Below are 144179 nucleotides of genomic sequence, written 5' to 3'. Positions count from 1 at the left end.
CCATGATTCAATGAGGAAGTGGCCAATCTTCTCAATGTATGATCCTCATTAAAAAGAGTCTCAAGACTCACTAAGGATCATCATCATTATTATTTAACTTGCAATTAGTGATATTTTCCTTTGCATCACCGGCCGATTTGGGTTGTGCTGGAGTCTGCGTGATTTATGTTAAAGCTAGGTTGTACACCACAATACCATGGGCGCCGCGGTAGCGAGATGTTGACTACCTCGCCTGATATACAGAAGGTCGTGGGTTCGATTCAGACCCTGACACCTGTATATTTGGAGTTTGCATGTTCTCCACGTGGTCGTGTAATTTTTCTCTGGGTCCTCCGGTTTTTCATTCCACATTTATAAACATGTGTTTTTAGTATTTGGATACTTAAATTTCCAAAAATAATTTGTGGCCAGGTTACTTCTGAAAAAGAGTTATATAGCTCAGTGGGCCTTACCTGGTAAAATAAAAAAGCAATTGTTTAGTAAATAACAGAAAGAGAGAACCCACCGTATTTTGGACATACGGCTATGCCAAACACTTGGAGAAACTGTTGATAGTTTGTTAACGTGGACGGAAAAAAGAAACAGAGGTCAACAGAGCCCACGATGGACAGATATAAAGTGTTAACATAACCAGGAGGATAGTATACCTATGACACCGATGTTATTCGATACCAAAACCAAAAATCGCAAATTGGCGTAGCTTCATCGTGATGCTCGCGAATACGGAGCAACGAGTCGAGCGACAAAACAAGGCAACGACACAGAGGGAGTCTAGATCTGAAGTTTTCGTGACTGCAGGGATCCATACTCTTTGGTTCTTTCGGTAAAGTCACGTAGGTATAAAATAAAATGAAATAAATAACGACGTTTCGATCGCATCACAAGCGACTGTCATCAGGTGGAACAGACACAGCAGGAGAACTGCTGACACAGGAGAAAGAGCTGCTGCAACAAGAGTTTATACACAGAGGGAGTCTGCGTGAGGATGAAGGGGCAAATTAATAAATTAGGCGAGTGTCGGCAAAAGCCAAACATCAAACGGCGCGAGTGGACAACGATAAACAAACGGCGGTTGTGGAAAATAGCGGACAAGTATCGTAGTAAAGCGTAACACACGCAACAGTTATTCATAAAAGTATTCGAAACGTAGAAACAATTTTAAATATAGCACGCGTTCAAATCCACCCTCAGAAGATAGAGCGGACAGTATTGAAAAAAGCAACTTAAGTGAGCGCCGTACTGTATAGGCAACAACATGACGAAGCAGCGCAGGGCAATGGGCACAGCTCAACGCTGTCGTGACCGTGCCGCCAAGCGCCGTGTCATCTCGTGTGAGCACGGCTCACGAGAGGACACGGCGAGAGTGCCCTAGGGCAGCCGACTTCGATCCTTGGGCGGCCGATTTGGATCCTAGGGCAGTCGAATTGGATCCGAGGCCGATACCTGCAGTCACCTACCCAGCGAAAACAGCAAAAGCAAAAAGTGTGATCCATTCATAGATACCCCCCCCCGCCCACTGATCTATCATCGCTCTCTTATTTCTAATGACCTCGGCGTACGCATCAAATCTCACCGGCTACGTCGGACAAAGAGTATCAGGAGAGTGCTAAAGGATATAATACGTGTGTTGGGATCGGTGGAGAGGCATGTAGAGACGGCTTTGACATGGAATGGTGGTTACTCTATACCAGTGGCTCTTAACCTGAGGGTGCACGCAAACCCTGGGGGGTTTCGAGATGCCCTTCGTGGGGGTGCGAGACGTTGCCAGATTTGTTTTAGACGGTAAATCATCGAAGCAAAAATGAAGCACGGGCACTTAAGTACAACTACTTTGTTTCATCAAACCTATGTCTTTATTAACATTGTATAACACAAATTACGATCGAAAACCAAAGAGGTGCAAGGCTGCAGTAAAAGTTAAGAAACACTGCTCTATAATTCCCCCCCACCCCCCCCCCCGTTATATTTTTTAGCGGGGTGACTGTTAGCGGGGTGACAGACTAATACAGCAAATCTGGCTGTGACGGTCCCACCTGATGACGGAGACTTGTGTTGCCTCCGAAACGTCGTGATTTTTATTATTTTATTTTCATACATTTTAATTTCTTATTTTTTTTACATACGTGACTTTACCGAAAAAACTAAGAGTATGAATCCTTGCAGTCACGAAAGCTTCAAATCTAGAATTGACTGTAAAGGGATCAAACCTGACATCAGTTCGTAACGATCCTTGACGGGAACACGGCGTGTCTGGCACCCGCAAGGCAGAGGGTCAAAATGATGAAACTCACGGACGGCGCGGTGCACGTGGAAGACGCGCAGGGAGCGTTCTCCTACGGGATGAAGCTGCCCTGGGACATCAACGACCCCAAGTTGCCACAGGTTTGTTAGTTCACGCTATTGGCGGAAACGCACTACGCACACACGCACGCACGCACACGTGCGGACGTTCACATCGATTCAATCATTAAAATATAGGAATGCGATGTGGATACGTGCGAGTACTGTACGCGTGTAGAACATGGGGAAAGTGGCCAGCGCACTCCGCTGTGAACACGACGAGTCAATTTCGAATCCCGGGCAATACCTCATATCAGCACTTGGCGCGACTCACATCGGTACTTGTGGCTACACGGGAAGATCTATGTCTTTGCATTATATATATGTGCAGTGCTTACTAAAAGCACTTGCCCCAACAGTCTGTATTGGCTGCATGGGGATATTTGCCTAAGTATGTAACGTTATACATTACTCACTAAAATCGCTTAACCCCAACAATCTGTGCAGCCTACACAGAGGGGAATCTGTGTTTGTTTGTGTCTCTCGTCCCCTCTCTCCTTCTCCTCCTCCTCTCTCCGCGTCTCTCGGACTCTTGACTCGATGAACCCAGGACCTGAAGCAGGTGGACCCCTTCCAGGAGTGGAACGACGGATACGCGCGCTTCGTGTTCAGCGCCGAGGACAAAAACGCGCAGCGCCACCTGAGCGGCTGGGCCATGCGCAACACCAACAACCACAATTGCGCCATCCTCAAGAAGTCGTGCCTGGGGGTGGTGGCGTGCGGCCGGGCCTGCACCATGCCGGACGGCCGCAAGGTGCACCTGAGGCCAGCCATCTGCGACAAGGCTCGCCAGAAACAGCAGAGTACGTGCGCGTGCCGAGGGTTTCGTTCCCTCTCGGTGGTTGCCGTGATCGTGATCTATGCAGTGATTACAGCATTACCCCCCCCCCATCACTCACCCCCCCCACTCTCCCTTAGGTTTCTGGCAAAGAAGTCACATTTAGGTCTTGAGAATCCGTCATTAGATGTATTTGGTACACTCGAAGACCTCGTCTGATCGCATGCTGGCCCTTATAAGGGCCCTTTTTGTCGGTGTTTAGCTCTACTGATGATATCTGGTTTGAATCTAATGACGTTTATCTAAGTTTAACACCTAGGCTTTCGCGACCAATATCATCCATAAAAGAGGTTTTTGGGTTAGATCGCGTAAATATAGAAATGTGTCGTTAAAACCCGCCACCACCCGACACAGCCAACTAGTAAGGGTTGTCACGCAAACAGAACGTGGCCAATTTGTCACTAGTACAGCACTAACCGGTGTGTTAGAGAGCCAAGCCACAACATTTACAATCTGCGCACGACGTTTCGCCAGTAATTTCAACTAGCTTCATCAGGCTGTCGCCTGTCGCCTGATGAAGCTAGTTGTAATAACTGAAGTCTTACTGTTTCGTTCCTTATATAGAGGCGTAGATATGTTGACCACCCTTCTGCGCTCTTGCACAATATGGGGGGGGGGGGGGTGATTACTGAGGCAACGTACATTATGCATGTCATTATGTGAGCCCTTTGAATTTCTCTTTCTTGTCTATTCTGTTTATGAAAATAGCCCTACCAACGGTAATCCCTATTCTTGTCTATTCTGTTTATGAAAATAGCCCTACCAACGGTAATCCCTATTCTTGTCTATTCTGTTTATGAAAATAGCCCTACCAACGGTAATCCCTATTCTTGTCTATTCTGTTTATGAAAATAGCCCTACCAACGGTAATCCCTATTCTTGTCTATTCTGTTTATGAAAATAGCCCTACCAACGGTAATCCCTATTCTTGTCTATTCTGTTTATAAAAATAGCCCTACCAACAGTAATCCCTATTCTTGTCTATTCTGTTTATGAAAATAGCCCTACCAACGGTAATCCCTATTCTTGTCTATTCTGTTTATGAAAATAGCCCTACCAACAGTAATCCCTATTCTTGTCTATTCTGTTTATGAAAATAGCCCTACCAACGGTAATCCCTATTCTTGTCTATTCTGTTTATGAAAATAGCACTACCAACGGTAATCCCTATTCTTGTCTATTCTGTTTATGAAAATAGCCCTACCAACGGTAATCCCTATTCTTGTCTATTCTGTTTATGAAAATAGCCCTACCAACGGTAATCCCTATTCTTGTCTATTCTGTTTATGAAAATAGCCCTACCAACGGTAATCCCTATTCTTGTCTATTCTGTTTATGAAAATAGCCCTACCAACGGTAATCCCTATGCTTGTCTATTCTGTTCATGAAAATAGCCCTACCAACGGTAATCCCTATTCTTGTCTATTCTGTTTATGAAAATAGCCCTACCAACGGTAATCCCTATTCTTGTCTATTCTGTTTATGAAAATAGCCCTACCAACGGTAATCCCTATTCTTGTCTATTCTGTTTATGAAAATAGCATTACCAACGGTAATCCCTATTCTTGTCTATTCTGTTTATGAAAATAGCCCTACCAACGGTAATCCCTATTCTTGTCTATTCTGTTTATGAAAATAGCCCTACCAACAGTAATCCCTATTCTTGTCTATTCTGTTTATGAAAATAGTCCTACCAACGGTAATCCCTATTCTTGTCTATTCTGTTTATGAAAATAGCCCTACCAACGGTAATCCCTATTCTTGTCTATTCTGTTTATGAAAAAAGCACTACCAACGGTAATCCCTATTCTTGTCTATTCTGTTTATGAAAATAGCCCTACCAACGGTAATCCCTATTCTTGTCTATTCTGTTTATGAAAATAGCCCTACCAACGGTAATCCCTATTCTTGTCTATTCTGTTTATGAAAATAGCCCTACCAACGGTAATCCCTATTCTTGTCTATTCTGTTTATGAAAATAGCCCTACCAACTGTAATCCCTATTCTTGTCTATTCTGTTTATGAAAATAGCCCTACCAACAGTAATCCCTATTCTTGTCTATTCTGTTTATGAAAATAGCCCTACCAACGGTAATCCCTATTCTTGTCTATTCTGTTTATGAAAACAGCCCTACCAACGGTAATCCCTATTATTGTCTATTTTGTTTATGAAAATAGCCCTACCAACGGTAATCCCTATTCTTATCTATTCTGTTTATGAAAATAGCCCTACCAACGGTAATCCCTATTCTTATCTATTCTGTTTTATGAAAATAGCCCTACCAACGGTAATCCCTATTCTTGTCTATTCTGTTTATGAAAATAGCCCTACCAACGGTAATCCCTATTCTTGTCTATTCTGTTTATGAAAATAGCCCTACCAACGGTAATCCCTATTCTTGTCTATTCTGTTTATGAAAATAGCCCTACCAACGGTAATCCCTATTCTTGTCTATTCTGTTTATGAAAATAGCCCTACCAACGGTAATCCCTATTCTTGTCTATTCTGTTTATGAAAATAGCCCTACCAACGGTAATCCCTATTCTTGTCTATTCTGTTTATGAAAATAGCCCTACCAACGGTAATCCCTATTCTTGTCTATTCTGTTTATGAAAATAGCCCTACCAACGGTAATCCCTATTCTTGTCTATTCTGTTTATGAAAATAGCCCTACCAACGGTAATCCCTATTCTTGTCTATTCTGTTTATGAAAATAGCCCTACCAACGGTAATCCCTATTCTTGTCTATTCTGTTTATGAAAATAGCCCTACCAACAGTAATCCTTATTGCATTTAAATAATGTATTATTTGATTATTCGCTTCCACGCAGCACTAAGACGGTCGCTATCCGAACGGTTAAAGTTATTTTGATTTCTCTTGGCCAGTAGTAGCTATACTCTTGAGTTCTTTCGGTAAAGTCACGTAGGTAAAAAAAGTAATAGATCACGACGTTTCGATCGCCACACAAGCAATCGTCCCACCTGAGGACGATTGCTTGTGTGACTTTACCGAAAGAACCAAAGAGTATGGATTCCTCCAGTCACGAAAGCTTCAAATCAGTAGTAGCTAGTTTTGCACAGTTTATTTCGCCCAGATGACGGTATTAGTTGTGTTTCAGGTAACCTGAAAACACGTAACAGGTGGCCCGTGAAAAGGCTATCATCTCCCACCCTCCACTATGAATACATTTTCATACGCAATAATAGAACCCAACAGTCGTAATTCACAACCTTTTATTATTTTACTATATGGAGCCCCCCCCCCCAAATCCACCAAACTATTTAACGGTGGAGTTAGTTTACAACACTGCATCTAGCACCTACACACGAGCTGATTGTATCGCTCCATCTCCACGATAGACGTCGTCTTGAGCAGTGTTACCGTATTTGGCTGCCACTCCGTTGTTAGTCTCGACCACTGGCCATCATCCATACTAAACGAGAAACTAAACTATATTTTTTTTAATTTGACCAAGTAAGGCCCGCTTGAGCTATACCATACAGCGCTTCTTCAGAAACGACCTGGCCACAAATGATAGCTCAATGAAGTGGCTTATTGTATGGACATTCATAGCAGCCAAATACTCTAAATGCATGTTTCTAAATGTGGAGGGGAAAAAACCGGAGGACCTGGAGAAAAACCATGCGACCACAGGGTCTAGATTGAACCAACGACCTCCTGCATACCAGGCGAGGTAGTTAACATCTCGCCACTGTGGCGCAAGTGACGTGTCCTGGCAAACACCACTTACTCTCCGTAACAGTCAACATGATGTCTCTATCCATGTGTTCCTCGTTCTGTCTCTCAGTCTATACACATATCAGTGTGTAGCCTCCTATATGCGCCTCTACACGTCACGTATTAAGTGGTGAGCCAGCTGGCCAGAATAGCAAACCCTGAGCTGTGCTCGACTTTATGAGTCTCGTCAGCAGGGTGCGAAAACATTTACGACTTTTACGTTGACCACCATTAGTTCATATTTGTGGGCTTATCACGTGACACTTTGGGTACTTAATGTAATGAATCCTTCATTGGTCCATACACATACCGACTTTATATATTTGTCACTTTGAGTAGAAATGCGTCATTGCTGTGGTTGTATTTTTTGCATTACAGCGCAGCGCCCTGGGCCGCTGTTTCTTTGTGTTCAATGGATTATTGTTCTTATAATTAATGTACGTGTAAGCTCACTTTGAGATGTTATTCATTTTGTGTGCTTTTGTTTTTGCTAAGTGTAACATTACTATCGTATACCTGAGTTTAAATTGGTCTATTTTGGGTTAGACTGTGTAAAACTGTGTGTCGTACACCCTGCTCCTCCAAACGTCTGTTAAGGCTATACGGAGGATTTTTGTCTTTGTCCTCCACCTCGACACAGCCAATTAATACAAGTGTCACGTGAATCAAAGTGCCTAATTTATTGTATCGTCAAAGCATTACCATTGTGTTGGAGAGTAACCTGACAACATGTAAGTGGGTACAGCGTACTATATACATATACAAATATCTTTTTACAAAAAAACAATCAATTATCCCAACGGCGAATGCTATCATTCAAAATGGGAACATTGTACAATTTGTTGTATTAATCCAACATCCCACTTCACATTCGCCGCATGCCTTTGTTTGATAAACCATTGAATATTTCTGTATTCAAATTCGCAAATCAAGAGCTATTGAGTGGGCGTGAGTCTATGCAAGTGAGATGTGCGTGTTGTAAACCAATGTCGTCTGCGCTCCTTCAACGGAGCAAGACGACACGAACTCTCTCGTGAGGCCCGATCGTCGTCGCTTGCAGACCTCCACATTGGCGTTAAGCTCCCGAACATATCTGCCACACGCAAGACTATCATAGTGAGATATGCAATCACAATGCACAGATTGTATTTGTTTTTTCTTCTTGGTTCTTTCGGTAAAGTCACGTAGAAGGGAAATAATAAAATAATAAAAATAAAACATAATAAAATAAAAGTATCACGACGTTTCGGCCACAACACAAGCAGCCGTCCTCAGGTGAAGACACAGCTGTCTGAAAGACAACGCTCCAATGAACACTGCTAAGCGTCGTGAGAATTTTATTTTATTATGTTTTATTTTTATCATTTTATTATTTCCCTTCTACGTGACTTTACCGAAAGAACCAAGAAGATGAAAGCTTTAAATCGAAATGTATTTGTTTTATTTAGTATAATGCAGAGAACCGTGTAAGCATGTCATTTGTGGTCATTTAGCCCATTGTAGATGCTGCTCAAATCATGCACTTCCAGACGGCCGTGTGCGGCTGATTGGTTGCGTAACAATTTGTGTTACGTGTCATGAATGGCGACGTGCCGTCTGCCTATTCATTGTTCTAATGCACATGGGAATGCTTTCACCTTCAAAAGCATTGTCTGCATTGCCTTTAGTAATAACGATGACGATCCTTGGGGGTGGAACAGTGGTTAACACACTGCGCTATAACACCTGGGGTCGATCCCTGGTCACATCTATAACGTCCGAGACAAAGTAAATATCCGAATACAATTCTGGACACCCTCCTCCCTCCCTTTCGCCACCCCGCAACTGGGCAGCGTGGTGAAGTATGGCCAAGCGACTCGGGGTTGAAAGGCCTTCGTCCAGCAGTGGATTGACGCAGGGCTGTGAATTGTGTGTTTTAAATCAAGGTCCCTTGCACACACGCAACGTGAACTCGTGAACTTGACACGGATAACGCATTGTCCTAACGCTGCGTGAGACCGGCGCGTGGGCTGTGTTGTTGGAGACGAAACGCGCATTCAATTTAGATTACAAAACAGGTTTGGTAAAAAAAACACAAAAGGAGGGCAATGATGTGTTCTTGATGCAGACTTTACGTAAGAGTTTGGTGAGAGCGCAGACGCTGGTAACGCTTCTCTCTTTGGCCACCGTGTTGTCAAATTGCGGGTGAGAATTTTTTTTCGCAGCGTTTGTGTCGAGACGTGTCTATCGATGTAGCTTGGCAGGACTTCATTTGCCACTCCACATATCCCGGGACGCTACTAGGCTGGGCTTGCAGAAGGGATTATCAGCATCAGGCACTACCTACCACTAAAGGAAAAGGTCCGCCTATTAATAACAATACTACATTATTGTACTCTATAGTTCTCTATTCTTATGAACACATTTATAAAAAAAAAAAACCTGTTCATAAGATGGCTGTGGCTGGGTGTCAAAAATAATTCCCGAAACAGTGCTCCAGACTGCTGCGGGATAAAATTCGGCACTGGAGGATAGTTATTCTTTGAATCTAGAACAGATATCGGTGACTGCAGATGGAAAACACAAACGTACAGTATTTTCACTTCCAGCCCTTTGTCAATGCACTCGTGGGTAAAGGTCCTTCTCACGCTGGTCAGTCTAGGGTGGTTGTTTGACCATACTTCACCACGCTGGTTAAGTCAGTGCAGGTTGATGAAGTGGTGCCCAGCATCAGTTCAGATATTACTCGCCACTGATGTTCATCGTGAGTGGGAATCAAACTCAGGTGGCCAGGTTTATGTTGTTGTGCGCTAAACACTGCTCTAACCTCGCTTTATATCTACTGCCTGAGCGAAGTTACTCTATACAACATTATTATATCGCTTACATTAGCTTATATTGTATTGCATTGTACAAGTTAATGATTCATATGTATCTGTAACTTTTTAAAAAGTAGATCCAATATCAATTTTGACAACGTATTTTTATTCCTAAATAGTATGTATTAAAACGGCTAACCTAATAAGCTATGATTATTTAAAGTTTTGTGTATATATACTACATATATATGTATGCCTGTTAGAATTGAAACATTTGACACGTTAAGTTATAACGCAGAGTTGCTCATATTTTAACCGGTTATGTATTCAAAACACATTTTCTGTGCGATATTTACACATACTGTGGTGTATAAAATATGAACGCGTGTTTAGTTAGCCCACAATGTATATTCATCTCTATCTCAGGTTCATTGTTATAGACGTAAAGTAAACTCGTGCATATATTACAAAAAAAAAACGTTTCTATAATCTCCGTGTAAAACTCACCTCTACTGAGACTCACATGAAAATTTAACTTTTTTGCCTTTGAAATGGAAATTCATTTGCACACAGACATACAAATAAAGATCTCTCGTATAGGCGTTAACAAGATACTGTTGGTCGCAAGTGCTATTAGCGAGCACCTATTAAATCCGTAAAAAATAACTACGCACGGGGAGATGGTATTGCCAGCAGAAGCGCATCTGAAAGCGTGTAATGCAGTGATAATCTTTGTCCAATGGTTAGCCAAAAACGACTGCGAAGATGACCGGAATTTGCATGATGGTTTATGCTCCTTGACGAGATGAGCAAGATATTTTGGTTTATTTGTGTGGCTTTGTGTGTAATGAGCGCAACCTCATCATGTATTCACTCAGCAACCAGAAGCTAAATGCAGCTCAGTGAGCACCGGACAGACATGGTTGGATCTTGACGTCCCCGTCACGACACGTGCCAAAGAATTTCGTACACACTGCAGCTTGCTCATGTTTTTGCCAGACGTTCCATAAAGAAATGAGTTGCAATGATCGAGTCTTGTCCATACTATGCTGCACGCCAACGTGTTGGCTATGTCACGACTCAATAGTGGCCGAATGTGTCGTAGAGCCCTGATATGAAATGTGCATGACCTGACTATTATTCACGTGGTGATGAAAACGACATATTCTGGTCGAGTGTGGTGCCGAGGCTCTTTCGTTGAGTCGACAACTGAATCCTGGAGACTGTGACCGCCACACCCGGTCCGACTACAATTGTTTTCGCCTGAGACCGAGTGCCAACCAGCAGAACCTCCGATTTTCCTGGATTAAGCAGCATTTCGTTTCGTGAAAACCACACAAGCACCACTCGCTTGCAAATCTTCGAGGTTACCGAGGCTCTCCGTATCTAACTTTGACTTCACTGCCGTGTGCAATTGTATATCATCAGCATGTTTATGGAACTTTATGCCATGCGATGAGATGACTTCGGCGATCGGAGGAGAGGCGTATGCTGAAAATAGGAAGGGGCCGAGGACTGACCCCAGTGGTACGCCAACTTGGCGTGGCATAGGCGATGACTCTTTGTCACCCAGCTTGACGAACTGTGATCGACACACTCTTACTGACATACACGTGTATTGTCCGTACATGTGAATCCGTCGGCTCTTATGAAAAAAAAAATCCATAGGGGTTGGAACGTGCCATGCCTTTCCTTGTCACAATGGCACCAGTGATCCAAATGCACTCCTCTGTGTAATCCTGAATGTTTACAAAATCAAAACGTACAGTATATGTAGTGGTGGGTTCGATGGAAGATATGATGTTTAAACGCGTAAGTGTCATTTTATTGTTTTTTTTTTATCAAGCAATATTATCAGACCTATCCTGTTCATGGTGGGGGGAACGGTAGTGCGAGTGGTTAGCGCACTGCCCTGTGAACCAGGAATCCTGAGTTTGGTTGCCAGTCACAGCTGACATAAGTGGCGAGGGATGTCTGAACTGGTCATGGTCATGCTCCTCCGACGCCCTTTGCTAACCCACACTGACCAGCGTTGGTGAAGTATGGTTAACCAGTGCCTGTGACTCACACAATGTGGAGGCCTTCAGCCAATAATGGATTGACAAAGGACTGTAAATTAAAATCCACACCATTATATTTTAAACCAGTTATTTCGTTGGCAATTAATATTTCCGCTGATGCTGGTTTGCATTCAAAATACATACGACCACTGTTTCTGTAGAACACCTTGAGATGTGGTCTGCATTTAGACAATATATAAATCCACATGGTATATTGTAGGCTTGTCTAAAATCTAAATACATAGGTCTCTACGTAAGCCCGCGGGGTCTCTGCGTGAGTCTATGGGCGTCACATTGCGCTGCTCGTGCTTTTCTGTTTCGTTCAGAGAAGCTGTGTCCGAACTGCGGCTCGCCGCTGGACCTGGTGCCATGCCGGGGCCACAGCGGCTATCCCGTCACCAACTTCTGGAGGCACGAGGGGCGATTCATTTTCTTCCAGGTGCGGCACGGGGCGGCGTCGTAATGATGACCACTATGGCATTAACATCTGACAGCCGATAGACGATCGACAGTCGAAACACGAAATTAGAAATTCTGTAAGAGATATATTGTGCCCGCATGTATGTATGTATAACTTCTTTCGCGCTGTAGTATCCAACCATGCTAATCGGAGGTGCGGGAGAAGAAAAAAAACTAAACATAAATATCAGTTACAAAGAAATTCGTTTTAAATTTAGATTTAAAAGTGCATAGCTCCAGTGGCTCCCTAATATCAAAAGGAAGAGCGTTCCAGACGGCCGCAGAAGCGCATCTGAAAGTGTGCGATGCAGTGACCATCTTTGTTTATTGGTTAGCTAAAAACCACTGCGAGGATGACCAGAGTTTGCGTGATGGTTTAAGCTCCTTGACGAGATCAGAAAGGTAGTGTGGTTCGTTTGTAGTGCCACAATTCTAATGATCATTATCAGCTCCGAACCCAAAGATCTTGGTTCAATTCCCAGCCAAGTGGGGAATGATATTTAAAAGTGCCTCCATGAAAATTGTGGGGCCCAAAATGTTGTTGTATAAATATCAGAATCAGAATAATTATTTATTTTCGAGGGATCCAATGAGCTGTCAAGCTCTTTTTCACAGATGTCCAGTAGCGGCGGATCAGAAAATAAAGTGTTACAAATAATGGCATGCTATCCTATCATCCCTAGTGAATTGTGTAAGATTCATCATCCTTGGTGTTTTAAGAACCCTGTATTTACACTCCTTCATTGTCATCAAATTAATTCCTCGTGAATACATCAAATTTCAATGCTATAGTCATCATTATTATCCTCAGTGAATTCGCATAAAAGACTGTTCTTTTACACATTATCACTATCATCATCATGCCTGTAATATTCAGGACGCCAATAATCATCAATATGATAAATTCACTAAAATACTGCTGTCATAATCATCATCAACATCATCATCGTTACTCTTAGTTAACTTTGCCCTTGTAGACACCATCGTCAGGCTTGGCAAATTCGGTAGGAACCACGTTCTTACGTACACGATCGCCATACTTTTCACGATCACCATCATCACCACCACCACCACCACGATCATCATCCCCGGTGAATTCACTCAGCATCCTTCTCTAGTCCTGCATCAAAATTGCCGCACGTACGTCCGTCTGGCGTAAACGACGCGTCCCGCGGTCACAGCATTTTTTTCTTTGACCTTGCAGGCCAAGGGCTCGCATGACCACCCGCGGCCTGAGAGCAAGACGGAGGCGGAGGCGCGCAGAAGCTCCAGCAAGCGGCGCCTGGGGCTGGCGGGTGGCTGCGTGCAGAGGTCCAAGCGGGGCACAGCGCCAGAGGTGAGCCCCGGCTCCTGGAGATCGGTCGCCTCTGGCGCCCACGCGGACTGGACCTCCCCTTGCCCCGGCCGTCCATGCTGTCGACTCCCTGCCCATACTCAAGTACAGGCTCGAGACGTGCATTTTTATCTCACGCGTATGAATGGCTGTCTCGTTCTCTGCATATGGAACACACGTGCCGATTGTGTCTGTGCAGAATCTTGAGCTGCAGTTGTATTTTGACGCTACGTCAATCCAAGTTTTTTTTATTTTACGTGCGTGTATGGGTCTCTATGTATATGTATGGATCTCTGTGTAAGTCTGTCTTGCTCTATAAGTGTCTCTAGGACTGCCTCTTCCGCTGTATAACATAAATATCCCCTCGTTGGTCATGTACAGCGTCTTGAGATGCAGTCACATGTACAAGCCCTGTAAATACACGTTGTATTGTTATTGCATTTGCGATTCTGTAGCCATGAAATACATATACGGTGGGCAGATTTCACGCACGCTCTTAGGGAGTTGGCAGACAGTGAGACAGAGGGTTGCATCATAAGTGTATTATGGCATGCTGAAGGAATTTACCACAAAGGCCACTCCTGCATCCTGAACAGTATCCGAGTTGGGGTCAAATGAATGTCTCTGTATGATCAACTTTGATTGGCAGGTATTTGTGTTCGCAGACATGAGAGTTGGCATTGACTTACACAGTGTCAGCGCCACTTTGTCTGTTGTCATTGTTGAAAAGAGCAGAGCACTGAATATTGTGCAGCTGTTTTTTTTTGTAAATACGATTTTGTGATTACAGAACATTAAATAATACCAAAAACAGTGATAACTCATTTTTCTTATTTAATTTTGAACTTCTTTCTCACCGTACATAGCCAACCGTGCAAATCGGAGGTGCAGGGGAAGGGCACCAAATTGTTGATTAAATAATTGGGATGGAGCAGTAGCACACTAGTAACCACACTGTGCTGTGAATCCAGCGACCCAGGTTTGATTCTGGAAACAACTTTTTACAGTGGCAGCCCTGATCCCTCTTTCACCAAACCACACTGACCAGTGCTGCAGTGAAGGGTCAGAAAACCTCCATCACTGACAGTCATGGAGAGGCCTTCACGCAACAGTAGATTGACAAAGGGTTAAAATTACTGATTATAATATTATGAGATACATCAAGCTGTGTGTCACTGGGAGTGGTCGAAATAAGATTGTTCATTAAAATTCGAGCTGGTGGTGAACTTAGCCTATAATCCCTCTGGGGTTTGATACACTGAGTGTTGATTGGTTAAGAGGCCACCAGTGGTTATCCTACGTACAGACTCACTTCTGCCAGAGGAATGTGGAACTTCTACCATCATTTAAAATGACATCTGTACGGCATCTTGAATTGCGGTCACACTCAGTCGCCGCAAACGCAAACTGTAATTGGAGCACATCGACTCATTGGCACGCAAACTGCCTCCGCTTTACCATTCGCAGGTCGTTTGGTACTCCAACATCAACGGCTACAACCCGATGCCCTCCATGTCGTCCTTGGGCATGGAGGCCCGGCAGGCGCTCGACCCCAGAATCGGCTCCGTGTGGAGCTCCAAGCAGCCGCCCCTTATCCCGCAACCGCGCTGCGAGCCCTCCGTTGGCGTCGGCAGCGGCTTCCACGTCCCCAGGATGCCCAATGAGCGTTTCTACTTCCCGGCGCCGGCGTGCAGCTACGAGCTTGCCATCCCCAATTACCTGTCGCACACCTCCCCGTACCCGGCGGCCCTCCTGGGCGACCACAGGGACTACAAGCCCGAGCAGAGCCTCGTCAAGGCCGGCGACGCTTACCCGCACGCGTACGACGGAGCCCGCTTCGCCATGGGCCACTTCGGCCAGGACGGGGTGCACGAGCACGTGGCCCAGCCGCCCAAGGAGATGCGGCACCAGAGCTACAAGCAGCCGAAGAGCAACGGCAAGTCCGAGTATGGGGATAAGTACGAGGGGGGCGACGCCGCCGCCGTCAATAGTAGCGGCGGCGGCAGCGGCAGGGCGCTCTCCTACAGGGACACGTCGAGGCACAGGGACGTCGGCTGTGCGGCAGCGAGCAGTGGCGACACGCCCGCCCTCCAGACCATCATCACCACGACCACCAAAGTGTCCTACCAGGCGGCCTTCAAAGCCAACGCCGTGAAGTGCGCCGAAGCGCCGTTCGAGCAGAGAGCCGTGGAAAGCGGCTCGTACCCCGCGGCTGGCGCTCACGCCTCGGGCTACTCTGATCGTATTCTCCCCACGGACAACCCGTACCTGCTCGCCAATAAGTACGCGGGTCCCTACCAGCAGGTGTACTCGTCGCCCCGCAAGGTCGTCTCCGCTGAAGCCGGGGAGGAGTACGGCCCGCTGAGTGGCGCGTACAATGACCGGCTGTGCCTCAACCTGCATTCCTGCAGATACGACAATCTGGGCTGCTAGGGTTAATCGTGAGATGGACCATCCCCAGAGCATTGGGGGTGGCGGGGGGGTGCTGAAGGGGATTGAGCTTCCCCCGTTGAAGGTTCAGCCTCCCCCGATTCCGTTTAACATTAAAATGTGCTTGAACTTTGTTTAGCAACGACCGTGCCGTGTCCCCCTTTAGACAAAGGTCACACTACGGGGTTGTGTGGCGCGGTTGTTAACGGGCTGTTGGGCTATGAACCCCGGCGGCGAGATGAGAATAAAAAATAATAACAGTTCGGAAAAGTGAAACTTGAGTTTGTGTTTCACTGCCACGTTTTATATTCGAAAGAAACTGTGGAGAAAATATAGAAATGGTCATTTTCTTTCGGGGGGTATTTTCAAATTGTCTTTTTGTTGTTTTTTGCTGTCATTAATTTAATGTGTACATACTATGTTTTTTCACAACAAAGATGAAAGATCGTGACTGTCGAACAAAATGTGTGTAACGAAATCCATGACGATAACGCGTATTTTCCTCATTGAATAATATATAGTGGATTCATATTTGCAAGACTGTATGAAATGAATATGAACGATGGATGGTCAACACATTAAAGTACTTCTACAACTCTGCACACATTAAACTACAGTCTTGACATTTACTGTAATAGGCTTACTCTGAAACCTCCAATTACACCGATAGCCAAAAATCAGGGATTCGTGTTTAGAGCTCTTGTATTCAAAGTGCTGCGGAAAGTGTGGATCTATACAACACGATTGAGGTCATTTACTCCCAATGTCAACAGACACTTGTGTCCATATGCATATACCTGTGGTATATATACAAGGAATGTTGTAGTAGCACCTGAAGACTTAACACTGACTGCAACTTGAAATTATTGGGATACTTTAAACGTAGCGTGTAGTTTGTAATAAATATGTTAAATTATCATTGACAGCAATGGAATATGAAAAGTACATTTCCTAAAACCGGGTATTTGTAGCGCAATGGCGCATTGTTTAGCGCACTCCACTATGAACCTAGCAAATATGGTGAGTTTGATTCCCAACTACGGCTCACATAGTGGGGTGTGATATCCAACCAGTTCTGCGGCCCTCTCATCACCAACCCACACTGACGAGCATGGTGAAGTATGGCATGATATCTGTCGCTATGTTTTTTATACGTTCAAAGATCGACAACACCATTGAATAAACGTATTTAATATATCCTCACTTGTCAAAAACGTATTGAATAACTTCACGAATACAGCCATAATTATCGGAAACATATTACTTAATTTTCAAAAATTGTAATCTATTATTTGTTGCACATTAAAATAACTAATACATGATATGTTTAATTTAATGTGTCCTCAATAATTATTGAACATTATTTATTAGTTGTTTTAATATGGGCAACAAACGTAATATTTGGAATTCTTGAAAATTATTCAACATGTTCAGGATGTATAAAAACTTAAGGACATATTATTATTATTATTATTATTTTATTTACCTACGTGACTTTACCGAAAAAACCTAAGAATATGAATCCTTGCAAGTCACGAAAGATTCAAATCTAGAAACATATTAATTAAGTTAAGTTATTTAATACGTTGTCGATAATTGAGGTTATATTAAATGTTTTGTTGAGTATGTTGTCGATTTAACATACATTACAAATCAAACAAATGTCATGTGATAATGAAGTACGGTCAAATAATCCATAACGCACACGGCAAGGGGAGGCTCTCATCAACCAGCTTATTGACAAAAGAGGGAAGTTGACTTTTCTCAAATGTTTTCACAACCAATTTATACCAGATGTACCGTGTGACATGCACATTAGATTTGAAAGAAAAACAGGTTTCGCAGATATATTTCACTGCTTCACTTGTCTGATGTATTAACATTAAATCAATAAGTTATTACGTAATCACGGTAATGTTGAAATGGTGGTACAGAATGTTGCGCGCTCAGGCAGCAATGTGCGCATCCTTCAAAACGTCGTCCACAAACAAACTTGAAAATATAATCTGTGCAACCAAAAGAAACCAACAACGCTTAATACTGTACGTTGTCTCAGTCACACACGCGCATTGCAAGTTAGGTCACGGAACAAGGGGCGCGATGTGCCAACATCAACGGGTGCCGTTCGTTGTCACGGGCGAGTTTAGCTTTGTTTTTCTTTGACACGATCGCTAAATTATGCCCTGACCCAAGTGTAGAAATGTCTCGCAGAAATTCCGAATTAAAACGTGACAATATCTTCCTATTATCGAACCCGTCTTCTTGTAATATTCAATCGTCTACTTGTGGATCGTGTACTATTTACTGGTAGCTTTGATATTCAGAATACATCTTAAGTCACGATGAATTTCAACATTTTACAGATCACGCGTCGTGGGTATTTCAATCTCTTCCAGGTAGCCTGACCAGCATGGAAGAGTAGGCCAAATACCATCTAGAGAGGCTGTCTAGAGCTCCCTCCAGTGGAGGCCTCGTCTGCCAGCAGGCGTGTGAGCAAGCAATTCCAGGGCTGTGCCTTTAGCTTTTACACGGGGCTCATTGTGTTCGATGGGGCTCACTTTGCTTGTAAATAAGTCATGAGTATTTTATACGAAAAAATGTAAACAAAAATGGGAAGAAACAATTAAGTAGAGTTATTTTTGTATTAGATTTATTATTTGAGATGTTAATAGTGTCATCATGTTTTGCACTTGTATTATGTGACCCAAAAACCCAAAACTGTGACTTGTGTTCTTCATGAAATGTGTTTTAAAACGTGCTTGCTTGGCATTATCGACAATCCTACAGCTTGTAAAACAAAATATGCTTTAAAATGTAAGCCATATACTTTGAAGGTGGGATAAGCAATAATCATGCTCAACATTCACACGCGCTTCACATTACTTAACATCACGTATCCGTATGTTGTGTATCAATAATATATCAACCCATGTAGCGTTAGCATCGGAGAGCAGTTCATTTTTTTTTAAACGGACATGGCTGCCGACTTAGGTGAACGTGATCGGGCTTCCTCTTAACACGAAGATGTGGTGGTTTCTTTTGTAGAAAGTGGCATTTCTCTCCGCGCATTGCTGTTTCTCATTAAAAACGTGTCGAACAAACAAGCGTAGGACTTTTTTTGTGACCTCTCTATTTTTTTATTAATATTATTATTATTTGGACGACCTGGCAGCGAGAGAACGGACTTGCGGTTTGACACACGTCTGCCGCCACAACCCTGAGCACGCTGTCTAGGACGCACGCGGAACGGACGCCGCGACAAGGAACCGGCTAGTCTAAACAACACATATTCTCCTGTACACTCCGCTGAACCCCAACCTTATATCTAAGTATATCGGGTTCCCCCCCGTCTTTGATGTTACACATTTTTTTTTCGTGCAGAATTGCACTTCGCCAACTCTTGCGACGAAGCACATGTCTCTAGCGGAGCTCGTAAATAAGGAGCTCAACGCAAGGGTCGCGTTGGCTTGCTCGTGACCAAACGGGACGGCTTGCAGTTCTACAAAACCCAATTAAGGCTCGCGACTTGCAATGAATACAGGTGGCTGGACATCTCCCGCTGACTGACACCAAGAGCACAGAATACAACAGTCCCCCGTTATAGCAACCTCAATGCAATTTGCTCCGGCCTTTGGTGAAGCTCAGCCCTCTGCCAAAAGCGCATTTTTTTTTCTTTTCCCGCGGCTGACCTGTCAACGCCTGTATGGTGTAAGTATCCTACTTCAGTGCAGTTTGCAAGACCGTGTGCAATTCCTGTGGCAGTTATCATTGTAAACTATCTCCGGTGCCCAGTGTGTGCTGTCATACATGCATGGGTGCAAGCGCTGGTCATGAACCTTTGCCCCGGACAGGCGCTTGTACCTTTACGCACCTTTGCCTGGTATTCAATTCACGCTGCGAGCCCATGCACTGCAGTTATTCACAATAATGTGAACAGAGGGGAGGCAGTGATGCGCTACACTATGAACCTGGTGACCTGAGTTTGATTCCCGACCACAGCTCTTGCATCAGTGGTGAATGACATCCGAAGCAGTACTGGGTCCCCACCCCGTTCACCGAACCGCGATGAGCCGCGTGGTGATGTTTGGTCAAACAAACCCCTATGACCGACCTGACCTTCATCCAGCAGTGGATTGAAAAAGGGCTGTAATTTTTTTTTATTTTACTCTTTATATTTTCTTTGAAACAATAGTATTCATCTGAATTTTATACCACCAGTGTTTTTTTTATTTATGAACTATGTTTTAATGCAGATTTTTTTTTCTTCTGCCATTAACGTTTTATTGATAGTCTGTTCGAGGAGGTTAAGGATTTTCTTTTGGATGTTCCTGTGCTACCTTTGCTGGGAATCCTTGCCGAAACCAAAACATCATTTTTCAACAACAGTTTCCCCCAGCACCCGTATGCACACATGACATGCAGGCCAGGCATCGCCCACACTGGCGATAAATACTTTCCTGCACTTCAAACGGACCTCACATCCACCGACCGAACGAACAGACCGACCGCTCGTCTCACTGCAAAGCCAAGCCGAGAACACACGCGCAGACGTCACGTTATTCAACTTCACAACGCGACGCACAGAACGACCACGGTGGCAGCGTTTACTAATCAGAATCGCTTGTGTTGCGGAAACATAAAGCGTACGCTTCTTGTTTTGTGCCTGATTGTCACAACGGCTGCGCGACGCGTACATGCGTACACACATATATGTGTGTGAGTGTATGTTTCTGGATGTCCAGCGTTTATCGCTGCCAAAGCGCGCGGAGAAAACGTCGGACGTCTTTGCCAAAGTGACACGCGGCACAACCCACAAACGCACCGGAGAGCCACGCGGTGCGATCGCGACACAACCCCAGGCTGATAGCGATGGTGTAAAAAAAACGAGGAAAAAATAAGGGCGATCGTGCATTGATTTTTTTTGTTGTTGCAACCACCCCATCTCTCCGTGATAAAACTAAAAAAAGATGGGCTTCTTTAATCTTTCGCTGCTTGTAACATTCATCAGACAATCTTCGCCGCAGACACAGTGTAATCTCAAAACAAAAGGCCGATATCGTCTCTTTGACAGCAGCTCTTTGTGTCCTGGCAAGAGCTGTTTGAGATTGATAGGCTGTAAGAGGTAACGTCTGGGTAACTCATGTGCCCCGCGTCTTCTAAGCGTTATTTGGTGATAAGCAATCTGCTAAACTGATATTAAATGCTGGTTGCAAAGATCACAGTGATGATCCACGCTTTGGAGATTCCCTTTCTCTCTCACACTACTTTTTGGCTACTAAAGACGTACATTATTTTAGATTTAAAGGATGTTTTATTTTTTTACAGCAGACTGGAGAGGTGGCATAATTGATGTTGTTAGTAGGGATAGCATCCTGACAAGTCACGTGTAGCATTAAGAAGTGAGATCTGACTGAGCGTAATCAACGTGTTACTAACTACGGAGGATGCGGCCATCACAAGCATTGTCTCTAGGCCACAAAGCAAATACTCTAGTTATAATATGATGACGTTAATCGCTAAAAAAAGGCGTCAACTCATTCTCAAGAATGCATTCAACAGTTTCTTCGTGGGGATGTTTTCCGTAACGATATCGAGAGTATGGTATTGATGGAAAAAAAATGTTTCAGTATTTTACAACTTAGTACCTAAGAAAGAATCTTACAATGTTTTTGTGAAACCTTTATGCACTTGTGAAAAATAGGAAAGTACTGCAAATATAGTCATCCATAGTAATCCACTGCTGAATGAGTATCTTCATATCAGGCGGTGCATGGGGGTTATTTGACTATACTTCACCACGCTGGTCAGTTCGAGTTGGTGAAGGTAGGGAGCACAGTACAACAATGGATTCCATTGCATTTTCCTCGACTGCCAACCACAGCAGCGTATATCATCAACCTGCTGTGCACGATGGGCATTAATCCAAGCTCTTTCCAGACTCAACCCTGCCATGGCTTCCAAGATGTGACTAATATATGCGCAATACACGTAGTAATAAAAATAGAGGTGTTACTGATACACCATCAACGACAGGAGCATTTTTTTTTACTTCCCACAAAACTGGGAGCTGTTTGGCTGCCCCTAGACATCTCTAATTCCACGTTGAACGCAAGCTTTAATTCTGCTTCGAGCCAAAACGCAAACAAGTGGAAGATCACAGGCTCTGCAGGCAGGCAGGCAGCTACCTCCCCAGAATCATGATAGCATCTCGCCCGAGGGCATCACTGAATCCCGTCTGTCATCGAGCCCCTAGAGTGTATGCCATTCGCCGCACGTACTCCAACGCTGGCAGCTGCCCCGTTGGCACTTGCCTACCGCTATGGGAAGTGCCCAAGATAGGCCCCACGGTGTAAAGTGCAGTCTCCGACTCTCATCCACTCCGTCCACAACAGTTCTCCGCCCAGAATGCAATGTGCCAGTAACACTTTATAATTTGACTTTGTACGAATGTTGAACTTCTTTCGCACCGCACGTAACACCGCGTGCTAATCGGAGGTGCGGGGGAAGGACAACTTAGTATTAACTTTCAATAGCAATGAGTATATATTGAGGAATACTTTTTTTATTATTATTGAAGGGTGTTTTACTCCGTAGCAACTCAGAGGTAACTATTCAAAAGTCTATTAAAATAAAACTGTTCGTCAGGGAACCTTTTTTTCATTGAAATATCATCAGGCGCCATAGTGTACAGTGCAGTATTCCACCCTTATCCACGCTCTCTATCCTCGCTATGAATGTGTAATAAAGAAGGGCCACTACCCAAAACGTTGCCTATTTTCTACGTTTCCTCTTTAAGGCAGTGCTGTTGATCAGTGCGTTCAGATTTGTTGATATCGGCGCTTGCTCACCATTGTCAACGCAGCATTATCAAATGCAACACATGCTTATTTTCCTGCAATTACCTCCCAATAACTACTGGGAATTGATAGTCAATTCTTGCTGTGGTATCATCGAAATATAAAGCCTCTGGGATAGCATTCGCAAATTTAACTTATCGTGTGGCAACCACAGCCCAAATTTCAACCATAACAATTGCCCATCACTTAACTTCTGAACATAAATGTTCTTAAATAACCATGCTGAACAGGTGCAGGCCCCTCCTGATAGTAGAATCTTGAGACTCCGAGAGGCTTTCCTGGGTAAATTAGGAACATTATTTTATAGGAAGTGTGATAGCATGGTCGGCATTGGGCACTGGTGGAATAAAATTGGGGACCACTTCCTGTCCATCCCCCCATCCATTTGTCGCCCGGCACCTGGGCCTCTCCAGGCCATATGCCTCGGTGCAGTTGTACCGCCTGCACACCGGACAACTCCAATACTGGTAACAGGTCTCAATTGAATGATAGCTCATGGGTCTCATTTCACATTCACCTACTTAAAAAAACTAAATCTGCATTTCCCCCATTTAGTTGGTCGCATTGTAAATGTGATCTGCTGCAAGCGAGTGTCCATGATTTGAAGGGCAGATGACACCAAGGCACGGTTTATGTTGTGAGCATGAGCCCCCCCCCCGCTAATGTGCTTCCTATGCAGCCTACCAGCAGCATCGCGGAAGCTGTCAGAATCGTCATCTTAAACATATGCATATCCAACACAGCTTCCGGAGCTAAAACAAAAAAAGTTAATGCTTTTACAGTGGCAGATGATGTTACATCTCAACGCTGGTGGGGTCTACATCTTAGCCAAAAATAAAACTAAAAAGAGAGTGAGAGCATGGGGGTCACGGTCACATGTGAGGACGTTATGTCGTTGTAGGAGCCCCCTTCTCCATTGAATAAGCTGGGCAGTGAATGAAAAATATATTAATCACTCTGATATGTGTATTGTAAACAGTGGGGTGGTGCAGTAGCACAGTGGTCATAAAAAAGCATTGCACTCTAAGCCCAGTGTCCTGAGTTTGATGTCGAGCTACACCCAACATCAAGCAGTGCTGGGCACCCCTATCGCGCAAACCCGCACTGACCAGCGGAGTGAAGTACGGTCACACCATCCCCCATGACCGACGTGGCATGTGGAGGCTTTCATGCAGCAGTCGATTGATTCTGGGCTGTACATTATTATTGTAAACAGTATGTGCATTTTGGCACCGCATATGACATGAGGAGTGTGTTTTCAGGCCTCATTGTATACCGTGTCTCCTTATCAACTACTCCCACTATGTGCGTTGATAAATGCTCAATCAAATCTGTAAATTACGAGAAAAAAATCACCATAATAGAAAAAAACCGGTCCCCGGTTGTTAATCATCAATGCATCACTGCTGCTGTCAGCCGGTCACATTTTCTCACATTTTATTTTGATGAAGACCTAAAACAAGAGGACCACAATGCACTTTTTCGAGAAATGTTGATGGTTGTTTTTGCACAATAAACAGAGGCTGTGTGATTTTTTACGTAAGTTTGTGTGTTGTTATAAACTTCTAGTTCCGTTTTGATGGGGGTTTTCTGTCCTTTTACAAATTTGAACAAAAATAACACCAAAAATGAGCTGTTACTTCGTCCGTGGATGTACGTTTAATGAAACTTCTGCTGAAGTACAAATCCAGATAACTTCCTCATTTGCATGACGCTCGAATCGACTCCTATTGGAGCACAATTTGTCATTTAAACCAACGCTATTCAGACAAGGGTAGAGCTACGGTTCAGTCGTTAAGGCCCTCCACTATGAACCTGGTGACCCGAGTTTGATTCCCATCCAAGGCTAACATCAGTGGTGAGTGTTATCAAAACTGTCCCTGCTCTCCCCTGTTCACCAAGCTGCTCTGACCGGCGTGGTGAAATATGGGACAAAACAACGACATGTCGTGTGGAAGTCTCAGTCCATTGGTGGACTTCGAATGACTGGAATTTATTTTGAAACGTGAATGCATTTATTACCATAAATCACCATAATGGGGACTATCTTGCGATGCCTGTTAGCCTTGCGGCTCAAATGCCACCAGCAACCAGTGCTTTCATTGCTCAGACAGGGGCCTCGGTGTACAAATGAGCCATGGCATTCTGATGTGCCAAATAGCTATCCGCTGAGAGCCTGATGCTTGGCTTTGTGGCTAGGCTGGAATGCATACATTTGGTAGGAGAGGGTCACAAGTTCAAAGAATTCTTGTAAGAATGAGCTATTGTTCTGCGATATCCAGTGCATGTATTCTACACTCTGTGAATATGACAAATGTGTCACGATATGCGAGTGAGCAGTGGGCGATGCCCAACTCCATTGGTGGTCCCGAGCAAGTGGTGGAAATTCCACAGTCGTGTGGTAAGAACTGGTTTTTCTTTTGAGACGTGAACTCCAGACAACACCGAAGTGTAGTGCCTTTAAAAATCGAGGTCTCCCTTCCCGAATGACTCTTGTGCGGTGTTCATGTCTACTGGTGAAATTGTGTGACAATTCTACACTCCAATGCTAAGGACCAGTCTATTACTTGGCAAATCACGAGTGACTTCCCATTAAAGTAAGTGCTACTCATCCAGACAGGTAGAGTGCTGTGGCAGAGAGTTAGACACACAAATGGAATCTCAACCAGGGGGGAGGGTCGATAAAATCATACAACCTTTACAAAGTTACAATATAATTATAATTCTATACGCATAGATACATGGTTATTGTTTTTTTGTTTGCTAAATTAAACAGTGCCTATGATCAACTCACCTGGAAAGCACCGGTCGAGGGAGATTTCAGAGGCTAAGGAAGTTTGAGCGTTGATAGTGTTTGGATTGGGGATTACTGTGCATGACACGGGTGTTGTAGGCTGCTACGGTGCAAGAGCAGTACAGCAACATCCACTGTTGTGCTGTACTATGCTCCTCACCTTCACTAACCCACACTCCCCAGCAGCATGGGGAGGCCCTCATCCAAGAGTGGGTTAACAAAAGGGCTGCACGTGTACACGTATACAGCGAGTTTGACGGAGCTTAGTAGAAGTTGCAAAAGGTTATAATATTTAACTCACATACAAATCATCTAATACAAAGGCAAACATGATTGAAATATGACTTCAGGAGCCGAATGAACCTCCGAAATGTGTTGATATGTTTCCTTAGCAGTCATATAAATATTTAATTAGCGGGGCTGGATCGGGAAGAACGACGGGAACGATATGTTAACTATCTCAGCTGGTACACAGCAAGTTGTGGGTTCGATCCCGACCCTGACACCCCTACATATGGAGTTTGCATGTTCTCCCCACATTTAGAAACATTCCTTTAGAGTATTTGGCTGCTATACATTTCCACGTGATGAGCCACTTCGTTGAGCTATCATTTGCAGCCAGGTAGCTCCTGAAAAAAGGCCGAAATAGCTCAGTGGGCTTTACCGGGTAAAATAATAAAAATAGAAAACCCGAACAGAAATAGAAAAGAACGCTGCAAGAATGAATGGTCTGTCAGTACATCCAAGGGATGCTGCGATGGTGTAACGGTTAGCGCGCCGGATGTATTATCAACAGTTGGCTGGCTCGATCTCCCGACGTGGATCCTTGAAACAATTGACACATTTCTGAAAACCACCCCCATCCCTGCGCCACCCGGCAACCTAAAGGAGCGCATCATGCAGCAAATCTGGCTGTGACGGTCCCACCTGATGACGAGACTTGTGTTGCCTCCGAAACGTCGTGATTTTTATTGTTTTGTTTTTATTAATTTTTATTTCATTTTTTACCTACGTGACTTTACCGAAAGAACTAAGAGTATGAATCCTTGCAGTCACGAAAGCTTCAAATCTAGAAACGCATCATGACAGTTCATCAATCGTAAGGTCGGGGTCGTGCGGTGGGGGGTGAACTGTGGTTTACTGCCATCACTCCCAATGCCCGGGCAGCGTGGAAGAGTAGGCCAAGATGCCCTCTCTCTGGGGGGCGGGGCGGGGGGCTCTCTAGAGTAGCTCTCTGGAACTGTGAAGAGGCCATTCCGCCAGAAGTGGCGCGAGTAGGCGACTTTGCAGGGGCTACACCTCTTCTCATTTACGCATTACCACTGCAGCCGCCGTGCCTTCGCGTCTCGGCATCGGCCATGCGTGAGCCTTCGCCGCGTCTGCTAGCGACGTTCTAAGTGGTTAGTGTGTCCGCACAATGAGTGGCATTGCGCGGTTTAAGTGGCACGCAGGGCCCTGTCTCACCCTTGACATTTCAGCGAATAGAACAGCAGCCATGCATCGCGTCTGCCTGATTTCAAGAAGATTAAAAACAAAAAAAGTCATACAGCCTTGTGGTTCTTTGCAGTTGAATATACAACGGTGGGGTTTCTTTCAACCCCCCCCCCCCCAGTTCGCCTGCAGGATTGTGTTGATAAAAATAAATCATGTAAAAGTACAGCCAGGTTTTGTTATTTCACTGCTGGATGTCGAAGGCCTCCCCCACATCTTGTGGGCGGTGACGGGTATTTTGACCATACTTCACCACGCTGAATCAGTGCGGGTTGTTTACGGTGTGTGGTTTGGGGGGAGAGGACAGATGAACTTTACTGCACTGCCCTCTATTGCCCACAATGCCTAATATACCTCTCTTTCTGCCTACGGCACCTGTTCATCCATCCATGCGCTATCCAGGTTCAATCCCGCCTAACTTCTGAGACATGGCAGATTCCAGATGATCGATCAATAGGCTATTATAATAGGCATATGTTCTCGCGTATGACACAATTCCCATGAGTTAAATGTCATCGTTGAGTGAGGTCTGCTCGCCACGAGAGGGCTTTCGGGAGAGAGTTGGTGTCGTTATGATATCCCTCCGCTCATAGCTTGAGTTGCATGGGCGCAATCGCACGGTGGCTTGTCTTTAATTTTCAGTTTACGGAGGAGATGGATGTGCCCGCATCGGTCTGTTGGTGTCCTGACGCTGTTAATGGCGCAGTAATAGTATTCACACGCCGTGTGCTATACCGGCTAAAGCTGAGCCCAGGAACACACTCTCGGGGTGGATTATTTGTTGTTGATTATTAGACCTCGAAGCAGAGTGATACGCATGAACACCTCGCTATTCGTTATTAGTCTACCAAACTTTTAATAGTTAATGCTTTCTAACTCCTCGAGTTGATTATGTAATCTTATATTTTTTTCATGACTAAAATGCCCTGTTACTCGTATACCAATTAAAAACTTTTAATTAAAAAACTTTGGAAGCAATTATCATCAGGCCCAATGTTGTGGAGTGCAGTTTCCAACCCTTATCCACTCCCTTTGGACCTTTCATTGATGTGCTATGATGAAGTACCAGTTCGTTCACAGGCTCCTCCTAACTTTGTTGGGTTTGAAAAGGCATCTTTACTTTAAATTTAGCAAATGTACAATAGTTTATATTAGGAATATATATGATTCTCAAGTTTCAAACTTGAAAATATGTCAAATTAACGTTCATTCTGCATTTAAGTAGCATTTAGATCCTCCGGGTTTTCACTCCACAATTAGAAACATGCGTTTAGAGTATTTGGCGGCCATGAATTTCTGCTTGATAAGCCACTTCGTTGAGCTATCAAAAAAATGATAAAAATACCACGACTTTTCGATCGCAACATATTTAAAATAATTAAAATTAAAATAAAGTGAATAAAAAATAATAATCAAACATCACGACGTTTCGATCGCAACACAAGCAATTGTTCTTGCTTTTTTCTTGCTCGCCGAGATCGATCCGCGTCACTTTGTCCAACATCGCCACCTGCTGTGCGCGCTCGAGAATTGCATGGAGTTCACTTCATAAAGGCAAAGGAATCGATTGCTCCAAGAGCGGGCGCGTATTTCCACGTAATTCAATCTCAATTGTCATCAATAAAATTGTTTCTAAATCCGCCCCCCCCGTCCCCCCAAAAAAAAGAGCGCATGCTATTTTCATCAAACAAAAATACAGTTTAATTCTCTTCACATATTACAGATATCAGAAACATCATTGGAAAAATAGAGTGCTTCAAATACTTCGAATTACTGATTGATTAAAAACTTACATTCCAACCCAATATTGATCCCATCTTAAAGAAAATCAAATAAAAATAGGGGTTTTTGTACAGAAACAAACATCGTTTTCCCATTTGATGGTTTATACAAATTGTTGAAGCTATCATTCGATTACTTTTTGACTACTGTGACACTGCTTACCGATCAGCTATAAATGAGTCACTAAACAGACTAAACACGCTTTATCATTCTGCTCTTCAATTTACACTGGATGTACCATACAGGATCCATCATTGTGACGGCCTCTACTTAAAATACAATTCTCAAATCACTCGATGAAAGAAAACATCGACATTGAGCCCTATTCATTCACAAAATCCGTATTGGAAAATCTGTGCTATAAAGTACTTAGCTTATAGGGGCCGTCCATAGATGACGTCATGCACCTAGGGGGGGGAGGGTCAGATATTTGTGACGATGTGTGACGAGGGGGGGGGGGGTGAGAAATGTGACGTCACATCAAAATGCGCAACGTTAAATAAATATAGACAACACGTTCTACTTAATTAAATAGACTTTTTAAGAAATGTTTCTCCTACAACATCAGAGTGCAGCGCCACATTAAATACGCACTACAATGACAATAGTTTAAAGCGATGTGAAGCATGTTTTATTTTTTTGGGGGGGCGCAGAGCTTTGTGACGTCATATTTGAGGGGGGGTTTGCCTTTTTTGTGACGCCGTGTGACGATGGGGGGGGGGTAAAAATCGTCCAAAATCTCGTGACGTCATTTATGGACGGCCCCATACATTGTCAAATCCAAGAAACCTAAGACGTCCATCTAATTGCCTTTGAACTATCTCAAGAACAAGAATTGGAAGCGCTGACAAAGCCGATGCTGTTGCAGCACCAATGTTTTGGAACAATCTTGTTTCCTCCCTTCTGAAGCATAATATTCGTGCTGGACATACAACTATATTTGCCAATGTGATTTGTAACTTTGATCCTTACTCATGTATCGATAGTAAACATTTTTATGTTCAATTTCTTTGACGAACTGTGTGTTGTCTTGGTGTGGTCTGGGACTGTTTTTTTTTTGCTGCGTTGCACAAGATTGCATTTTGTGTTGAAACATATCCAGGAATAGATGTTTAGGTGGTCATCGACTTACGAACACAGAACCGTGGGACTATTTTGTTCAGCGGAGCGATCCTCTGTGAGATGTAATGATTCACAACAACCCGCTGGGAGTACGTTTTACTGTGTATACGCGCACGTATGTGTGTGTGTGAAAGTGAGTGTGCGTGTGTCATGCGCGTGTCTGTGCGTGTGCGTACCCTCGTGTACACTGGGGGGGGGAGGGGAGAGTGGTAATGCAATGGTTAGCACGCTCACGACCAGCACCAGTGACGTTATCTGAATGGGTCCTCGACCTCCCCTAGGTCGACTCAGCCTCAAATGAGTGCCTGGTCGGGTGTGTAAACATCGCCACTGGGGGAGTCAAAGGTAGCTGGGGCGTGGTGCTGGCCAACCACTCCCTCGTATGCCGTGGGACCCTTCATAGGTGCTGCTCGCTCACAGCACTTGCCCCCACAGCCTGTAAAGGCTACATGGGGGATCGTTGTCACGGTTGTGTGTCTTTGCGTGTGCGTGCGCACGTACCCCCGCGTGTGTGTGCAATTGTGGTGACTCATTGCGTCCCTTTCGACAAGCAAGCCAGCATCAGGACTCATGGTAAGTGAAAATAAAACGGATATGTTTTTAAATATTGATGTTACTTTATTTAATGTTTTACTTGCTATCCAGTATTTATGACATTGTTACATGTAAATGCACAATATTTCTTCTTATTTATGAGTCTGACAATGCTTCATTTTTTGTTGAACCGCAACACAATTTCATAACACTGACCGTATGTGCATTTAAATGCAATACATTGTTGCGTTCCGACTTACGAGCAGTTCAACTTATGAACGGGTCTCAGGAACGGAACTCGTTTGTAAGTCGGACTGCACGTACTTATTCAATTTGTATTTATATACTTGTTTTATTTTCATTCAGTGACTTGCTTAGATTTTCTATACGTTGCACTCCTATCGCTTTTTTGTGTTGTTTGTTGTTGTAACTTTCTGATCCACCTCGACTGGACAGTGGTGAAAAAGAGCTTCATAGCTCATAGGATTCTTCCGGTCTAAATAAAGTTTCTGATTCTGATATATAGTATAGCTGTTCGCCAACCCACTGCCGAGTGAGAGCCTCTCTGTCATAGGAACGTGGAATTTCCACAATTGGCTCAGAGTCATCAATAAAGATGAGCACCGCCCAGTGCTCATCGGGGCATAGAGACACTTGGCTTGAATTAGAGACATTACATTAGAATCAATAGAGTACTGTTACATTCATGAATTAGTTTTTATATACTATTCTAAAAGAGTCACTGAGACTAGTCTCCTAGAAGGATTACATTAATCTCCTTATCTACATATTAGTGCGGATAAGAGAGCCGTGACGTGGAAGTGGTGGCACAGATGTTATATTCGTCATGTATATCAACACTCTACCACTTGCACAGATGGAGTAAAATGCAGACAAACACGGATGATATGTTTCTCCCCAAGCAAATTGATTAATCGGAGTTCCACTATACTTGGTTCCCATCGTCATTGACTTTGCTTATGCAGGGTGTAGTATGTTATTAAGGGTGTAGCATGGTTGGTATATGCCCTGGTGGTGGTGCAAGTTATAAAATGCCCCCCCGCCCTCCCACGTCTTTGTAGACACTTGCCTGGGCCCCTTCCGTCTTTGGACCCCAGTGCAATGGCACCGCGTGCACACTCCATGGCGAGATGTTCTGCTCGCTAAGGGCAATTTTCACAGTGCAGGTGGCATTAACACTCAAATTGCCTGGAGCATCAACACTCATGAAAAAACAATGAGATGACATCACGAGGGTGAAGGTTAGTGGTTGGGATTAGGAGATAGAGCTAGGGTTTAGTGTTAGGGATTAGGGGTTTTGGATATGGTTAGATTTAGCAGTGATTAAGTGTGTGCCTGCCAACCAAGCACGCATACCTTATGTTGCAGACTGACATCATGTTTTATCTGTGATTGCTAGATGCCCTCATACTTGTTTGATTACCGATTAAATTCCGTTCTTCAATTTTACAAGGCAAAATCAATTACGTGGAGTGGAGCTGGTGGTTAACGGACGGTGCCATTCACCCAGCGACCTGAATTTGATTACAAGTAACGCCCAACATTGGCGGCGAGTGATATACGAACCAACAACCCACACTTGCCGGTGTGGTAAGGGGCCGTCCATAAATGACGTCACGCACCTAGGGGGGTGGGGGGTCAGAAATTTGTGACGATGTGTGACTAGGGGGGGGTGGTTGAGAAATGTGACGTCACAAAAATATGCGCAACTTTAAATAAATATAGACAACACGTTCTACTTAATTAAATATACTTTTTAATAAATGTTTTCTCCTACAACATCAGAGTGCAGCGCCACATTAAAATACGCTCTACAATGACAATAGTTTAAAGCGATTTGAAGCATGTTTTATTTTGGGAGGGGGGGCAGAGCTTTGTGACGTCATATTTGAGGGGGGGTCTGACTTTTTGTGACGCCGTGTGACGATGGGGGGGGGGGGTCAAAAATCGTCCAAAATCGTGTGACGTCATTTATGGACGGCCCCTAAAGCGCGATCAAACATCCAAAACGATCGACACGGCGCGCGAAGGCCTTCATTCAGCAGTTTATTGACAAAGGGCTGTTATTTTGTTAATATTTCAATGCATCAATGTAGATGCACTTTGGGAGACGTTGAATGTTGCATAGAATTAGGAAATTACAGAAGCCCAATGCAGTACCAAATAAAATAACAATAGCTAATGCAATCCAGGTGCAGCATACAGTATGTTAACATGAATGCATATACATTTCAACTGTTTATATACATTTTTTATTAGACCCATGTTTTATCTGGATGCAATGAGTCATAACAGTAGAGTGCTTTGAAACTATAGCAATAAAAATGGCAATGGTAATAAAAAAATGGTTTATTGGAAAATTTCAGTTGCACATATTTGCTCCATGTTCATATACCATGTGGCTCATCTCTCAATGACGAAACAAACAACGAAAGTTATTTTAAGGTAGTTCAAGTGAAAACCAAAAATTCAGCAGTTAAAATATCTCAGCTTTTATTTCATTACTCGGGAATATAATCCAATAACTCCCACGATGCTCCCATCCAGTTGTGAAGTGTATACTGATGATTCACAATCCACCAATATATCATAGAGTGCACTACGCACATTGTTTGCTGTACTGTCATAAACGGGCCTCACAAAATTCGTACAATAACCTTGCCTATAACCTCCGGCAACACCAGCAGCAGCTGCTTAACAAGCTTAACTGTTGATGAATCTCAATATCTGAAGCCAGTCAATTGTTTCCCCGCTTAAATAAATGATGTCCGTGCAGAAGAGCCATCGGCTTGTGTATGTAGAGCCTTTGTGTTCAACCACTGCTGGGTGATGGCCTCCCCACGTCATGTGCCAGTCGTGGAGGCTATTTGGCAAATTCTTCACGCTGGTCAGTGCAGGTTGGTTATTGGGACCATAGCCGTACGGTACAATCATGGATTTTGCGGCACTGCCCACCACAACTTAACCCCGCAATGCCGATGTACATTATTTAATAAACCGCGAATCCTTGTGTAGTACCGTTGAGGACGCGTGGACAGCGGAGTAGAGGCACACGTATTTATTTCACAACAGTCACTGGGGACATACAGTACTGGAGGGGGTATCGGCCCCCTCACCCGGATAGCTGGGAACACACGGCTAGCTACCCCTAGCCTGCCTCCTAATCCTCCAAATACTGGGCTAGGGGAGGCTGTCTGGCCCGACACTGGTCAGTCGGGCTACGGTACCCGGAGTCCCAGAGTCCTGGCTCTGGTTCACGGGACCACGCCGCTGGCTCGGTCCTGCGCGGCCCTGACAAGGGCGGCGTCCCAGGGGAGTCCAGGGCTCTAGCTAGGCAGTCTTCGGTCTTCAAGAGTTTACTTAAACATTCTGCCCCGAGCCCTCTGACACATCCCCCTTTATACTCCACCCCCACTGAGGGGTGGGGCCCCGGGCTGCCTGGTGCGGACGTCGTTGAGAGCACCCCCCCCCCGTGCACTCACGTAGCCCCGCCCACTGTGTTTGTTTCCCATAAGCTGCCATGCATAACGGCTCTCTCTCTAACACCCCTACACATACAGCTCCTCCGTAACACCCCTACACTTGTAAAGCGCGGATTATAGGAGGTTGACGACCGCTCCCGTAATCCGCGGCACACCATGGCAGTCGAAACGCTTTGCGGACCGCTGTCCGTCCATAGAGGTGGGTGCGGAACTGCAGGAGCGCAGCTGCAGGGAAACGCTGACATCATGTTTTATTTTATTTTGCAAATATTATTTTTTGTATATGAAAACCAGCTGACTGTGCTGAGGTTTGTTCATGAGGAAATTGCTTTTTTTAATTTTAAATATGGAATAATAAGCCTTTGAAAATGCAAACATTTTTTTAAATCATAAACCCATATAGCAGATTTGGCACACTTGTGCCTATCGACAACTCGTACCTCGTAATGTGTGTATATTGTGTATTCATCGCGGATTCGTCTAGCCGCGAGTCACGTGTCATGCTTCCCCTGGAATCCGTGGACGTATCCAATGTTTCACAAATAGGATTTGCTTTGGCTCTTTCCTCCCATAATTTGCGGCACACTTCGTTGGCGCGAAACCCATCGCAGAGTGTATGGCGAAACCGCGTATGACAGGATCTCTGTCCACTCAGCAGTTTATATATGTGCACCAGTTTGTCGATCGAATGAGGTGCTGTAAAGTGTTGGTAATCCCATATCCCACGTATATATATATATATTTTTCTATCTACGTGACTTTACCGAAAGAACCAAGAATGTGAATCCCATATTTTGCAAGACGTCTGTCCAGGGTAGAAAGGTAGACACAAATACCCGATGAGAAGCCCTTCCACCAGCAGCGAGTGGTGTGAGCTTGAAATCTCAGGCCACACCTTCACCTGTATACCTATACCGTACATGAAACTCAACACGTTTGTCAATAACACTATGGCCATAAAAGGAAAAATACGAGGGCGACGTTTAAGTGGTAGCCTTAAGTCAGAGCACATCAAGAAGAGGGGCCATTGCCATAAAAAGTTGCCTATCATATATACTTTTCCTTTTCAGGCGACAAAAGTCTTATTGATGAACGCGTTGAGTTGTAGCATTTTCTTATTTTGTACGACGGCTGATGTCGATGCAGAGCAACAACTACAATTTCACATTGAGGTGGTCAAAGCCAGATTAACCGCTGTGACGTCTCTTTCGTATTCGTCGATCGGGCCAATATCATACCTGTCAACCCCTTATCAATTCAGACTTCATTGGTCACCCTGTGTCCTTATGAATCTCAACGTTCATCCTAGAAAGTCACATTACAAGGGAGAAGCACAAACAAATAGACAAAAAAATGTGCCCCTATTGAAACGGCTGTACGCCGTATGGACCCGAAAACGCAATTTCCCTGTACACCGTATGGTCCATAATGTTTCTTTTTGTTAGATCGCGTAAATATAAATGTGCCGTTAAACCCGCCACAGCCAATTAGTAAGGTTTGTCACGTTAACAAAACATACCAATTCGTTACTAATACAGCACACCGGTGTGTTGGAGACAAAAATCCACGAAATTTACAATCTGAGTACGACGTTTCGCCACCAATTACAACTAGCACCGTCAGGCGGACAGCCAGGCGTGTTGACAGGCATGCAACATTATTGCGTGCCTGCCAATAAAGTTGCAGGCAACATTATTGCGTGCCTGCCAATAAAGTTGCCTGCAACAAGACCGTTGCGTACGGTCGTGTTGCCTGTCGACCGCAGCAGTCGACGACGACGACGAAAGCAGCAGCACCGCGAAAAACGACGCCAGTTGGCACGCGGTGTGCGTGACGTCACACCGAGTGACGTCACATCGCGTATGCAAATGAGCGCGTCTATTAAGGTGACGTCACCGCGGGTTACCGTGATACGGGGGGAGTGGGGTGGTGGTGTTGGGGGTGTCCGCGCCGAGCGAGCTAGCGCTAAGGCGACGACGCCGCGTCCCGAGCAGGTAAATCCGCTTCCTCGATTCCGTCTCTCTTCTCTCGCAACTCCCACCACGTCTCTTTCTCTCTGTTCTCGTCTCTTCTCTCTCGTCTCGTCTTTCTCTGCACCTTTGGCGGCTCGCTCTTCTTTACACCGCCACCACCGTCCCCCACCCTCCAACCGTCCTGCCGTCGTACCCCGCGGTGACCGGGTAGCCGGAGCAGGCAAGACCGTAGGCTCGGCCGTGTGCGAGGCCGCGGCTTTTGTTTACTGGGGGTGTTTTTTTTTATCCTTTGCGGTGGAGTACCTTGAGCGGATTTAAAGTTTAACGCGTTATGGGAGGTTGGTGGTGGGTGTTTAAATAAGGAGGGGGGTAGCTATCGGCGTTGCTAGGCGCGATCGAGCGTCTTCCGTGGATAACGCGGTGGGTCAGGAGTTTGCGTGGCTGACATTCGGGCACGCTGTGATTTTAGAATTTGTGTTTCTGGATCAGAAAACTAAACTTTAAAACGGCGCAAAGAGGCACGGAAAGGTGCGTGATTTGGAATGGCAACCGAGCAGAAAGTTGAAGGTATTGTTCAAAGTAACTTGCCGAGGTTGGATACACAATTCGGACTGGTTAAAGAGGACGTTCACTACCTGGCGTGACATGCGGCGCGTCGTGAGTTCGTGCCCGACCCCTGACGCCTGCTGCTGTACATTTGGAGTCTGCGGTGTCTCTCTCCCCGTGGTCGCGTGGATTTTTCTCGCGAGTCCTCCGGTTCCCCCCCCCCTCCCCCTAGACATTTACAAAAGCATGCGTTTAGAGTGTTTGACCGACGTAGATTGCCACGTTATAAGTTACTTCGTTGAGCCATCATCCGTGGCCAGGTCGCTTCTATATAGCAGCTCAGTGGGAGCTTACCTGGTAAAATAAAACAAATGTTCCGTAGTTTAATTGTGTTAATTATTCGAGTACATTCATGGGCAGGACGCCTCGCTAGAAGGCGTGGTGGCCAGTTGTCAAACGTGATGACAGGATGACAGGCACAGAATGGAATGCGTGCAAGAGGACGCACACCGTGGAGATGGAGCGATGAATGGAACCAGCTCAGGTGCTAAGTGGTTTCTAGCATCGAGAGAGACGGCTGAAGGGGTGGCTTTCATCCAGCAGTGGATTGATTATTTTGTCGTACCAGAAGTCGAGTTTAAATGGAGAGTGGTGAAAAATAGGTTCATGATGCAAATTGTTTTTTATAAGAGTCGAACTGAAAATGGAAACAATAAGACGATACGTCGTGTTGTTTTTCGTTAACATGTAAAGTATTTTGTCAATCCACTGCTGGATGAATGGCGAAACACACTGGAGGTCTCTGGATTTCAAGTTCAAAGCGCCAATGCACCAGCGCTCCAGAAATATATCTACTCTGCACCAAATAGCATGTTCCAAATGGAAATGCACACTATATTTAAAGAAAACGGGCAAAGCAAATTTAATGTAACATCTATAAATAACGCCATTAAATAACTGTAGAATGGAAATTTCACAACATACAAGATTTGGAGAGTAAGTGCTTCTTTTAATATATTTTTCCACTGCTCTACAAGTAACATACAATTGTTTTTTTTTCAATAGTTTACGTTGTTGGTAGTTTATATGTGAAAAGACTAAGTTCGCTTGTAACGATTTTTGGTTAGTGTATCGTGTCGTTTATATTGTTGGATTGCAATGATTATCAAGGAGTGTGCCTTGATCGTGTTTGGGTTGCCTTAGTCTGTCACGATTTGTCCATGACATCGGTGCTGATAATCCTGATCGCTGCGTGTAACTTTAAACTAAAGCATGGTAGCAACGCGATTACAGCACTATACTGTTGTTGATTGTGGTTGTACAAATTCAGATCTTTAGCTACTTGCTTAACGAGGGTTGTAAAGTGATTTTGTCTCACTTGGTGGTGGTGAAATGGAATAATTTATGGGAGTGCCATGTTTTTAGGAATTAATTACTGTTCAAAAGCTACTGAATTTTAGGCTGACAATTTTAACAAATATTGTAAGACAATTTTAGAATGTGTAGTATATACAGGATATACAGCAAACAACTCGGTGTAAACTTGTATAATTCAATGTGGTTGGTTACTTTTTAAAAAAATGCTTCAACATTCCTCTTACATATTTCAATACATTGGTATTTTAGTTGTACGGAACTGGTGTTTTGCCATTTCTGAATGTTAAAGTGAAAAGTACTTCAAAAACGTCGTCATTCAGCACGTACATATGTCCAGGTTATGCTAAATTCTGCACATCTTAAGACTAACAAAATAGCATCCGCCAGCATGCTTCAATAGTGTTTGAATAGACATCGCATGAACTAACTTGGTGCTTAATGGGCTGCTTTATCGGCAATTGTCGGAGTGGCTTGGGTTACTTTGTGTACAGTTGCTCTTGACCGTGTTCCTTTACATAATGCATTGTCTCACGTGCGGTGTGTGTCTGTTGCTATGTTTTGGCCGGTAGTCGTGGTAGCACACTGCCCTGTTTTCCTTGATAACACATCTTGCAGGTCCTATCAAAATCTTCATTAGTCATCACATTTCATGGGTGGTAATAGCTGCAAAGTCGTGAAGAGACTGATACTATTCCATTATTTTTCTGCGATACATTTCCACGCGATAAGCCACTTTGTTGAGCTATCATTTGTGGCAGGTCACTTCTTCTGAAAAACAAGTTGATACCTCAATGGGCTTTGCCTGGTAGGATGGGGGATAGTTTAGTTTTATATTTTGGGGTGATTTGATTGCCTTTCTTGTACTCTGCACTACTATCGTGTTTTTGTGTTGTTGTTGTAACGTTCTTACCCGCCCCGACTGGAAGTCTGTGGAAAAAGAGCTTTATAGCTCATCGGATTCCTCCTGTATAAATACATATTCTGATTCTGAACTGCTGTTTGGTTTTGCACAGTTGTCTGTTAACTGTTGTGAGATATTGGATTAACTTTTACAATCAAGAGCTGTGTGACATCAGTGGATTGTAAGAGCCCATGTTTTTTCAGATAAATGAAATGTAAAGTTGTGTGTTAGTCATTCTGCAAGGTTATAGTGTACTGTCTATACGCATTTATGTTTGCACAGTCCTGTGTACAGTACATGCAATGGATATACCATATTCAGTATAGTATATTAACTCTTAAATACTGTATACAGTGCTCTATTGTGTTAGTATGTGACAACTGATAAATTACTAGTAGGACAAAGTTACTTTCTAAGTCAAGATTTCTCATATACTAGACGGAGACAATTTCCACCGTATTTTCATGTCAGTAAAGGTTACAGATCAGAATTTATAATTGTTTCCACACTTTAAAAAAGAGTTTGTACTGCTGGAACTACTTGACTTGACAGAGTATACGGTGTAATCGGTTCTGTCAAATTGAATGAAAGTCCAGTCTCAGAATTTCCTGTGTATTTCATGAAGATGTCAAATTTACACACACAGGAGTGACTCGGGACAGAGTGCTGAGCCAGTACCCCTGAGACCCTGAGTTTGAATCCAGGCACCCAACCGTGATTAAACCGAGTTATCTTGTGTCGTGAGGTCATGGTCTCAGCCCAGTCACAGATGAATGCACACAAACTGTCACAATAAAACATTTCCTTCAACTTTTTAAAATCTAATTTGCAGCTCTGAGAGTTAAATTATTGGTTGTACTGCATTGAAGCCACACAACAACTAGCTGACAGCCACAGTTTGCTTTTATTTTATTTTTTTTAACTTGCATAGAATTGTTTTGTTTAATGATGTAGTAGCGATCTAGATTTGAAGTTTTCGTGACTGCAGGGATCCATACTCTTTGGTTCTTTCGGTAAAGTCACGTAGTGGCGCTTTGGGTGATAATAGTGCATGAAGAATTACATTGAAAAAGATAAATCATTAAATATGCTTCATGCGGGGCAATCGTTTTAGTACTGCTTGAGAGAGAGAATGTGATCTCTGTTTACAAGAGTCTGAACCATAGTTTGTTTAGCAAACCTAATAATGAGTTAAAAACGTGAGGCACACATCTACTTATCTAACACACATTACAACTGACACATTGATATTAGTCATTTGTTAAAAATTAACTAATAGTAAAAACATACTTCAAATAATGTAAACGTCTCTCAAAATGTATTAGTTGTTACGAGTCATTGGTTCAAATCTGGGTGTAAAGCCAGTGCCCTGATAGGGCGTCTCTCTCACTTGATAGTTGTCAACCGAAGGTGGCAGCTGGCTCAGAGGTCACAACACTGAGCTCCTGGGTTCGAATGCAGGCAGCCACTCGTGGTAAATTCGGTTCCCTGTATAGCAACCTCATTGTCTCAACTCAGTCACCAGATGACTACACGAAAAAAAAAACTATCGCATGAAAGTTTGGTTTTCACTTTTTTGGATACATTTCAAGTTCTGAGAGTTATGTTATTTGTTGTACTGTCATGCGCCCAAAACCATTACCATATCAGAGAGGTGAAGGAAGGTGCACCCCCTAATGTAATGAAACTGGATGCTCAAGTATAGTGATTTAATAGTCTCAGCCTGGACACTAATGACTGGAAGAAAAAAACATTATTTGGTTCTGCACTTTGTTTGGTTAAATTCCAGCCCTGGGAATTAAAAATATTGATTTGACTGTCTTGGGATGAACACTACTCTTTATGGTAGGGAGAAAGCGTTGTCTCGCACTTCATAGACCAGAGGTCACATGAAGGGATCTCAGAGGGTTTCTCTGTTATATCCACATTTACATAAAGGGACACTGTTCAGGGAGATTCCCAGATGTATGTTTTGACTGATTACATTATTACATCGAGAGCACAATTGGGTTAAAATTGGGGAAAATATCAACAATAGTTGCCGATACATTTACAGTTAATCTATTCTGTGTTGCATTTATTTTCGAATTGGTAGACATGAACGCCAAATGATGGTGGGTCATCCTGGTTGGCAACTACCTCGTGTATAATTATGGAACAGCTTTGTGTATTGTTGTAAGTTGTACAAACATGGTATGGTGTGACTATTTACTGAGTGACATCCCTTAAGCTGGGTAAACAGTTGTGATCAGTAAACCCCAGCTGCTGCATGCAGCACAGGTTTTCGATTCTTCTGTCCATATTTGTGCCGTTGATTCACAAATGCCTTTTACAGACACGAGCCATTACAAAATTCCCATATCTTCCATTCATCTATTGTGAGGGTACGTTGTGAGATACATGATTAGCCCAGATTGTAGTGGGGAGAAAAGGATGTAATTTGAAAACCACATTTTAAACAGTAGAAGCTCCCTGCTTACTGGTTACGTATCTGTGTCTTTACGTAAACACATAAAATATAGATAACCACAGTGTTGGGACATACTGTTCTCCAAGGCAATATTGCTTTTCCTGGGTCTTTGCAGTGACCCTACCGCTATGACACTTCTGAGCCTGAAACAACTGCAAACAGCAAACTCTCCATCTACACAAGTAGTTTTGACATGTGTCAATCTCAAAGTGTGTATTCATTTAACCAATGATAACCTCCTGATATTTACGCGTAAGCGAGAAGACAATGCAGGAAAAGCTGCATGATATCGCGCGATGTTTTTGAGTCATTTCACATGTCAATTTACTTTTCAAACAAGTCATAATGTTTGCACTTTAACTTACCATTTTCTATTCTAATACATTATGAAGCCTACTTTTGCGTGACACATTGAGGCTGGAAAACTACAAGTTAAAGGCAATTCAATGATTTGCTCCAACAACAAGCCATACATCTGTAGAATAAGACAATGCATGCATGAATAATTTAACCAACTGAGGACATAATACATTGAGATGAGTAATTAATGGGTAAATATGGCATCAGAGTGAGGATTAAGAGAGGAGAATGTTTATTATTCAGCAATCCCTCACCAACCGCGGGGGTTAGGTTCCTGGTAAATGCCACAGTAGGCAAATCCGCGGTTGGTAAAGTCTTGGCCCTATGGGAAATAGGGGGTTAGGGGAACCACAGCCATGGTCAGACTCGTCGTAGCTTAAATGAGTTGTCTGTTTGTGAACTAAACACCGAATAAAATACGGTATATTACACAATAACGAAAATAAAACAAATAAACATGACATTAACTTTAATATAAACGATGATGATGACGAGGACAATGAGATGATGGGAGAAGGAGTGCTTAGAAGGAAGGAGGGCTCAGTCCACCCTCTTCCTCCGGGCCACAGACGCAACACTCTACCTTCACTAGACGCTGCATGCTTCGAGTCCATGATTAAGGGCAAAATTAACCAGAATGTGGTTCCGATGCGACGCGGTGTATGCGCTGCAGCAATTACGGTACAGTGTGTACAACAAAATAGATGGACAGCTACGCGCGGAGGAGAACCACGACTCCGCGAAATTTGTAACAATTATGTCACGCACCACAGTGATGTCATGCTGTAATGCAATAACGGAATACCTACATCATGTGGCTTCTTTAGCACCGTACTTACCCGCATATACTCAGATTTCCAGCCCACGGTTAGTAAATTGGTATACAAATAATAAACCGTGTATACGTGAAACCGCGGTTGGCAAATCCGAAGTTGGCGAGGGATTCCTGCATATGTAAGCAGAGGCAAGAAGATAACAAACACTCTTTTCTAAAATTAGTCCACCAATTGGACGTGGAGGAGCTCTAATTGAGAAATCAGAAAATAAATAGACTTACGTGCAAATTTTATATGGTAAGAGATATCTCTGTCCTCAAATTCACAGCAAGCCGATTATGAAAAAATATATAAGAAAAATATTCTTTATAAAACCATATTATATGAATGTAATTGCTTTAAATAATGGCATTGTAATGTAAATTACACTGAAAGTCAGAAGGAAAGTGAAGCTAAAGTAGAACAAACCTATATGAAAGCACAACAGATAATGTTGAAGAACATGAGTTGCATGAAAATTGTTGATAATGCCAAACAAAAGATAATCACAGAACTGTCCAAATCCATTCGGAAAACAATGCATATCTAAATCAGAGAACTACACAAGTGTGATTGAAGATGTCATAACCATCAACAGTATCATGAAAGCAATAATTAAGTTGATGGTTGGTGAATCGTAAATAGTGTAAAGAGCAAGATTTAACCATATTGCATGAGACAGAACCATAAAATAGAGAAACTGTATACAGATCTGTACAGCAAACAAATCACAGCCCAGAAGACAAATCATTGTTCCAGGGAAGGAAGGGCTTCCAGATGTCATACTTGAAGTAACTACTGCCCGTTGATGTATGAAAAGATTTTAAACTCTTGGACCAGAAGGAATGATTATAATGTAGTGAAGCTAGCTAATTCCCCACCTCGGTTGGTGCGAAAGACGTTTAACATACATACTTACATGTAAGAAACCACAGGTAACATGTAAAGTATGTATGTATGTTGAACTTATTTTGCACCGTATGTAGCCAGCCATCCTAATCGGAGGTGCAAATACAAAATACTTGCACGTGGAATTGGTTAACTATGAAGGTATGTCTTTTTTATATAAAGCAGTACTTAGTTATTTGCAAAACTTTATAAACCTAAATCCATCACACCTACGCCAGAATTGGAGTGCGTGTGTGTAGGCATATATGGTAAATTGTATATTTATTATTCTGCCAGTTATTTGTGTACGTTTGTTCATTGCAATGTACTTAATTCCTAAGGTGGGGCACACATGATGCAATGTAAATTATTCTGTAATTTAAGTAAATAGGCATTTTGTGGGTAAATTTTTTTACATAAGCAAGACAGGTTTGCCATAGTCTCTGGATCCAGGTCACTCCATATCTCATCATTGCACAAGACCCATAGTGAATAACATGCAATGGCATATGCTGTCTTTTTAATTGCATAGAGTGGTTGCAAATATTTAAATGTTGTAGATGTAGAAACATAGAAATGTAGAATTTCAATAATACTGTGCAAAGTAATAAAAAAAAACAATTAAATAGAGTGTTGTTAACAATCATAATTTTCGTGTTCTTTTTTAGGTTCTTGGCTGATCCACGGATGATGTAGAGGATAAGGCGCTTATGACGACAGTGGGATTGCTTTTGCTGAAATGGAAGCGGATCTGCTTGGCATAGATCGTTTTATTCTCGCAAATAGAAGACTTAAAGGTTGTACTTCACTTTCAGCAGTTGGTGTTTAGTTATAGTTTACCCGTGCAAGGAGGAGAAGAAAAACTTAGTTGAATAAACATTGCCATATTGGATTGCGTTCAAAAGCGCTGCAATGAATCGGTACACGACAATAAAGCAGCTCGGAGATGGCACTTACGGCTCTGTCCTCATGGGAAGAAGCAATGAGACTGGGGAGTTGGTCGCCATCAAAAAGTAAGTGTGTTGTTGGAAATCGTAATGCTTGTAACCCTGCATGTTGTATTTTGGTTATAATTGTGGGAATAAATATTGCCATTGTTGGTTTTAAATATATCTTTTTATTTATCTTTCAAAGCAGCTGTTCAAGCTTCGTGTGAAAAATGACATTCGGATAAAGCGTCAGCTTGAATTTCAAATAGGCAGTTGCCACAGGCAGTCTAGCACTGTACAAGCGACTCTTTTGTTATGAGGACAAGTTATTGTTTTTGTGTTCACCACACTGCTTTTGATGTTTCTTAATGTGGTTTAAAAATATAAATACAATACAAGTGTTTGTTACACCTTTTCATTGTTCATTTAAATTTCCATTGAATTTCGATTTTGACAGTTTTGATATACTGGAGACTTACAACATAATACATATTTGGTTGACAATTTTCTATTTTAAACGAGGAACAGACGCTAAGAAGAATGTAGCTAATAGGATATTTTGAGTAATGATAAAATATCACATTTGAAATTATAACATCGGATGTTAACGTATATCCATATACTCACGACATTGTGAATAAAACACGGGTTTGAGGCCGGAAATATTGAGCGTTGGAAAATATAAGGGGAAAATGGCCATGTTGACTTTGGCTGTGACATTGGCAGTAGTGATGGAAGGGGTGTGCCCCATTATTGCATTAATCCCAGTGCACAGCATTCTATGCAGCTGGTAAGGCGCGTGGCTAAAGCACACCGTTCGTTTTGACTGCTAAGTTGGAGATCGAGCATTTTGCATGGCATTTTAAGTGTCCCGTCAATGCCTTTAATTCTTAGAGTAAAGAAAATACGAGGCATTTGTTTTGAAACCATAATAATAGCAATCAATGACGGCCCTTTGTAAATCGACTGCTGAATGAAGGCCTCCTGCGCGATAGAAAAAGGCCAATTCAGATTTTATTGTTTTACTTATTTTAACTATGGCTGGGAATCAAATTCAAGTCGCTTGCTCATATAGCAGTGAACTAACCACTGCACCCCCCCACCACCCTCAATGCAAATAGTGTTAAACTCCCTAGTATTTATCTTACATGTAATTTGTATTTTAATATAATTAATGTTTAATACATTATGTCTCTTTACATTATTCCATTAAATATCTTTACAAATTGCAATCCTTGTTTTGTTTCAGGGAATGTTATATTTATGTAATGCTCTTTGCCATAATTTTATATCGTCAAGAATGTATTGTTGCAAGGTACAGTGTTTAAATAACTACTCGATGTTTTTTTTACTATTCATCTTCATGGGGAGGAAATGCAATATCCGTTTGGCACATTCATGTTTCACATTAATAAGGTATTGTTGTGTCTGCGCTGGGCATATTTACCTTCCAGAATGAAGAGGAAGTTTTATTCCTGGGATGAGTGCATGAATCTGCGGGAAGTCAAGGTATGATGGCATTTTTATTAAACCTTTGAATGTTGTACTCATTTGTATCAGAATTTAAATGACATTACCATTTATTACTTTTGTTTTGTGTATTCAACTGGGCACTCTTTGCCAGATTACCTTAATCGTCATTAACTTCCCCATGCCCTTGGATTATATAGGGCTTATATAGGGCTGTACTACTTATCTTTTATACTCAATCAGATTACTGATTATGGAGCATTTCGGCGCACCTACTGAACAAATGTCAACCAAATGGTATAGTTTGCAATTTATTATGGCTTGTCTGTGGAGCTGTGCAGTCGAAAAAAGATACACAATTATGCATTCCTCTTGACATTTTAAAAGTGAGCTCTGGTGCATTGTTGAAACTAAGTCTTTTGAGGCGATTGTTACTTAAAGCATCCTGTTAAAGCGAAGGCAAGTCATGTGAGCACCAATTAATCCGCTCTGAAAGCGAATAAGTCAAGCAAGGCATTGTAAGCCTTCTGTGACCCATAAAATGTACTTGGCTGTCTACCTTGTATCCATTTACTGGATCAGGGTGTTTGAGTTGCTACAATATCATGAATTGAATTACTTGAATTCTTGATACAATATTTGCATAGTATTTTTTATTGTTCACAAATGTACAAAACAACAATCATTCTGCCTTATGACTTCTCGTAACTGGCATAGATATACATTCTACTTTGATTATGGTCAAATGTATTTTGGGCAGTTGCACTTTTAAAGCAATTTACCAGTGATTTTTAACAATAATAATGTAATAGCAACTTTAAAACCGTACGTTACACGATATGTAATATGCACACATATCTTGATTTAAAGCTTTCGTGACTGCAGGAATTCATACTCTTTGGGTTTGCCTGTGTTGTGATCGAAACGTCGTGATATATTATTTTTCTATCTACGTGACTTTCCCGAAAGACCCAAAAAGTATGTATACATATTTTAATTAATATATATATAAAGAAGAAAGGCATTTATAAACTAATTAAAGTGTATCTTTTTACAGCAAACCTTTCTGTAGGATGCAGAAGCTGAAAATTAGCAATATTGCGTTGTTAAACAGTTCATTAGTGCAATGAATTAAGTGGAACTTTTAATATTTGGCTGCAATAGGTAGTGAAGGTAACGTTATTATAAATTCATGTGATTTGTTCCCAATAACTTATGTCAGCCATGTGAAATGTTTCTAAAGTTGTGTAACAATGTCTAAAAGGTGGCCATTTTGTTTTCCAAGCAAGCCCTTCTGCATTCAGCAAATCGAGGAAGTGAAGCTTGCAATATTTCTTTTCCAGCCATGCAAGCCCAGGCTTGTAAATGTCTGATATAGCTGCTGGCGATATAGGTTTTATTGCAGCCAGGGGAGGTAGTGCATTCCTCCCCAATTTCACTGGTGCAGCCTGTCTCTACTGTACTGCGTGAAAGGCCATTTTACGTGTTTGTAGTCAATACCAGTGTGGGTCACAGTAGCTCAGGAAAGCCTTCATTCAAACAGACCATTAAACATTGTAGGGTTTGTTTTTAAACCCCGGTATACACGTATTGTATGAAGAGGCACTGTGAGGAATGGTACAAATTTGGAAACTCATAGACATCTTAGGCGATGTATTGTTTGACAAGGCTTTTTAGTTTGAATGTATTTACCTGGTTGTGCTATACGAGAAACTATATGGGTAGTCCTCGACTTACAAAGGGGTTCCGTTCCCGAGACCCGTTCGTAAGTCGAACTGTTTGTAAGTCGGAACACGATAATATACCGTATATAAATGCACATATGGTCAGTGTTAAAAAACAAAATGGGTTACGGTTCAACAACAAAGAGAAGCATTGTTAAACTCATAAATACATATAGTACATTTGCATTTAATACTGTAATACATACTGTATAGTAAATAAAAAAAAATAAAGTAACATGAATATAAAAAAAATCACGTTTTATTTTCACTTACCTTGAGCCCTGATGCTGGCTTGCTTCTCGGAAGGGATGCAATGAGTCCCCACAATTTCACACACACACGGGGGCACGTGTGCACGTGCACACACGCACACAACGCCAATGACCCACCACGATAGCCTAAACAGACTGTTGGGGCAAGTGCTGTTAGCGAGCAGCACCTATGAAGGGGGGTGAGTGGCCAGTACCACGCCCGGTCGCCTTTGACTCCCCAGTGGCGATGTTTACACACTGCACCAGATATTCATTTGAGGCTGAGTCAATCGAGGGGAGGCCCAGGACCTATTCAGATAATCGTCACTGGTGTTGATCATGAGTGGGAATCGAAGTAGGGTTGCCAGGTTGGTAGCGCAGCATGCTATAACCACACACGGGGGCACACACTCATTTCCACACACATACATGTACGTGCGGGCACACACAAACACTCATTACATCTCGCGAAGGATTGCTCTGCTGAACAAAATAGTTGCTAGGTTTAGTTCGCAAGTGCGAGTTTCCAAGTCGATCTTAAAAAAATATCTCCTGGAAGCCGGTTCGTAAGTATGGGTGTTCATGAGTCGGGTCTTCGTTTAGTGAAAGGACTGCCTGTATAGTATATGTAATTACTTGTTTGGAATATACATAGCAGTCATCGCCCCCGACTGCGAAAACTTGGCAGGACCCTCCTGAATAAGAGTCATAAGTCTCAGTGAGGCTTTTTTTGAGTAAACAAGCGCAGTAATACAGTTGTTTAATATAATGTTCCAAAGGTTGCACATGTAAGGAAGAAGTTGTAAATTAAATTATTGATAAATGTATGTCTTAAAATATCTTGATTTCTTTTTTTAGTTTTGTGGAATAAAGTCATGTTAATACAGTTATCCAATTCCAGAGATTACAAGGAAGCCCTTTGTGCCACCCTTAAAATAGCAGTTTTAATTCTTCCCTGCAGCTTCACATTTTCCATTCACTACTTTGTTTCTACAATAGTTGGATATCCCTATTCTGGAATCGGTTTCTGGCCGGTGTGTGAATAAAACTATCGTGGTGCAATGGAGGGAATAATTTGTGCATCCAACGCAGCTAAAACTGGGGGAATGATAAGTGGCATGGCTGACCTACAGTTAATGACGTACGAACTAGCCAAGCTGTGTTTGAACATTTCACATTTATCTTGTTTTTGCTGTAGATATTTGTTTAGTACCTAAAAGCAAATGGCAGCAGTGCTCGCTTCATTCATTTTCAAGGGTACTAGCAAAGAGCAGATGGTTCAAGCAACGCTTACTGTGTTGGCTTTAATCCAGTCGCTCCTTACTACATGGAGTGGAACATCAATTGGTCATGCCTTCTACTTTCCATCAACTGAATTTACAGAGCTTTCATTATGAGGACAGTGTCAGGCCACCTACAACATACATGGAGAGTTGAGGCTTATATAATTTAGACCTGGAAAAATGCTAATTTGTGTATGTATAAAGTACTCATAGGCCTATAACATAGTGACTTTGAAGCTATACTCCAATTCCATTGTTCCATTATGAAGCCAACATTATCATCCTTTTAATTGAGATTTGATCCTAAAGTTGATGGATGTGGAATAAAGCTGTCTGTGCATGATGCTAACAGAATGTCTCCTTTCTGAGCCAAGACACCAAGTGCATCCAGACGATATAATTGGGTAAAGCTCTAAGTAGAGGGCCCAGAGCAAATGTCAAAATAACCTGCAAATACATTTGTGGTTATGGGTTCTTTTATTTGTTGCATTTAAGAAGCTGGCAGATACAATTTTAGGAATACTTGTACAGTCAATGTTAACATGTCTGCTGAAAGGATGCTAACTTGGATAGAAAGGTTTATGTACCTGTTGTTTATAACCAGGATAAGCAATGTTTGTTTTTACAAATGACAATTATTTAATTGCAATGTAAATGAAATGTTTTAGTGTAATTTTTTTAAAGTCAAATCTTGACTTAAAGCTTTCGTGACTGCAGGAATTTATATTCTTTGGGTCTTTCGTCCTGATGACGATCGCTTGTGTTGTGATTGAAACGTAGTTTTTTGTTCTTTTCTTTGAACCATCCTACGTGACTTTACCGAAAGACCCAAAGAATATTTGTTAAAGTCATTTGATTATGAATAAGATTTTCTGAAATATTTTAAATTATGATTATCAGTATGACATACAATATATTTTCTCTGTTAAGTATTATATGATTTTTTTATTATTATGTGATAATGTATGTTCTGTTGTTATGCAATGCATATGTTAGACTCAAAGATAATTATACAGAATTAATGAGCCACCACCAATCCCTTGGGGCTAAAACCAGTGCTGTGCTGAAACACATACTAAGGATGACAATGATTTATTTGAAAAGCAGAGAATGGTACGCACACATTTGTTTTTGCATTTCTTTTTTCACTGATGCGTGTGACACATTCTTTGAGGCCAACTTTTTTAGCATTCCCTATAAGCTTGGGGCCTTCTAGAACGCCTGGAGTGCATTCTTGTTGGAAAATTAAAAAAATATATATTATGCATGTCTAATAGTAACCATCAATCAAATGTTTAAACTGTAAACAAATGCACATGTCGTTGGCTTCTGTGCACAGTGATCACTGTGGTCGCCTCCTTAGGTAAGCTTCAAAATATAATCCATGTTTTGCTGGACACATAAAAGTGTGTCCATCTGTGCTCTTGGCAGACAGCCAGTGGAATTGAATAGCACCAGTTGGGCGGTGAATGAGCGACCGAATCTCCACTTTAATTAGCACGTTAAGCGTATAGTGTTTTAATGTCTAATGGCTCATGTTGCTCTTTCACAATGGGCAGTCACTAAAGAAGCTCAATCATGCCAACGTCATCAAGCTCAAGGAAGTGATTCGTGAAAACGACTGCCTCTACTTTGTGTTTGAATACATGAAGGAAAACCTCTACCAGCTGATGAAAGACAGGTTTGTGAATAAACACTCTCACCTGACCACTGATCACTGCAATGCCACAAGGCGGAGCAGTCGAGGAGCAGCGATGCATATATTCATGTAATTTTTTAAGTTGATAACATGGGGGTTGCCTACATTTTGTGTTCCAAAATAGTTACGTAATATTATTTTTGTTTGACCTTTATTTGTATCGCAAGTATTTATGTCAAAATTATTAGAATCGGCATCAAATATCAAGGCCCATTTTTTTTGTTGAAACTATTATCAAGATAATTGTACAAAAAAGTGACACCGTATCTTGGTACATTAGCTTTTTGAATACCCTTTACATGCATCAAATTGTGTGTTTAAGAATTTGTTCTTTTTATTCGTGTGGTGTATTTCGTGGGTTCTTGCAAACCCCTGTAGCCACTCAAGCTATCTATATTCACCACCATGTTAATGACAATTATTGAATAGTGACCTTGAATCTGAAAAGTGTAACCATAAGGGGGTCAATGGATAAACCTCTTGAACAGTGTGCGTAGCTTTCTATGCAATAGTATTATCGTTGGAGTGTGCAATTATAATACTACATACATATACATTGTTCCTACATATAACAGTTGTGCAGGGCAACACTGGTGTATGATTAAAGAGAGCTGTATTTTGACAACATTGGGATAGGAGTAATTGCAACGGCTAATTGCACAATCACACAATTTAGGCAGATGACCAGAGTGAAATGAGTCAGTCAGTCCCCAGGCAGTGGTGGCAGTTGCATGCAGAGAGTGGGGGGAAGTCCAAAGAGGTGTGATCATTGGGGAGAGGTGGAGAGTGAGGGAGAGCCAATTTTTATTATTATTTAAAAACATAATGAGCACACTCATTACAATTATATTATAAACGCAGTACAAATGTATGTTCTGTAGTTAGGTAGTTCTACATTTCAGATATAGTAGAGACTTTGAAGATGATGGCTCATCATTGGTAACATTTTCACGTGACTTTTTCTTGAGCACAGTGTGATCTAATTAGTACTGTACTCTAGATAGAAATACGTTGCCCAACTTTATTGATTCGGTAAAAAAGGCTCATATATCGTGGTGTCAAACATGCTCTGGTGACTTTTGCACTGCCCATTTTTGTTTACATTCTATTGTGTATACAGTGAAATTTGTGCTGTAAAAAAAATAATTATTTTCTCGGCACACACTCACCTTGTTTTGAAATCAATATAATTATCAATTTTGCTTGATGAAGCTTGTGTGTACATTCATAAAATATGCACACAGCTTGCTGTTTTTCAAGTCTAAACTTACTTTAACGCTCATTCTGTCGTGAAAAATTACATATCGCTGTTTTCTAAATTTCATGTTTTATTTAGCTGTCCTTTTAGTGAAACCGCGTCATCATATTAAGAGGGGAGCTGCCAAAACGGTGCCCATTGTGGCTTGTGTTTGGCGACGGAGGCTGTTGCCTGTGGCGTTCCGAACACGAGTGGCGTGCAACATTCCTGGGAGTGAATGACTCTTCGGTGTGAATGTGCAGTGCGTAACCTTTGTGGGACTTGGAGTAGGGGAGGGGTGTGACGACCCTGACCAAGGGTGGGGCCAGCGGCGCAAGCCATGCCAATGAAACACAATAAGTAATATTTTAAAAAAGTTTTTAAAAACACGCTTTAAAGAAATGTACCGTACTAGTAATGGCAGAACTCCACGACTCCAGGAAGTGGCCCCCCAAGCTTGCCATAACGTAAGGGACCGTGGTCGTTTACAGCCAACGTCAGTTTACCGTGGACAATTAGAGCCAAGCCGAAACATAACATATCAAAAATAATGTTTTAAAATGTATGGCTTTTATTTTTTATGATAGAATATAGTATTGTCATCAGTATGACATCAGTATACCAAGTTTGTAGTCGATACCACATTGGGAAGTGAGTAAAAATTGAGTTACAAGATTTGAGGATACAACGACAACAACCACAGACAGAGTGAGTTAATAAAAAGCTTGTAATAATTAAGAGTTTACCCAGTAGGTTTCACTTTATTATACACTGTATTCGCAGAGCAAAAGGATTTTCTTTTTTAATTATTGTGACGATTAATGTTGAACACAACCATTCTGTAGAGTTTGTGCCATTTTGTATTAGATCGCAAGTTTGAATTTGAAACATTCATCAATATTGTAGAATATCTATGTTAACATCACTCCATTGCAGGCTTTTGGAGTGGTGCATAGAGCTACTGCACTGGGTTATTGAGATCATTTCAGGCTGGCTGATGTTGGCTGATGCTGTGTTTTTTATGTTTGTTTTGCAGAAACAAGTTGTTTCCTGAGTCCATGATCAGAAACATCATGTACCAGATTTTACAAGGACTGGCTTTCATCCACAAGCATGGTATGCAATTACAAATACAACATAGTAAAGTGTGTAGTAGTTGCACAATAAAAATAAATATAAACTCGTACATGAGTAAAACCTGAACAGACAGGTGGCTTATGTATTTTCACAGCTTCTGACTCCTATGCCCCTGTATTAATGTGCTGTCAACATTTCCACTGCTCCACCACCAATAATCACTAGGGATGTGTGCATTGGAGGCGATGTGCACAAATAGCATCCTTTGACGAGGATGTTGAATCATAAAATGTCGATGTAATGTGTTTTATGCCTGTGCTGTGACAGCTACATAACATTCACATAAACTGCCCATCTTGCACAACTACATTAACATAGAAAATGAAAGCCATGCATTGGGTGTAGTGCAGCGGAAATGTCAATGGAAGAAGAAGTTGTGTTTTCGTGAGCTTCAATTGACTCAATTTGTAGCTTTAGACATCAGTGGAAATGTATACCTTTCCTTGGTGTGGACCCCCTCAATTAACTATGCTTACAAAAAAAAGTAAATGTTGGTCCATTGTTGTCAACAAAAGTAACCAGGAGGCAACGGTGTCATGACGAGTCCCCAGCTTCTATTTTACGAATAAAGCCAATAATAGACCCTCCACAACAACAATTAGCAAAAGGTCCCCAGAGCTTGAAAGGGGATGGATTTTTTTAAAATCCACATTGAATTTGCACCTGCACTTCTACGTATTGCATAATATCACCAAGTACCAATTGTAATGCACCAAGAGTTGAAAAGGGGGATTTTTGTTTCATGTTTTTGTGTGAAGACACTCACTTGGAATTTATCAAAAAAGAAAGAATGTTATTACTTATAGAGTAGACAACATTTTATCCAATCCATCAGGATCATATTGTTACAAATGATGAAAGTTGGCTCATATATGGCCTGACCGTAGAAGAGTAATGCTTTAAATTAACAGACAAAACTGGAGATGTCAAAACATCCTCGGGAGACCTGCATGACGAAAGTAATGACCTAAACGTTAGTATTCTTACACTCAAGCCAATGCAAAGTGATGTATTCACCTGTATGCTCATCTCCTGTTTACAGCCCTGAGCCAATTGTGAAAATTCCACGTTCCTAATCCATAGATAAACTGATTATTTGATTGGCGTGCGCAAATGGATTTCAGCTGCACATGACCAGGAACAACAATAAAGATGATGAACTACTGTACGTAAAATAAATGTACAGGTGTGCGTGAGTGCACGGATAGAGCTTAAACACTTATTATGTATACAACAATCCCTCGCCAACCGTGGGGGTTACGTTCCTGAAAACCGCCGCAGTTGGCAAAACCGTGGTTGGCAATACTAAGGCCGTGGCTGCGGTCACACTCGTCAAAGCCTAAGTTTCCTGTTCCTTCACTAAACACAAATAAAATACACAATGACATAACAAAAAAAATGTCCAATTAACATAATTGTAAACAATACAATAATGTAATTTTCCTTTAATACTGAGGGTTCAAGTCCATTGTGATGACGATGACATTGGTGATGAGGTAATGTAAGAAGGAAGAGGGGCTTTACCCACCCTCTACCTCCACCTGGTGGTGGGAAGAGAGCGGTGGTGGGAGCCGGGAGGTGGGATGATGCACGGATGGAACACAGATGTGGGTGATTTGAAATTTCAAGTGCCGGTAGCCGTGCTAAACTGCAGCTACACAAAACTCCATACCGCAGTGTGGAAATTGGTATGGCAAAGGAAAACCATGGATACATAGATACCGCAGATGCAAAAAACTCATTTTGGGAAGGATTTATGTTTCATTATCAATAATGTCATTGTGTTTTTTAAGGCTTCTTTCACCGTGACATGAAACCTGAGAATCTGCTGTGCATGGGGCCGGAGCTCGTGAAGATTGCTGATTTTGGACTGGCAAGAGAAATACGTTCCCGACCTCCCTACACGGACTACGTCTCCACCAGATGGTGAGCTCTGACCATTTCCATGCTATGTGAGCCCACTGCGCCAAGCATAAATACTAATTGTTTGCTTTTTGGTACTCTTAAAGGTTGTTGTAGTGCACGTAGTGTCTTTAATTTTGACATTTTTTTATGTAAGAAATAAATTTTCCAATAATTACATCCAGGAAAGCATAGTTTCATTGTTAATAATTTTTTTTTCAATACCTTTTGAGGGTTTTCTTTTATATTTTTCATTGTCATATGATACTGGGAAACTTTGTAAAGACAACTTAATAAACTCAAGAAGTCATTCCTCATTGGTTTTCTTTTTGCTGTTTGTGTTTCTATTACATTGAGTTAAATATCAGTCCACTGCTGGATAAAGGCCTCCCTAAGCTGTCACCATCTATCATTTCTAGATTTGAAGCTTTCGTGACTGCAAGGATTCATATTCTTAGGTTTTTTCGGTAAAGTCACATAGGTAAAAAATTAAAATTAATAAAAGTAAAATAAAAAATAAAATACAAATCATGACGTTTCGGAGGCAACACAAGCTTCCGTCTTCAGGTGGAACAGTCACAGCACGATAGCTGTATCAAGTGAGAGAAATTCCAAGAAACAGTATTTGTATATATACTGGTTGAGGGTGGGAGGAGCCAAGGTAGGCCCTGAATATTATTTTTGTGAGGTTCGGTGCGGCTGAAGCACGCTATTAGGAATGGGCCTTTGTTGTGTAAACTAGGTGCGGATGATGTACAGGTGCGTGTAAAAGGGACTGAGCCTTTTTTTGTTATGTAGAGATGATGCGGCTGAAATCGCTGCCAGGAAATGAGAACCTAAGAATACCATCTATCATGGTTCTGCGATGTAACAATCCACCTAACACTTCTGCAGGAGCTGATTTCATTACTGCTCTATCTCTGTGGTGGACCTCCTCTCGCGGGCGCGTTTTCTCTTTTGGCCGCCACGCTTGTTATTATGGTCTGCTTGCTATATCATTTCTAGATTTGAAGCTTTCGTGACTGCAAGAATTCATATTGTTAGGTTTTTTCGGTAAAGTCACGTAGGTAAAAAAATTAAAATTAATAAAAGTAAAATAAAAATAAAATAAAAATCAAAATCACGACGTTTCGGAGGCAACACAAGTCTCCGTCATCAGGTGGGACCGTCGCAGCTAGATTTGCTGTATCAAGTGAGGCAGGGATTCCAAGATGCAGGTTCTTAAATACAAGTTAAGGGGGAGGAGGGGGGGGAAGCTTATCTGAATGTGGTAGCCAATGAATGGAACGTATTGGGAGGGGGGGGGGGACGGGGCTAAAAGAGAACAAGAGGTGTACGTGGACGTGTTTGTGTGCAATCACCTGTTGGTGCACATGATAACGCGTCCTGCCCTATCCGATCCCATTTTTCCTGATATTCTTACTGCCTTAAAGTATACATTTTCCCTTGACAGATGGTTTATTTTCGGTTCAATTGTAGCCAATTATTCCTCTGTGTAATCGGAGTGTAAGGCTTACTAAGTGTAATGTCCCGTCTATTGGATCTTGGGTACATAGTATAAAAAGTAATTAAGTTAATGCAGTGTGAAATGCGTGCCCGATCGTGAGAACGATTGGGAGGGTACAAAGTGTCCAACGTTAAGAATAAATCACGAAATGTCATGGCAGCCTTGAAATCGGGTACTTTTTTTCCATCTGTGTTGCTTTAATTACGTATTACTTTGTGAAGGCCCACTTTCACTTCATGATATTGTAATAATAACATACATTAGCTACATACTCTCAATAATCTTTTATCGTAAAATATTTTTTTTTAGTCAATTCCTGTTGAATATGATGTAAGCAGGAGGAAATCGAGTGTAGAATGAAAAAACATGAATATGAAGCACTCAAATTCATACAAGTAGGTCAGCAACTCACTTAATGCACCGTTTCTATTGACCACTTCATAGACTTGCAATTGAAATGTGTAATTCACCAACATCACATGAAAAGTGCTGCATTACAGCCATGCATCACCACTCATAGCATAAAGGTTAATGAGTATATTTTTAAGTCCTCCCCCACATGTATTCAATATAATTCAAGACCTTATTTTCTCTGAGACGCACATTGTATGTGCAGGTCACAGCACATAGTCATGTGCTGAAAAATCCCTTGTGCATGTGATACATTTAATACATTACAATACTAAAATACAGCTACGATTCTACAGCATCTACATGCAACCGCATTTTCAAAAATCTTACGGAAATATTTGGTGTATTGATTTTCTATTGAGAGGCAGGGGAAATAAAAGTTATTTACTTTGGGGCAGAATAAGATAATTAGTGACCTCCCACTGACCAAAGGTTGTCTGGAAACTTCTAAAGTCTTGGTTTTCTGGAGCAGAGTAATGCGTGGAAGGGAATAGAGTGAGATGGAAGGGGAGAGGTAGGAAAGTGTGCGGAGGATAATAGAGTGAAATCAGAGGGGAGACAAAGGAGAGTGCAAGGGTAGAAGTCGTAAGATGAGAGATAGGAGAGTGTGTGGAGGAGATTATAAGGGAGATAGAGGCAATGGTTAGTCCACGGAGAATCTTGAAGACGTAAGTGTGATCTTTAAATTAGTCTGGGATTGGAGCCAGTGCAGCAATCACGTATTTGTTTGAGTATTCGTTGGATGTGGTCTTGTTTGTGGGGGTACGCGTGAGAGGTCTGTCCTTACTCTGTCTGCTTGTTGTTCCACCGGCCTAAGATGTGATGTGTCGATGTCATAACACTGTGTTCTATCTGCAGGTATCGGGGCCCAGAGGTCCTGCTCCGTTCGACCAGCTACAGCTCGCCTATCGACATTTGGGCCCTGGGCTGCATCATGGCCGAACTCTACACGTTACGCCCACTCTTTCCCGGATCAAGCGAGGTTGACCAGATCTTCAAGATATGCCAGGTGCTTGGCACTCCTAAAAAGGTGAGATTTTGTTAATGTCATGCACTGCTTGGGGCTGTTGAGTTTGCTGTATACACTTTTCATGCTTCTTTGCACCATTACTTATTTTGATACTTTCAACTGTAATCTATTGTTGAAAATGTTTATGTAAATACTTCATTTTGGGATGTGATACTTTTTTAGATGTAACACTTTTACATTTGCCTAGAGCCTGAGAGGATGTTGCTGTGATGTAAAACTTAGTGCACTAGACTTGCATTCCAGAGGTCACCAGATTGATTGTATCTCCCGGCGCAGCGGTGAAACCGGGGCAAGTTTATTCAGTCCTCCGTACCACCTCTGTCCACCCAACAGCATGCATGGGTACACCATGGCAGGCTGTGCATGGTGGGTAAAGTGTAGGTCTGCCGACGTCTTCCAAAAACTCCAGTAAGTCTGGGCAGCATGGAAGGCAAAGCCAAATACCTTCCAGAGGGGCTTTCTAGAGCTCGCTCTAATGGAGGCCCATGCGCCACCAGTGACTTGTCGAGGACATATCATGGTTATACCGCTATCTTCTTTTACAGTGTGAGAGTTATTGTGAATTGATATTTGTATATTAAAAATAGCTAAGTTATTATGGTTGTCCGATTATCAAATGTAGACTGCTCCCAAGAAAGGAATATGGAATTTACACCAATAGTTCAGGAACGTCAACGGAGATGAGCACTGCCACAGGGTCACTGCAGAGTTCTACATTGATGTAAGACAATAATAGTATGCGGCCCTATTGTCAGTCAGTGACTGGATGAAGCCCTCCCCGCGCCACGACTGCTATGCGGATTGTTTTCTCAAACTTCACAGTATGGGGTTTGTGAACAATTGGGGGCCCATGACCAGTTCAGATTTCTCCTGCCACCGATGTTAGCCATGACTCGAATGGAACTCGAGTAGAGTTCAAAGCTTATTGCACAAACTTTTGTTTGTTTGTACAATACTATTTGTTTTTATTATCCATGTATATCACAAAGTCTTTCTGTTTTGTTCGCTTCACAGACTGACTGGTCGGAAGGACATCAGTTGGCGGCAGCCATGAACTTCCGCTGGCCTCAGTGTGTCCCAACCAACTTGAAAACACTTATACCCAATGCCAGCAACGAGGCCATTCATCTCATGCGTGACATGCTCCATTGGGAACCTAAGAAGAGGCCAAATGCTGTGCAGGTTTGTTATTCATATGTTAACCTAGATTGTGATGATGTATAGTGTGTGTTTGACTGCATAAACATTTTCTTAATGTTGTGGTTAAGTAATGTGGCTCATAACAACGCTTTCATGCCCTCTACTGTAAAATTCGTATATTACGTTTCCATTTCAAATCTGAGCACATTTGTCAACTCGGGATTTTGTCATTTTGCACTGTGTACTCTCTTAATTAAATATCGGTATAAAAGCATTGTTAACATTTCTTATACATAATATTATCAAATGTTTTTGTAATTTGCACTTTTTAGTAGGCAAAGGTAGGACTGTGCCTGTTTGGCCAGTATCTACCTATCCTTCTCAAGATTCAATGAATAGTTGCTCTTTGAGATAATGTTTCGATTTAGAAATATTTTATATTCTACGACAGTGGATATAGCAGCCTTCACTAACAACAGGGATCACGTGAACCGATTTGTGTAAAAAGTATAAGAATCTAAAATAATGTATTGCTCCACAAACAATTTGATACGTGCATCATGAGTGTAAATATCAATTGTAATTGATAGTCATGCATGTTTTATCTAATAATTTGCAAAGTTAATTATATGTTGCTTGCATAATTCACCTACAATTTGATTAATTCCAGAAGAACCTGCCACCATTTGCTGTGCACTCAAACTCAGGCTTTGTGCTTTTGTTTTTTTACCTAGTCGTTACGGTACCCGTACTTCCAAGTGGGACAAGCTCTGGGACCTCCACAGCTGCTACAGCACCAGGCGCAACCCTCGGAGCAGCCGTTAAAGCCGCCTGCTCCAACCCAGCCACTCCAGCCCATCCAGCCATCCCAGCTCCCAGCTGTCGCTCCACACGCTCCCGCATACCCACCACCACCCACCTACACGGCGGACCCTCCGAATCTTGGGCTGGGCCTCATACCCACCGTCAACAATAATCCTAATCCGGTTAGTGGTATTCGATTGGCTGTTTGCTTGTCACAGAAACCTGCCTCTTAGTTGCCCGAGAGAGGCCTGGAGGCAGTTGCACACAGCAAAGGGTTTTGTCTGAAGACTCTTGAGGTTTTGGTCAAGCCCACACATCCCATTAGCACGGTTGGCTATGTACGGTGCAAAAAAAGCTAAACATACATACACCCTACAAGGTAATTAATTGAATTATTAGTTAATCAGCTATTACATTTTTGCCATTTATTATATCAGTAAGGTAGCACCCAACCGCCCACGAGTGGAGTCGTGACTGATTGGTTAGCAACCTGCACTAAGAACCCAGTGATCTGAGTTTGATTCCTAGCCACAAATAATGTCAGTAATGAGTGATCCTGGCTCCCTTTTACTTTCACCAAAGCACTGACAGGTGTGGTGAAGTATAGTCAAACAACCCACATAACTCGCACTGTGTAGGGAGGCTTCTTTCATCCTGTGTGGATTAACAAAGGGCTGTACTGTACAAGGTAGCCACCAGTCCGATTGATGCCACATAACTTGTTTCAAGTGAACTCTTAAGGTTAGCTTGGAAGTTTAGAAGTGTTGAATACTTGCTTCCTACCAGAACCCAGTTCCGGGGAACGAGAACATGGGAGCAGTGGGGCTAAAGGGTGGCCGGAGACGCTGGGGCCAGGCCAACCTCAAGAATGCTGAGCAGTGGGATGACTTGGAGGACCTGGACTTCTCCATCAACTTCGGCAGGAAGCCGTCTCTCCCACACAACAAGAAGAGCCTTGGCGAGGACACGCTGTTTGGGTAATGTGATATACTTTGTCATAAAAATTAGATTTTTGCTGCTTATTGTTTATTATCTGGGGTGGGAAGTTAAGCAGCACAGTCTTTCTGAGCACGGGGTAGTATAAATTACACATTTTGAAGATGATGGCCCGTCTATATGCTACTTCGTGCGGCACTTTCCTGAAACGTGATGGTTGCTAATTTCAGCATGGAAATACTGACTTTACATTGACTATCAAATTTAATGTTTTCAATTCCATAAAGCGTGTGTGAAATGCCTTTTTTCAGGTCTGTAGAACAGAAGCCCCCAAACGCTTTCCCAGTTGGCAGCAAGAACACCGCGAAGCAACTGGACTCTGCATCTTCTGCCAGACAGCATTACCTGCGCCAGTCACGCTACCTTCCAGGTGTCAAACACACGTCTACATGCTGATTACTTTGTTATTGTTTAAAATACAAATTTACAGAATTTAGTTTTTCTTTTCTTTTTTATATGACATCATATTTGAATCACTGCCTTTGATTACAATTGCATACAAACTGTCGTAAGCCTGGGATCAAACATGGTAGAGGTAAAAAACGAATTTAGCAACTCATTACTAAGGGGTCTGATATAAAAACTATTATTTTTCTGACTTTGATAGTTTTCAGCTCATACTTAGATATATTTGTGACAATATAAGCTGCCTGAATAAAACAATTTGATATATATCTTATGGGCTACTGCTTACACACTTTCAAAGAGTACCATATAATGTCAGTTCTCTACAATATATACTATTTTCATCTTTATATTCAGCACCCTTGATAACCTTCTCATAACTCACTTGTTTAGGTCAACGTTCCAAAAAGAAAATTTGGATGACCCAATTGAAATAATTATTACCCGTTGTATCGTAGCTTTATTTTTCTAAAAAAAAATGCAATGTTACATATCAGAAAGGTACATTCTACTGTAAACATTAGCAGAATTTGTTTCGATAAATTCAGTCATAAAATGGGAAGTGACATTTTTTTTTCTTTGTATGTGTGTGCTTATGATTGGATGTGATACTTTTCCCATATTGCCACATTAACTACGAGAACTGTTTAATTGTTTGCCAATGTATATGACAGAGGCTGGTTTTCTAATTGACATTTACTATTCCTGCAGGTATAAACACAAAGACGGGAGCAAATGGAAATCTGAATCGAGATGTGGAAAGCCCGTGGAGTAAAGACAGAGGTTACTCGAGCAAGCCTATGGGAGTGGTCGCTGGAATGAACTTAAACAGGACAAATGCAGGTGATGCGTGTGGACTGTTTAGACACGCCCTTGCCGTAGAAATGTGTAACTTTAAAAAGTGGCTCACACCCACCCATGGAAATGAGAATTGCCCATTACAGTACCAATTCGAGTATGGAGACAATTTAACTTTTGAGTAAGGCTGCAACTTGTTTAAATATTCACAGTATTTACAAATTGTGTTTATTAATTTATTAATTGAAATGTGTGATATATTAGCATACAATATGTATCGTTATATATTATCAATTCCCACACAATGTGATGCATAGAATGTGAGCTTAACCAGTTTTAATCAATGTATTGCTAAATCATATTGTTTTGTAATCCGGAAGCCTCACTTGGTTTGAAGATATTTTTTTGGTATGTTTGGCCAATTCCTTATTGAATATTTTGTGAGTGGGATGAAACCAGAATACATGTGCACAGACCCAAGGTTTAAATGGCTGAAATGATTGACAGATGCACCGCCTGTGCTCCCCACTGGTAGCTTGCTGTGTTTTAGTCGGCTGGCACTGCTCATTGTTGTCAGCATCGATTCTGCACCCTCCGGATAAGTAAACATGACTACTGAGGATTTTCTGGTTAAAAAAAAAACTGCCGTTATTATACATTTTACCTTTTTTAAGCTTATAAAAATGAAAAAAATTATATCCACAACTCACGTGACTGGCTGTTGTGTTTTTAAGCATTTGCAGGTCCTTCTTACAATGCAGTAAGCGGTTACATCCCATCGTTCCAAAAAAAAGAAGTGGGATCTGCAGGCCAAAGAGTTCAGCTGGCACCAGTCGCAGGACCAACCTCCAGTACGTGCCAAGCCATTTGTCAAAGTGCATCTCCCATCAGAGTAAAATGCTGTTCAGAGCAAGATATAACTGGATAGCACCCAGCCTATGACTAAACCACCCGACATGCACCCGATCTTATATCTCAGAGGCCAAGCCGGTTGAGCCTGTGTAGAGACGTAAATAGAGCCTCTATGGCATGTATGTGTATGTTACGTACTTCCCACTGGCACCGGCGGAGACATGGCAGGGAAGCGGGCCCTAGAGGGCAGGGTCTCGTCGCAGAGAGAGAGAGGGGACGTTACCGGCACGGGGTCGTGAAGGGGGCCCGAAAAGGGGGGCTTGAGGGACACGTGACACTGGCCCCGTTCCGTCGGGAGAGACCGATCAGGGGGCGTGGCCGGAGGCGGAGCGAGGCCACGCCCAAGAGGACAAGAGGGATAGGGGCAGAGCGATCGTGGTAGTCTGTGTGCGGGAACTCGCTGTATGTCGGCGCTTCGGTTTTTGGTCTTGGGTTGAGTTATATTTAGGTTCCGTGGGTCAGGAAATTTACAGTCCTGACCCAGTTACGTAGTGACCCAGTTGGGGTCTAGTTAACCGAGAGTAGTGTTAAGCAGTTGGACTGTGTAATAAACATGGTGCCTCCAGATTCAGTGTGTCTCCGTGGAGCCCACTACACCTACATTGTGCTTGGATGGATGACCACTGTGTAAAATACAGGTCATAGACTGTGAGACAGTGTAGCAAAATCCATTGTATGTTCTTTTGTCCTCCCAATTAATATGCTACATGCCTTCATCAGCCCACACTTACTTGCCAGTACAGTGACGTATGGTCAAATAACCCCTACGACCTGCATGGCATTGAAAGGCCCTCATCCAGACATAGATTGACAAACGGCTGTACATGTACAACCCAACATGGAAAGTGGTAGTAATTTCACTCGGTAGTGAGCATTTATTTTTAACGCTGTGCTAAATCATAGCCTTGTTTTTCTACAATATTATCTTCAATTGTATTTTGTAATTACACCTTCAAGCAGCATGACAAAAAGTACATCACCTGAATGTTGTTTTATTCAAGAGGTAAAATAAATGTCTCCCTATGTCTTTCCGCACCCACATCAGACTATGGAGCGTGGAAGCCTACGGGCCGGCAACAAGTGGTGGGGCCGAGTTACAACCCCGCAGCCAAAACCTCCGCCGGGCTGATACAGCGCACACAGCCAATGCAACCTGTCCATGGACGCACGGACTGGGCTTCCAAATACGGAAACCACAGATAGGAGCGGGAGACCTCCGCGGCTTTGGTGGAATGACGGCTTCCTTTCGGTCTCACCGTACATGTGGCCAACAGAAGTGGACTTGTGACTGGGCCGTTTCAGTCTGTTGGTTAATTTTTATTACGAGTTTTATTTTTGTATGATATGCTTGTTTTTATTAATTGCAACTTTGCCACATTAGTGGTGCTGTAATTGAATGTAAAGCTACTTTTTTTTTCTACAATTCTTTAACCCTGATGTGCATACTCCAACAATGGGCTTATGTTATGAATGTGCCTATAATCCTGTAACTAAACTTTTGATTAAATGACAACTTTGTCCTGTAAGTTGTAATTTGCTATTTTAATTTAGTTTTTAAAGAAAAAATAGATTTTCCTACGTGGTAGTTTTTAATAATGATACTATTTTTTATGTTTAACTACTTAACATTTGTTTACCATAATAAATGGATACAGATTTTTCTAAATTGCTGTTTTTGTGCAATAGATACAGACAGGTTATACATTCAAAATGTAAAAATATATAAAGTGTATACCATACAATTATATAAATATACTGGACAATGTTTGTATGTTTATAACTTAATTTCAAATTCTGAAAAAAACATTTGACAATACTCCTTAATCTGGAGTAGGAATTAACATATTTAGTTCATTAAAAAAAATTGAACACAATGTTTGCGTCTTAATTTCATTATCTTCAAAATGCATGAGAATGGTTATGTGGTCACCAACACTTCTCTCTCCATTTACTCATAACCAGAAAAACTATTCGCGGCACGGTGTCTGCATTCTTAAGTATAGGTAGTCCACAACTTAAGAACACCGACTTCCAAATATCTGCACTTACGAATGAGCTTCCATAATACTCTTTGGTTCTTTCGGTAAAGTCACGTAGGTAGAAAATAATAGATCACGACGTTTCGATCGCAACACAAGCAATCGTCATCAGGTGGGACAACCACAGCAAGAACAAACTGCTGAAGTAGGAGAGAGATCTTCCGTGGCACGAGGTTATATAGGTCTCGGCAGTAGGGGGGGGGGAGGCGGGTCACTGGAGTAGAGTGGACCACCGCGGCAGCACTGGAGAGATCGGCTGCAAAGAGTATGGATTCCTGCAGTCATGAAAGCTTCAAATCAAGTTTGAGCTTCCATAAGAGAATTATTTTTTAACAATCCGACTTGTGAAGTCGCACTTGCGAACTGAACCCGAGGAAATATTTGGTTCGGCGCAGTCCGCGACTTGTCTCATAATGAGCAACGGCAGTGAACAGCAACACAATTTTATAACATTTACCGTGTGTGCATATAAATGCAGTACATTATTGTGTTCCAACTTATGAACCGTTCAACTTACGAATTGGTCTCAGGAACGGAACCCGTTCGTAAGTCGAGAACTACCCATATCGATATATTATCCAAGTAGCATCCCCAATCTCATCCCCATACAGACATCTGTTGCGCTTTCCATTGCTTAGATGTGCCACTATAAGGTTCTTAATAAAATATTAAAAAATACTGGGCGAAAATTATGTTGACTACCATCAGGTTTTAAAGTTGAACATGGTGGTATATAAATACTGCAAACAATGTATAATTTTGGTAAGGTTGACATGTTTTAAATACTATGAAATTATTAACATTTTTTATAAAGGGAATTGTTAGTTTCATGACTATTTGTGCACAAACTTTAAAAATGGGTCGTGGATGGGTATTCCAGCATGACAAGGACCCAAAATACACGGCCAAGGCAATAAAGGAGTGGCTCAAAAAGAAGCACATTAAGGTCCTGGAGTGGCCTAGCCAGTCTCCAGACCTTAATCCCATAGAACATCTGTAGAGGGAGCTGAAGGTTCGAGTTGCCAAACGTCAGCCTCGAAACCTTAATGACTTGGAGAATACAGTATCTGCAAAGAGGAGTGGGACAAAATCCCTCCTGAGATGTGTGCAAAACTGGTGGCCAACTACAAGAAACGTCTGACCTCTGTGATTGCCAACAAGGGTTTTGCCACCAAGTACTAAGTCATGTTTTGCAGAGGGGTCAAATACTTATTTCCCTCATTAAAATGCAAATCAATTTATAACATTTTTGACATGCGTTTTTCTGGATTTTGTTGTTATTCTGTCTCTCACTATTCAAATAAACCTACCATTAACATTATAGACTGATCATTTCTTTGTCAGTGGGCAAATGTACAAAATCAGCAGGGGATCAAATATGTTTTTCCCTCTAACGTGGTTGACCAATAGGGAGCCGTCCCTTGATCGCACCCGGGCATCGATCAGCCTCCCATTATATCTGTACCAAATGGAGATTCCCCCAGGACAGCTATTGAAGGCTTCACGAACTACGTGGTCAAAATAGATGTTAAATAATGTGGGAGAGGACATCCCTGGGCCCGCTCACCATCATGAAGGTCCTTAATGATCGTGAGCAGAGGGTCAGGGACTCCGAAAGCACGAAGAACAACCCAGAGCCCAGGCCTACTGATGGTATCATAGGCCTTGACCAGGTCAATAAAGCAGAGATTTAGGTCTTGTTGAAATTCCATACATCTCTGCTGTAACAGACGGACATAAAATATGGCATCTGTGAGGAGAGGCTCCGCAAGCCTCTCCTCAACGTGCCTAGCCGGCACACTGAGGAGTGAGATGCCCCTATAGTTGTTACAGTCTGTGCGGTCCCCCTTCTTAAAGAGGGGGACCACCTCAGCCAGCCACTCACAATATTTGAGGCACCGCAGCTTCAGCAGGGTCATCCCCACTTTGATGGTCAGAGGGCAGAGCGTGTTGGTAATTACAAGCCCATGCCTTCCAATCACTCCAGACCAGGTGCCAGCATCATGACCAACTCGGGCATTGAAGTCACCCACTTTAGCCAGCACCTGTGACAGGAAGGCATCACGACCACCACTCCTCGCCTCTGGTTGATGGGAAGGCGAGCCCAAAGTAGCCTGGAGCCAACACCGGTGACGATTATCTGAACCGGTCCTGCCCCTCCACTAGGTCGACTCAGCCTCTAATGCCCCTCCCCTAGGTCGACTCAGCCTCTAATGAGTACCTGGTGCAGTGTGTCAACATCGCCACTGTGCCGTGCCGACCTTCGTAGGTGCTCGCTAACAGCCGGACTAAAAAAAAAACAGGCAGACTGCCACGTGCAGTGCCGATCTGGATGTGGATGCTGTAGTCGGAGTTCCAGCTCGCCTACTCGCCTCGCCCGTGGAGTTTGGTCTAGCAGGGAGCCGTCGCTACGCCTAAACCCGCGACCTCGACGAAGAAGCCGTTGCCGGTCCCTCGGGGGTCGGAGTCCGCTGCCACCGAGCGCAGAGCATCGGGAGGGACGAACACGGATGAGCGCCGATGAGGGGACACCGATCTATGCAGCCAGATCAGCCGAACTTGCCCTAGCGATCAATGGATGGTGAGAAGGTGTCGCTGCCAAATCGCCCGGCACATCCAGAAACTGTTAGTGCGCCCTCCGTTATATATACTACCGCGAGCGCACGTGCGGCTACGCTATGGGTAGCTACGTTTCACGCGAGTTTGTTTTTTTGCGTGATTATTTGCGTGGAAAGCTAATTAAAGTAACTATTCTGACGACGTTGTTTTCAACGCTCGGAATTTACAACTTCCAGCGAAATGTTGCGTTTGTGAGATTCTTAAATGGCACGATTGCGTTCGTGACGTCACCGCGCATAATGAGCGGCACCATAGGCTCGTGGCGAACGTCACAGCGTGACGTCACCGCGTTGGTCAGTACCCGCACGCACGTAACCCCCCCCCACCTCCGTGCGTTTGCGTCATGACGTCCTCCGCACGCTGCGGCGGCGATGACGTCATTGTCGGGGCGCCTATTTCAATGTCCGCGGGCCGGGTCGCGGTTTTTTGTTGCGCTGTCTCCCCACCGCCACCACAACCACCGCCACCACCACAACTCCTGCCGCGTCTGCCCCGGCGCGAGCGATTCTCTTGCCACTGAACGTCTCGTGGAGAACGCCGGCGGCCAACCATGAACAGCCTTTGGATCGGGAACGTAAGTGCGCGGCCTCACCGCTTGGGGATATGTGTGCACTGTACACACAAGTACCACGCGTACAGTGCACGGCGTGGTCCCCCTTAGCGGTGTGGCGGGTGAGGATTTTTTTTGGTCAGCGAGCGGCGTTGTGCGATGTTGAGGAGATCTGGGGTGTGTGGTCTCTCCGTGTGAGTCTTGGCCAGGTTCTGCGAGTCTCGGGCGTTATTTATGTGTGTCATGGTCCGGCTCTGTGAGCCTCGGACAGTTAACACTGAAACGCTTGGACATCACCTTCTGGCGGTGTGGAGCCGCGATCATTAATAATGAACCTTTCACGATTATAGAGGGCCCTGAGCGTGGCTCGTATGTCCCTCGGACATTGTCTCTTAAGGCACATCGACAGGAATTTGTAATCGAAAGTAAATTGTTGAAATGAAAACATGGATGTTTTTGATGTTTCGATGTTTTTGTTTGCTATCCCTGCTGGAGCTCGCCTCCTGCCATGTGGCTTCAAGGTCGCGTTGGCAAGTAGCGATCCTGCATCGTGAGGCCTGTTTGCTCGTTTCTGCAGACTAGGTGGCATTTGTTAACCGGTGCAGCTGGATTGTGTGTAGCCCACCTTTGTGCAATCGTGTACCTCAACAGCCGCCTGTGACCATCTGGCGTGCTTCCTACGTAGTTCCGTTGGCTGACCCAAGTTGGCGAACTTGTCTGAGAGGACGTCCTCTATGGAGATGGAGCTATGCAATCCTGTGGCGTGCGAGTGCTTGATGTGTCGCACAGCTGCAGCTATCATCACGGGGTCCACTCGGCTAAAATAAAGAACTGCAGCTGGGCATTGGAATAATTGAGATGTTGATGTAAGGTGGTTTTGAGATGCTGGGGAATTCGTGTCCAATAAATGCAAATTGGAGAACCGTGGAAGATGATTTCAACCAGCAGTGGATTGATCGTGATTAGTTAATTATCGTACTTACTCTTGGAAGTTATATTCCGCTCGCTGAAATTTGTACCTCCACTGCTGTTGATTCGCTTATCTTTGAGAAATTCTACATTTATGTCAAAGCTCAGTCCAACCTTAATACTGCACTGCAATCACTATGGACTGACTTCCCACTGGGTGATGAAAATTCCATCATACTTTTTACGGGTCTGATTTGTATCGAGAAATCCCCAAGTGGTGCAGTGTAACCAGGTCCTGCTCTCTTTAGTGACCCTGAAGTGATGATGGACTGCCTTCCATGACTGGAATGTAAAATTGGGAACTTGTAATCACGAGTACATTGCACTTCTAACCAAAATACCATTTGCCATCTTGAGCTGTGTTGCTCCCGAATATATTGATCTTGTGGCATATCCTGGTCATGTGGCCCTGGCAAGCTCGTCTGCATCTGATTGAGAGTATCAACCTAAGCTTGGTCCCTGCAGCGTGCGCGAGGTGAGAGGCAGATGAAATCCAAAACTCTGTAATTGTTTCCTCCCTTGCAACAGTTGGCGCCGTACATGGATGAGTATTTTCTCATGCGTGCCTTTGCCGAAGCGGCACATCCTCTTGCTGGCGTGAAAATCATCAAGGACAAAGTGTCCAAGTAAGTTGTCGAAAAGCATGCTGCGGAAACCGCTATCGAGATCAGTTTTCGGAAACTTATTCAGCAATGTGTAGCTTGCTAAAATTATATACTTGCAATAAAAACAATAGTTTCATGCATAATGAGACTGAAACTCTGGTGTGTAAATATATATTTTTCCCACGAGTGTGCATTCCAATGTTTGCATCAACTCATTGCTTCAAAGGTAAGTGGTGTGCTAACTTTGGCCACTGTCACTGGGGAACTCTTATACCTATTTTCCACCACGGTTGTACTGTACGGAGCCAGTCGGATATGGCTCAGGAGTCGCCACTGACGTCAAACCCATTGAACAAGTCGAGACTCATGTAAAGTATGCAGTACGCTGCGTTTCTGTTGTACTGATGTCACATGCAGTGAAAGCTCAATTGGTCCCGCCCCTGGCCCTGCTGGACCCCGAGGTAGACTCTGATGTCTTGAGGCCAGCATATCGCAGTTTGGTTCGTGTTTGACAGCGCTAATACCCTGTAGGGGAAAAAAAACTCACTGGTGCCATGAGGCCCCCACACTGGCTCGGCTTGGATATACAAGTGGAAAAGGTGAATTGTATATAAACTAATGGAAGGACCCAAACGATGGTTCTGCAACCGCAACACCCCCGCCTGCCAACCCCCAGGTTGCCCGCCTCTCGCACACATTTCCATAGCCCCCCCCCCCAATCACACACCCCTTCCCATGTTCCCACCCCCATGGCAGGCCAGCGCTTGGTCTGCAGCCAATGCAAAATATTCCAAGAGCTGGTCGGTTGTCCAATTCATTATTCTAGATAAATAATGTCCACGTAGTTTGTTGCTATTTGTTATCCTATTTTGTCTGGATGGTAAAAGTATAGTGGCTTTGCTCTACAATCAGGTTGTGAGTTAAAATCTAGCTTAAAAGTCCACACAGCCGATTTGCCTATAAGATTGTAAAAATAAAATGAGCATCGCTTATCGGGAGATCAAAGGTGGTTATGCTTTGGTTAGATTTTTTCCCTGTCATTGAAATGTGAAATTGTTCACTAAACAATTTTTCATGACACTATTTTGAAGCTTTTTTCAATTTTTACTATAATGCACCACGCTGGTGGGATGATGAAAGTGTTGAGGTTACCCAGGACCAGTTCAGTTATCAGCCATGGTTAGCAATCAATTTGAGGTTTTGTCAGGTTTCTAGTGCATTCATATCTGCGCCACTGCTGCCCGCAAAGCTTGTTATATCCATACTGTACATCATATTAAGAAACATTTTAATCCGAGCTTACATTCCCTCTTTCTCTTTCCAGAAATCCCCTGGGGTATGGATTTGTTGAGTTCCCAAGCAAAGAAAAGGCTATGGAATGTCTGCACAAGTTAAATGGAAAACCAGTGCCCAATTCCTATCCAGTAGGTTACACACATGTTTTCACCTGCCGTGTTTTATAATTATGCTACTACAGTAATTGTAACCATATGTTTAGCATACATATATAATCGAATACTGAATAGCGGTTTTATGGCCAAGGACTCTACTGTATTGGAAACACATTGTCTTTCATAACTCTTAATTCAATTTGTGTAATGGATTCTGCACCCATTGTAATGGTGTGACGCAATGTTGTGTATGTAGTCACACTGAAGTGTAATGTCATGGTTGTATAAAAGTAAATAAGAATCGTGTACTTATCTTTTAGGATGTATAATAAGTTTGTTTGTAGATATGTTTGTCTGCTTTCCTTTTTAGACATTTCGGAATGTGGTTTGAAAAATCAATAAAGTAAACGTCAACTGCATTCAGCGGAGTGCGACATGAAGCAATGTATGATGGAATCAATGAGACAATTCTGCTTTATAATGACTTCGTATATTTTCTTACCAGGTGTTGATGTTCAAATTAAATTATTCTACTTATGGAAACAGTATGAATCATAGGTATGACGTCTGCAACTGTGTTTACTTTCACCACATAGACCATGTCATTAATATTCTGATTTTCTATCTGCTTTCCAGATAAATTGCCCTTTGTTGACATGTGCCTCTATGCTCGTTATCCACAGTGCACATGAAGACTGATGTGTTAATTCCAGGTTCCAAGTTAAATGAAAACTTGTAATGCTTATTAACACAACGTCGTATACATTTTAAAAAGACAATTCCATGCACATGAAGGACCATGTTATCCATTGTTTTGTGACTAAAAAAAAGTTCCTTTGTCATCGCAGCCATGGTTACACGCTCTTCCTGGGAGACCTCAGCCCGGAGGTGGACGACGGAATGCTCTTTGATTATTTTTCACCACGCTACCCGTCGTTTAGTGCAGCCAAGGTCTCGACAGATGCCTCTGGTCAATCCAGGCAAGTGTGGATTTCGAGTTTACACACGTGAGCGGGGCACTGCGTGGTCTGTGAGCTGGCAACGGAAGGGTGCCAATAGTTAAGTGGCATTTCTAAAGTAAACGGATACAGGAATCCCTCGATTTCCAAACGTTCGGTTTAAGAAAGTTTGCGTTCACGCAATTGACAAATTATGGACACACATGAACGAAATCGAATTTGGCCTAATAACGAAATTTCACACGGCAAGGTGCCATGAGTTCAGACTCGTGACACCGTGTCATCGATCCGTGACAATGTCACGGTATCCGTGCAATATACGCATTAACGTCCGAAAGGTTACTACTAACAAGGGGACAGGGGGGGGGTGACGGCATTGGGTCCATTTAGCTCGTTACGGCAGGAAACCACACAAGCTGGAGGGCAGACTGAAGCCGCTGCCAATGATTGCCCAAGCTGCGTGGTCTTCCTTGACTACCAAATTAGAGCTAATTAAATGTTGAAAATTAATTGACGAGTACGGCTTAGCTCATCTGCGTTCAACTTCATCCATTACTAGAATAAATAAGGTAATTTAAAGCATGTAGAGAAAAATACACGTTCATTGACCTTTTTTATAAAAACTAACAATTTGAGGGCGAATCTGGAAGTATTTTAAGACTTGCAGCCATTATTTCCTATGTTGATTAACAAGCATCAAATGATGCCCTTGCAAGCTTGTGTAATAATTACTCTATATAAATATACATGTGAAAGAACTGTTTATTATATTGTAGATATGGTGACGCATGGTTTTCCCAGCGCAGGCTAAAGGAGAAACAAAGTGTTTATTTAATCTTGCATTGGGATAAGTGCAACAATACGGGGATAAGGTCTTTTCTTTACAGCAAAAGGCACAATTTTGATCATTGGCTCGGTCTTCCTTGTGCGATATGACATCACCATACTGCATGTTTCCAGCATGTGTCGACTTTTGCTTCAAATTAGTTTCTCATAATTTGCAGGAAGTGTTTATAATTGGCTTCTTGCATTTGGATATTTATTTAATTTCTCCCTCACAAAAGGAGTTGTACTAGTTTCAAACTTATCTTTCCAAAGTGTGTAGCCAAGTGGGTAAATTACTTATTCTTCAGCTTGTTAAATAGTAGTCATGATAATCATTTACATATGGGTGTAAATGCATGCAAATTAACTGATTGTGTTGTCATAACCGCAAGTGGGCACTACTAAATTGTGCTCCAACTGTCTTGGTGTCTTGCCAGCATTGTTGAAACAAGTGCATGAAAGTACAACAGCAAGATTTAAACTCGATTACCTTTCCTATACGTTACTCCTATCGGTTTTTGTGTTGTTGTGACTTTCTGACCTGCCCTTACTGGACATCATAGCTGATCGGATTCTACCAGTCGAAATAAAGATTCTGATTCTTAAAACATTTCCAATCTTGCCTGTGCATTCGTGGTACTACACATACCTTTCCAGGTCAAATGAAGGCTAGGTAATGATTAAACAGTGTTGGTTAAACACTTGTTTTTCTGAACGAAAGGCATTGGTAATTATACTAAAATATATAACCCTAAAGAATTCATCGGTATCTTTATTCACCCCCGTTTTTCAGTAACCCAAAGGAATTCCCCTTTAACGTGTTTTACAGCCCCAGTGATGAATGATGATTAAAATACAATCTGCATATTAATGCCGTGAGTTGTTAAGTAACTTGTGGTCGTGTGGTCTTTCTTTGCCCACTAAAAGGGGCTTTGGCTTCCTCAAGTTTGGGGACGAGGCGGACATGACGAAAGCCTTGCAAGAGCAACAGGGAGCATGGGGACTGGGACAAAATCCGATTCGTATCAGCCTCTCCATCCCGCGCAGGTAACCACTCGGGTTGGGGAGATGCTGATATCTTTTGTATCATATAAGGTGCATGATAAGTGTATAATCGCTTTTGCGAAATATCTTGATTATTATTCTTAGGTTTTTTCGGTAAAGTCACGTAGGTAAAACATCAAAATTAATAAAAATAAAAATCACGACGTCGTGATTTTTATTTTATTTTATTTTTTATTAATTTTGATGTTTTACCTACGTGACTTTACCGAAAAAACCTAAGAATATGAATCCTTGCAGTGACGAAAGCTTCAAATCTAGAATCTTGATTATTGTTACTCCTTTGGTTTTTTATGTTGTATTTACTGATTTCATTATTCCTGATTCCAAATGCAATTAAAATGATAACTAAAATAGCTCTTCTTTATTTGTGCTTTGCTCATGTTTTTCAAAGCACATGGCAGGAATACACCAATATGACTTTTGCAACCCATTTTAATGTAGTTACTCCTTGCTTAACAGACTGCACGTGTGCGTTACAAGTATTATAAATTGTAAAGTTGTAAGGAAAATAATATTTGTGGCAGCCTTAAGGTGAGTATTTTTCAGTTGAAGAAAGTTTCAGTAATCGTTTGCATTTTGGCAGTGGAGCAAAGCACAACATCGGTACAATTAAAATGTGAATACAATTACTCGCTTAAGATAAACTGATAGTGTGATAATCATCATTTTGTGACATTTGATGTCATGAAAATAGGTGTGGCAACACTGTAACAACAGCACGACTCATTGTTCACCTCGGGCTTTGCCGCAACCTATGAGTCATGCTATAAAATTAACGAATGTTTGTTTGCTGTACATACAATGTACGCAGATATGGGAATAGATAATGTGCGTCAATTTGTTAAAATAGTAATACCAATTGCAGTGTACGAAGTGGTTTCTATGTAAAAAGCAGCAGAGGGCAGTGCAGCGAAATCCATTGTACAATACAACGATCCCTCGATGTCCGCGGGGGTTACATTCTTTAAAACTGCCGTGGTTGTCAACCACTTTTGGCCATTCTAAAACCATATGGGGAATAGGGGGTTAGGGCAACCACGGCCGTGGTCACACCTGTCAAAGCCTAACTAAGTTGCCTGGTCCATCGCGAAACATAAATATGTAAAAAAACGTTCAAGTACCATAATAAAAAAACAATGAAATAATGTTATTTACCTATAATACTGAGGGTTGAAGTCCATGGTGACGACTTTTACGAGGATGAGTAAATTGGTCGCGAAAGCCTACGTGTTAAACTAAATAGGAGATGTTCTAGACCCCATTAAGCATCCCACCACTGTCTCGCTTGCCATAAGCAAGCTGATCAAGCACTTCCAATTTCTTCTCCAAGGACATCACTTTTATTGGCCTTTTTGCACTCGTTTCACCTTTTAACACTGGTTACACGCTTAGGGACAATGATTAGGGCAACATTTCTGCAAATAAACAATAATTAAAAGTCTATAAATGCGGACTAATGCATTTTAGCCATATTCTCGTAACGCTTCTAGAATCTAACTAACTTAGGAAGATCCGCACTTATGAGCCAGCTTCCATGAGATGTATTTATTTAACATAGGCTTGTGAACGCAAACTCGCACTTGGGTACTGAATCACGGAAACTATTTTGTTCAGCGGAGCATTCCTCTGCTAGATGTATCCCACTGGGACTGAGTGTGTGCGCACACGCACTTGTGTACTGAAAGTGAATTCGCGTGTGTGACGGTGTGCGTACTCCCGTGAGTGTGTGTGACGCTGTGCGCGCTCCCCTAAGTGTGTGACGCTATGCGTGCTCCCGTGAGTGTGTGTGACGCTGTGCGTGCTCCCGTGAGTGTGTGACGCTGTGCGTGCTCCCCTGAGTGTGTGACGCTGTGCGTGCTCCCGTGAGTGTGTGACGCTATGCGTGCTCCCATGAGTGTGTGTGACGCTGTGCGTGCTCCCCTGAGTGTGTGACGCTGTGCGCGCTCCCCTAAGTGTGTGACGCTATGCGTGCTCCCGTGAGTGTGTGTGACGCTGTGCGTGCTCCCATGAGTGTGTGTGACGCTGTGCGTGCTCCCATGAGTGTGTGTGACGCTGTGCGTGCTCCCGTGAGTGTGTGTAACGCTGTGCGTGCTCCCGTGAGTGTGTGTGACGCTGTGCGTGCTCCCATGAGTGTGTGTGACGCTGTGTGTGCTCCCGTGAGTGTGTGTGACGCTGTGCGTGCTCCCGTGAGTGTGTGTGACGCTGTGCGTGCTCCCGTGAGTGTGTGTGACGCTGTGCGTGCTCCCGTGAGTGTGTGTGATGCTGTGCGTGCTCCCCTGAGTGTGTGACGCTGTGCGTGCTCCCGTGAGTGTGTGTGACGCTGTGCGTGCTCCCGTGAGTGTGTGTGACGCTGTGCGTGCTCCCGTGAGTGTGTGTGACGCTGTGCGTGCTCCCGTGAGTGTGTGTGACGCTGTGCGTGCTCCCGTGAGTGTGTGTGACGCTGTGCGTGCTCCCGTGAGTGTGTGTGACGCTGTGCGTGCTCCCGTGAGTGTGTGACGCTGTGCGTGCTCCCGTGAGTGTGTGTGATGCTGTGCGTGCTCCCGTGAGTGTGTTACGGTGTGCGTACTCCCGTGAGTCTGTGTGTGACGCTGTGCGCGCTCCCCTAAGTGTGTGACGCTGTGCGTACTCCCGTGAGTGTGTGTGACGCTGTGCGTGCTCCCGTGAGTGTGTGACGCTGTGCGTGCTCCCCTGAGTGTGTGACGCTGTGCGTGCTCCCCTGAGTGTGTGTGACGCTGTGCGTGCTCCCCTGAGTGTGTGTGACGCTGTGCGTGCTCCCCTGAGTGTGTGACGCTGTGCGTGCTCCCGTGAGTGTGTGTGACGCTGTGCGTGCTCCCGTGAGTGTGTGTGACGCTGTGCGTGCTCCCGTGAGTGTGTGTGACGCTGTGCGTGCTCCCGTGAGTGTGTGTGACGCTGTGCGTGCTCCCGTGAGTGTGTGTGACGCTGTGCGTGCTCCCGTGAGTGTGTGTGACGCTGTGCGTGCTCCCGTGAGTGTGTGTGACGCTGTGCGTGCTCCCGTGAGTGTGTGTGACGCTGTGCGTGCTCCCGTGAGTGTGTGACGCTGTGCGTGCTCCCGTGAGTGTGTGTGACGCTGTGCGTGCTCCCCTGAGTGTGTGATGCTGTGCGTGCTCCCGTGAGTGTGTGTGACGCTGTGCGTGCTCCCGTGAGTGTGTGTGACGCTGTGCGTGCTCCCGTGAGTGTGTGTGACGCTGTGCGTGCTCCCGTGAGTGTGTGTGACGCTGTGCGTGCTCCCCTGAGTGTGTGATGCTGTGCGTGCTCCCGTGAGTGTGTGTGACGCTGTGCGTGCTCCCGTGAGTGTGTGTGACGCTGTGCGTGCTCCCGTGAGTGTGTGTGACGCTGTGCGTGCTCCCGTGAGTGTGTGTGACGCTGTGCGTGCTCCCGTGAGTGTGTGTGATGCTGTGCGTGCTCCCGTGAGTGTGTGTGACGCTGTGCGTGCTCCCGTGAGTGTGTGTGACGCTGTGCGTGCTCCCGTGAGTGTGTGTGATGCTGTGCGTGCTCCCGTGAGTGTGTGGGGAGCGGTAGTGCAGCATGCTGAGCATGCTGCACTACCAACCTGGCAACCCGAGTTCGGTTTTCGCTCACGACCAACACCAGTAACGATTATCAGACGTGTCCTGGGCCTCCCTTAGGTCAACTCGGCCTTAAATGCGGTATGTTAATATTCCCACTGGGGTGACAAAGGTGGCCAGCCGTGGTGCTGGCTACCCACTCCCTTCGTGTGCTTTTCCGGCCTTCGTAGCCACTGCTTGCTAACAGCACTTGCCCCAACAGTCTGTTACTGGACATCTGTGAAGCAGATATTTATAGGTCATCGGGTTCCTCCAGTATAAATAAAGATTCTTATTCATAAGTCTATACAGGGGATCGTTGTCATTGTTGTGTGTGTCTGTGTGCGCGCGTGTGCTTGCCCCCGTGTGTGTGTGTATGTGCGCAATTGTGGGGACTCATTAATGCCCCTTCCAACAAGCAAGCCAGTATCAGGACTCAAGGTAATTTAATTAAGAAGTATTTGTTACTTTAATTAGTTTGATTTACTATACAGTATTTATTACAGTATTACATGCAAATGTACAATAATTCTTATGAGTTTAACAAAGCTTCCCTTTGAACCGTAAAACACATTTTATTACAAAGACTGTGCATTTAAATACAGTACATTACTGTGTTCTGACTTAGGAACTGTTTGACAGGCAAACGGGTCTCGGGAATGGAACCCGTTAGTAAGTCGAGGACTGACCGTAGTTATTTAATAATTAGCAATTTCAAATAGATGCTTTGTTTTACTCTTCAATATTGTATTTGAGATTAATGCAACATGAGCATGAATGCACTATAAAATAATGCAATTCTTAAAATTGAAAACATTTGGAAAATGCTAAAGGGCATTTTGGCCAAACTATTGTTGCAGAATTTGAATGTTTCGTGATTAAATTTACCACTGTTTTGTATTTCTTGTCCATCATGAAAAGCATGGGGAAATCCCCAAGGTCTTATGCAGGTTTGGAAAGCAACAGCCAATTTCAAGTGCCCTTTGAGACAACAGATGGCCACCCTTCATCCGGAAACAATAAAATAAGCAGCAAGGGGGACCGTCCGACCAATATCAGCCAGCTGAACTACACATACACTCAATCTACATTACAGGTGTGTACCTTTTTTGATTGAGCATTGTACCAAGCTGTGGGCTGTGTGAAGGATTACTTCAGTGGCGTAAAGAACAGGGGTTGCCAAACTACGGCTCCCAGGAAATTTGACCGTGGCTCGACGGAGATGCAGCTGCTATTTTCATGTTTCAACACACTGTTTTGAAACGGGGTAAATATTCTGAAGTGGGAGCAGCCCAGGGCACTTGCCCATTGCCGTTCATACCCAGACCACAAGTGCCCAGGGTCCTGCTCCTAGATGTCTAAATTCTAAATTGCACAGCCAACCAGTGCCAGCGTGCACATGACCACGCTAGGTGCCTTGTGGCCCTCGGTCATATGAAGATTTTGGTATGCGGCTCATAGGGTTTTGACCTCCGGTATATCACGTGGAAATTTGTTATTCTTTTAAATTAGCAATTGTGAACTGCTTTTGTACGCAAACATTTTGAGTATAAACACATCTAGATAACTGTTTGTACAAATCTATCATTACCACAGTTGCACAAATATTGACACGTACAGACCTATTCATGTTACTAACTGCTACATTTTTTTTCCATTGTCAGGAGTATGATGCAGATGATTGTACACTTGAAGGTAAGTTTTAGTCATTTTCTGTTTAAAGCTTGATATTGAGACGAGGGAGTGGGCTGTGTTGTAATGATTAGCAAACTACATTGCAATCCAGAGGTCGCCGGTTCGATTACATCTTCATAATTTCAACCGCTGTGCCTGGAAGACAAAGGAAAATCTCTGGATTGCAAGTCCATTGTACGTGTGCATACAGTATGTGTATTTGCTATATCTACAGCAAACACGGAAATCTAATGTTCACGTTCGCGTGGCTTTTATCTTTCCATTCTCCAGACCACAACTCCATTCTCGATGTGGAAGCAGCGAACCGAGAACTGATGGAGCACAGTGAGGAGCTGTTTGACTCCCTCATGAGCTGTCACTGGCAGCCATTGGATTTTGCCCCAAGCAAGCGAACGGCAGCTGGATTGGACACTTGACCGTGCATTGGCTGGGCTCAACACCAATCCAAATGCAACACAACACGGCACAGGAAAATCAGTCTATTCTTGTACCTAACCGTACGGCGTTGTGTGTTATAGGTTGCAGCGGGAGTGTTTTATTTTTTAGTAACGTGATGAACGAATGTTTTTGTGATTACCCCCTCCCCTTCTGACAATGCTCATTGTTATTGAGTCGTTTGCTTTAGTCTGGGTGTTGATTGACGATCAAGCACAGGTTTTTTTTTTTGTGTGAAAATTGTGGGTAGAACGATTCACCGCCGAAGCATTTTGTTGAATTGTAACGATTTGAGGTCGCGATTCATAAAGTTTTTCTTTACGTTTTGGTGAATGGTGGTGCCTCCTTATGGCTACAGGAGCAATTTGAGCCCATGTTTTTATCCAACATCGGGCAGTAGCTATGATCTATCTACTGCTGAATGAAGGCCTACCCAAGTAATTGTCCTTCATTTTCGCTTCACGAAACCACAATCCATAAAAGCTTTTGCATGCAAAGTGATTTAACTGCTCTTTCCACTAGGTGGTTGCATAATCGGACATGTTGCGGTCTTTGGCTCCCACACAGTCCAATAGTTATGACCACCTGCCACCATCCTTTATGGCAGCATGTCCTGCCTGAACACATTTAATGGTCAATATGATGCCTCTAACTTCTATATGTTTTCTGATCCTCATGTTCCTCTTGCCGTCTTAATGCAAGTCCAATCATGAACCTCTCCATGCATTTTTGCACTCTCTTCAGATGTTCCATTTTCTTTGTCCATGTTTCTGATTCATTTCACAACATGTGTACACTATCTAAAAACTGTCTTTGGGAAGATTGAGATGTTGCTTTTCATTATCATGATCTATCCACATCCTGGTGCACACAGAATGACATCTTGCAAAATTGCGACTAAACATTCAGAACTCTGAAAGCTCGTTATTACTCTTTTTTTTTAACCCAGGAAAGCCTCACCCAAATGTCAACACTCTTGAGGAGGGTCCTGCAAAATTTTCAGAATAGGGGGTGATTATTCAAAAAGGGGTAATCCCAGTGAAGTAGTTTTCCGTCATTGTGTTTGAGCAATACCAAAGTGATTATTTTTTTTACTGAAAAGTTTTCATGGGTTTTGGGTTGCAGCTGTGATTTGCAAGTCGGTTGTAAGTGATGCAGAAGGATGACAACTATAAAGGTTCAATTTAAATAGTAAAATGTTAAATTTTTTACATAGACTTTTGTGTATTTTTTTCTGAAATGTATTTTCAGGATAAAAATTCCTTGCAGAAGATTTTGGGTTCGCAAATTGTGTTTGTAAATTTCACTGCCTTTTTACAAAAAAAGAAGCTTTAAAATTTTCAAAGTACTTTTTCTGTTGGTTTATTTTATAGGTGTTTATATAATCGCATACATTTTCAGTTTATTTTGATAGGGTGTTGTGTCGTAACTGGCCCCATTTTACTTGAAGGGAAATAAATTGTAAACATGACCTACTTTTCACAACACAAACCACCTCTTCGAGGCAGGTCGTGGTAGTGTTTTGAGATCCTTTAATTTTCATTCATGTCACGTGTAGCCAAACTGTTTCATTGAAATTGGTTTTACTTGAAGGGAAAAAGCGAGCATATTAAATTATTTGTCTTTGATAATCACCCTTGGGTGTGGGCAGGGGAAAGAGGACTGCACTCGTAATGACATTGTTCACCCAAATCATCGACAAGGCCTTGTTTATGAAGGAACACATTGCATTGTAAATACATATGCATTCATAAACGCATATATGCCAAGTCTGCTGATCCTACTGCAGATATATTTGTAGGCACTTTGACCTTTTACATTGCCAATCAAGCAATGGTGGATATGGGAACGTGTGGAGTGTTATCTGGAGATTTGCCTTGTAGTAAAAAGAGCCATAGAAAGCTTTAGCCTCGCCCACATTACGCCCTAAGCGAAGCCTTCACAGTCCATGGCCGTCGTGTCATTGTCGGCGCATATGCCACTTTGTCGGAGGTTCCTGAATCGACGTTGCTTGAACTCCATACATAAATACGCGGCCCGTAAAGCTGCTTGTGTCAAACAAAGTATCGTTCCATTCTCTTTGTCCCTTTGCAATGTGATCATGTATACGACGGGGAACTTAGCTTTGTTACAAAATAGTGCATTGTTACTCTCACGATGCACAGTTGATTGTGTGCGCGTTGCGGTGAGGACACGGAATTACTGCTGGCCTGGTCGACTGCACAAGTCGGTGACGAATAAAAAGATTGTAATTTTGAAGCGAGTACCGAGCCAAGAAGCTTGTAGAGAAAAGTAAAAAAAAAAGTGAAATGTATTCATTGCCATCGCTGTACTGTTTTGGCTTATAACTTTTATGTTAACCTTTCATCCATTGTTTATGGAGTTAACTAGCATTGCGCCATAAAAATGTATACTTCTCGAGCAAAAACAAATGATTTACACCAACCCCTCATTCCTGTTTGTGGTACGAAACGATCTTTTAAAAGATTCTAGCTATAATTTTCCAGAAATTTCGCAGTTATTCACACCAAAACTATTTTGATTGTCACTTAAGTACCATCCCTTAATTGATCCTGCACAACAATGAAAGGACGCGCAGAGATTCCTTTCCTGAGCAAAGGAATGTAAACTGACTGGTACATCAGTATTCCTATTCATGTTTTGGCATGCATGCGTGAGGTCGAAAACCACACCGAATTTAAAACGGCAGGGTAAATTTGTACATTTTATTGCTATCGATACGAATATGCTTCGCAGCTGACAATTTTTATTCTCGAATTAAATTATTCCATGGTTGACAAATCATAAACATGTAGCACTTTGGGGGTAAGTTTGGAGAACACAATCATCACTTGTGTTGGTGGGGGGGTAGAGGTGGGCAGGAGATATGAGCCGGACGTTGAAAAATACGCGAGTTCGAATCCACGTCTCGGATTACACTGCACGTAAAATCACCCAGCGGCCACAACAACCGTTGGCATAGTTTAATGGCATTGAACATTTACAATGTTTTTTTTTCTCACGATACAATCCATTTAGCTCTTGCAAATTAGATGGTGTCCTCTCGGGCGGGGAGACCTGCATTCACCAGTGGCTCGATCATGGCTGATTGTGACTCCGCTTGCATTCTGATTTCTGACAGCTGGTTAAGACAATGCATCCCCGTGTCCTTCAACCGACGTCTCGTTAATTATCGGCCAGCTAAAAGCAATTATCGCCGCTTCACTGTTGGCTCGTTTATCAATCCACTCCCCTTGCCGTGCGAGTCGTAGCAGACATTACATAACGTTCGTTCACCACGCTGCTCTGTAGGTTGGTGGAGCTGCAGGGAGATCTTGGACGTGGGGGGGGGCATAGCATGTACAACGCACCATTCCCTGCGCAGCCGCCGAATGACCACTCGGAAGGTCGTTGGTATGTCGCCCAGCCTTAGCGCTATTCAGGCTCAACCTGCAGAGCCTCGGAGGTGTGACGAGATCGGGCGCATTCCGAGTGATTTGTCCACAGACTGGCTAATAATTAGGCGCCAGTAAACTTTCACATTGTATAAACGGTATGTGCGCCGAGTTAATGTATAACGAGCGCTCCTAGTTGGGTTTACATACGCATTTTGTCTTGCTTCTGGAACCTCTATTCCACCCCTTCTTTGAAACGAGCACTTTTAATAGCTGTGCTGACACATTTACAAATGTCGCTGCCGTATGTACATTGCACAATCGCCACCGAGATAGCGTATCATACAAATTGTGACTATAAAAATACCTTTCTTAAAGGGTGTTATTTACCCTTCCGAAAAAGTACATACCGTCTCGCGTTCAACTAATTGTCAGTTTCCATCATTGTCAGGTCCACTGCTCGCTTACCAATTAGATGATTTTCAAAGGACACAATTCTAGTTAAAGTCGACTGATTTCCATATCGGTTATGGTAACAGGAATCGCAGTCTGGCACATTGCGGTGCGGATGAACTATTATCCGTCCCTATAAATTAAGCAACTACAAAGTAGCCCTTTAGGCTATTGCTACGCCGCACAAAATAAACCGCACTAACCAGTTCTCGGGGTTTCTCTACTGCCGGATAAGTTTCGCGACCCACCCAATCGTCCGATCGACTAAAATATATATGCGCGCGCGCGTGTGTGTGTGCGTAAAACGCAGAGCAGACTTCTGCTCCTAATTGCCGTCTACAGCCAGTTGAGTGAGCTGATAAATCAGGCGTTTCCCACCGTGCATGTATAGTACTACTGTCGCGTATTTACGGCACGATTGTTGGCTTGCGGATTACCACCAAGGCTATCCCTAATCTCCGCTCGTGGGGGCCCACAACTTTGGCAACCGCCTCTTCGCCAACCACATTCGACCGCGATTTCCTTGGTCTCCACGCGTGCCAGCACGCCCCGCACCCCGCCTGACATTCGCCACGTGTTTGACGATGGCAGCCGGAGCGGGGCAAGGTGCTGGCAGCGGCCAGATGTGCACGCTCTCAGCGGAGCTCCCTCTGGGTGCCGACACCATCAAGAGCCCATCGGGGATCATCATCATCCCAGAGCTGGTGAGTCTGCTCGTGTTTGCGCCTCCGCGTGTGTGTCCGTGCGTAAACGGGTGCTCGCTAACACCACAGACATACGGGGGGGGGGGGGGTGTGGGGTCTTTGCGTGTACCAGCGGTAGGTAGCACGAGTGGCCCAGCGGGAGTGTTGCAGTGGCCAATGAAACGCGCTGCGAACGCGGCCAACAGCGATGAATATTTGAACCGGCCCGTCTGGGCATACCCCGAGGTTGACTCAAACGCAACTGGGTGCGGAGCGTCAACATCGCCACTTGGGAGAGACAGGCAGGTCGCGCGCGCGTTTACCGGCCAGCCATTCACGTTTGTGCGTTGAACTTCTTTCTTCGCCGTACGTAGCCAACCGCGCTGATCGGAGGTGCCATTCGGGTCTCGTGATCGGTGCTCGCTAACGACCAATCCGTACTTGCCCCCAAACAGCCTTTGCGGATAAATTTCGATTTAAAGCTTTCGTGACTGCAGGGATTCATCTTCTTGGTATCTTTCGGTAAAGTCACGTAGATTCAGATGCTGTCTTCCCGACAGACCTGTTCTTCACCTGAGGACGGCTGCTTGCGTTGTGGCCGAAACGTGAGAATTGTATTTTATTATGTTTTATTATTTTATTATTTCCCTTCTACGTGATTTTACCGAAAGAATCAAGAAGATGAAGCCTTTGCTGACTCTAATTGGCGGGGGACACCCATGTCCTGTGTTTAGCGGTGGCATCATGTTCCGCGCGCTGCCATACGGTGCCCTTGCTGCGCTCGGGTCGAGTTCTCTGTCCGTGGCCATGGTCTGGAGCACAGCAGCACCTGGGAAACTGCTGCAGCATAGCACAGAGTGGAACGGCGGCCCGCCAAGCTTCAAGCCGCAGACTACGTAGGAACCCAACTCGATCTACTCAGCCTTGCGTTCGCTCTTGTCGAGGTGAATGCCCCGGGCTGGTGAGATCAAGGTGGCCAGGCGTGTGCTTTGCGCTGTGTGTTTTGCGTTTTGCGCACTCGCAATTCAGCGATTTTGGAAATCTTAAGGGCTTGCACAGCAAATCACTTTGACACGAGCTGGTAACTCTATGGGATATTCAAACAGCAGATCGTACGCACGCACGCACGCATAATCGCAACCATCTCGCCCCCTTTTCGACGTAAATGTGGCAGGGTCCTCGTGGAAGACGGTCATGAGACTCAAGTGAGTCTTTCCCAGGTAATGTGGCAACGCGTAATCCGAATTGAGTACTTAGATTCGGCGAGGCTTTCCAGGGTGTATGTACGTTCACAATACATTCCAGTGAATTCTGTCATTCAGTTTCATCTTCCCCGCGTGTGCATTTGTGGAAAGGGCAGAATTCTACAGTGCAGTCATCATCCCTAGTGGCACGGCCAACTCAATGCCGTCCGTGGAATTTCGCTTAATGGACAACTTTTTCGGGAGCTTATCTCTCCCCGAAATCGAGGGGCATCCATGTAAACTGCACCTCCACGTGTGGTGCATTTCACACATCGCCTCCATGCCACGTAGCCCGTCAGGACACTTTTTTGCACTTTGACCAGCACAACAAGCAAACAACCTAAACACATTCGTCAATAAAACGTCTTTAAAGTGAACAAAACGCACGTATATAACAGGTGTTGTTTTGGAGAATGACACTGACGGTGTTGAATGCGACGTGGATTAAGTTCAGTCCGGAATTGGGGTTACCGTGGTGTGTCATTGTGTTCTTGGCAGAGGTGTGGACTCGAGTCATGTGACTTGGACTCGAGTCAGACTCGAGTCATGAATTTGATGACTTGCGACTCGACTTGGACTTGCATAACAATGACTTTGTCCCACCTATGAGATGTGGACTCGAGTCATGTGACTTGGACTCGAGTCAGACTCGAGTCATGAATTTGATGACTTGCGACTCGACTTGGACTTGCATAACAATGACTTTGTCCCACCTCTGGTTCTTGGAATATGGGGGCCGTCCATAAATGACGTCACGCGATTTTGGACGATTTTTGACCCCCCCCCCCCCCTCGTCACACGGCGTCAAAAAAAGTCAGACCCCCCCCCCTCAAATATAACGTCACAAAGCTCTGCCCCCCCCAAAAAAAAATAAAACATGCTTCAAATCGCTTTAAACTATTGTCATTGTAGTGCGTATTTAATGTGGCGTTGCACTCTCATGTTGTAGGAAGAAACATTTATTTAAACGTCTTTTATATTAAGTAGAACGTCTTGTCTATATTTATTTAAAGTTGCGCATTTTGATGTGACGTCACATTTCTCAAACACCCCCCCCTCGTCACACATCGTCACAAATGTCTGACCCCCCCCCCCCCCACTAGGTACGTGACGTCATTTATGGACGGCCCCATAGGGTACGATAATAAAAGGTAGAGGACATACTCTTTGGTTCTTTCGGTAAAGTCACGTAGGTATAAAATAAATTAAATCACGACGTTTCGGACGCAACACAAGCGTCCGTCATCAGGTGGGACAACCACAGAAAAAAGCAGTTGCTGAAATAGGCAAAAGAGTTGATGGTAACATTTCAGCAACTGCGTTTTGCTGTGTTTGTCCCACCTGATGACGGACGCTTGTGTTGCGCCAGAAACGTCGTGATTTAATTTGTTTTATTTTATACCTACGTGACTTTCCTGAAAGAACCAAAGAGTATGGATCCCTGCAGTCCCGAAATCTTCAAATCTAGCAGGTAGAGGACAATAATCGAGGATTGTTTTTGATGGGCATTCTTTGTACTCCATTGGTAGTAGTGCCTTCCAAGCCAGCCGAGCAGCGTTACGGAAACATCAAATTAGAAATCAAGACTTGATTTCAATGCTATACAATACTGCTTTGTTGTCGCGGGTTGTTTGACCACATTTCACCAGGCTGGTCAGTGCGGGTTGGTGAATGGGGGAGGGATGACCCGTCACCGACGTTGAGCCATGGTCGGAAATTGAACCCAGTGCGCTAACCACTGCGCCATCACTCCACCGGATACTCCGTATTTAAACTAAATTTACTCGCAATTATAAAATGCTTGCTGATTAACTGGGTGGTAAATCTGACTCAAGTACTCGATTCGCCCCCTATGGGAGTTGACCAAGCCTATAATAAACCCTAGGTCAATAAAATAGATGCCACTTAGTGGGAAGTTAACTGTATTCGTCCGATACATACACATCCGATTCGCCTAATTGGCTACGTATGGGTGCGACAAAACTTCAACGTACATGCGTAATCAACGTCGCAATGTGGAATTTTTTCTGTGGTCTGACATTATCTTAAAAGTGGTTGATACTGAGCTCATTCCGTATTCTCGGGCCACTGGATGATCTAATTCGCCAGTTGCGGTATAACATGTATTTAGAACTAATCTGTGAATGTGTGTGCGTAATGCCGGGTGTGATCTATTTATAGAGACTCTACAAATGTTTAATGACCATCTTCTTAACAGGTCGTTAAATATTGTCAAAGCGATGGTTCCATATATGACAGAGAACAGAAGTCATAGATGTAATCGGTGTATTAGTTGGAAACCTGCAGATGCTTTAAAAAAAAAACAATCCGTCTTCTCCCTATTATTTTTGCTCCCGGCTGGACTGAATATATCCTCGCTCACAGTACCTGCTAAGGCCGTCCGTATTGTCTTTGGGTGTGAAGTAAATACAATTTTCCACACCGTTTACTTTTATGAGGGTTAAATGTCTGTTACAGTTTATAGCATTTGTAGCTATATTAAAAGCGTACTGTTAGTGTAAATGTTTACCTTGAAACCATTGCAAAGACCTTAAGCCCAATGCGTTAATGAAGGTCTTACATTTATGGAAAATGTATAAATAAAGCATTTTTCGTCATCGGAATTAAGAATCATGTTTAATTACATTACCCTAATAATAGCTGCTGCTATGACACACTGCCTCAAAATTGGTCCAGAGTTTGCTCGTGCTAGATGCTGCTAAAATAATGCGCTCCCAAAATGCCGTGGGGCCAATGTGTTGTGTAAGAAATATGTTGATGTCGAGTATTATGAAGGAGACATCGGCTGCTTATCTATTTCCTTATTTACATTGGATGCTTCCCAGTTAATTCTACTCGAATCACTTATTTACGCCATGGAAGATCTGAGTGGCAAGAAAAAAGCAAGGTCGCATGAAGAAATAGGTTATTGAAATGAAAGAAAAAACAATAAAATAAAAAATCCCTCCTTGCAACAAAATAATAGGTAATTTGTGCTAATTTTAAAAATTGCATTGTGGAGCATTGACACAATGAATAATACTCTGTCCAATGAACCCGACAACATGGGTTCAACACCAGTCCACTGCTCAAATAAGCAGCGAGTAATATCTGAACGAGAGCTGGCTCCGCCGTCACCGACTGCACTTGTAAAATATGACCTTGGACCAAGAGGCAACCTTTGACCTTTTCGTATCCATATTGTGCAACCCATGTACCCCACTGTACGAAAATGGAATGTTTTACTATTTAGCAATGCATATCACTTGGAACAGATCTTGAACCATTTTCAATTGCCACGAATTTGTTTTCATTTGTTCCCCTTTCAGTTCCAGTATAATGCCACCACATACTTCTGTCCGTGCCTCTTCATGCACTTGGAATATATTGCTCCATTGCAATTGTCACTGTTTTTGTTTCTATGTTTCCGATTCGTGTCACTGCACGAATTACAGAGTGATTGAACTTTGAAATGTTGCATTTCATAATCAGTTTTCCCAAAAGCGCTTTATTATGCTTTCGCTTGCCTGTTTCTTTGCGTGTTTATTTCCTCACTAGAATTGAAGTCTATCTTCAATAATTGACACGAGTAAAGATACTCTGGCATGTTTTCAGTTGTCCCTCCGACAAATAGCATCTTTGAATTAGCAAAGTTTCTCCATGACTTTTAAGTTGAGCTCATTTATCTTGAGCCCAACTTTACTGCCTTCTTTGTTACATATTTCAGTAAGTTACCATAACTCATTACCATTGATTGTTCAAATGGCTGTGTCATGAGGAAATGTGAGATGGTTTAAATTTTGCTCCATTCAGGTCATGCCTCTTAATTATCCCATAAAAATGTTGGGAAAACATCGTCTAATGTGTCTGTGAATAACATCGTCGAAAGCGCCGTCTCTCTTGTGCGCCATCCCCTTGCGATGTGTATTTCGTTACTTTATGTCGTCTCGGTGTCACTGTTCCACTGATTAATTTATTTTTAAAATACGCCTCCATCTCTAATAGAGGTTTTTGGGTTAGATTACGTAAATAAATGTGTCGTTAAAACCCGCCACCACCCGACACAGCCAACTAGCAAGTGTTGTCACGTTAACAGAACGTGGCCAATTCGTCACTAGTACAGCACTACACCGGTGTGTTGGAGAGCCAACCCACAACATTTACAATCTGAGTACGACGTTTCGCCGGTAATTACAACTAGCTTCATCAGGCGACAGCCAAATTTGTGGATAAGTCTTACTGTTTCGTTCCTCATATAGAGGGGTAGATGTGTTGACCACCCTTTTGCGCTCTTGCACAATGTGGGGGGGATTACTGAGGCAACGTACATTACGCATTACGGGAGCCCTTTGAACTTGTCCTTCCTGTCTATTGTGCTTTATTAAAATAGTCCGACCAACGGTAATCCCTATTGAAGTACGCTGCCCTTGTAGGCATGCATTTAAATAATGTATTATTTGATGATTCGATTCCACGCAGCACTAAGACGGTAGCTATCTGAACGGTTAAAGTAATTTTTATTTCTTTCAATTTCGATAGATTCTCTAATTAGTCTTGGCCAGTAGTAGCTAGTTTTGCACAACACTTCAACATTATCCAAATCAATTGAGTGTCCTTGTTGGCACGCGTGTTTTGCTACTGCTGACAGTTGCATTTGGGAGAATCTAATATTTCTCTGATGTTCTTTTAGTCTCATGCTGATCATTCGTCCTGTTTGCCCAACATAACATTTACCACACGTGCAGTTAATCCTGTACACAACCCTTCCTAGTTGGCTGTGTCGGGTGGTGGGCGGGTTTTAACGACACATTTACATATTCACGCGATCTAACCCAAAACCCTCTTATGGATGATATTGGTCGCGAAAGCCTACGTTTTAAACTGATGTCTCCATCTATTTCTATTAAGCGAGGACAATGATTTTTCTTGGAAGCAATAACCACAGTATTCTCAGCATGAAAGCACAAGTTCTGTGGGTATCGTGTGAACGTCGGTCTCTTTGCTGGTGGCAGGTGTCCGGGGCCCTCGTATGGATCCTGGTGGCCTCGACGCAACTCCGTGGCACCGAGATGCACCAGGCATGGGTGATGTTTGTCTCCGTCACGTTTTGCGTGCTCTCCATCATCCAGCTGGTGCTCTACCTCACTGGGACAGCAAAGCAGAGCAGCACTTGGATCCATCTGGTAAAAATATCTCCATTGCTATGGCTCTGAGGAACTAATTATTGGTGGGTGATCATTCTCGTGATAAGCAATAAACTGTGTGTGTGTGTGTGTAATAGGGGACAGAGAGGGGAAGCATTGAATCGGTCAAATCGCGATTTAAAAATATTACACCAATTCTTAATACAGTTTACAGGGGTTGTTATATGTATTTTTTTTGTTATTGGCTATGTACAAAGTATTGAACAGTTTGGAACCTCTATATAGCTGTGATCTGTTGAAGCCACTATAGCCCTATGAGACATCTCCTTTACCAGTGGCAAAATTTAGTAATAGGTTTTTACCCTTTCAACTGGTACAAAAACTGACACCTTTATACAAGCCATCATGTTTGCAATAACCACAACAGAAGCAGTCAAAATGCAAACAAAAAGAAACAACTCTGATAATGATAATGATATGCACTGTCCTTGAAGTTGATTGGTCCACACCCGAGACAGCTTTTCTTAGAGCCTAGTCTCCATTGGTGTTGGACCAGATGACGCCAAAAGGCGTACTAGGCTCTAAGAAAAGCTGTCTCAGGTGTGGACCAATCAACTTCAAGGACAGTGCATATCATTATCATTATCAGAGTTGTTTCTTTTTGTTTGCATTTTGACTGCTTGTGTTGTGGTTATTGCAAACACGATGCCTTGTATAAAGGTGTCAGTTTTTGTACCAGTTGAAAGGGTAAAAACCTATTACCACTATAGCCCGTCAAGAACTCTGCACTCAAACAATGTCTGAGGTTGATGTTCTCCACGAAGCCCCTCAAGGTGGGACAATCCTGAGGTTGGCTCGTGCGGCGCCAGGACTTTCGAACTCACTGCCTATACGCACCAAAAAGTTCAGGAGTGTTGCTGTCTGAAAATCGTCAGGCACAGTCTTTCCAGAATGATTATTAGTTTATAATACAGGGATTTGTCGTTTTGTTGTTCTAGGCCTCCATAATTCCATGTTTTTGTGTGCATCGTTACGTTTTTAATTTGCGGTCATTTCACAGTGCACTTTGAGACTTGACTCATTTGTGGTGTAAATATAATTATTAATCATTATTACCACGAATCTGAGGATCTCTGAGTAAGTAAAGAACCTGCATTGTCCTATTTTAATTGCGTAGTGCATTCTAACAATGGCGGCATTGTAATTATTTTGTGTCGCACGCACATGGTCACCGCGCGCTGCCGATGCATCCCCCTTTGTTTTTGCTTGCGATGGTCGCGTTGCAGGACTTGGCGCTCAGCATGCTCGCGTTCACGCTCTACCTGAGTGCTGCAGTGCTGCAGGTCAACGCCACCATCGCCATGTTCAACGTGTACATCGAACAGTGCGGTCTCGGCAATACGGACATTAAGGAAGCAATCCTTCACTTGTATCGAGTTAATCTCGCTGCAACGGTACTGTGGGGTTTCATGCCCCTTTGCTACATGCCTCTTTTGATGGAAATTCAATTAATCGCGTGTGAATGTTTTTTCTCTCTTTATTTTGTATATGGGGTATGTATTGAGTTAACATCACCCCCTGCAGCCACTAGAGGTACTGCCATTAAACGCAAAGGTGAAAATAAGAACATTGAAAACACTGTCATGCCTGAACCATCAGAATTAATGAAATTGCTCGAGAGGTAAATTGTTCCACCCAGATCTTGATTTCTCAATCAATATTTTCCAGAACACTGCTCAGCTGGTTTGGAGTAGGGATTATTGGTGTAAGGTACTACCACTAGAGTACACGGTGCACTTATCCATAACAATGCTATATTATTGTACCTTACATTCCTAATATACTATGAACAGGTTTTTTTTAATGAACATAAGGTGACATTTCCAGAACAGCTTTCAGAACTCTTCTGGCTTAAATTTAGCCCTAGTTCCACCCCTAAATAATTAAATGTATTATCATTCATTTAGCTGGAAATAGGCTTTTCCATTGTGTGCATCAGAATGTCCTTTAGACACATCCCACGGTACACACCATGCACTGTTCAATTGGATTAGCTATTATTCACTTGGCAGTCTTACATAAAAAGAATACTTTAATGTGGTGCGACCTGTATTTTTTTACTAAGTTTCCATGTTTCGGTCTTCCCAAGTGCTTCCATGTTTTCTACTTCCAGATATTGAAATGGTGGTAGAATAATCAGAATGATAAATAAGTAACATTGTTTTTCCACACATTGAGCGACAAAAAAACGTTATTAACTCGGGCTGTAAGGATGTGTTGGGTCATCTATTAATCGTCCATTCTGACACTTATGACACATGTATTGAATCCTACACGTGAGTATTAATAGTTGTGTTATTCATATGTACAGTATGTTATTCACATGACTCCTGAGGTTGACTGGCACTATAGTGCTACACTTAATAACAAATTAGTAATAGATTCTGAAATCCCACTAACTGTTCGTAACATTATCACAAAGGGGAACAAATAGTTAGTGCAAGTTAAAACACTATACTATGGTTGTCCCACCTGATGACAATTGCTTGTGTTGCGATCGAAACGTTGTGATCTATTATTTTTTTTCTTCTACGTGACTTTACCGAAAGAACCAAAGGGTATGGATTTCTGCAGTCACAAAAGCTTCAAATCAATACTCTCCAGACATTTCACATCAAACAGATAATTCATAAGTCGAGATGTTTTAATTTCTCCTTCTGCTTTTTCCTTCCCAGGTATTTGCGTTTTTGACCACGGGCCTGTACGCGGTCAGCGCATTCATCAGCATCCAGCGGTGGAAGCTGAATTGATTCGTCTACAAGAAGCTGCCTGCTCCAAACATTATCGTTAATTCGAAAGCAAGCCTATTCTACATACTTTGTGTGTATTCAATTGCATTGGCATAATGTTTCTGTGGCTGGGCGTAGTATTGTCCACGTGTTATCCAGTACTCTAGTTCCATGCAGAGGGTGATATTAGCATGGTGGATCATGCTGATGTCACCATCTGCGTGGGACTCCAAGGCTGCTTGATTACACATTTACCAATAAATAGTATAATAATAAAAACAATGTTTATTTACAGCCCTTTGCATACCCACAACGTATTGCCATGGGGGTTGTGTTAACTATTTTGGTACGCTAATCAAGCGTGGGTGTCGAGGTGCCATGCCCTGGCTTGCCAGGAGAAGGCAGATACAGCAAATGGAAACTCCACCTGCTTTATCTGTATGGGATCGAGTATTGTCCCCTCACACACGTGGATTTTCTGCAGGTGCTCCGGTTTTCTCGCACGTGTAAACACTAAATTAATTGGCTGAAAACTTCTTATATAGACGGCCGCAGAGCTTGGGCAATCGTTGGCATCGCCTCACTTTGTGGCATCGCCTTCCCGCTTGTCTGTGGTCCCTCGCGCCTCCGAGTCATTCTTTCTCTTGGAGAGCAAGCAAACACTGTGCGTGTTGTAAGTTGAAATGATGAGTAAAGGTGCAGGGTGGAGTGTTACCCAGATGTCAGGCGCTGCTGGTCATATACCATGTGGCCGGTGACACAGTTCACTTACAACTGCACCACCAATCCCCCAAGGAGCAAAAGAGTGACACACAAATAATAAACAGATAGCAAGCATAACTCGACATGTAAACCGGAAAACTACTGGCTCTATATCCTGTATATAAATGTATATTGATTATATGGAGAGGTGGACTTCCTGGCTATTCAATAGACATTGCCTATGAGCCTCCACCACAGCATATAGAGAGAGTTTTCATGAAGGACAATAATTAGGTTGTCAGTATCGCTGCTCAAAGTCTTTTCCTGGTACTAGTGTGAGGTTTCTCCAAGTATCTAGGTGTCCTCCCATGTGCAATTAATCATTAACCCTCACATGCACAGGAACCTCCGACACGTGATGGAAATGTTCCGTATGATTAAATAGCTTTCACGTGTATATATATATCATAGCGGTCGACCACAGTGAACACGACGCGTTAGAGAGTTGAGGAATTGACAAAGATACCAATGGAGGACCTGACTGAAAATGCCTTGAGATTCTGCTGAACATTTTGGCAATGAATATATTTATGTAGTATTATGATTCACACAAGAGGTGAGATGAATATTTTAACACTGAAATGTGTATAATTGTCAGACTTGGTCTTAGTACAACCTTCCAAATTTCACCCCATATTTAGATATTGCCATATATATGCTGAGAAGTAATTTTTCACAATACTTAAAGCTGGGGCTTCCAATTTCGCCTGGTTGGCATGGACCCGGGTGCAAGGAATGAAATGGGGTGCCCCACGACCCCCCCCCCCCCCCTTCATAGCCCAGAACCGAAGGCCTTTTTTCCTGTGGACCCCAGTGCAGTTGCACTGCCTGCACACTCTGGCTCCGTGTGCTGATGTATGCAAAGGCAATACAGATGCACGTTGTGATTATGAAGCAAATTGTAAAAATCCATTTTATAAGGGATAATTTGTTGGTGTGTCGTGATTTGTCCCCTTCATGATTCAATTAATTCTCAGGAATCTGAGGTTTACATTGGATTATTTTTATCGTGATTTTTATAGATAAATAAAGTGGGCTCTGGTGGATCGAATAGTTAGTGAACTGATTACATACAAAGTACCCGAATTAAAAAAAAGCATTCTTCACGTGTGATTTAATGCACATATCATGAGCATAAGAATGAATATAAATTGGTTAATTGCTGTATTACAACTAAATCGACCAAATGTATTTAGAGGCTCAACTGGGACATATTGAGCTGGCAGCTAATTCCTTTGTTAACCCCGCCCACTTTTTCATAACCACGCCCACTCCATCACTAGCACTGCCCACACTCTCAGTGGCCTCCCTCTTACATTGGCCCCGCCTACTGCCCTTAGGCCCTGCCCACTATCAACCCCACCCACTACTCGTGTCGCTCTCCCCCATGCCACAAGCATGGGACCCAGGACATTTTAAACTGGCCTAAATGTCCTGATTTTCATAAAATATTTCGCACACCAAGGCAGCCGTTCTGAAACTTGGCCTGTTCCGGCCAAAACCAAGACGTGTTGGTGACTTTAATCGTGCCCCGAGTAATTTGTTGTGCACCATTCTTTATCAGGGAGCCCTGAACCTTGGAAAGTTCCATTCCTTCCTTTGTGCGATCGATATTCGTGCCAAGCAAACTCCGCTTGAACAATGGCAACATTGTTTATACAAAGTAGTAGCTCGGGGTTGAGAATGATAAGACTAGGATTATCGTTTTGTTTTCTTTTCGGATTATTTTTTTATTTTCACCTTTCACACGTGTAGAAATATCGAATGATTTTTTTTCCCCATGCGTGAAATAATACACATCCTAGTCGAATGACATTGTTTTGTCATGTGATATTAACTATTTGTAAATATTGTACTGCAAACTGTTATCTCCACTGTTGCTATGCAAATAAAAATCTCCAACTTGCTTGGGACTGAGGTTTTGGCGGATATGCGAAAAGGCATAGAAAATTACACTTGCAGCACACACAAATATGTCAGTGGACAAAAAAGGGTGAACTTCTTGAAACCATAGACAAATGCTTGACTGCTTTTGAAGTGAATGTACCCCAGTTTAAGAATACATTCCTGAGTGTGAAAAGATAAGATTTGTAAAGTCACGTAAATAGAAAAGAAATAAAGCAAAAAACCCACGACGTTTCGATCGCAACACAAGCAGTCTTCATCAGGCGAAGAGATGAAGACCGCTTGTGTTGCGATTGAAATGTCGTGGGTTTTCCATTTACGTGACTTTACTGAAAGAACCAAGAATATGAATTCCTGCAGTCACGAAAGTTTAAAGTCTAAAGATTTGTAAACATCCATAGAAAATGGCAGTTAAACTACATGCGGATATATATTTAGTCAGCGATGCGATGCACTGTATAGTGAAGACAATTTTGGGGAGCGGCATTGCAGTGGTTAGCACTGTGGGACTAACCCAACGACCTGAGTTTGATTACCAACGACAGCCAACATCAGTGCAGAGTGATATCTGAACCAGTGCTACCCCACTCCCCTTACCAGCCTGCAATAACCAACGTGGTCAACTATGGTCAAACAAATTTAAAGACTAGTAGTTGGGGAAGGCCTTCATCCAACAATGGATTTTTTTTTAAATAAAAGGCTATACGTTTAGTTTACGTTCATGACATTTCACTTTAGGTTCAACACTTGATTTTTGACGCGTTAAACTCGTACCACTCCTCTTCGGCAGATTCTTACCCTTACTTTCTGCTGAGTTTTACTTTCACGCACGCCCATGCAATGTATTTAGTTTTTTATATCTTTGCTTTTCATAATGTTGCGCGGGTCACTTGTAAATGCTTTTAGTAACGTGTGTGTTACCCTCACTAAATTTTTATCGACGCAGCTGAGAGCCCATCAATGGTTCATTATCTCTCTTGTGAAGAAAAACTTGCATTCTGCCGTATGGACGGTTGGCTTTTATCAAACACAAGGTAGTTGTGCAGCACTGTTTAAGGCCGTTCTAATGCTTCTCTTAGAATCTGATCCGTTTCTTAAGTTTGTCTGTTTGGAGCCTTGTATGTGACTTGCAGTGAACCACCGTTGTTTTTCAATACAGTGTACTGGCTGTGTAGGGTATTCCTTATCTTAATTCCTGAAACTAATAGTATAGTGTGAGGCTATTGTGTACGGGGATTATGGTAAAAAAAAGTCTGCTTCTTTGGCGTGTTTTCAAAGGTGTTGCTCTGGTTTGCTGAAGAGCTGTTCAGCAGAAAACAATGTTTTACAGACAATGGCTAATTTAAGTGATTCAGGCATCAATTTCTGTGGAGGAAGGAAGTTGTTTTCTGTTAGCAAGAGGACAAAAGGTGAGAGTTTAATTTTTAAATCAACCACTGTGTTGACTGTGCATTGTGGCGTTTTTCACTTGGTTGGAATAGGCTTCCATTGTGGGAAGGCTGGAGGGGTGAAGGGGGGGATTTAAGAATGACAACAATTCTAGAGTTGAAGCTTTCGTGACTGCAAGGATTCATACGCTTAGGTTTTTTCGGTAAAGTCACGTAGATAAAAAATAAATAATAAAATATAAAACTAATAGAAGAAATAATTAAAATAAAATAAATCACGACGTTTCGGAGGCAACACAAGCTTCCGTCTTCAGGTGGAACCGTCACAGCACGATTGCTCTATCAGCTGTATCAGCAATCGTGCTGTGACGGTTCCACCTTGAGACAGAAGCTTTTGTTGCCTCCGAAACGTCGTGATTTTTATTTTATTTCTATTATTTCTTCTATTATTTTTATTATTAATATTTATTTATTTATGTTTTGCCTACGTGACTTTACCGAAAAAACCTAAGAGTATGAATGACAACAAGTTGGAGATCTGAGAAGGGAGATCTCCATAATAAAGGTTTGTTGGGTTCGATCCCATAAATATAAATGTGTCGTTAACTCACCACCACCCGGCAACAGCCAATTAGTAAGGTTTGTTAGATAAACAAAACGCGTCAATTAATAACTACATCAGCACACCAGTGTGTATGAGAGTAAACCCACAACATTTACAACCAGCTTCATCAGGCGATGTTCCATAATTGTTTGTTTAGACCCCAAGCCCCAGATCTAAACAGACCTGGTGGGACTTGGAAAGGACACTGTGGTAAGGAGCAAGGGGTATTGGTTCTAACTTTGTGTCTGATTTGAAATTGTGCTGAAGAGTTTGAACGTTGAAGCAATGAAGATACGTGGGCAGAGACTGATGGAAGCCTTTACAAGGGCTTTGGAAATCCCAAAGTTATGCTAAATTGTGAGTGCAAAAACAATGATAGTCTTTACCCTTCTCAGCAATTATACAGACACCAATTGCAAGGCATCAGGTCTGCATGAGCCACACAGTGTGACAAGGCCATGAAGGAGTCTGTCTCTGCACACATTATCAAGGACATAAAAAACTAGGTTTTACCCTTTCTGGCAATAGAACAGGTGTTAAGATGTTAAAACGCCAAACAGAAACCTTTTGCAAGGAATCGTGTCTGCATTAACCACACTTACGTTAGGTGAAGAGGGTAAAACCTATTCTTATAATTTGATACTGGCAAGAAAGCTGCCATATTATCAATATCGTTTGTTTGCATGTTTCATCACAAGCATGTGTGGTTTAATGCAGACCTGATGCCTTGCAATAGGTGTCTCGTTTGCGTTTGAACGTTTTAACACCTCCTGCATTCTTGCCGGGGAGGGTAAAGCCTATTCTTTGTTCATCGTTTTGATACCGGTGAAACTGGTCCTAGAGATATGAACATTGTGAGTGCAAATAAAATGACGGTTAAAGTTTATCCATTATGACGAACATCACCGTTTTGCAGGATTTGCGAGGCCCTGAAACACTACATTTATTTACAAAGGACAGACTGACTCCCTTAACATATGGAATGTGGAATTGTCAATACTGGACAATGGCTCTGTGTCGCAAAGGTAATTGCTCATTCTGAGTAAAGGGGAGAAGAATGTAAGATCTTTAACGGACCTGCAATCACGTAAGACAAGTTCGCCCGCGCGGCGCATTTGATTCCGGCTGTGAGATAAAGTGGATGTGGATTAATTCCTTGCACCTGCGCCATGAATAGAACGGCAGAGTACACAATGAGTGCCATGCCACCTGTGCGCGCCGTGCGTGCCGTGATTCGCACAAGCTCGGAACAGAACGATTGGGTCCCGAGGCTTATCGAGTAATGCAGACCGTGTCTCACTGCACCCCAGGCGATAGACTGCGGGGGGGGGGGTGATGGGGGGTGGCGGGGGCGGTGATGGGGGGGGGTGATGGGGGATAGCGGGGGGGGGGGGGATAGCGGGGGGGGGGTGATGGGGGGGTGGCGGGGGGGGGGTGATGGGGGGGTGGCGGGGGGGGGTGATGGGGGGGTGGCGGGGGGGGGGGTGATGGGGGTGGCGGGGGGGGTGATGGGGGGTGGCGGGGGGGTGATGGGGGGTGGCGGGTGGAGGAGTGATGGGGGGGGGGTGATGGGGGGGTGATGGGGGGTGGCGGGAGGGGTGATGGGGGGTGGCGGTGGGGGGGAGGTGGCGGGGGGGGGGGTGATGGGGGGTGGCGGGGGGGTGATGGGGGGTGGCGGGGGGGTGATGGGGGGTGGCGGGGGGGTGATGGGGGGTGGCGGGGGGGAGGAGGGGGATGGCGCGGGGTGGGGGTCACATTTCGTTCCTTTTCAACGCCCCATGCGGTCACTACGCCACTGGGTGTCGGGCAATTGCGGTAGAGCATCTTATTTGTTTGTTAATGGGCTGTTTCACGTGCGAAGAATTGACGTTGAATGTGACACCGAACGATGCAAGGTCGTCGCCTTAATTTCTCAAGCGAAACGGTGATGTCGACATCAAGTGGTGTCGCGCAAAGTTAGGTGAATCGACTTAACTCTGTCGACACGAGTTAATGCGACGCAGAAAAAGCGCATGTGCAAAGGGAAGACCCAGTGATGTCTCTATCATCAGCCATGATCTATCCACAGCTGGATGTCCGTATGTTGAACTTCTTTCGCACCGGACGCCCATCTGAGCTCCTGCTGCGCACGAGTTGACGGGTTCGATCAAACCTCCACGGTGAATGCCCTCACGGACACGGCCACCCCCACCCCCTAATCTGGCGTCAATGACATCGATGGAGAGTATCGACAATAACGAGAGAGTGGCAACCGAGGGGAGGCCACCCGCCCGAGAGGACGTTGACCGTGGAGATGGAGCGATAAGATGAGCGCGCGTGCATGCAGGCTGCTGAAGGTGGCTTGCTACATCGCATTGTCGAGATGGTGATGGCTTGGGGGAGGAGGGGGAGAGAGGCCGGCATCCAACGGTGAATGGATCGTGGCTGACGATGAGATAACATTTATTCGTAATAAAGTTTTTTGGGGGGGTTAGATCCCGTGAGTATAAATGTGTCGTGACCCTCCACCACCCGGCACAGCCAGAAAGTATTTGTCACGTCAACAAAACGTGAGTTACGACTCCAGCCCACGGGGTGTGTTGGAGAGTAAATCCACAACATTTACATTGCACACTGCCGGAGCGGCGTCGCTGCGAGACATGATGCAAATTTATTCACAGAAAACCAAATCAATCAAAAATGCGTCTCTGTAAATGAGTCGAGGGCACACCGACACTAACCATTGGGTCGATGCGTGCTTTCAAGTGAGACCAGAGACGTGATGAAAAGAGCAACAACAAAAAACGAATCAGAGCCAGCGTGCCAATCCCATGCCTGGCGAAGCGTCTGACCACATTTCCACCGCGCTCACCAGCGCAGGCGTCGTGAAGACGGGGGGGGGGGGCATAGACGCAGTGGCATAGTACAGCACAACGATGCATGTCGCTGCAGTGCCATCTGCTGCCCACATCGGCCTACGCCGCTTGTGTATCGCGCGCAGATTTAACTGGTCGGTAGCGATATCTTTGTATCGCCCATAAAAGTGAATCAATAACCTTGTTTATGACCACTGTCTCAGACGGAAACAAATAGTATATGTACGGTAACAGACGACGTGGCCGTCGCCTGGAAACTGTACATTGGTTCACGGGGTTATTGACGAAGGCTTTTGAGTGTTTTTAAATCCTTTATATTAAGTTCACTTGCTTGCTTGCTTACGACCGTGCAAATCTTTCGGTCGTTTTTTAACCCACTTCCCGTGATCCAATCGAGCTGACATTTTGCACACAGACTCGTTGTGCGTGACAATGTATTTTCGTGAAATTTTTTTTCCAAAATTTTACACTTTTTAGGAAAACATGTATTATATTTAATTACCAATTGCTTAATGGTGGCAGCCATTCATCTGACCCATAGGTGGCAGCCATCTCAAGCCAGAGGACGAGAGCACTCTAGCCGCCACGCATATAAAGGATTTATAGTGAAAAACGTTGTTTTTACGGGTTAATTTTTGTTGTTGATTAATTGTGCACCACTGCCAAGTGCATCGCCACCAAACAAGCTGTCTTCTTCATTTAACAAGGACCGCTCATCGAGCAATCCACCCTTAACAGCAGTTGACAGACACTGCTATCAGTCACACATACACACATACAAACAACAATTGGCACCACGAGCCGCACTGAATAGTTACTATTCCTCTGTCCCTTCGGCTCTAGTTAGTCACGAGATTGCGTGGGTTGGCTGCACGTTTCTTTCTTTTGACAATTATCACGATTGTGCCGGCGTGCTGGGAAACCGAGTCGATCTCCTCCCAGCATGCCGCCTCTCTACCCCGCAAGGCGACGCGCACGCCGATCCCAACACGCGCACACCACCTCCTCATTCATCCTCCTCCTCATTCCTCCTCCTCCTCATTCCTCCTCCTCCTCATTCCTCCTCCTCCTCATTCCTCCTCCTCCTCATCCCTCCTCCTCCTCATTCCTCCTCCTCCTCCTCATTCCTCCTCGCTAATGATGACGACGTCACGCTCCCAGCTCGAGTGGAACACACACACACACACCGGGCTGATTGAACACACACACACACGCCGGGTTGATTGAACACACACACCGGGATGATTGAACACACACACACACCGGGCTGATTGAACACACACACACACCGGGCTGATTGAACACACACACACACCGGGCTGATTGAACACACACACCGGGCTGATTGAACACACACACACACCGGGCTGATTGAACACACACACGCCGGGCTGATTGAACACTCACACACGCACACCGGGCTGATTGAACACACACACACACCGGGCTGATTGAACACACACACACACACACCGGGCTGATTGAACACACACACACACCGGGCTGATTGAACACACACTCACACACCGGGCTGATTGAACACACACACACATTGGGCTGATTGAACACACACACATCGGGCTGATTGAACACACACACACACACACACCGGGCTGATTGAACACACACACACACACACCGGGCTGATTGAACACACACACACACCGGGCTGATTGAACACACACTCACACACCGGGCTGAATGAACACACACACACATTGGGCTGATTGAACACACACACACACGCGCCCCGGGCTGATTGAACACACACACACACACACCGGGCTGATTGAACACACACACACACCGGGCTGATTGAACACACACACACCGGGCTGATTGAACACACACACACACACACCGGGCTGATTGAACACACACACGCCGGGCTGATTGAACACTCACACACACACACCGGGCTGATTGAACACACACACACACACCGGGCTGATTGAACACACACACGCCGGGCTGATTGAACACTCACACACGCACACCGGGCTGATTGAACACACACACACACCGGGCTGATTGAACACACACACACACACCGGGCTGATTGAACACACACACTCACACCGGGCTGATTGAACACTCACACACACCGGGGTGATTGAACACACACACACACGCGCCCCGGGTTGATTGAACAACAGCACACGGAACCTCCCACTTAGTGGCTGGACGCAAAAGGTGGGTGGAGGTGGGTGGAGGGGACGTGGGGGTGGGGGGGTGAGCGATTGGTGAGGGTGGGGGCGGACGTGCGGGCTGGAGTAGAATTTAAAAGTGAGAATCTTTGGGGCTGGGCTGGGAGGAATAACCGGATCGACGGATATATCACCGGTACGACCGGCCGGTCGCAGGCTTGTTCCATAATAGAAGACGACGTCGCGAACGGCAAACTTAAAAAAATAAGAATTGCCTTGTTTGCGTCGAAAGCAATAATCGAGGCTTCACCATCTCCGCTTGTCTGGTTAAACAAAAACAAGCAACCCATAGTTATTTGTAGGGCTGTCTCTCAAAGTGACCTTGATAGTACGTTCTGTGGATACTGTACTTATTTTGTAACTTTCTGTGGGGCTGTTGCCGAGCACCACTATCACACACGCGCGCACCGCAGACTCATTTGGCAGGCGTGGTTTGGAGGCTGCCGTGGGGTTTATTGTAGTTTGTAAGTTCATTGTTGCTTGTCCGGCGGTCGAGAAGGGAAGGCGATGGCTGGAGGTGGGAGTTTGACTGCGGGCACGGGAGCCCTCCTGCCTTTGGGAGCTGAACTGTTCAGGACGTTGTCGGGTCTGCTTATCGTCGCGGAAATGGTGAGTTTCTCACGGTTGCCTGGCTGGCATCTCACTCTGCCCGTTTTGTGTGCCGTCTCAATCGTTGTCTCTCTCGCTCTCTCTGCTCGGCGCGTGTCTCTCATTGGGGGGAGAGGGAGGGAGGCGAGAACGCGCGCACGAATCTCTAAAAGCGAAAATTTCGCTTCCACGTTACGAGGTGGCCAGGAGAATGCAGTACAGCAAGTGGGTTGGTGTTCTGTGTAGATGAGATTTAATGACAAGATGCTACCTCCCCTGTAGGTAGAGTATTCATTTGCAAAGCATGGCAATGTCCTTCCATAATCCTACTCTTAATCGGGGTTAAACGACAACTGCTAAACCGATAACCGTTTTCATGACCCAGTGAAAATTGTAGTACTGAGTGGTATACAGATCGGCACGCCTGACCACACAAACCTCGCCGCGGCCGCGTGGTGCAATTTCCCTCCGTTCTCGGTTAACAGGTAAAGTTCTAACCCAAAACCTCTGGCTAATATTGGTCGTGAAATCCGACGTGTGTGTTTTTTAATAAGAGGGTACAACCTTCAGTTATTTCTCGCTTCGCCACTGCTGTCGGAAAAGCCTCCACTGACTGGAGGGATCGATATACTGTTTGGTTCTTTCGGTAAAGTCACGTAGATAAAAAAAAATTAACCCGTAAAAACAAAGTTTTTCACTAAATCCTTTATATGCGTGGCGGCTAGAGTCCTCTCGTCCTCTGGCTTGAGATGGCTGCCACTTATGGGTCAGATGATTGCCTGCCACCATTAAGCAATTGGTAATTAAATATAATTTATTTTTTCCTAAAAAGTGTAAAATTTTGGAATTTTTTTTCACGAAAATACATTGTCACACACAACGAGTGTGTGTGCAAAATGTCAGCTCCGATTGGATCACGGGAAGTGGGTTAAAAAACGACCGAAAGATTTGCACGGTCGTAAGCAAGCAAGCAAGCGAACTTAATATAAAGGATTTAAAAATAACAGGCCCCGACGTTTCGATCGCAACAAGCAACCGTCTTCAGGTGACGGTCGCTTGTTGCGATCGAAACATCGTGATCTGTTATTTTTTCTACCTACGCGACTTTACCGAAAGAACCAAAGAGTGGATTCCTTCAGTCACGAAAGCTTCAAATCAAGATTGGAGGGATATACTTTTTTAGGGTATTTTGTCTACTCTTCCACGCCGACCAGACACATTGGAAGAGGTGAACATACCAACACTTTACCCCACTGCACTAGCAGTGGTGTGCCCACTTGTACTGCTGGGTTAGATGAACGTTCACCATTGGTTCACCTGGGATTGAACAGAGTACCTCTGGATTGCAGGCCCTCCATTGCACCACTATCACCCTTGGTTTCTCGGTTTAAAATGTTTTAAACATGTTAATGCTAAACATGTATATATGTGGCAAGCCAGTTATAGGTAATGTAAAAATAATTTTAACAACCCTAGTCTTAACTGTTAATATTTACAGGCTATGCATTTTATTTAAATGCAGAATGAGGCATACGATTACACTTCCTAATACTTTATGTAAATATAACTTCCTAAATTCTGCCGGGTACTGAACGCATTCCAAACCTGACCATAGAGTGTCGCCTTAGTGCATCTCTCCAGCGCCGTTTTTAAAATAATTACCACTCTGTGGGAAATCGACTGTGGTCATTTTACATGTAGACTGTCCCCTAACATAGGAATGTGGAATTTCCATCACGTTAATTTCCAAACGTTCATTTTGAGCATAGATGCCTAGGCGTCTTGGGTCATTAAACCGTAATTTTATTATAATTCACGTATCGAGACGATCTTGGCTGGTTGTTAGTGGTGTATATTCTAATACAACTTTTAGAGGGGGCTAGAAAGCGTAAATTTGAGTAAATATCATGTCGCTAAATTCCAGTCTATTAATACAGTACGAGGTGGAAGGGACCATAACATCAAAGCCCCCCCAAAATTACAGGCCAGAGGTAGATTGATTTCACGCCTAAGGTTGGGTCTGCCTAAAGTTATAAATATTTAACAATTACGTTTTGCTGCACACTTTACATCTACTGCAGTCTTCCTATTACCCGTGAACCAAGCGATTTGCCTCCCGCGTGAACATGCCACCTTGGACTGGTTCCTTGAGGTTTGAGTTATCTGATGGCAGAAAGAAAAAAAGGATCCAGTCACTGCCGCAACTGGATGGTCCGTGTTTTTGAAGAGATTCTAACACGTCTGTCTCCATTGTGCTATAACAGTGCATATTTGCTAGATCTCAAAAGGTAGTAAAACGACTAGCCTACATCGCAGCCTGCAATGTAAGTGACACGGAAGGTCTTTGGACAATTTTTAAGCAAATTCTAACTTGTCCCAAATGTGTTTTTTGTCAACGGTTAACTGGAACCAAGCCTTTTAAAATGCATATTGAACCATGAAACGGTTCAAATGGTTTTCGGTGCACCCATACCGCACCTGAAATCCAATCGGTAAATTTCCTTGCTCCCACGTTTATGCTGCTCCCCTTCACACTTAACCTGCACTGCCCGGCATGGTGTGAAGCATGGTCAAAATCCCAGAAAACTTTGGGAAGCAAACATCCAGTACGGCAGTGGAGTGATTAATAAGTATAACCCGTAAAAACAAAGTTTTTCACTATAAATCCTTTATATGCGTGGCGGCTAGAGTCCTCTCGTCCTCTGGCTTGAGATGGCTGCCACCTATGGGTCAGATGATTGCATAGCACCATTAAGCAATTGGTGATTAAATATAATATTTTTGTCCTAAAAAGTGTAAAATTTTGGAAATTTTTTCACGAACATTAATTGTCACGCACAACGAGCCTGTGTGGAAAATGTCAGCTCGATTGGATCACGGGAAGTGAGTTAAAAAACGACCGAAAGATTTGCACGGTCCTAAGCAAGCAAGCGAACTTAATATAAAGGATTTAAAAGGGCTCTGCATATTCAAGTGAATACATTGCAAATAATGTGCACCACTGGTTGTTACTGTGTGCCTTTTTTAATTGTTGATGTGGTGTGTTCCCGGTGACCTACAACCACACGCATGAGCCTGAGGAAGGCTGAAGGGGTGGATCTCATAGGAAGCCCAGTGTCCCCTCCAAGCACCACCTCCAACACCCATTGATTCTATATTACTCCCACACCGTAGCAATGCGGGCAACGCAGCTGGTATTTCCCAACCCCAGTCCTGCCCTTGATCATGGGTGAGATGATGCAAGCGGTACAATCGCAGACCTTTCCGCACTTTGGTACAATCATTGGTGTACACGTGTCAATTTCCTCGCCACACCTAATGTAGTTAATTGCTGGTCAAGGCAGCATAGTTTTAGGAGCATAGAAGTACAGTACAATAATGCATTTTGCTGTGCTCCCATTTTGCTATCTGTCAAGTATCCGCACAGCCCATAACAACAACCTGTTTGTCTGGTGGTCGCACATCGGAGCGCTATACAGGCTCAACCCAGATTAATCTTAGAGGTTTGCCGAGGTGGGCCGCATGCAGGGTCATTTGATGGGCAGTCATTGGTATAATTAACTGAATGGGTAGGCCCGGTTCCATTTAAATTGAACAAGCTCTCATTCCAAATTTCAAAAGCACGCTCAATACTTGCGGGTGTAATTCTTTTAAAGGCAATTTACTGTTGCTGTGTTTTGGTTACTATTATTTATTTAGAGATAGGTCAATGGTCGATGGTGGTATTTTATGAGCATTCCTCATTGTTAAAATTGGTGGACAAATTATTTACATCAAAATGACTGTCCTAATTGGTTGAATAACTACAGCATACCCAAATACAAATTCAGTTCATATTTATGACCAACATTATTTAAAGTGTCTGAACGTGCCTTGTGATTTTTTTTTTATCCGAAAGCCCTGTCCAATGAGAGAAACCGGATTGCCTTTTGTATTGGAAACAAGTACAGTAGTTAAATGACGGAAGTTATTCAACCGATACATTAACATTGGGATGATATGGGTGTTGCCATGCTTCCACAGTTGGTTTAATGCCAAACATTGGTCAGATGCACCTTCATGTCCTGTGTTCAGTCGGGTCATGTTATTTTATTTTAACCTACTTGTGGTCATTCTACTTCCAACTTGATCATTTCAATGGGTAGCCTCTTGCGCGCACAAACATCCCTCTTCTTATCATCAAGGCAATGGTATACGGCACAACTTTTTAGAAAAATAATTGGTGTCTCGTACTCTGTTTCTTTCGGTAAAGTCACGTAGGTATAAAATGCATATATAGACCTCTTATCACCCCATGCCATTTGCCGTACCGAGTTTCCATAGTTGCTAATACCAAATGCGGTGCTGGTGACAATTGCGAGCAAAGTGAGCACCCATTTAATGGCAACACTGCACACTTGTGATTAGTATTAGAGGACGCATGTATATACTGTGCACACATGTAAACATGCTTGTGTGAATAAGATATGTGCAGTACTGGATAACGTCTGTACCGTAGCAGGACGCTCATTAAATAGCTTGGCAGCTCATTGGGCCCTTCCTGTGGAAATAAATACCATCTATGAATTGGCGAGTGTACCGCTCCCTAAGATGTTTTCATTTGCACAGTGGTGTTTTGCATAAGGGACTTCGTTTTCTCCACTCGCTGGGAAATCTTTTTGAAAGCGACACCGGATATCGTGTCGAACAACGCACAGCAGGAAAACTTATCGCAGAACTGTGGCAACCACTGCAAAAAAAACTACGTGGTTGTGTGATAAACTAAATGAACAGTGTGCCCAGTGATCAACGCAGTGCTGTAGTGTGGCTGTGCGTGCGCGCCAGTTGAGAAATGCAGCCGTTGGAAGAGCGTCTAGTTGCTGGAGTCGTTCACACCTCTTCCCGTGCAAGTTGGAGCTGCTTTTTGGCATGCGACGTCGAATGCCCTTTTTGAGTGCAGAATGCAGAAAATGTGGTTTCAAAACCGCGTGGTGCTTTGGTAGTGGCAGGTCCAGTTTGCACAAGTTAACACTTGTGCTGCAAATGCATCGGTACTTGAAAGACCTTATCGGTAAATGGAAAATCCGTGGCGGTTGGTTAATGTGTGTGTCCCATGAAGAAGTGGCCAAGTTTGCTTGCGTGTTGATGTGAATGAGTTGTGTTGGCTGACAACAAAAAAAACCCACGTCCGTGATTTTGTTTGGAAACCGGACTCGGGTCACCTGGCAAGAAATAGCTCGTTCAGATATCACTCGCCACCGATGTTGGTCATAGCCGGGAATTGAACGTGATTTTTCAAAACGCAGTGGATAAGCATGGCACAACCGCTTCCCCCCCCCCACCATGCCCCTACCTATTGATCGACATTTGTGGTAGAGAGCAGAAAGGTAGAATACAGCCATGGCCCATAATCGCAGTTAATTGCAATCGATTTTTTTAATGTGCGATTGGAGGTCTTGGTGTTCGATGTGGTGATGGAGTTGTGTGCTCTGTTTGTACTGACGATAGGATGATAATTTAATTACTTTCTCCCAGCATCTTCTTGGTTCTTTCGGTAAAGTCACGTAGAAGGGAAGTAATAAAATAATAAAAATAAAACATAATAAAATAATTCTCACGACGTTTCGGCCACAACGCAAGCAGCCGTCTTCAGGTGGAGAACAGGTCTGTCACGTAGACAGTCTGAATGGCACGCTCCAGGCTTGGAGCGACTATTTATGCTGGGAAGGAGGGGCGAAGAACGTCTTGACAAAATAATTTGCATATCAAGAGGAATTTGGCATATTTATGGGAAATGCAGATATGCGATTAGTACTACTTGTGAAATGCGTAGGAGGTTTGGCGACGTGTTTTATTTTTATCATTTTATTACTTCCCTTCTACGTGACTTTACCGAAAGAACCAAGAAGATGAATCCCTGCAGTCACGAAACCTTTAAATCGAAATTTCTCCCAGCAGTTTAAATGAGAACCACCTCCTTATTTGAAGACATTGGAAGTTCGATCCAGTGGCTGCCCTTGTTCCTACTGCGAGTGTGCTAACCATTCGTGAGCTTCTTGCAACCTGCTTTCACAGGGGACGTAAAAAAAGTTCGGCTTTGTCATTCGCGACGGACGACCATCTCTTGTGCCGGCATCCTGGTTATAATTTTAGACGTTGCCCATAATTTGCAATGCTCGATTGTAATATGCACGGCAATATGTTGCTCCCTTCTGCGAAAACTTGGCAGAACCTTCCTGAAAGTCGGGCTCGGTGAGGCACTTCTGGTGTAAACAACCATAACAATAAAACAAAACTCATTATACCTAGTGTGGGCACCGAAACTGTACATGTGGTGCCAAAATAAACCTGTAAATATCACATGACTGAAACCTTGTGCTTGTGGTGCAAGCCACACCTAGCCATACAAGTTTACAGCCAAGGATTATGCAAGCAGATAGCGCTGAGATGTTTAATACAATCCATACATGTCAATCCACTGCTGGATGAATGCCTCCATTCCGTGTTGGTCACAAGGGTTATTTGACCATACTCCACCACCCTGGCCTCTGCGTGTTGAAGGGGGATGAGGCCCAATACCCGTTGAGGTGACACTTGTCCAATAATGGTTAACTGTTAACACTCAAACCTCGGGTGTCTTGGTTCATAGCGGAGTGTGCTAACCAATGGACTTCCTCTTCTACCCCAATCAATCCAAATGTTTCCTTCGACGTTCTCTATCCAAGAGTTATTGGTCTCTTGCACAACACAGTATTTACTCTGCAAGGAATTTTTTTAGTGCGGTTATTATCTGTCACTTGTCTTTGCCCTTTGGCCATGTGAAACGATGTGTCCACGTTGCATTCAGTGTGTGGTTTCGTGCCGTGTGTTCAACAGTGGACTTGCATTTATATTTGGGTGGAATGGTGACCAAGTTGTTTTCGCACAGCATTATGAACCCTAACACTCTGACTTCAATTCCTGGCCTTTGATAACACAAGTAGCGAAGGTGATAGTTGGAATCGTTCCTGCACTCCCCTATCTTTGTCAACCTGCATTTACTAGGGTGGTGAAGCATGATAACAAAAAACACCCCTATGACCTTCATTCATTGGTTGATTGAAAAATATCAGGAATTTACTCGTTACTAAACATTTTCCAGGAATTCTGCCATGGTGTTAATGGTTATTACACTGGACTTGTAATCTAGAGGTCACCAATTTGATCTCCCAGCACACTGGTTTGAAATTGGTCCACGTTTCTTAAACTGCCCTGTCTCCAAGTAGTAATAAATGGGTTCATCACAGTTGACTCATCGGCAGACCAAATCCAGTGGAATAGATGTAACTACCACCACCTCCAAGATTTTTGGCCAGCACACAATAGGCCAAATGCGCCCCCTAAAACAGATCAACAACTCGATTTAATGGGAGGCCTTTCTACTTTTACTAAAAAATAAAAAAATCCTACACAGCGCATGCCTTTTTTTAAATGAATGGTTCCTGAGGAGTAGCTCTTGAGTATGGTGGTGTGCCATGCACGGCCCTATCCAGCCTCGTTGATCAAACAAGATCTGTTGCTTTCCAGGAGATTTTGATCATGACTCGTTTCTTTTCACAAGTGGCAGTGTAACTATAGTCATGTCCGTAGGATATAAGAATAGGTTTTCCCCTTTTTTTTCTGGCAACAAAACAGGTTAACATGTTAAAATGCCAAACTAAAACCTTTTTGCAAGGGATCGTGTCTGCATTAACCATAATACGTGTGGTGAAAATACCATAGGATGTTAACTACAACATTGAGACTGCATCCTTCTATTGCACTGTAATAAGATCAGTCGCAAAAGCTACAGTCATGGTGGTCCAATGCCCTTCAGTCCCTTCTCCATGATTTGAGACCTGATGCATTGTTTGGATTTGAGAACTTAATTCCTTGCAACTTAAGGATAGCCGTGTAGATTGTGCAAATCATCTACTTGTACAAATGAAAGATGGCCCTTGGCTTGTGGTGTTCTAAAAGTTATTCCTCTATCATAAAGAGATGCGTGTCTTCTCAAATGCCACCCATGACATTTTTTTCTTCTGAAATCCAAATAATAATAATAATGCACTTTGTTTGGAATGGCTTGCCGAGCCACGAGACTATTTCAGTTTTAAAAATGTTGTGGCTTGGCTCTCCAACACACCGGTGTGCTGTACTAGTGACGAATGGGTATGTTCTGTTTACGTGACAACCCTTACTATTTGGCTGTGTCGGGTGGTGGCGGGTTTTAACGACGCATTTACGTGATCTAACCCAAAAAACCTATGGATGATATTGGTCGCGAAAGGCCTACGTGTTAAACTCTTTCAGAGTCCTACATTGGGATATTTGGTCAATTCCTTGGAGGTAAATGGCACAGACACCGAGGTGACTGGAGAAACCCCACGCGTATTGGGGGAAGTAGCCTCAAAAGCGTCTCTCTTTAAATTTGCATTCCATTGCTGTACCGTTATGTGGCCAGTGTGCAGCTCAAGGCTACAATACTCTCTCTATTGCTGTTTTTTTCCAGACTGGCTTCTTATTCAAATACTATCCAGGCTTAAACCTGCTCCTGTTCTGAAATCGATCACACGCACGATAGTCCTAGGAAGTGATGCATGTGTCCATTTTGTCAAAATCCAATGTCCACTTTTGCAGCATTTTAGGAGTGGCCATGGGCAGAGAGCGGGTGTGGCTGGGGATTTTATCTCGTGATGAAATTTGCCTTGCGTTGTGACCCTTGAGAAAAATGCGATTTGTTTTTTTAAGTAACTCACGGTGATTTTATTTCGCAATTATTACTAGCTTGTCTTGACTGGACATCCGAGTCATCTGTACTGTTAATGTCATTTCCATCATAAGCCATAATAAATTAACTGTTGGATGAAGTGATGGATTGACAATGGGGCTGCAAGTCATTGTTGGACTATCACGTGTGGCCTGGGACTCCTGTAATTCTAAGTGGAGTGAGCTATCAATCCTGTTTCCATATAAAGTTATTAGCCTGATATTTTTCCATTCTATTACATCTACTTTTATAGTATTTTACGAAACAGCCATACTCCTAAAAAGTAATTCTGATGACCACTTAGTTTGAAATGTAGTTTTTTTGTTCTGTAACGGTGTCGATTTTGTTCGCAGGTCTTTGGCGGTCTCGTGTGGATTCTGGTGGCCTCCACAAACCTAAAGGGCACCGATCTGAGCCAGGGATGGGTCATGTTCGTCTCCGTTACATTCTTTGTCTTCACCATTGTCCAGTTTGTGCTCTACATAATCTCCATGCCCAGCCAGACAGCAGGATGGGTCTCTCTGGTACGTTTCGTATGCCTGAAGGCACACAACACCCGCGCAGTCACGAAGGCATACAGCTCCTGATTTTCTGGCCTTATCAGACCTCTGAATCTCACTCAAGGTTGGGGGGGGGTTAATCTTGTTCGTCATTAATTGCTCCAGGTCGTCTAGCTCTGCGTGGGCACTGCTGTGCTTCCGTAGTTGTAAAACAGCCTGGTGCCTCCCTGAGCTGCACTGGGCTGACTTTCCCACAACCCTGGTGCGTGCGGCTTTGTATCGTAGCAGAGAGGCCTAAGAGGCCACATTTACACAATGTTTGAGCTAAGGAACATAATCTAAACCCACTTAAGTGGGGTGAAAATAGCCCAACAGTTGGGCCACTGGCATTTGATTTTCCACCTGTTTGTGGTTTGTAGTCTATATTGCTTAATTGTATCACCTGGGATTTATAGTTTTTGCTAATGATAGACAATTGCTATATTTGTGAAATAAAATAAATTTTGGTTCAGGGAGATTTAACACACAGCACTATTTGGCATATTTTTATTTAACGTGTTTGCTTTAGTGCAATAGTTGACTCGCCACTACTCTGGATGTCCAAATAATGGTGACGGATATTGTTTTTGAAGCCTGCGGTTGTTCATGCATTGACATAACCGTGAGTGGAGTGGTCGGCGCACATACGGCGACCTGAGTTTTATTCTCTATGGCCAATATCTGAACTGCTCCTAGGTCTTTAATGACTTTGAATGGACCTTCGAAGACAGACCTGGTGTGGAAACTTCACACCAGGTTGTCGTTCTGGCCATACCACCCCCCGTGTGCACTGTGCCAGCCTTCTTAGGTGCTTGCTAATAGCACCTGCCTGAACTGCCTGCAAAACCTAGACTGGAAGTCTTTGTCTTTGTGTATTTTGACATAAAATTTGTAACAATCTCTGGCTGTGTAACCATAAAATGTGCTGTTGTGTGTACGTATGTGTTTTTTGACCATCAGCATGCCTGGTTCAACTTGGCAGCGTTCATCCTGTACCTGAGCGCCGCTGTGCTACAGGCCAATGTCACTGCATGCACCCAGCAGCAGTGCTGGCTGATGTACTCTGGGCAGTCGCCGTCCACTGCTGCCACCGCCACCATGGCACCCAGCACAGTGTCCACGGTGAACCAGAACATGTCCACGGTGACCCAGACTGCGACCCCTTTTCCGAACTCCTCGGTCACGGCCTCCTTTGTGCCCACGTCGCGTTTGACGCCTGTCACCTCGTCTTCCCCCGGCAGCCCCACAGCAAACCACACTTCTTCGTCGACCCTCACAACGAGCGTGTCGAGCAGCATCTCGACAACTACAGTTTTGACCTTTCCGAGAACTCCGTCTACTGGCAATCGCACGCGCCGTGAAGTTCCCGAGCCAAGCTACTTGGGGTATCCACATGCCCAGCTGATCCGGCTGCTGATAAGATCGGTGCGGGAGCGGAGCGTGCGTGCCAATGAGTCCTCTACGATGGCAATGCCGACGACGAACACGAGCTCCGTCGTGACCACCAAGAGTCCCACCGACAACGACACGTACCGCATAAACGTGGCGGCGACGGTAATGAGCATGCATAGTAACAGTAGATTAACAATAACGCGAGTTTGCAGCCTCTCTGGATCTACTGCTGGGTGAAGACCTCTCTACCATATCAGTTATGGGTGATGTTTCACCCGTACTTCACACCGTGCTTGGTGTGAGTATGGTGAAAGTAGTAAATTGGTTTATAATTTGATTGTGCTTGTCTTATCCAGAATAAGTTCCAGGAGTCTCGGTACCACTTTTTTAAGAAGTAAGGTCCTGCCAATGTTTCTTTGTAATCCCCAATGAAATAGTTTGTGCGTAATTTTTCAACATTGTGATGTTTGGCCAAAACCAGTTGCATTATATCTTGAGCGGAAACTGGAAACGCCGGAGGAAACCCATGCAGAACATGGAGATAAATGCAAGTCTCTACACACAAGCACCAGAGTTGGTAATTGGAACCCAGAACGTTCTTGCTGTGAGGCAAAAGTGTTCCGACTGCGCCACCCTGCGGCCAGTTGAAATAATTCGCCACTCAACCGTGGCCAGGACATTTGAACACATTTCCAACACGCTGGTCAATGGGAGTTTGGTGCAGAGGGCTGGCCCAGGATCTGTTCCAATATCCATCCACTCGGCTATGGCCTGGATTCGAACTTGGGTTGCTGGGTTCGTAATGCAGTGGGCTAACCACTGCGACACCCACTCCACCTAAAAACAAACACCGTACAGTAGAGTAACTGCTTTTGACGTTCACATTGCTCACTGCTCGGCACCTGCTCATTACAACACTGTATAATGTTTCTTTACAACTGCATTATACTCTAGAGCTGCAACATTCGTATAGACGGGCACCACGGTAATAATGTCAACTATTTTAGCCTTGTATACAGGTGATTTGCGGGTTTGGTCCCGACCCTGACGCCTGTATATTTAAAGTTTGCATGTTCTTCCTGGATTTTTCTCAGGGTCCTCCGGTTTTCCCCTCCACATTGAGAAGCATGCGTTTGAGAGTATTTGGTTGCGATACATTTCCACAAACTGCCACTTTGAGCTACCATTTGTGGCCAGGTTGCTTTTAAAACAGAGCTACGTAGCTCGATAGGCCTTGTTAAATGAAAGTTGTTTTTAAGTTTAGATTTTAAGTAAACTGACTTAATCAGTTATAGCCAGGGTTTCATTTCAGCTAGGCCGTCCCAGGTTGGCGACATAAAAAATGCTCTTCACTTGGCACGCCACATCTGGTATGCCCCTCTCTGGCTGTGGATACCAAGTCATGTGCCTACTCCAGTCTACCTGTGGCCTTGGACAAATATTTGAAATAAAATCCTGGTTATCGTCTAGATTTACTGAACTAAAAATGGCCATACAACGTGGTTTTTATTTGCATAACTAAACCTCTGGCCCAGAGTATCCCAATGGTGCTGAATCCAACAGAGGTGGACTGGGATTGAAGATGACGTCCCTCATTACCGTGGCACACTCTGCGTTTCAAGCATTTTGCAATCCCACTGCCCTGTCTGCTATTTTAAAACGGCCAGAGTTTTTAATTGATTACCTTTTTATTTTTCGACATTCAATTAATCGACAATTGATACATTCAAAACGCATTGTGTACTGTCGTGTCAATTCGCCTGGCCAGGTGTCGCTGTAAACACATTAAAGGCATACTCTTTTGTTTCTTTCGGTAAAGTCTCGTAGGTAGAAATATAATAGATTACGACGTTTCAATCGAACCGATCGAAAACGTGAGTGGATTCCTGCAGTCACAAAAGCTTCAAATCAAGACATTAAATGCAGCCAAAAGCTGAATTTAATTGGTCCTTATGCAGCAATGGGGAATAGGGCAAACTATGTGGGCAGCACACAAGGCAACCAAGGTTGAAACTTAATTATAACCCTGCCCGTGACCAAGCACGTCAAAGGGGAATGTACGGGACCTCATTCCTCCACCTGCATAACATCGCCGACATCCACCATTATTCCAGTGACAAGGCAAAGATGGGCCAACGTTGACACGTGGGTGGGACCCATTAGACTGACATTGGGTCAACGTTCCATGGTTTACTGGGTTGTTGCCCCATCTGTACCTTCATCAATGATCACATTAGCAACTACGGATATCCCTCGATTTATGACCATTCTGTTTATGAAATGTCCCTTAAACGTATTGAACAAATTATTATGGACACTTTTCGATAAATAAAAATGGTTTCCGCGTGAACGACATTTCACACGGCACTCGCCATGAGATCGTCAAGCAAGAAGCACCTGGGAGGGTTTGTCATCCATCCGCGAAAGCGTCCCGTGTCCCTTCAGTGCCACCAGTAACGCCTGCACATCACCTTTCTGATCATTCCCACATGCGCAGATCTTTAGGGGTTCCCGGAAAAGGTAAAACGAACATTATTTAGCATTCAATCGTTTTAATCTTTGTTCTTTTGCATTATGAAAAGTGCTAGGTGTGGTTTTTTTTTAGGTTTGGCGTGGAGTTGCATTTACTCCCTTTTGAACCGCAACTACTTTTTATGACGCTGCATTTTAAATGTAGTACATGATTGTTCCGACTTTGCGAAACGGATCTCGGAAACTGAACCCGTTCGTAAGTCTGTGGACTGCCCGTATTGCCGAGGGCGAGGATGTTTGTGACCGCCTCTAGGGGGAACTCTGCACCCAGATTCTATAAGCAAAAGTCTTTGACGGCTATGGGTGACGCGTTCAATGGCAGGGGCGTGACCACCTTTTTAAAAACCCCAGAGGCCACCATGCATCGATGCAGCTGTTGGCTTCCCTGTCCAGAGCGCACGTGGAGATTTTCACGCAACTCGAGTGTCATTTTAACAAAGCCGGCATATCGATTCATCTTTGACGAGGAATTCATCTTGAGCATTCTTTGATTTGCAAGACCCCCCTTTGTTCCACTAGTTTACAGCAGGTGCGTGTTTATGACGAGTTGGATATCTTTATTGACACGGCAACTAAGTTTTGGGTGCGGCTTCTCCGTCTTATCTAGAGAATGGTAATTTCCTCCAATGTGAATTATTTCTGCTGTAAACATTATTTATTTTAAAAAATACATTGAAACCTTGACTTAAAGCTTTCGTGACTGCAGGAATTCATACTCTTTGGGTCTTTACCGAAAGACCCAAAGAGTAATACATTGAAAGTGCTCTACAAACGTTAACTTTGGACATTTCCACGACCTCGGACATGCGAGAGGCATATTAATTAGGAAGAAATTCGTACACCTCTCCTAGATGAAGGCGAAATGCTCAAAATACTGCCAGACGTACTCTGAAGAACGTTTCATCTACTGTGATGTTGTATTTGGTATCAAGTTCAATTCCCAGATACGACTGACCGCTGACAAATTCTAATATAGTCGAGTCCTACCCTCTTCTCTAAATCTGCACTGACCAGCTAGGTAAAGTAGTCTTAACACCCACCCCACCCTCCCATGACTAACACAGCATGGAGAGGCCTTCATCCATTGGTGAACTTGTAATGATCTGGAATATTTATTTTAAAATATACTGTGCTTGCATTCAATAGACCTCCCCCCCCCCCCCCCCCATATGTGCTTTTATATAATTCTGAAAATGACATGTTTCCTACTTTGTGGACCTCCCTGGCACTCGTTGGCATGTCAATAACCGATCCACTGTTTCTCTTTCCAGGTCTTCAGTTACCTCACAACCTTTTGCTACGCGATAAATGCCTACGTTGGAATGGGCATGTGGAAGGACCACTAGCGAATAAGAATTTTCTCCGAAGTCGTGCTGAAGAATGAAAAACAAGCCGCCTTTTGTCATTGTTGTTTAAAACATTCATTTGGTTTCTTGGCAACATGGTAGTGTTACCAGTTGTTACAAGCAAGGGCCCATCACAGTAACTTTTGCAATGTGCAGCATAGCAACATTCGTAGACGACACTCCTACCATGTTACCTTGCCATTTTAAGCAGTTATGACAACTGAAAGAGGCAGCTAGGGAGCTTAACAACAGGAACATTCTCGACTGAGGTAGATCCTATAGGTCCAACAGATGGACTTCTGCGGTACAGTTTGTTTTTATTTTTACAAGACCAGTAATATTAATAATAATATATAGTTATTTATCTTGGAAAACATGAACGCCCTATTCTCCAGATTTATAACAATCAACTTTTTTTTCCCCCACCCTGTATATTAAAGGAAAAGTTGGGTGTGTGTGACGACATTTGTGCTCTGAATAAAATTATAAGTTTTGGATACATCTTTATGTGTAGGGTCTAATCTGCAGAATATGGTGATTATTAAGACGTTTGAAAGGAATTATTTTACTTAATGTTTGGACGTTACAAAGCAAGCTGAGAGCTGATTTTATGGTCCAAATTGTAATTCCCAGTAATTTCAAACTAAGAATTGTTCCACGATGTTTGGGGTGGATAATCTGTTAACTAATATCGGTATACATAACATTGCAAAGTAATGCACAGAGCAGATACTATTAATTGACAAATATTGTTTTAAAAGTAAACGGAGTTGCGCACGAGTGAAATACATTCGTAATGTTGCTGCTTCCAGACGTCAATCTGTCCTGGAGCCCTTAATCCCTTTTTGTAGTCAATTGTGTAGAATACTTTGTCATGTATCTCTGCAGGCATCTCTTGCTTCCAAAACAATTTGGCCGACCTTTTTGCCTAAACCTTTATCTTGCACGCAGGATTAGTTGCAGCATTACCACACCCTCATTAGTAAACGCATTACATTCCACAAAAACTTTTTTTAAAATAAGTTTGTACAAGGCAGAACATGTGGTTTACCTGGTGCTTTGTGAAATCCTTTTTCAATTCGTTAGCAGTGAGTTTCAGTTGTCTCCCAAGAAGCTTCAAATCATTGTTAGGTGTCAAATGACATTAAACGCATCTGTTCTTCAATGCTATACAAATTTGGGTGCTATACCGAACTTTGTGCGGGGGTGCCTTTGTCTATATTTTAAATATGTTTTTCCTGCCGTCTGTACCGTTTTTCATGATTTTTTTTTCAAATAATAAATGGTTTGATACAGCTTCTCCCTTAACATGTGCTGTTTTTTGAGTAACGTAGCTCCTTTGTCACACTGACCACTAGAGTTTGGGCATCTCTTCCGGCATTCCATTACCTAGTTGTAATGTGTCTTATCTTCTGGAACTTGAATTGACGAAATGGATGCACGTAAAAAGATCTAAGCAATAAAATCTGCTGCATTCTTCAACATTGCTTTTATGCCCTTAATTAGAGTAGGTGCAGAGGTGCTGCTGTCCAAAAGCAGACGACTATTTCCGGGGCTCTTGTTTCCAATCTCCTCTTCGTGAAATGTCGACATGAGACTGTAGTGAGACAACAGAATACATGAACTGTCTTTATCTTAATTTGCTCCCATTTTTAGAATTTTAACCTGTTGCTGAAATTTACATTTCATTTAAATATGGGGTCCCTTGAGCCATTTTGGGGCCGTAAGCGGTTTGTCTTTTTGTCTTTTGAAATTATTTTGCACCCTACATAGCCAACCGTGCCAACACTCCCAGATGAATGGGCCTCGTGTCATCTCTGCGCTTATGACATCACCCGCATACTTATTGGAGTTATTTTTCCGGGTGTAGTCCCGCACTGGCTTCCTCTGCTGTCTGCAGTGATCGGTTTATATTAAGTATACTGCATGTTTTTAAATCCGGCAACCGACAGATTATCTTCACCCAGAACAGTTGCGTGGTGTTCACTTGATGGGTCCTCTGCTCCTTGCTACCCGGTTGCTTAACTAAAAATAAATTGCACCTTTTGGCTGTTATTTTTAGTTGTGGCAAATGTCTCCCTTTTATTGCTCGCGCAAATTTCTTCGGTTCCCAGAATTGCTCTCGTTTCCTCTGCCACGCTTCTCGCATCGTATGAAAGCGAACTCCAGTCTTACGGGTCGTCGCCTACTTTTCTTCTTTCGTCACGGACTCCCGACGGCTGAGATACTGTTGTCCTTTTTGCATGGTGGTGTTCATATCGTGTTTTCACAGGCTTTTCTTTCTTTTTAAACCGCATCGCTCTCCCGGCTTGACGGTGAAAAGATGCAAAACGTTCAACTGTTGACGACAAGCACCGTTTCTGTGTTTTTTGAAGAATCTGTCGCTTTGGTCACGGCTTGGTTTTGACAATTTGTACTCTTTTTGCAATACATCCTCTTGGAAAACATTGCGAAGCACGTTTGATTGCTTTGTGGACTCTTTGGGCGCCACCTTCTGTCGTCCAAATGAGAAACTATTCCATTGGTTGTAGACTTTAACACCTAAAGCTTTTAAGCGATGGTGGAGATTGACTTGATGCACGTATTTAATGCGGATTTTTAGGTTTACGCAACAATGACATTTTAGTCTGCACCGCTTTTAACAACAATTGCTTACCTGTCAGTATCGTCGAATGAACATGCTAACAGAAGGGCTAACGTCCTTCCCAGATGTAGAGATTGTTCGGGTCTATGCATTGTCTGACCTGTACTTAACTGCCGTTGTGCAAGTGGTCGCCTGCATTCTGCCCTGCCCTTTTAAACGATCCTGTTTACGTTTGGTGTTCATCCCTTTGCTTGTATGTTGCCATTTGAAGCCTTATTTCAGTTCCCGTTCCTACTTCATTGTTTAAAGCTTTTCTTTGTATTGAAATGCCTTTTCACGTTTAAACTTTTAAAAGTCGAGGTGTATTTGCTTGCGCAAACGGCTGACAATTTGGAAACATGCTCTATACATTCCACTTTTACTACACCATTAATTGCTGGTGTCCAACCTAATCAATAATTTAGCCATATAACATCTGTTTTCGTTGTAATTGGTTATCTCCAACCTAGGATTCAATATTAGTCAAACTAAATATACAGTAGGCATTGGAAAACAATGGTCTGTTTTTTTACTTGAGCAATTTTTTTATTACAATGCATCGATTTGTGGGGTTATGCAGACAAAATTTAGCTGTGGAAGGCACACAATTCCATGGAGCACGATTGGGCATGTCTCGGTTGCTTGTGAAACCTCATTGGGGAGATTGTGTGCATATCTGCGACCCTTACATCAGCGGTTCCCAACCTGTGGTTGACAAGACCCCGTGGGTAGTGGTCTGCCAAATTGTTGCAGACAAATGTTTTTCTTTCATAAAATTCCTTTTAAAATCCTTTATATTAAGTTCGCTTGCTTGCGCGCTTACGACCGTGCAAATCTTTCGGTCGTTTTTTAACCCACTTCCCGTGATCCAATCGAGCTGACATTTTGCACACAGACTCGTTGTGCGTGACAATGTATTTTCGTGAAATGTTTTTTCCAAAATTGTACACTTTTTAGGCAATCATCTGACCCATAGGTGGCAGCCATCTCAAGCCAGAGGACGAGAGGACTCTAGCCGCCACGCATATAAAGGATTTTTATAGTGAAAAACTTTGTTTTTACGGGTTAATTTTTTACTTATTGACTCTACACAGTTGCCCGCATATTTTAGTTTCGGGTTGAAAGTGACCCGAAGGTTCGGGAACCAACTGTTGGTAGTCAGGCGCGAGTTGGCTGCCCTACATGCAGGTTGGCAACAGTTGTGATCAAAACTCCCTTTGCTTATTTGAGCTTCCCTTACGCCTGCTGATGTTGCCTCGGTCATTCGTGTGTTAATATTATAAAGACACATTTTTTTAAAAAATAATCCATAAATAATGGCCTCTTTCTTTCCCATTGTATTATATAAAAAAATAATAGATTGAATGTACGATATTGTTAACACGACAGTGGCGTTCCATGAATAATAATAATATACGTTCAATAATTATGTGCTGCTGCAAGGTACAGCTGGACCATTGCTTTCAATAACTTGATGCAATAGCCGTTGGTTGTGTTAATCCACTGCTGGACGAGGGCCTCTTCAGGCTGCGTATGTTATTGGGGGGGGGGGGTTATTTGGTCCTCTGCACCCTTGCCAGTGCGTGTGGATGAAGGTGGTGGGGTGCAAAGGCATCACCGTACAGGACAATACAACCGAATTTTTGCCGCACTGCCCTCTACTGCCTGCCATGTAGCCCACAGCCTATAACGACCTTTTGCGCATAGCGGTGGCCCATTTTAAGCACTTATCCAGGCTTACTCTGCATTGTACAACTCTGCAGTACAATGGAATCACGAACCTTGAGTTCATGTATTAACCGTAGAGGTAGTTGGGGGGCCTTTTAAAAGTATTTCGTGCCTAAACAAATCATGAAACCATTTTGGAAAGCCAATTTTGTCCTGGAAAGGAAATTGTACATTTGTCGGCCAAGCAGTTCTTACCCTATTGGTCACAAAATGTCTTGCAGAGGAAGCGCAGACTGCGGCGTGGATACCGTGCTGGAGAAATGTGCGTGGGAGAACAGCAGCACCATGTTGGGGCAACAAAACGCTCAACGTGACGCATGCCTTGCTAACAACACGCTCGGCAATATGACACCGATTCCTCGTGAAACATCGCGTTGATTAGAGACATGTGCGGCGGCTGTCAGTTGGAGCAACTCGTGCAGCCAATAATGGATGTTTTAATGCCCTGCAGGGGTGGGTACCAGTGGTCTTGATTGTAGGGGACCTCCATAACAAAAATGATGAACTACTCGTGTAGGTCTAAACATCATAATTATTGAAACGGGGCAATTGTTGAGACGAGCAAGCGTGTGGGTTTGTTGTGCCCGTACATGCTATCACACAGCATTGTAAAACTTCCAGACTAAAGGTGCAGCCTTGCAACGTCTTGCTCTCACTTGCTGGCAGAAGGGCCTACAATAGCAGAAGCTGTCGAGAGGCTGCAGGGTATTTGGCCTACTCTTCCACAATGGCCAGGCGTCTTGTAAGAGGTGGGAGCAACCCACATCCCACCACACACCACGACCTGCTGATCGACTGAACCGGTCAGTGGTGAAAATGGGGGCCAGAACGCCACACGGTGGGAGTGAAAAACTGAACCCGACTGCGTTCCGAAAAGAATCAAGGATTAGTATGCTTCTTTAGATGTGTTTGACTACCAGATGGACCCCTAGACGCACAGAGACCCACACATGGAGCAAATATCCTCTTCCTCCCGTTCCTCAGATCTTGTGGGGGTGGGGCAATCGTGTGTGAGTTCCCCCAGTAATTTATTCCCATGTCCAGCTCTGCTCAACCCATTTCTACGAGGACAGATCTCCCCCCCCCCCACCCCTAAATTTCGAGAGAGGTCGAATTGAACTGGCGACCTCTGGATGGCAAGTCCAGTTTGCTAACAATTGCATCGTGGCAGCGTCTTTGCTGTAATGGCTAGGCGCGTATAGCACCCTAAATGTACAACTGCCCTAAATTAACTTTTTGTTAAGTACTGTAGTTTTCTTGGAAAGCATTTCTGCCCCCCCCCGCCGCCAAAAGAAAACCTCCCCACAATATTATGGAAAAAATTAACAGTACGTGTGAATTGTACGCGTGATACTGAATGGTGTGGTGCAACATCGTGTGCGTCGTTTTAAAATTGAGCACAGTTTGCATTTTATTGATATTTGGCAACGAAATGTTGAGGGGAAAATCGGTATGCGGGAAAGCTGTGGTTTAATTTGCAAATGGTTTCCAATTCCAAGGAACTCTCCACCCAGCAAGGAAGTCGTGAAATTAATAGAACACTACACCTCGTAAACGTCGGACAATTTGTGTTTGTCCATCCGTCAACCACAGCCCCTTCAAGCAATGCGCCATGGCCAAGCCCAACTCTATTCTTAATTGATAATATGTGATGCATCTAATTTGTGCGTTTGCTCTCTGAACCACGTGTTCATCTCCCAGCGTAATTCCAACATGCATCTTGTTAGACATTTTTCAGTACTCGGCTTTTGTTCCATGTTTCTTTGCAAGGGAAACATCGGCGTCGAAGCATCGTTCAGTACAATTGGAATTTTGCAGCACTGCCCTCAGCTGATAATGTATCCGCACGGCACCCTACAACACCTTGCTATACAGCGTATGTATGTGTGATCATACACCGTGAAGGGGGAGAATGTGTGTTGAACTTGTTCTCACACCGTACCTAGCGAACCGTGCTAATCGGAGGTGCGGTGGAATATCCCGAGCGCTACGCTTGAAACGTTCACACTGAGCCACCTCGAAAGACGTCGAGTCAACGTTGGGAAACCCAGAGGGCAACGTCGCTGTCCTGAGCAGCGCACGGTAGAGCCATCACTTGGCAGCTGGTGAATGTAATAGGAGGAGCAGCGTCTGAAGTTTGGAGGTGGGAGGTTTCATTCGTGGATGACGGTTTTGCGTGGGTAGCCGGTGCGAGAGTGGCACATTGCAATACATTAGAATTGGTTTAATACGTAGCAGGCTTTCTCGACCAATATAATTTACAATGAAGGGGTTTGGGTTCGATCGCGTAAGTATAAATGTGTCGTAACCCTCCACCACCCGACACAGCCGATTAGTAAGGGATGTCACGTAAACAAAACGCCAATCAGTTACTACTTCAGCCCACCGGTGTGTTGGAGAATAAATCCACATTTACAATTTGAGTAATACGACGTTTCGCTGGTAATTACATCTAGCATCATCGGGCGAATTGCCAGAATAGTGAAGCCATCGACCTGCTAAAGATCTTAAACAGAGCAGGACTACGTCATCACTGACAACTCCCTTACTAATTGGCTGTGTCGGGTGGTGGAGAGTTACGACACATGCTTACGCGATCGAACCCAAAAACCGACATCACATTTGAATTGGTAACCCAATAAATATAAAGCTACTGTATGCAATAGGTGTGAACACACCATATTTTCCCCAATGATCGAATTTAACTGCAGTATTTACATAACGAAACAAATAAGCAGACTGTATATACCCTTCATATAATCTGTCCCGCCACGTAAAATAAAAATAAAATACGACGCTAATGGTTAAAGAGCACGAACGGGGAGCCTGGCCTCCGCGTGTGTCTCATTTATTTCGAATCGTTAGTGCTTTTGCGTGCACTTGTTAAGCTACTTACCATGTAAGCTACATGTACGGAACTAACATTCGCCTACATGCCGTGTGGGCAGTCGTACAGTACAAGGAAATGTGAATGAGTAATTTCCTAGACTTGGCATTAATGTGAAGAGGGTGGTTGCGGTTTGGCCAGTCTTTCTGCTAACTACTTAGTTCTGATGCCAAAAAATAATATGAAGAGTATCAGACAACACAATTATTGTGGACATGTTAAAGGTATATATTTTTAAAAAAGAGATTTATAGGTGGCTTGCATTATTTGTTTGCTTCGTAATTTTCATGACAATGTTGGTTATAAAGGTATGTTAAAGACTATTCAAATTGTTACTCAAACGAAGCGGGCTTGAGGAAGACACGTCGTTCCCAGGGGCAATGGCCGATAATAATGACGGTGGCAACCAATGAATGGAATGGGTCCAACCGGGCTTCCAACAGGGAGATGGAACGATGAAATCAGCTCGTGCCTAGGCACTAGATGGATTCATTACGTCGTAGGATCGTGAGAAATGTCGATGGCTTGGGGAGACCGTCATCTAGCAGCGGATTGATCATGATTGAGGATGATGTAGATGTTAAAACAGTGTGACAATAGTATACAAAAATAAGTTTGTGCTATCGTTGGACTCCACTTAAATCCCTGCCCTTTTGCATGGATCAATTATATAATTATCAGGTTTAAATAATCATGGTAATACAGCATATAAAATGGGAGTGACTCATGAGAATTAAAAAGGCATGAGAGTGAACATTTAACAGCCTGAGTAAGTTGTTGTATTGCTCAATGAAATGGTATTTGTCAGCACTCCTCATTGTGGTGAGTATACTGAGCTGGAAAGTTAAGCTGGCACACACTTAATCTGGGAGGGGAGTGGCGGCACAGCGGTTCGCGCGCTTGGCAATTAATCCGCCAAATCTCGGTCCATTCCCGGCCAGAGATGGCATCAGCGGCAAATCATGGTATTTCAACCAATCCTCACTCTCCCGCCTCTTCACCAAGCCTATGTGGCTAAGCATGGTGACATGAGCCCAACGATTGACATTGCACGGGGAGGCCTTCACTACAACAACTGACTGACATTGTCAAATCATGAATTATTAATTTATACTTTTATTTGCATGCCACAATGTGAAATACTGTTGAATACTTACTGGTGGGTTCACAGATCATGAAATGGTTACTAAGCTTGTCCAGGTTTGCATTTTTTAAATATTGGTTCCTTCCTCCGTGCTGACTGCACCATGAATGTGTACGTCGTGTGTGGCATGAGACCACAAGCTTTTGCCTTTCTATACAAAAATAGTGCCGGACAAATCTCAATGTGTTGCAGAAATTATTCGACGCGCTGGGTTAAAATATCGCATACTGCATGCACCTTTTATGAGCATGTCCCCACCTCGTATTTGTGCTGCCCGATGTTTCATCTCAAATTTGTAAATTCTTTTCGTAGCATATAGACTTTCCATTGTTGTACAACTGATTTTCTTTTGGGGGGGGGGGGGGTTGTCAATCGTTTTCTACCTCATTGTTGTTTTCCGGGGGAAATTGTGAATACCTGGAGTGTTTTCACATTATGCAAACAAGTACAGTCCACACATAGAAGGTCATGTGGGGAAGTGTGTGGTTTTTTTGGGAACGGAAACTGTACCATTTTTTTTTCTGTGGCCATGGCTCCTACGTGTGGCTTTGTCCCTGTGAGTAGTCGAATCTGTTGCCATACGTTTAAATTCCACCTCCGCCCAGAAAATAGTTTTACTCGACTCCGTCAATTCTTCGTGATCCAAGATTTCTCTCTTTCTCTCTTTGTAAGTCAATCTGACCTAACTTTAGTAAACCTATTTTTTTTGGTGTTTGGCATAAATAAGTTTGCAAATATGTTGCTTCCATTTTCGATTTCCGTGTCTCCTAAGCTGCCTCTTGGCACAAGTGAGTTATTCCGAAGGACTTCAGGACTGGTTATTATCCCACAACTGGTAAGCATGCACCTCAGAAGCATCATAATGAGTTGAATTGAAATCCTGTAAAGTAAATATGTATATTTCGTTTTTATATATATTTGAGCGTTTGATACTAAAATCCACATTTTAATACAAACAGTAAATTGTGCAGTTGTGCCTTTTATTGTCATAGAATATATGTTACAATTACAAAAAAAATCTTCCCAACAGAATTCCAGTACATCTACAGCATATGTCTAATCAGTGTGCATATTAAACGTGTTTACACCACAAATTCGTGCAAAATGTAAAGTTACATGCAGCACAGTAGTTGGTGACAATGAGATGCAGGACGGTTTCTTATTTCGCAACAGGTTCCCAAATAAACATTTGAATGTCTCACGGGGTATTGCAATCTTGAAGGCGAACGCCACTTATCCGCAGCATTTTGGGCGGGCAGAGGTGCCCATTATCCACGGGTTACCCGCGAATGTACTCCACTTATCGACGGGGGAAAATGCCCAGCTAATTGGATGCTATGGTCGCTGATAATAGTCGTTTCACGGTTGCAAGAGCTGCCATGGATAATATAATTCTTGGGCAATAAGGTCGCTGGTAAGAGGAAGAGGTGTTCTCCTGTATTGAGCTCTTTGAAAGGACGAGTGGGACAATGGTGCAGAACCGGGGAGGGCAGCTTACCGAGACGGTCACTGCAGTGACACCGATAAATCAGCAGCCAAGGGGGAAGACGTAAAGCCCAGCTTGCAGGAGATTGCACGAGCGGTCATTGAAGGTCAGCTGTTCGCTGCGCGACAGTTGCTGGATCTTGTAGAAGTAAGGAAGCAATTGTGACGGAGTCTATATCACTGGCCACGATAAATACGAAACCATTTTTATTTTATTTTACCAGGTAAGGCCCGCTGAGCTATATAGCTCTTTTCAGAAGCGACCTGGCCACACATGATCGCTCAAGGAAGTGGCTCATCATGTGGAAATGTATAGCAGGCAAATGCTCTAAACGTACGTTTCTAAATTTGGAGGGGAAAACTGGAGGACTCAGAGAAAAATCCACGTGAACCCAGGGAGAACATTCAAACTTCAAAAATACAGTAGACATCAGGGATGGGATCGAACTCACGACAACCTGTATACCAGGCGAGGTAGTTAACATGATATATTTGATATTTGTTATTTTGCAAGTGGCAATGAAACGTATCTTTAGTCTGAAAGTGTGTAATACACTAGCTGCGACAGATCCTCCCCTTTACCCTTTTGTGTAATTTAAGGGTTCAGGGCCAATTGTAAGGGCATGTGTACCACTGATCAGAAGGCTCTGTTATGTGTTCATATAAGTATATGGCACGAAGTTACAGCACACAGAGCAATAGCTACAGCGTTTACAAAGCTGGATTATAAACCTACACTGTCAATATATAATAACTCCTACTTTATCACTGAACATTTGTCGTTTTAACGCCGCCCATATTTGTTTGTAACTAACCATCACAATAGGCCTTGCAGGGGCTCACACAGGCAGTATTTGCGCAGGTGAACTGATGGGCGCCACGCTATTATTCCTCCGAGTGACACCAATGACACGATGGCAAGGACGTTTGGCTGATAGGCGGTAGGTCGAGAGTTCAAATCCCGGTCGGGAATTCTTCTCGCGTATTCGACTTGGCCGAGCCAGGTGACGACAGTACGTCATCTGCATTGTTCAGTGCTCTGTCCTCCATCCAGTCGAGTCAAAGGGCAATCTTACTCCCTCCTCCTCCTCCCCTTCCTCTCCCCTCCTCCACCACAATGTATCGTAATCTGGACCTGTCCGCATTCACAGCTTGAGCTGTCCTGGATTCCCCATTTGGCTTCATCAACCACGCAATGACCTTGTCCGGAGTTTGCAAAGCCCATCGTCCATGTGGGTTCCACAATGTCTTGCTTTGTCACTGTCGCCTCGAATTGTAGGAATGTGGATTATCAACCCTTTTAAATGACCATAATATTGGGTCACCAATGGTGAGGAGTGCAGTCCAATACTGCACTGAAAGATCGTGGTATTTTGGCTTGTTGACAGCGCTTGCGAGAACATATACGCAAAGTTGTGCCTTACAAAAGCAAAAAATTACAGGAATCCTGACGATCCATGGAAATTAAATGTCATCTCCACTCGCTTAAAGGAGCTGAGATTTCATGAACACCAACAAAAACAATAATTTTGACTGATATTGTGTCTAAATGCAACCGCATCTTAAGAGGCAGAGAAGAAACTGAATAAGAGCAGAAGGTGATAGGCGTGGCGGGTGTCAAGCCAAGTAAATCTGGGAGAGAGGTGCAAGCGCAACAATGTGTCCCAACCAGGGATTAAGGAACCAACGCTGAGCATCAATGATGATCATTCTCAGAGGTATCTGGGGCAGGATCAACGAGTCCCAGGGAATTTGTGGGCGGGCCTGGGCAGCCAGGGCAGCACCAACGAACCTTAGGTCATCCACGGGTACGGGACGGTGGGGGGGGGGCTGGGGGGGGGGCAGCACCAATGGGTCCCAGAGGCATCCTAGAGCCCTTGAACGAGATTGTGGCATCAAACAATACACACAAAATGAGCGGCAGAAAGAAAAGAACTAACGCTGGTTTTCATGCAGGTGCTAGGCTTGCTGGTGTGCTTGCTCATAGCGGGCACAGGGATCCCACAAGAAGCTCGGCTTAGCCAGGGCTGGGTCATGTTCGTGTCGGTGACCGTGTTCCTGTGCTCCATGGCACAGCTCACCCTCTATCTGCTGGCCATCCCCGAGCAGACGACCGCGTGGGTGTGCCTGGTGAGCGATTCGCCTTCTCGCGCTTCACTCACCCAGTTTTCCAGATGATGACGGTGTCAGGAGACGCAAGATAGTCCCCACAATGTTCATAGTTGTGAGTTTTTTTTCGGTTACGAACGCCAATTTAACCACACTGCGGTCCTACTGCAATGTAATTAAGTGTTTTGTATGATTAAAATTAGAAACTCTGGTTGACTGGCATTTATTCGTTTGAAATAATTGTTTTTTAATTTCCAACTAAGTAGGAAAATGGTGAATACATTTACTGTACATGTAGTTCTCCATACGTCTGGTATTGTGAGATATTCTTCTTCTTCCCATGACATGTCCAGAGGTGGCAACCCGAGTGCAGAGGCCTTCGCCTAGCAGTAGATTGACAAAAGGCCGCAGGCCTGAACATGATTTTGCAAGAGTATATTCACAATGGTTTAAGACAAACTCTTTTTTAGGACCGTGCAAATCTTTCGTTCGTTTTTTAACCCACTTCCCGTGATCCAATCGAGCTGACATTTTCCACACAGACTCGTTGTGCGTGACGATTAATGTTCGTGAAAATTTTTTTCCTAAATTTTACACTTTTTAGGACAAAAATATTATATTTAATTACTAATTGCTTAATGCTGCCATGCAATCATCTGACCCATAGGTGGCATCCATCTCAAGCCAGAGGACGAGAGGACTCTAGCCGCCACGCATATAAAGGATTTATAGTGAAAAACTGAGTTTTTACGGGTTATACTTGTTGTGGAATTAGTCGGCTGTCGAGTGATTGCCACAATACTGAATCTGACATTGTTATAACGCGTCTCGTGCAGGAGACGGCCTACTACGGAGCAGCTTTTGCTCTTTACTTCAGTGCAGCAACTCTGCAGGCGAATTTCACTGCATCGGGGAGCTCACAAGATGTACGGTTGAGGCTCAATACCGCAGCAACTGTAAGTATCTCCTTGGTACATTCCAAGGCCGTAGTCATGGAGTCAACATTGGGGGGGGGACCAAATCTTCCAGGGGGTCTGGGGGTCCCAACCCAGAAAAATATCTAAATTTGAAAACTCATTTCCTGCCATTTCCTGCCTAAAATATTTTAAATATCACTAACACATAGGATGGGCTTTTTATTTATTTATTTATTACAATAATGTCTAATAGTCGTGAATTTTATTTTTGTTTTGTTTTATTTTACTTTCATTAATTTTAATGTTTTTACCTACGTGACTTTACCGGAAAAAACCTGAGAATATGAATCATTGCAGTCACGAAAGCTTCAAATCTAGAATTAATGTCTAATAGTGTATTGTATTACATTGCTTTGTTTTTACTTTTTTTTTTACCATTTCTTGTTTCACTGAATGTAATGTTTTAGATTAGGGATTAATAAAGTACAACCATAACCACAATCATATAAAGAGAAATCTATTCATTGATTTATATGAAGACAAGTCCAGATATTGTGACCAAGATTTAGCAAATTGTTGTTTTTATCTACATAGGATAGCAATTATGATTACTTTTTAAATATTTTTATAGCAATATATTGGGGGGGACATTTTGAGCATATTTGAATATTGGGGGGGGGGGGGGGGTATCCCCCCCCCCCCCAATATATATTATAATTATGGCCTTGGTACATTCTCATAGTTTAAAGGACATCAACATCGTCAGCCAAACACCTCTCTTTCTCGCTCTGCTCCTTTGCTCACACTGCTCAACTTTGTAATTCCTTCCCATTGTCTCTTTTCCAAAGTTGCTGTAAACTTGTTCCATTCAAAAACAAATTCCTCTGACTCTTATCTATGACAACTGCAATAGTGCTGTTTGTTGCTGGGCGCTTAGTGTTAGAGCCATGTGGACCTGTACTTAGCAAACCTGATAAAAAACAAAACATTGTCATGCTTATCGACGTTATAAATATCGATAAACAAAAAATAAATGCAGATCGCTTTACACATTGGAAAACATTATGTACTGTACCTTTATCGGGGCAGTGAATGTTCACGGGGTCACATTACCCACGTGTGACTGTCTCGCCACGGACAAATACTGCAGCGAGTGTGGGTGGCAAAATTGGCCAGGTCGGATATGTGACGCTTGGGACATATGAAGTGATGTATATTTGAATGCGGATTTTTTTGTGTGTGTAGCGGCGGAGGGGAGGGGAGGGGGGGTTAATGCTGTGTTCATGTTGCCGTTTTCTTTTGCACAGGTTTTTATATTTGCGGTGGTGACCCTCTACGGCTTCAGCTTCCTCATCAGCCTCAAGAGGTGGAAAGACACAAGGGCAGGCACCGACGCGATGAAAGCGGCGCGGCAAGCCTCGGAGAGCCCCGCCAAGCCGTGACGCTCACAAACGGCGGATAAACTCTTACCTTTGGTTAAGTTCCATCGACAATCTTGTAGGATGTTCGGAAGCTCTTGCCGCGTCATTAATCACAGTCTCGCCCATAGGTGTGCCCGATCACCATCTTTCTGTTGCCGCTGTCAAGATAACTCTCTTCTTCCCAGCAGCCACCTCTCCCAAACACTCAGACTCAAGCGTGCTCCTCTCTGTCCTTGGCACAGGGATTGAAAAAACTCTCCACCAAGGCTTCCTCAAAGCATCGCACAGAGGTCCCTGCTAAAAAAAATCCCACTCACCCACTCCCTCCCGCAATTCCTTCAGAGTTAGATCTGTGCTCCTTATCGACGAATACCACTCGTGTTTTGTAGGTTTTAAAAAAAAAGTACATTCCTGTGAATACACTGCAGAGTGATGGTCTCCTCGTGCACTGCCAGCATGTTGATTTGTCTTGAACACACTTCACTGCATGTGGTCACTGCTGGCTGGTGGAGAGAGTGGGGGGGGGGCAGGCCCAGTTCAGATATCACCACCCGCTGCTGATGTTGGTAGCTATGGCCAGAAATTGAGCTCGGGAGGCTGGAGTTTAGTGCAGCGTTGCGAACCAATGCCCTACTACTCTGCCCCCTTATGATGTTCAATCTCTGTAGCCGTGTGGGAAAAATGGTTCATGTACACGAATGGCACTAACTGGCAAAATCTAAGATTTTCATGAACTTTTTAATAATTAGTCACTTTTAAAGGCAGCTGATGTCAAAACCCTCAGTACCTTAACACCTGTCGTACGGATATATATTTTTTAACAAAAATATTTTTTTTCCAATTAGATAATCGCTATATGCATTGGTTTCCAGCAAATTATCCTTCCTCTGATATTGGGCTTGCATAACACTGCCATTCGTCTACACAAACCTTTGCACTTGGGTACAATGTCCTGGCATGCACGTTAAGCCCTTGGTACCCTGTTTGTTAAACATCGAGAGGGAGTGGTCATGCAATGGTTCGTGCAACGAGTGCTCTAAACCCGGCGACCTGAGTTTTGACCGCTTTCCCTTATGCCACAGAACTCCATTTTTGTTTTATGTAAACTCAAGTTGGCTGGTATACAGGAGGTTGTGGGTTTCATCCCGACCCTGACGCCTGTTAATTTAGAGTTTGCACGTTCTCCCCGTGGTCGCGTGGATTTTTGTCTGGGTACTCCGGTTTTTCCCTCCACATTTATAATCATGCGTTTAGAGTATTTGCCTGCTATAAATTTCCACATGATAAGCCACTTTGTTGAGCTATCATTTATGGTCGGGTCGCTTATGTAAAAGAGCTAGATAGCTAAGTGGGCCTTACCTGGTAAAAAAATTATAATAGTTTATCATTTTGCTTTACAGGCTAACTTGAATTCGGGCTGAGCAAATATTCCTCTTTGGACTTTTTATACTTCAAAAATGTTGTAGGTAGCAGCAACCTTTAGTTTAACATTTAACATTAAATATTTAATTTTGTCAACAAGGCAGTCCTTATTCTTAGGTTTTTTCGGTAAAGTCACGTAGGCAGTCCTTGACCTTACACTCGCAAGTATTTCTGGGAAAGCCGTTACTTATTTCTGGGAAAAGACCTGCCCAGCTAACGTATTGGAAAATCTTGGTAGCACAACTTTTTTTTTAACCAAATGAGGTTGTCTTTTCAGTTCAGGTAAACTCGAGTTGACTCAAATTGGTTGTCCTTAGAGACGAGGTACAGTATTTGATTCCGGTCCACTGCTGACATTGGTGGCAGGTGATAATCTGAAGCAGGCCTGGGTATCCTTCATTCATCATCCCATGCAGCTAACGGTGTTAAAATATGGTCAAAGAAGCCAATAGCGTGGGGAGGCCTTCATCCAGCAGTGGACTGACAAAGGGTGATTATGCATTGTGACATTTTTATTATTATTATTTAACCCAGTGGTGGTGTTTGCTTGCGAAAGTAATTTACAAAAGTAATTTACACAGTCTATAAAGTCATACTTTGGTATGACATCATTATAGAAACATAAATGCTACGTTCTAATTTGTATTAATTATATAACACCATAAAATCTGCGTAATCCAACTCTAATCTGACAAGAATGGGTGCTTTGACCTCATCATGGTAAAATATTTTTAAACAGCCGACACCGCATACCACACACATTGCGATATCAAAGTGAAACATCGTTTACTGCACGATAAGTTCTGTTTTTGTATTTTTAAATGACCTTTTCTTTTCAGATTTAACCAAACATCCTGGAACTTTGTAGCGCTATCGGCGTTGAGGTGTTATGAAGACCAATGTCCTGGCACACGTGAATCGCACCATTCTTCAAGTTGTTTTCATATTTTCTACCGTGACGTTGAGGGCGGTCCAAGTCACGTGGTTTTTTGTGATCTTTGTTGGCCAAGCGCCATGTTCTATAAAGAGCCATATATATAAATCACCAGGTGCCTTCGGCATACTGAGCTCAGTAGGCAGCTTTGTGTCGGTCCTATAGAAACAGTCGGGCTGGAATGTAATGGTGCGTAAAAGGTTTTAGGAAGAATGGTTTGTGTGCACGTTTCCATGCATTCGTGTGTCGTGTATTTAGCGGCGTACTTCGTATGATGCGCTGAAAAGCAACAGCGGCGTGCCCTTGTGCGCATGTTTGCACGGCTATATTGGCCCAACTCGCTAATAAGTAGGGCTGTAACGATTCGCCTGGCTCGCAATGTTCAATGCGACTCAAGATGAGATTTGTTTTTATTGCATTGCGGTGATTGATGCGGCCTCTCGTGGCTGGAGGATACACGTGGACCCATTACAAACAAAATATATCCGGATGGAAAAACATTGACTCTTACAGACACGATTTGATGCTTGTATTGTGAACTTAAGAATCATTATTCATCCATTATTCAATTCGTCATTGCCCCTTAAGGAATATTTCACTTGATGGATCTCTCCAAACGATGTTTGGTGTTGGAATTCAAAGCGTATACAAGACGTCGTTTGAAGTCAAAGTGGACAGTTGCTTTCCCGTCGATAATTATCTGGCCATGTCCATAGGACAGTGGACCCACGGCTGGCTGAGGAGCACCAATGGAGATGAACACCGCCCGAGTGCTCGCTTGAGCAGGCAGCACCCAATGTCACCCATGAAGAGTCGTCTGTGCAGCGGGCGTTACCGTGTGTGCATTGTTTGATGTGAACACCTGGCCTGCCATTCGCCATGTGCATCTTGGCAAGGTGGATTGACCCCAGCGTGCACGAGCACTAGGGTTGTGTTTTAGCCTTTTCGTGCATGTGGGTGGAAATACACTCACTGGCGTGTCAACCATGCAAATAGGGAGGCACGCGCACACACATACGTACGTACACACATACGTGCATTCATACCTAACGCACACACTTTTAACGGTGTGTGTTTTATATTCAGTGCTAGATTTATCAAACAAATATTTTCCGCATCACGAATGGCCTAGCGAGTGGCACTAGTAACCGCAGCCATGGCATGATGCATACTGGATGTGATGTTCCGTGTCCAGAACTATTTTACAGGTCCTTTGGTCCAAACAGACCTGGCTGAAATGAAGCCCTGTTTATTTTATCCATCTAATTGGGTGGCATTGTGGTAGGATGTTCAACTCGCAATTGTGAGAAGGTTGTGAGTACAAAACCTGGCTGGGTGGGGGGTTAACATGGCTATAGCGTCACTCTGAGGTTAATAAAATGGGTACCAATTTGTGGAAAGTCAGCAGTGGTTGTTGTGTGGAGAGACTTTACCGTTCTATAGAAACGTGGAGTTGTCACAATTGGCTGAGGGCCACCATTGGGGACGAGGCTGGGTTGCCACCTTTGAGGTACAAAAACAACTGGGCAATTCACGGGAAGAATAATATCTCGGATTAACAGAAGGGCGGAGAACGACACGTTAATGCATTTTTTGAGTGGACGCCGGCACAATGAAAGTCCCGAGAAGACTTGCGGTTTTCCCACGACAAGCTATCGCCTCAAGAAAAAAGGACACTTTTTGGGAAAAGCGGGATAGATTTCAAGCCCAGGATGGGCAACGCCCCATTGAGTGCACTGTGTATATATATGAATGTGGCCTTAGCATCAAACAAATAGACATTACGTCTGTTGGCATTGCTTTATTTGGAATGCACTGCTGGGTTGCCAAACTGGGTTTGTACAGTGCCAGAATTAGCCACGGCTTACAGCAGGGGTGAGGAACGTTGTTCTTACTGCATAGGACTTTCAGATACCTTTGGCAGACCCCACATTAAACACGCTTTTTCTGTCTCTTTGTTGTTAAACAATAATAATAATGCATTTACCGCAGTAAACACAACACCATGCCCGCTCACGATTTCCTCTCGGGAAAACGTTGATGTCTGGTCACAGTGTCCAAGTAGACACAAAGTGCTTCCCACAAATGAACCACAATACCTTGCTGATCTCGTCAAGGAACATAAACCATGACGCGAACTCCAGTCATCCTCGCTTTTGGCTCGCCATAGAACAAAGACGGTCACTGCATCGCGCTTTTGGGTGCGCTTGTGCGGCCGTGTGGAATGCTCTTTCTTCCGATATTAGGAAGCCACTGGAGCTATGCACTTTTAAATCTAGATTGAAAACTAATTTCTTTAAAACTGCTTTTTATATTTAGTTTGTTGTCCTTCCCGCGCACCTCCCGATTAGCACGGTTGGCTACGTACGGTGCGAAAGAAGTTCAACATACATACAGACCCAGTAGTTGTTTTTTGCTTGATTGCCGTTTTTAAAGTGGTAGGCATCGTTTGGCTGCCTACCATTGGAAATGAAGTCGCGCGGGCTGATATGACTCGAGGTTCCACAGGTATGGTTACCACCTGTCCGTGTCAAACCCACACAGGTGGCAAACTGAGAAATATGTCTGGATTTGGTCTGTGGAAAGTGGTGGCAACCCAAGCCGTAAGTTCTCCATCCCGTTGTACGGGAATCGTGAATTATTGCATCACACTCGTCATTGTGCAAATGAGTGTTTGCATGCATGCTGCGTAGGACGTGCTTTGCAATGCATCTTGTATGGTCAGTTGGTCTGGTGATGTGACATCAGTTTCAACCACTGATCCAGAGAGCTTGGCACAGTACAGTAGTGAGAATAATAGATTGTCTAAGGCAGGCAGTACCTATCAAGCACTGCTCTGCACTATGCTTTGCCTATGCTTTTTAGCCAAGAAAGGATTGTTCTTCTGAAAACTTGTATTTACAATCATTCCATTAACCTTATTGTGAAATGTTGCTGTTACAGCCCATTTGTCAATCCTCTGCTGAAGGCCTCGCCACACTCTGCTAGTCACAAGGGTTGTTTGACCGTACTTCACCACCCTGGTTAATGTGGGTCGGTGATGCTATAGCCATGGTTGGAAATCATACTCAGATTGCTGAGCTCATAGCGCACTGCCTGAATAATGACCGTGCCACCGTACTCCCTTGGCAATGTTATTATTCCCAGACTTCATCCAGCAATGGATTGACAAATGGCTATAAAATATTAATCTTATTGTAATTAAAAAGTTTTTCTTTTTACCAGAAATATACTGTATGTATTGCTCCATAAAGATCTGAACTGGCCTAACGTGTTGCATTAAAAGCAGTGAGATGGCTCAATAAACGAAAGATACCTCTTCATTAACTGTGCTATTTTTGCCTATCACACATGCTCTGATGAAACATTATGTGTTTGTTGTTTGAGTCTGTGGGTTGGTGACTACATGGGCGCAGACGTTTCGGCAAGTAAACATTTGAATGAACAATAATAACAGATCACACATCCTCTATCTTCACCCGCATTCGACAGAGCGAAACAATACACGTGGTTTTACAGCCTACCTTATATACGTTATGCATTTTCTGTGCTTTTGTTTTATCCAAGCTGCTTCCCCTGCTGTTACCCCGGATCAGGGGTCCCCAACCGAAATAACAAGATGAGACATTTTTTTTTAAATAATTCAGCAAGAAAACACATTCCTGCGGAGGGAGCTGGTAGGAACGTTGGGTTGCTCGGTAAATGGCCAGGGTCAACGGCGGCGTGGTGTATTCCGCAAATACGGCCGACTGTGAGGGCGGGCACAAGCCGGCGTGAGTAGGTTAAACGTTGAGTTTTATAAGGGCACCACGGGGTGACCAGCCCCTCCCCACTCTCCCCACCCAGCCCCTCCCCACCCTCCCCTCTCCACCCAGCCCCACCCCTCCCATTTTTGGATGCACGACGGACGGACGGACACAATAATCCCCTGTGGGCTGGTGGAACCAGGTGGCTCCTACCAGTAATAACCCCCTCGTTATTTCAAGAACCGCGATGCGCGTGAATAACGTAAAGAAACCGTCCTTAGAGAGCCGCACGTCGGGTCCAGAGCCGCAGGTTGCTGATCCCTGCCCCAGATAATAGAGAGAACACCTCGAGTCGTGTTTCACCGATGCCGGCCCCCAGGCATTCTAATCTTGCGCCATAAATCCATCTCCCCCGTCACCCTCAACCATAAATATTTACACGGTTTAAAAAAAAAACGCGATTGTGACCATAAACGTAACGCGGACCGACGTCACGTTTCATTTGGTGACCCTTGCAACTCTTAGAAAAGTTTCGAAGATGCCTCGCATACTTGCAACTATAAAGTAAACCGCGGTATTCAATGGATGCTGTTGTTCCGCATTGTTCATGCATGTCAAAGAATTTTCTATGGTTGCTTGGATAAAAACATTTTTAAATCCGGTTTGACTCCATCTAGGCATGTATTTATATGTGAATTTGTGTTTTACTGTGTAATTTTTTTTATATATATAAAATATGTTTTATTCCTCGTCTTCTCTCACATCATACATTGCAACATGCTGACGTTCCAGACGGAATTACTCGGGGCATCGACGGTATCAGGCACAGGGGACTCATCAGAGCAAGTGGTGGTGGGGGGCGGAATTTATTGTGTATTTAAACAATTCAATTTCGCCAGGGATCAGGATATGTTTCCTCAATGAGGACTTTCGAACATATTTGGGAAGCCACATATTGACACATACACACCTTAATGTGAGTTAACAACGCAAACAAACCCGTGGGCTCGTCTTTAACACACGAACGTATTGTCTACAGTACGTGCGCGTGTGTGTACATGTAATTGCAGGGAATAAGATTATTACCGAACTGAGTGTAGATGTCAAATTTGGGGCACAATACTGCAAAATTAGTGCTCGTGACCATTGGATCAGTCCTGGCATGATGCCTTGCATGTCAGGTGACATCGCCATACCGCATGTATATGGCAAATAGCGTGAATTTAGACGACCAACTCAAAAATATAACCAAAATGTCGCCATATTATATCCTACAGCAGCAGGTCAATGAGACAACTATACACTGGTTTCATCCTCGTTAGACATCATCAGTACACGACAGTATAGCCATCGTTGCCTTGGGGCTCAGGGGCTTAATGCGGCCAAGCCCTGCCTGATTACTACGGGAACAGTTTTGCAAACTTTTTCATCAAACGAATTTGTCAAGATTTACATAAAGTGTTAGAATTGGTTTACCCGCTTCGTATCACGAACGCCACTGGTTACGTGGATTAATGGGTTTGATATTTTACAAACGTGTGTGCCTTGACATGTCTTCACCATTCGTGCAAAGGCAGGTAGAGCAGTGGCACATGAGTTAGCGCGTGCACAGCACTATGAACATGGCCACCTGAGTTCGATCCTGGGAAACCGCCACATCATCATCTGACAATGACCACAGCATGCCGAAGTGGGATTCTGTGGGAACAGGATGATGCTGTATTAAATGAAAGTATTCGTGTTAATAAAAACGTTAATAATTTACTCGCCTCAGCCCCAGAGGTCTCTTGGAGCCGAGTTTCAAGTCATTTATCAAGCAGCTTAATTGCAAATCAAATACGTGGATGCTTTGTGTAGACTATGGATTAATTGTTTGCGTTGGATAATAATTGATTAAAAAGTTAGAAGGTAAAGGTGTAGCCCCTCCCTCTAGACTGCAGCGGTCTCCAACCTTTCTGGCACCAGGTGAGCGGTTTCGTGGAAGACAATTTTTTCACGGACTGGGGGGGGGGGTCATCATTGGGTCTTTCCCCCTTTTCAAAGAAGCTCTCCAGCAACGTTCATTATTATTATTTTTAATTACACGCTTTTTATTAATTCACTCTCTGTTGTTGTATCCTCAAATCTTGTAACTCAATTTTAACCCACTTCCCAATGTGGTATCGACTGCAAACTTGGTATACTTATGTCATACTGATGACAATAGTATATTCTATCATTAAAATACAAATATATTTTTAAACATTATTTTTTAGATGTTATGTTTCGGCTTGGGTCTAATTGTCCACGCTCAACTCACGTTAACTGTAAATCACCATGGCCCCTTACGTGATGGCAAGCTGCGGGGCCACTTCCTGGAGTCGTGGAGTTCTTCCATTACGAGTACGGTGCATTTCATGAAAGCGTGTTTAAAAAATTTTTTATATTACTTATTTTTTACTCATTTTGGCTCTGGGTTAGCAGCTTGTGGGCTTATCAACACTGCGACTGAGACAAGTGCGCAGTGCGGGATAGAGGCGCGGACGGAAGTGGTGAATAATAAAACAATGGGGGCGGGCCACGCGCTGACTCGCCGCTCTCACCGCCTGCTGCTGCTGCTGTGCGGCCCGGTTCCTAACAGGACACGGGCCGGTATCGTCCGTGGGTTTACATTTTCAGTTTCATTTATTTGGTATAACCCTGTGAGCCATTCGGCTCTTGAATAGGGTGCAACCGCAACAAACAAAGACATGAACAAGAAAACATCTTAAAGTGACTATGTGCAAACAGAAAAATCCAGGAAAAAACAGCAATTTTTTCCAGAAAAAACACCGTACACCAACGCTGTGTGCAAAAATCCCAGTGGGTTGGGGACCCCTGCTCTCGAGCACCCGAGTCGGGTATTTGGTCTACTCTTCCACGCTCGCAGATGTTTTGTAAGAGGTAGTAGTACCCACAATATATGCCACCACATGTCACCTGCCGGCTGTACCCATTTATACTGCTGGGTGGACAGAGGTGGGGGGTGGGAATCTTTCCCATAATTGCTTCACGCTTAAATATGCATTATGTGGCTATACGTCTACTCTCCTCTCCATTCTTATTGTTAAAAGCTGGTGTCACCAGAACAATGGATCCATATCTGAGTAACCCTCAACAATCGTAACCTGTGCCTCCCACCCAAACCCAATGCTCTAGGAATATCCCCCCCCCACTTCCCGTATAAGATCAAACACAAAGATCCCCCGTATAGCCTTAACAGACTGTAGGGGCAAGTGCTGTTAGCGAGCACCTATGAAGGCCGGAACGGTACACGAGGGGGTGGGTGGCCAGCACCACGCCCGACCGCCTTTGTCTCCCCAGTGCCGATGTTTACACACCGCACCAGGTACTCATTTGAGGCTGAATAGACCTAGGGGAGGCCCAGGACCGGTTCAGATAATCGTCACTGGTGCTGGCCGTGAGCGGGAATCGAACTAGGGGTCGCCGGGTTCAGGGCGCAGCGTGCTAACCACTACACTACCGCTCCCCACCCGTATAAGATCACCCCCCAGCTAACATGGGGAGCTCATCAACCTTTTACATAACCGCCACCTCTACTCCTCCCCACCTCACCTCACCTCTACCCCCCTTCTCACCCCCATACCCTTCCCCCACCCCCCTCCAAACGAGTGCAAGAAACATAGCACATTCCTGCGGAGGGAGCTGGTAGGAACGTTGGGTTGCTCGGTCAATGGCCAGGGTAAACGGCGGCGTGGTGTATTCCGCAAATATGCCCGACTATGAGGGCGGGCACAAGCCGGCGTGAGTAGGTTACACGTTGAGTTTTATAAGGGCACCACGGGGTGACCAGCCCCTCCCCACCCAGCCCCTCCCCACCCGCCCCACCCAGCCCCTCCCCACCCAGCCCCACCCAGCCCCACCCAGCCCCTCCCCACCCAGCCCCTCCCTCCCCACACAGCCCCTCCCTGCACGACGGACGGACACAATAATCCCCTGTGGGCTGGTGTAACCAGAAGGTTCCTACCAGTAAAACCATCCCTTTGGGTTCCCATCAATCGACTCTTGAGCCCAACGAAACAATGATGTGAATTGTTGCAAAGGTACCATGTTTTTTGACAATGGAAACAAATAAACATTTAAAACTACAAAAAAGCTGGCGTTTGTCACGTTGGCTTTGTATTCGACACTGAAAGTCGTCACACCAGTGATTACAAAGTGCTGCGTCCAAGCGTGATGTGTCAGTGCTGAATTATTAAACCCCATCATTTGATACCACAAACATGGGTCCCTCCAGAACTGCTTTGCCAGTGGAATAATTACATTTGCGTTATGTTCACCTTATGACATTATATTCCTGTGAAGCCATGACCTTAATGTTTGGAGTACAAAAAGTTTTTTTTTTAAATACACTGTGTATGGCACATTTGTACCAATATTGAGGAATAAAATAGTTTGAATTTACAGCCCTTTTGTCAATCCACTGTTGGATGAATGCCTTGGCACACCGTGTTGGTGAATGGGGGAAGTTTGACCATACTTCAGGACGCTGGTCAGTGTAGGTTGGTGAAGGTGGTTGATCCCTGGACTGGTTCAGATATCATTTGCCAATGTTGTTAGCCCTGGCCAGGATTCTTATAAAAAAAAAGTTTAAAATTAAAATTAAATTAAACTTTTACTTTACCAGGTAAGGCCCACTGAACTATACAGTCCTTTTTCAGAAGCAACCTGGCCACAAATGAGAGCCCAACGCTGTGGCTTATCATGTGGAAATGTATAGCAACCAATTACTCTTAAGCAAATGTCCATAAATGTGAAGGGAACAACCGGAGGACCCGGAGAAAAAACCACGCGACCATGGAGAGAATATGGAAAATCCATATATACAGGCGCCAGGGTTGGGATCGAACCCACGACCTGCTGCATACCTGGCAAGGAGGTTAACATCTCGCCACCGTGGCACCAAACTCAGGTCATCGGGTTCATCGCGCGGCCCACTATGTGTGTGTGCCGAACTTCTTTCACACCCTACGTAGCCAAACCATGCAAATCGGAGGTGCACTAACCAGTGCGCCACCTTTCCACCCACAATTTCCATTTCTCACCTCGTAAATTGTAGATCGTATCCCTGAGTAGTTGTACATGTCTGTAGGATGTTGCATAACTGACTGGCTTTCAAAAAATGGGCAGGTTACATCCAAGCTTCCAAACACTAGCCTCAGTTATTTTGAAGAATGACACAAACACAAAATACACACGTCCATTATACCTTAACAACAGCTTTGACGGATCACATTGTGCAATATTTGTGGAAAAATGTTTGCTTTGCAAGGTTAAGTTTAAAAGTCACTTCTTCCTGCGAATCACAGTGGCTACTTGTTTAAAGAGCATGCGTTAAAAGTTGGTGTGGGGAATTCTTAACGGCTT

The 144179-nt window shown here is 43.6% G+C and overlaps 6 protein-coding genes across 11 annotated transcripts; all 6 read left to right on the top strand.

Annotated features, from left to right (window-relative positions):
* The first annotated feature begins 2277 nt into the window (after positions 1–2277).
* On the top strand, positions 2278–16001 carry LOC144932323 (chorion-specific transcription factor GCMb-like). Its single transcript, XM_078856263.1, has 5 exons — positions 2278–2382; positions 2891–3143; positions 12103–12215; positions 13440–13571; positions 15036–16001. The coding sequence occupies exons 1-5, from the start codon at positions 2278–2280 to the stop codon at positions 15999–16001; spliced, it is 1569 nt and encodes a 522-aa protein (XP_078712389.1).
* A 14492-nt stretch (positions 16002–30493) lies between these two features.
* On the top strand, positions 30494–64888 carry LOC144932548 (serine/threonine-protein kinase MAK-like). 6 transcript variants are annotated; one of them, XM_078856741.1, is made up of 14 exons: positions 30494–30617; positions 44080–44424; positions 45795–45849; positions 50628–50749; positions 53041–53120; positions 54935–55067; positions 57820–57991; positions 59006–59173; positions 59866–60117; positions 60722–60912; positions 61183–61301; positions 62048–62179; positions 62869–62985; positions 64092–64885. In XM_078856741.1, the coding sequence occupies exons 2-14, from the start codon at positions 44324–44326 to the stop codon at positions 64247–64249; spliced, it is 1800 nt and encodes a 599-aa protein (XP_078712867.1). In that variant the 5' UTR covers positions 30494–30617; positions 44080–44323; the 3' UTR covers positions 64250–64885. The 6 variants fall into 6 exon arrangements, with proteins under 6 accessions (XP_078712867.1, XP_078712868.1, XP_078712865.1 ...); XM_078856742.1 differs by lacking the exon at positions 30494–30617 and adding an exon at positions 35984–36075 and having other exon boundaries at positions 62878–62985; XM_078856739.1 differs by lacking the exon at positions 30494–30617 and adding an exon at positions 35984–36075.
* A 3185-nt stretch (positions 64889–68073) lies between these two features.
* Positions 68074–82359, top strand: LOC144932547 (tRNA selenocysteine 1-associated protein 1-like). Its single transcript, XM_078856738.1, has 10 exons — positions 68074–68278; positions 69752–69849; positions 71153–71252; positions 71725–71777; positions 72068–72199; positions 73931–74050; positions 78058–78075; positions 78556–78730; positions 79299–79329; positions 79600–82359. The coding sequence occupies exons 1-10, from the start codon at positions 68255–68257 to the stop codon at positions 79743–79745; spliced, it is 897 nt and encodes a 298-aa protein (XP_078712864.1). The 5' UTR covers positions 68074–68254; the 3' UTR covers positions 79746–82359.
* Positions 82360–84109: 1750 nt separating this feature from the next.
* LOC144932219 (myelin and lymphocyte protein-like) lies at positions 84110–95853 on the top strand. The gene is made up of 4 exons (XM_078856169.1): positions 84110–84316; positions 90552–90722; positions 91970–92137; positions 93419–95853. The coding sequence occupies exons 1-4, from the start codon at positions 84197–84199 to the stop codon at positions 93491–93493; spliced, it is 534 nt and encodes a 177-aa protein (XP_078712295.1). The 5' UTR covers positions 84110–84196; the 3' UTR covers positions 93494–95853.
* A 7407-nt stretch (positions 95854–103260) lies between these two features.
* On the top strand, positions 103261–119655 carry LOC144932218 (uncharacterized). Its single transcript, XM_078856168.1, has 5 exons — positions 103261–103329; positions 103693–103802; positions 112902–113072; positions 114048–114641; positions 118283–119655. Exons 2-5 carry the CDS (start codon positions 103701–103703, stop codon positions 118355–118357), a joined length of 942 nt encoding a protein of 313 aa, XP_078712294.1. The 5' UTR covers positions 103261–103329; positions 103693–103700; the 3' UTR covers positions 118358–119655.
* Positions 119656–127475: 7820 nt separating this feature from the next.
* Positions 127476–132692, top strand: LOC144932217 (protein MAL2-like). Its single transcript, XM_078856167.1, has 4 exons — positions 127476–127574; positions 130181–130354; positions 131170–131289; positions 132558–132692. The coding sequence occupies exons 1-4, from the start codon at positions 127476–127478 to the stop codon at positions 132690–132692; spliced, it is 528 nt and encodes a 175-aa protein (XP_078712293.1).
* The last annotated feature ends 11487 nt before the right edge of the window (positions 132693–144179 follow it).

This window comes from Lampetra fluviatilis, chromosome 5, assembly GCF_964198595.1.
Source record: "Lampetra fluviatilis chromosome 5, kcLamFluv1.1, whole genome shotgun sequence".
NCBI classification, from domain to species: domain Eukaryota; kingdom Metazoa; phylum Chordata; class Hyperoartia; order Petromyzontiformes; family Petromyzontidae; genus Lampetra; species Lampetra fluviatilis.
Note: the sequence above shows the minus strand (reverse complement) of the source record. Positions and strands in the feature narration are given on the sequence as shown.

Coding starts and splice junctions, on each gene's coding strand:
- LOC144932219 (XM_078856169.1), top strand. CDS start 84,197: ATGGCAGCCGGAGCGGGGCAAGGTGCTGGCAGCGGCCAGATGTGCACG. Junction 84,317..90,551: donor TCATCATCATCCCAGAGCTG/GTGAGTCTGCTC, acceptor TGCTGGTGGCAG/GTGTCCGGGGCCCTCGTATG. Junction 90,723..91,969: donor GCAGCACTTGGATCCATCTG/GTAAAAATATCT, acceptor GTCGCGTTGCAG/GACTTGGCGCTCAGCATGCT.
- LOC144932218 (XM_078856168.1), top strand. CDS start 103,701: ATGGCTGGAGGTGGGAGTTTGACTGCGGGCACGGGAGCCCTCCTGCCT. Junction 113,073..114,047: donor CAGCAGGATGGGTCTCTCTG/GTACGTTTCGTA, acceptor TTTGACCATCAG/CATGCCTGGTTCAACTTGGC. Junction 114,642..118,282: donor GCATAAACGTGGCGGCGACG/GTAATGAGCATG, acceptor TTCTCTTTCCAG/GTCTTCAGTTACCTCACAAC.
- LOC144932217 (XM_078856167.1), top strand. CDS start 127,476: ATGTTGCTTCCATTTTCGATTTCCGTGTCTCCTAAGCTGCCTCTTGGC. Junction 130,355..131,169: donor CGACCGCGTGGGTGTGCCTG/GTGAGCGATTCG, acceptor CGTCTCGTGCAG/GAGACGGCCTACTACGGAGC. Junction 131,290..132,557: donor GGCTCAATACCGCAGCAACT/GTAAGTATCTCC, acceptor TCTTTTGCACAG/GTTTTTATATTTGCGGTGGT.
- LOC144932547 (XM_078856738.1), top strand. CDS start 68,255: ATGAACAGCCTTTGGATCGGGAAC. Junction 72,200..73,930: donor GATGCCTCTGGTCAATCCAG/GCAAGTGTGGAT, acceptor GCCCACTAAAAG/GGGCTTTGGCTTCCTCAAGT. Junction 79,330..79,599: donor AGATGATTGTACACTTGAAG/GTAAGTTTTAGT, acceptor TCCATTCTCCAG/ACCACAACTCCATTCTCGAT.
- LOC144932548 (XM_078856741.1), top strand. CDS start 44,324: ATGAATCGGTACACGACAATAAAGCAGCTCGGAGATGGCACTTACGGC. Junction 45,850..50,627: donor TGAATCTGCGGGAAGTCAAG/GTATGATGGCAT, acceptor CACAATGGGCAG/TCACTAAAGAAGCTCAATCA. Junction 59,174..59,865: donor AGAGGCCAAATGCTGTGCAG/GTTTGTTATTCA, acceptor TTTTTTACCTAG/TCGTTACGGTACCCGTACTT.
- LOC144932323 (XM_078856263.1), top strand. CDS start 2,278: ATGATGAAACTCACGGACGGCGCGGTGCACGTGGAAGACGCGCAGGGA. Junction 3,144..12,102: donor GGCTCGCCAGAAACAGCAGA/GTACGTGCGCGT, acceptor TGTTTCGTTCAG/AGAAGCTGTGTCCGAACTGC. Junction 13,572..15,035: donor AGCGGGGCACAGCGCCAGAG/GTGAGCCCCGGC, acceptor TACCATTCGCAG/GTCGTTTGGTACTCCAACAT.